This window comes from Phasianus colchicus, chromosome 1 (genome assembly GCF_987193195.1).
Source record: "Phasianus colchicus chromosome 1, bPhaCol1.hap1.1, whole genome shotgun sequence".
Lineage (NCBI taxonomy): Eukaryota > Metazoa > Chordata > Aves > Galliformes > Phasianidae > Phasianus > Phasianus colchicus.
This window is the reverse complement of record NC_143436.1, coordinates 4,372,556-4,516,734: the sequence shown is the minus strand read 5'-3', so window position 1 is coordinate 4,516,734 and position 144,179 is coordinate 4,372,556. Positions and strand designations below refer to the sequence as shown.

General features: G+C 42.4%; 3 protein-coding genes across 16 annotated transcripts in view; 1 reads left to right on the top strand and 2 right to left on the bottom strand.

The window, feature by feature from the left end:
• Window positions 1-13,003, top strand: part of LOC116239606 (interleukin-2 receptor subunit alpha-like) — a 19,772-nt gene extending 6,769 nt beyond the window's left edge. The window contains exons 2-5 of one of the 2 annotated variants that reach the window (XM_090134193.1): window positions 4,814-4,999; window positions 5,217-5,324; window positions 5,903-6,135; window positions 8,923-13,003. In XM_090134193.1, the coding sequence (XP_089990319.1) occupies window positions 4,814-4,999; window positions 5,217-5,324; window positions 5,903-6,135; window positions 8,923-9,012 (617 nt within the window). In that variant the 3' untranslated portion in view covers window positions 9,013-13,003. Of the gene's footprint in view, window positions 1-4,813; window positions 5,000-5,216; window positions 5,325-5,902; window positions 6,140-8,922 lie in introns of both variants that reach the window. The other variant, XM_031609731.2, reaches the window with a different exon arrangement.
• Window positions 13,004-16,630: 3,627 nt separating this feature from the next.
• Window positions 16,631-23,696, bottom strand: LOC116239611 (endonuclease domain-containing 1 protein-like). Of its 2 annotated transcripts, none has more exons than XM_031609742.2 (3): window positions 23,430-23,696; window positions 18,813-19,130; window positions 16,631-18,127 (listed from the first exon to the last, which is right to left on the bottom strand). In XM_031609742.2, the coding sequence occupies exons 2-3, from the start codon at window positions 19,092-19,094 to the stop codon at window positions 17,582-17,584; spliced, it is 828 nt and encodes a 275-aa protein (XP_031465602.2). In that variant the 5' UTR covers window positions 19,095-19,130; window positions 23,430-23,696; the 3' UTR covers window positions 16,631-17,581. The 2 variants fall into 2 exon arrangements, with proteins under 2 accessions (XP_031465602.2, XP_031465601.2); XM_031609741.2 differs by lacking the exon at window positions 23,430-23,696 and adding an exon at window positions 21,637-21,739.
• Window positions 23,697-50,012: 26,316 nt separating this feature from the next.
• Window positions 50,013-142,996, bottom strand: LOC116239616 (uncharacterized). 12 transcript variants are annotated; one of them, XM_090134266.1, is made up of 8 exons: window positions 142,839-142,996; window positions 117,884-117,936; window positions 86,100-87,007; window positions 85,650-85,814; window positions 78,737-80,190; window positions 68,520-76,327; window positions 61,189-63,498; window positions 50,013-60,259 (listed from the first exon to the last, which is right to left on the bottom strand). In XM_090134266.1, the coding sequence occupies exons 3-5, from the start codon at window positions 86,349-86,351 to the stop codon at window positions 80,170-80,172; spliced, it is 438 nt and encodes a 145-aa protein (XP_089990392.1). In that variant the 5' UTR covers window positions 86,352-87,007; window positions 117,884-117,936; window positions 142,839-142,996; the 3' UTR covers window positions 50,013-60,259; window positions 61,189-63,498; window positions 68,520-76,327; window positions 78,737-80,169. The 12 variants fall into 12 exon arrangements, with proteins under 12 accessions (XP_089990392.1, XP_089990352.1, XP_089990360.1 ...); XM_090134226.1 differs by having other exon boundaries at window positions 78,737-78,851; XM_090134234.1 differs by having other exon boundaries at window positions 68,520-76,227; window positions 78,737-78,851.
• Window positions 142,997-144,179: the final 1,183 nt, after the last annotated feature.

Sequence of the window (144,179 nt, the reverse complement as noted above, 5' to 3'; positions counted from 1 at the left end):
TAGAGTAAGGTTTATCTTGCCTAATTTCTGGTTAAGGACCCAGTCTCACCCTGATGCCTGTGTTCCTTGCTTAATTACTGAATTACAGTGATTTAATTGTTAGGTATGCATCAGTTACGGAAGACAGTTAAGCTTCATTTAGCATAGGACCATAAACTTACAAAAGATTTGGCATGGTTTGTAGGCCAAAACACAGGCACTTCAAGGAATTCTGCCTAGCACTGGCCTCTCATAGCACCTGGAACATATCTGAGAGCTTACATGGGTGTCTCAGATGCCTTAAGACATCTGAAATGGCACTGGGGAATCTTTCCTTAAGTTGGAATAGCAGGAACCCACCTATCTTATGGCAGAGATGACAAGCAGTGGCCTGGAAGGCTTAACCTTAATTTTGGGGAGCACACCAAAAGATACTCTGTTTTACATTTTACATTTTGCAGGTCTTGAACATCTGGATTATAAGTCTCCATACACTATATGATAATATTGAAAAACAGTTCCAAAATTTCCAGGAATGCTGTAGGCATTCCAAAAATCATAGAATCATAGAATCATTAATGTTGGTAGAGACCAGTACGATCATCTAGTCCAAACATCAACCCATCACCACCATGTCCACTAAACCATGTCTCCCAGTGGCATATCTACCCTTACTCTGTTGATATGGGGAGAAATGAGGAATAGAATAGTTAAATAGTTAGTACCTCAAAATGTTAACTTAAAATCTTATGGCAGTTTTGGTGGGGAGGAGATGAAAATGGTGAGGGGTGATAAAGCAAGGGAAAGAAAGAGAGGAAAGTGGTTATGAGATTTGAAGTAGAAGGCAATGAGGGTAAAAAGCAACTTTGAGGATGGAGATATGAAGGGTGTGCTGAAGGAAAGTCAGGAGGCAAAATCCTAAGAGGAGATTTGAAGGTGATGTGAGGACACTGAAAGACCACTGTTAGAAGTGTCATGGGATCTTAGTGGTTTTTAAACTAATTATTGGCACAAATCTAGCCCCAGAGCTGCTGTAGAATTATGCAGAAGTCAGAGGAAGAGAAGCTGGGCTGTGGAAAACTGGGCCACCAGAGGCTATGAGGTAGATGTCTCCTGAGTGTGCTGGTCTTTAATCAGATCTATATTTTCTTATCACAAGGACACAAACAAACTAACATTAATTGCCTCCTAGGTGAAAAACAGCAGAAAATTAAAATTAACCTTCCTTTTTAAAAACGTAGAAGTCAGAAATCTAGTCACAGAGTAGATCTGCACTGCTATTCCCTAGTTCCCTAGTTTTTTCCCATCTACTGACTCTTCTATCACCCACACTGCAGGGATTTTGAGTCTTTTAGGGTCAAACCATCCAGTTTCCTTGGGCACGAAGAGTGACTGAGGTTCTGGAGTGATGGTAGAGATGGTAGGCAATACAATCCAGATCTCTTCCTGACTCCTTCTTGGCACAGTTTTTCTACACTATCCCATGATGTCTAATGCCATGAAACATTCTTGCATGCCTATATGCAACCACATACAGCCCCTGCAGCTTTGGAGGATACTTACTGTACCTTGAAGGGAGTCTAAAGATGTAAATTAGTTTGAGCTTGTGAAGCTTCTAAATGTCAAAGCACTGGGAGTTCTTTTGGGTTTGGTGGCCAAATTATAGTTTCCAATCTTAGATGGACTTCATTGGGTGCATTGTCATGATCATGAATTACTATCACTATGTAATTTATATTCACATGAATTACTATCTACTGCCACAATTTCTGGAGTGTGGGATGATAGGTAGGGCTTGTTTGGGTTAGGCATGGTGCCACTAACTGTCAGACACAGAAAATTTAGCATCCAAATATAAGACATTAGAAGTACAGAAGTACTATAGATCAGCGTGTTGGGAATCTATTTATTCTTGAAAGGCAGGTAAAAGCCCACTTAAAGAAAAACACCCTTGAACACAGATAGGACACCTAGAGACAATGAAGAGGAATATTGGCAGTTGGTGTCTTGGCACATCCATATTCACAGAATACAGAATCACAAAAACACCAAGGTTGGAAAAGACCTATGAGATCATCCAGTCCAACCATCCACCTATCATCAATAGTTCTCACTAAACCACGTCCCTCAACACAGTGTCCAAAATTCATGCAAGGTTCCTCCCAGTGTGAGGACTGGTATAACAGTAAGCCCGAAAGCTAATCAATTCTGTATCAAACAGAGGGAGAGGAGGTCAAACATGACAAGACCAATGGTTTTGAAAGGATATGATTGTTGGTAAGGAGAAGGTTCTCAAAAATGAGAGCAGAAGAAATGTTTAGATGTGGTACAAAAGGACATGGTTTAGTGGGTTTATATTGGTAGTAAGTGAATGGTTGGACTGGATGATCTTGGAGGTCTTTTCCAACCTTGATGGTCCTAGGATTCCATGATTCAAAATATGCAATGTGACAGTAAAGAAGTGGAAGCCAACAGAGAGAAGCAAAGAGAAGCCCAGAATGGCCAAGGTAAGGCCTAGGAGAGTCATCTTTCTAAATTCTTTCTGGATTAGAAGCAGGAATGTGGTTGTAAAAGCCAAAGAAGATACGTCCGTGGTTTAGATGAGAAAAGGTGAGAATGTGAGTGATGTGGATGAAATGAAAAGTCTAGATAATAGGAGTGTTGCATGAGATCCAGATGAATCTTGTACCTTTTGATCCAAGAGCACAGCTCAACTGGAAATCAGGTATTGCTCGCTGCCACCCCTGTGCACATTTATATGCAACCCTCATCTGATGCCTGCAACTTCAGAAGAAGCCTAAATTCATTTGATCATTGACTGAAACAACAGTTGCCCTTCATGATGAATAGGCTAGATGCTGTGGCTTTTCTTATGAAGAGACTAAAGAGTTGTAGGTTTGGGTACCTTGTGCTGAGATTCAGATCTGCAGTCTGCTTCAAAGAGGTGTTTGAAGTCTTGAGGGAAACATGCTTTTAGCTTGTAGGGAAAGTGAGAGTACGTGCTCTCAACTTGCTGCTCATCTGATAACCCTTTAATTTTAATCACCCTGACAGTCTGTGGTAAACCATGTGGTTAACTATTTCGAGTGCTGTGTGCTTCACTTGAAGCCACAGTCTGATGTAGTTTGTGAGGTGAGTTCTTTGATAACACAAAGACACAGGGACATGAAAATAGTCCTTGTGTGGCTGTTAAGCCACTCACAATGCTCTTCATTGTGGCCTTCTTTGAACGTGGTGACTTTTACCAAGTGGCAGAATAACGAAAAGCAAAAAGGGCAGAAAGTATCAAAGTGAGAAAATGATGAGTGGCTCTAACAGAGCTTTACAGGACTGGGCTGGGGATTGCTGGCTGGTTTGCTGTAGGCATGGCTTTGTTTCAAGCAGAAGTCATTTTAGGGAGTCAAGGGCAGATGCCAAATGAACAGCTATCAGGAATTCAAGACCCTTTCACAGTCTTTCTTGCTAGTTCCAAGGCTGCATTAATTATGGCTGTAGAAAATGTGAAGACAGTGATTAAACATTTTATTCATAATAGCTGTTACTATTATGCATAAGCTTAAGGGGCCACAGATCATGAACCCAAATATACCGAGTGCTTGCCCCGATGCAGCCAGTATGTTTTATTTTCAGATTTCTCAGCCTTTAGACCTTAAAAAAATCATTAAGTAGTGCCTTTATTATATTCTGGGTCTGCAGCTCAACTTTCAAGTGCACTGAAAATGATCTCAATTCATTCCAACTGATTGAGAAGTATATTTAGTTGCAATTTGCTGATGACACAGCACTTAACATCCTTGTTTGGGGACAAGTTATATATAGGTTTGAAAACTAATTTCCCAGTAAGTTGCTTGTTGGTGTGCCCAGACAGAACTGAGTCTACTCCGCTTTTGCAGATGACTGAAACTTTTAATAATTTTTATTAAGTGTAGATAAATGCAAGTTTCATGTTACATAGCTGAGATTCCCAAAGTTGGATTTTTTCTGCACTTTGCACAAATCTGTTCTTGTAAAATCAATGGTAACAGCTAATTCCAATGTGAATAGTTAATAACAACAATAATTAAAAAACAATATAAATAATATTTTAAATCATGTAAAATAACTAATAATTTAATCAGAAAACCAGAGCCTCTTCTTGACCTGGAGACAATCAATCAAAAAGCAGAGCTTCTCCCATTCTTTTCACGCCATCCAGTTTCATCCCTTAGCCCTCCAACAGTGGACCAGTCCTCCAGTTAGGAGGAAGAGGAGGAGCAGGAACCTGGATTTGCACTCTGACTCAGCTGACTCTGGATTTACTTCCAGACCAACCAGCCAGAGCTGCAGACAGACCTGGATGTTCGCATCACATGGTGCCATCACCTCATGGTCATGCACTCAGGTTGCACCTGGGTGATTTTCAAACCTCCCATGATGTCTGTTTCTTCTACAGGAGTGCTGTCCTGTCACAAGAAGCAGCTCCAGGAGCTCTGTATGTGGAGAGCTCTTTCTAAGAAAATTGGTGCAGGGGAGCCTTTGCCCATCTAACTTCAATGCCACAGCCCCATAGGATCCCAGACATAAATGCAGTAATGCAGAGCTCACTCTGGCTGACAACCTGCATTGTGTTTCACCCAGATGATGTTCTTACCAAGCTGAATTTAATTTCCCTTAGCCAGCTTAGGTGAGTATCTCCAAAACCTTTTCTATCTATAACATCAAACCTCTTATAGGGAGCAGAATTAGGCCTTAACTGAGCACAGTCTGGCACTGATAATTCAGAAAGACACTGGAAGCCTTTGGTGAGTAAGGCAGGTGCACAGGCTGCTCTAAATCATAGACTTTCTGATTGCAGAAAAATGCCCACCTCTTTCAACTACTGAATTTGCTGACGTGGCTGCTGAAACGTATCCACTGAAGACCAAACTGCGTTATGAGTGTGACAATGGCTACAGGAGAAGAAGTGGGAACTCCTTGACAATTCGGTGCTTGAATGTATCAGGGACTGCTGCTTGGGTCCACGATGAACTTGTGTGTATTGGTAAGCGATTACCAACTTTTTGGGCACTTGTGGTGTTTTCCCAAAGAGTAAGTATGCAAGATGTAACAGGGCACTGATGTAACAAATAATCTTTTGTGCTTGTCTTTGCAAATCAAAACTCCTAGCAGGTCTGTTCTGTCTGTAAAAGCTTGATTGCTCAGGCTTAGCTCTGCTCTTTGTCCTGCTGTCATGCAGTAAATGTATCTTCTTCTCACAGATGAGAAATTTTTGTTCTCAAAGAATCACACAGCTAAGTTAAATTCTACACAAGAGCCAGCAAGAGAAACCCAGAGCCCAGCACCTCTGAAGAAAGTAAACAATTCAAGTAAGTTAGAGTCTAATCAGCACTGTAACACTTCTCCCATTCATTTCCATGGAAGCAACATAGGAGTGATAATGAGTAATTTTTAATTATTTTGGTAGTCAGGGAGAATAAATTTGCTATAATACCTGTCTGTCAGAGCAAGTGAAAATGTGCAAGTAAATGATTTCTTTAGATGTTCAAGAGGTAGGAAAGTCTGGTATATCTTACTTGCCTGCATTTTATATGAATACAAATCACGTTGTTTCTTCCCAGGTAACAGTGATAGGATGAGAGGTAATGGCCTTAAGTTGCACCAGGGGAGGTTCATTGGATGTTAGGAAAAATTTATCCTCAGAAAGAGTGGAGAGGCACTGGCACAGGCTGCCCAGGGAGGTGGTGTAGTCACCATCCCAGGAAGTGCTAAGAAAAGGGTAGATGTGGCACTGAGGGACATGGGTCAGTGGGCATGGTGGGCATGGGTTGATGGCTGGGCTGGATGAGAGCTTAGAGGTCTTTTCCAGCCTTAATGATTCTATGAAAAACAAAAGCAGTAAGTCAAGTCTACTTGCCTAACAATGTGCTGCTTTGTGAATTCCCAGGTTTTTGTGGTATGCCCAAAACTGTCCTACATGCCTCTCTAAGCGTAAAACAACAATATTCTGTGGGGCAAGTATTACACTTCACATGCCCAACTGAGTACAATGATCAGCTTCCTAACACTGGCACCATCACATGCATGAATGTGACTGGAAGAATCAAGTGGATGCCCCTTGATAAGCCCTGTACCAATGGCAGCAGCCCTATGAACAAGCAGCTGTCACATCTTATTGAGGCAGGTAAGATTTTTCTTTGGCATCAAAACAATGTCATGACGTGTTCACAGAGGGTCTGCACCCTGCCAACACAGGAACAACCTAAGAAAAAACCCTTGGGTTTTTTTTTTTTGCTTGGGGTTCAGGATGGAGAGATCAGTGACCACAGGACTCTGACAGTGGTGGCAGTGATGCTCATGGGAAGGGCATAGTTACATCCCACTTGGTCTTGGGAGATTTCATACTAAAAAGGAAGAAGAACTTGGGAGCAGATAGAGCTGCTCTGTCACAAATCAGGATGAAAATAGTAGAACAAGCTTTTCTCTTTTCTCCTTGCTACTGACAGATGAGGCCATTGTAGCCTCAATTCAAACTCCAAAATTGTATCAGCATTTCTCACAATGAATAGTTTTAGATGAATTGTACAACAGAAAGACTTACTTCTTCCCAGTGACTATAACAGAGCCCAGATGACTACCTCAAAAGCCACATCTACATAATGACAGGTGAGAGACATGGCCACGTAGTGGAGCAGGGACATTTGGGCAGGGTCCTTTGCCTGCAGAAAATGACCTCTGCCTCTGCTCTGACTGTAGGAACAAATCATCTTACTCACTGGGCACACTGGTTCAGCATTGTACAAAGAATGTCATCCCTTTTTTATAGATCTGGATGTTTCCCTGTGGTATGTAGTTAACAGTGTTTCAAATATGGCAGTCACAAACTGTTTTTCGGTCTTTACTCCTCTTTCAGGTCATTTTCTTCCATTCATAATTACCCTTAATGCTATCAGGATGAAGGAATTTCTTGCTACAGTGGAAATAATCCATCAACACGCCAGTCCTAGAACAGGATACAACCTCTTGAAAAGTCAGAGATTATAAATATTTGAAGCTTTAAAATTAGGATTACAAAAAACAAATGTCTGGATGATGACATGGGCCATCTGGGCCTTTAAATTCTTTAATTCAAGAGAACAGTAATTTCATTTTCCTGCAAAAGTGCACTGGAGCCTGAATAAGATCAGGTTTTTTTGTCAGTGCACTGAAAATGTATTCCCCCTAAGAAACAGGCTGCCCAAGGAGGTGGTGAAGTCACCACTGCTGGAGGTGTTCAACAAAAGGGTAGATATGGCATTGAGGGATATGGTTTAGTGGCATGGTGGGGATGGGTGGATGGCTGGACTTGATGACCTTAGTGGTCTTTTTCAAACTTAATGATTCTTTGGCTTTATTTTTTTTTTTTTCCTTTGTTTCTATGTAGTGGGCTTTAGTGGTGCTATATAGGGTGTAGTCTCTCCTTTCTGTTTTCTCCTTAGCAGAGAACACAAAAACATTTATCCACTCTTACAATACCTCCCTTATTAGAAGGTAAAAAGCCTTCTAATACCTCATACTGATGTATGAGAGTTCAGAGCTTCCTTTTTGCAGGATAAGGGAGAAATTCAGTGGGTTTCTATCACTGGGAAGGTTTTTGTTTCCATTTCTGGGGAAAAAGAGGACCCATCTGAAGCCACATTTCCAAATTCTTGTTTGGCACTTTGACAGTCATCCTTCCCAGTTTCGTGTGAAATAAAGATCTTAGCCGGATCCTATTCCCTGGAAGCCAGCTCATGCCCACCTTTGGCAGATACCAAATCAGCAGATATGTTGCTATCCAGGCTGGCAACATCTATCGATGGCCAGGAAACAAACATGGCAATAACTCGGAGTGCTGTGCAGTGGCAGACCTTCACACCTAACCCGACTTTGCCCTCATTACTACCGCGATGCTGGGATGAGCTCTCTCCTCACCAGAAGAGCAAATCAATACAAAATCAAGATTTTTCTCTCTCTTTGTATGTTCAGCTCATCCATCCTTTTCCTCATCACTGATATGGCCAGTGACAAGTATGTCATTTTGTTAACTGGGCTCAGACTTCACCTCATCCTGTAGAGAATTACTTTGCCTTTGAATTTGCTGTTTTATCGAAGAGATCCATCTCTGTTCTAAGAGCCAGTAAGTGTACTGCAAGACATATCTATGCCCACAGATCAGATGAAAAGTCAGTAAAGAAAGCGTACAGACTGTTTAAGCACTTCTGCTTTTTATGAAGTGGTTTCCAAAGGCATATAAGGGGTGTAAAGGAAAATAATCACCCAAAAATCTGTTTTTTAAATGAAGTAATTTTCAAATTCTTCCTCTGAAACTTTATGTGAATTCAGTGCATATCTTCCACTGAAGAAAGGGAGGAAAATGTAAATATTTAAATGATGTGTTTCTTACACATTTCCAAAGGGCTGAAAGAGGATGGGAAAATAAAATATTTGCTCACAGCTAAAACCGATGCATTTAGATCAGTCTGAAATGATTTTCTCCTCCCCCTTCCCCATCTCCCATTCAATCATTAGCTGCTAAAATAGAAATCAGCTCTTACTGTGCATATGCTCAAGACTTTGTACAAGGGCTCTTGATTCCAGCTGGAGTCTGCTGGCAGCCGTAGCGCACATAATAATGAAGGGGAATAATGTAGTGTGATAAAGGAAGGGAAGGAAGGATATTGCAAACTATGCCAGAGGATGCAGCACCAGGATCTCCTGGTTATTTGGCCATGGTTGCTCTCTTGTCTCCCAGGTCCCCTCTGGCTGGGCCTGTTTGTCCCCAGGAGCAAAGCAATGGGGCCATGTGGGGGAGTTATTGTCTCTGGGCATAGGGACAGGATAAGCTGCTCTTCTGTTTCTCCCGGTTGGGGTAACTGCAGTAATCCCTGTGGAGCATTGCAGATAACTCCAGGTGCTGATTTTGTGCTGATTTTGTATTTTTTACAGTCATTTTTTTCATTCTGCTTCTCCATTCTGCTGTCTTTTTGTGAGTCACCGAGCAGAGATGATAAACGGGAAGGAACCAGGAAAATGTGAAACCTAAAAAAATCCCTGGAAGAGCTCTCAGCCGGATCTACCACCTCATTATTGCACCTCCTGGATTTCTGAATACCTTCTCTGGTATTAAATAAATGACCCCGGATTTTGGGTTGTCTGGTTCAGCTGTTAAATACTGGCACAAGAAGAGGAGGAATCAGAGCTTCTGAAATCAAGACGTGTGCATAAAACCGCTTTGTCTCAGCCATTGTGGAACTGAGAGTGACAGTTCAAATAACGGGTGGAAAATGAATCCTGTGAGGAAATTAAGGTTAATTATGCAAATATGTCGGTTTCAGATAGATTGCGCAATCAGTCTTTTTCTGTCTGGCTGATCTGTGGGAAGTCTGATGGAGCATCTGCCATCACCACCAAGTAATTCTTTGTCCTTCGTCCCCCTGATTTCTCAGACGTGCCACGACAACTTTGTACTGCAGACTTATTTTAGTCTGGCCTCCTCACTGCTTCTCTTACTACACTGAGATGTAACTTGTTCCTGTTCAGAGGCTCATCTGCCTACGCAATCCAAAGTGTCCCTGTTTCACACTTGGAAGTTCTCCTTTTCTCCTCTTCCTCTGCAAATGCTCATTCCAGTTTCTCCTTATGTTCTTTACTAATTACCAGTGGGCTCTGCCTCTCTGCTGAATGGGAATTTTTCTCTACAGGGCGGGAGGAATTATAGAATAGAGTCATAGAATCATAGAATAGCTTGGGTTGGAAGGGACTTCAAAGATCATCTAGATCTCACTACCCCCCACCCACGACACAGAAAAGAACTTTGTGAAGCCATCAGCAGTGTGTTTAGCAGTGCTTTCAGCCAGTATGTGATGGGATAAAGCCATGGGAACTGTAGAAAATGCTCTGAAACTTGTTTTAGTGAAGATGGTCTACTGTGGTGCAGATTGCTTGGGCCGTTATGGGGTTTCTGAGATTATGATATGTGAAAAATTGTCAAGAATAATCTCCCTGACTCTGTAGTGGGACAAGGGCTGAAATAACCAATACAGATGAAGCAGTAACTGAGGTCCTAAGTAGCGTCTTTTGCAGAAATTACAGACTGATTGCTCAGGTTGCCCAGAGATCTCCCATCTCTAGAGACATTCAAGGTCAGTCTGGATGGGGATCTGAGTGACCCAATGTAGCTATAGGTGTCCCTGTTTGCTCCAGGGCTGTTGGACTAGATGACTTTTAAGAGTCCCTTCCAACCCAAATGATTCCATGATTCTATGACTCTAAGATTCTATAATTCTGTCACCTCTCCCAGTAAATACAGGAGAAACCATAGAAAACCTGACTCTTCCCTGTAGTAAAGTCTTTCCTACCCATGGTGATGACTTCCCAGGGAACTGTGGCATTGAGATTTAAGCTAGTGAAACCAACACCATGCTATGGAACAACCAGATTGCACCGGTGACTCCAAGACCGGCAGGACCAAATAAGCAGGAGGCCTGGAAACTCACATCCAATGTGAGAAGGTGGCACAAAATGTCACAGCCTAATTCTTAGGACAGCAGGGTGACTTTCCATCTGCAGAGGATAGATGGAGGGAATGCACTCCATCACTGAGATGAGGAAAGAGCCTGAAGCTGCCCCCCCAGAAACACTTCTACAGTATAGCAATTATAGTATTCTGACATTACAATCTCATGTAAGTGACCAGGTGGACAAATGGACTGATCACCCAAGCACATTAGATGCTAGTACTGTCCCTACAGATCACACACCACTTTTTCTACAAAGATGCTGGAAGCCTGATTTCACCCAGGCCATGCTGTGCTGTGCTATGCTATGTTATGCTATGCTATTCTATTCCACTCCTTTCCATTCCATTCCATTCCATTCCATTCCATTCCATTCCATTCCATTCCATTCCATTCCATTCCATTCCATCCCATCCCATTCCACTCCATTCCATTCCATCCCATTCCATCCCATTCCATTCCATCAGAGGAAGCACAAGATTAATTTGGCAGTTCCATTTATACTTGCAGAGCATCAAAAAGCCTAGTGCAAAGGCATCTGAGGACAGATTAAAGCATGACTTCAGCATGTGCAATATTTGATATATACTTACTTTATTGGGAATTTATGAGGTTTGAATACACCTCTGCCTCTTCTTCATTCTGCCTGGTATGATAGAGTTCAACTGAGAAAATACAAACAAATCTGAGACAAACAATGGGAAGAAACAAGTCCCTCAGAGGAACATGTTTATCTCACCCTATTACCTATATGTGTATGTATGCCTATAGTTACTTATTTATGTCATATATATCTACATATACATATACCACATATATACACATACGTATATGCAACTGTGCACCTATATGTACATAGCTGTACATATAGATATACACATATATGCCCATATGTAGACCAAATCCCTCAGTGTTTTAAGGCACTTGTTTCTCTTCACTGACTCTAAATGATGCCCAAATTGACCAGATTACCTGTAGATGCTTACATGTTATGTCAAGAACCAAACAGGATTAATCCCTTCTAATTCAGTGGGCATGACATGTTAGTTTAGTTTTCTATTTTGTAATAAAGTGCATGTCATTACTTTAAGGAATTGTATTCCTGTTGAGTTTTTCTCACTCCATAGCTTTGATATTTATACTTTTCATAGCTTTATTCCTGTTGGAACAGCACTGATTTGTAATATGTATCTTTATAAATACATGACGGTCTATTACACACTGGTATATTGTATGGGAGCAAACAGCAATCTGTATTTTTGCAACAGATGATATGTTTTCAAACCTGCCAGCTGCTCTGAAGTGTGCAAGCAGCGATACTGAGCTCTTCTGCTTCCTTTGTTTAATGCACATCAGTTACTGTTAACATAACCATATTAAGCACTGCAATTAGGTTGGCATGACTTGTCTCACTCATGGCAGTTTACTGCAGAAGCTAATATTTTACCTGCTTCTAGCACGTACATTTTTAGCCAGTTACGCAGATAATGAGTCATGTCTCTCATTGCTCTGATGACTTATTCTACTTTCTCTAGCCAGGTTGGTTCATGGGCTCTCTTTCCATATTTTGTCTTTGTTTCTTGGCAATCAGGGGAGACATACTGCTGGTATGGTACCTGTAAGAAATACATATCGGAGAAATATTATAGGATTCAATTTTCTTAGCTATTAATGTCTACATAGGGTCAGAACTCAGGTGATCTCCAGCATGCGAGCTGTATATGTACTTTATCAGAAAGCCATAAGTCTCAGACAAGCTGTACTTCACCTCCTGGTAGAGCTTGTTGGCCCTCTGGGGAAATGCTTGTATTGGAGGCTCGATCCTTCAATGCGACACACAGAGGGTGTGGAAATCAATAGGGTGCATCCACCACTGAAGGAGGCTGTGGCCAAACCATCACTGTCCTGCTTTCTCCGTAGCCACTCATTTATTTTACATGAGGTGTGATGTTTGATACTTTTATTTGATAAACTTGATTTTCTCGGCATGGAATGATCAATAAACTATAACAATACATTATTCTGGATGTTTGAACGCAGCTGGTCCTTCTTGATTTGTCTACCAACCACCATGATTCTCTGATTTTGCAATTCCGTGTGAGCTGAACTTTGAAAAATCCAAGATTTGTTTTCCATTACTCTGCTGGCAGCCGTAGCAGACATAATGAGGAGGAGGAATAATGCAGTGTGATAAAGGAAGGGAAGGAAGGATATTCCTAACTATGCCAGAGGCTGCAGCATCGAGATCTCCTGGTTATTTGGCCATGGTTGCTCTCTTGTTTTGTCTTGCCTCTCTGTATTACTTTGAATGAAAAGTATGAAGAAATCAGGAACATGATATAAACAAGGTTTATTCTAGAAGTCTGTCTAAAGCTCACATCATGGGTGCACTGCTACACCTAACCTTTAAAATGCAGCAGGAAACTAAAAACTTCTGCACAGGAGGATCTCTGACAACAGTAACTCCAAAACAGATAATGTGAACAATGAGTAGATTTGTACAGCCTAGAGGCAGTAAAGCTCCCCAACCCTCACACAGGAGTGAAAATACATATGCTCCTATTTCATATATATACTCAGGTGTCAGAAAACTTGGTTTTCCTGAAGTCTGTAGCAAAAAGTAATCTTGCACACTGCCATTGCATGTGCCTTCATGTAGATTCTGATTTTACTAGATGGTCTTTTCCAACCATAATGATTCCATGATTCTGTGTCTCAGTGTGAGTTTGTCCCATCGCAGTGGGAGTCCAGAGAGATTCAGCTATTAAATGCAGAAGTCCAACCAGTTTGAACGATTTTCCAGAACCCACGGATAGCATCAAAAAGATCTTCATCGACTCTATGGGGTGCTGAGACAGTAGCTCAATGGAAACACCTGCAGTTTGATCTGGTTGCCTAAACAGAAAAATATGCCAGGATCTGATACACTGTGTTGTCAGAGGCATCTACACAGGGATGGATGCCACAGCACAGGATCTATCAGAGGTTCAGCTGGAAGCCAAGCAGCACAACTCAGTTCATCCTGCAGAATTACTCCCACATGTGGATGCCTACTTAAAGATGCCCAAGCAGTGAGCTGAGACCCAGCCCCAGAAGTCACCAAGACTTTCAGAATATGTCATTCACCTCCCTGAAGGCATTGCTGAAAGCATCTGCTACCACCCAAAGACAAAATAATTTCTCAAGTTTAAATTTAAGCACGATTCTTTTGGTTGCAGTGACAAATGAAAAAACAAGAGGTGGGGACCTTATGCACAGGTACTGTTCAGCAGCCAAAAATGGTCCATATCTCAGACAATTTAAAAGATGTAATCTGAGTGCAGGAAGGCAGTGAATAGTACAGGTCCGCCTCTCAGTCACATTCTTAACATTTCAGTTACCCACTCTTTCTAGATTCATTTTTACTTCTTCTATAGGAATAAATGTTTGGCAGAGCCAATATATGCTTGTCTAGGGACTATGAAAGCATATGAGCAAAGAACTCAGGACTCCAGCAACACCAGCTCCATCAGTCATTTCCAGGTCGCTAATTCCCTATTTTCTCCTTTGGTTTTTATGTAGAAGAAATTCAGGGAAGATATTTGCCAGACAGATTTTATTTTTAAAGCTGCAACATTTATATGCGTGCTAAATATTATTCTGGAGAAGCTCCGACAATTTTGCCCCAACCATGGATATGTCCATATGGGACAAGGGTGAAGTCTGTGGCTGCAGGGCAGAGTAGTACCACTAAAGAGCTCTATGAACACTTCTGCATAAATGGTTTCACACATTTGCAAGACCTGAAATTGAGTCTTCTATCCTGCCAACAGCTTACATCTTCCCTCACCTTCCTGACACCAGTCCTTCAATCACTTGGCTGCATACTTGAGTTGCAAACCAGTTGTGCAGTGCCCAAAAAGTCCATCTGGGATGAGGGCTGCCAGAGTAATGCTCAGAGCTTGGTGACCCTTGGAGATGCTCCTGTCACTGTAGATGTCCTCAGAAAGCCTTCCGCATCCTCAGGGAAGCAGGTCGTGGTGCTGCCGCAAGCTGATGAGAAAGTCACTTTCTTTTAGCATGTCTAGGGCAGGAGGAGGTATCAGAAACACCCTGCTTCAGCATTTCCAGGCCCAAACTCTCAGAATTTCCATTTCAAGGGGAATTTGGAAACTTCTGGGGTTTTGTTGTGATTCAGATTGAAACCACATTTTGAAATGACAAAATTTCCTGTGCACGGGTAGTCCTGTTTTCCAGCCCTCTTTGCTCAAAACCAAAGGCTTCTCTCTCCTCTTTTTTTATTGTTTTCATACTGTTGAAACTCCCCCAGTCCTCAGAAAATATCTGTCTTAGTGCAGCAGATGAGGAAAATAGTAAAACTGAAAGTTGTTGTACTATCTGTTTCAGCTCTAGGACACAGTGCACAGTAAAATGAAAATAATTCTGTTTTCATTTTATGGATTGGAAACTTCATAAAGCAGTCTCAGTCCCCAGTGCTTCATATATTCAAGAGCCTGAAATAGCTCCTGACAGTTTGAAATGTCAGGGCAGGAGACCTGAGTCCACACGGGTCTATCAAAGAAAGGGGGATATGAGTAGTGCCCCTAATTTTGTCCTCTAGAAATATTCTCCTACCTCACTGAGCAAATGTTGGTGCTACTGTTGCTCCCAGAATGGCACTGGAGATGACAGGAGCAGATGTCCATGATGCCACTTGGGTGGAACCTGGCTGCCTGTGCTCAGGTGCCCAGGTGCCACTGGAGATGGCCTCAAGGTCCTGCCCCCATTGCTTATGTACAGCCTTCAAAGAAGTGTGTCCTGGGTGAGTGATGAGGTCTGGTAGGTTAATGAACCATGTGAAAGGGAAGGTGACACAGCTAATGGAACACTTCTGCAGTGAGCAATGGAGCATGTGGCAGAGATGCCAGAAGACTATGGACACAGGGAGGGACAGCTCTGAAGTCACAACAGTCCAATAGCACTGGAGCTGAGCTGCTCAGGAGCTGAGAAATTCAGGGTCAAGCTGCTATCTTAGTAGGTGAGACAGATTGTATGTGCAGTTTGCACCATGATCTTCTTAGTAAAGTTTATAGAAGTAACCAAGCTGAGTGGTGCAGTTGACACGGTGGAAGGAAGGGATGCCATTCAGAGGGACCTCAACAGGCTTGAAAGGTGGGCCTGGATGAACATAATGAGGTCCAACATAGCATTGCACTTGGGTCAGAGGAATCCCAGGCATCCATACAGACTGGAAGGAGCAGCCCTTGAGAGCAGCCCTGCAGAGAAGGACCTGGGGGTCTTGATGGAGGAAAAACTGAACATGAGCCAGCAATGTGCTCTTGCAGCTTGGAAAGCAAATGGTATCCTGGGCTCCATCAGAAGAGGGGTGGCCAGCAGGGACAGGGAGGTGATTGTCCCTCTGTACTCTGCTCTTGTGAGGCCCCATCTGGAGTACTGTGTTCAGGTCTGGAGTCCCCAGTACAAGAAGGACAGAGAGCTGCTGGAGGGGTCCAGAGGAGAGCCACGAAGATGATCAGGGGACTGGAGCATCTCCCTTACGAAGACAGGCTGAGGGAGCTGGGCTTGTTCAGCCTGGAGAAAAGAAGGCTGCAGGGTGACCTCATTGCAGCCTTTCAATACCTAAAGGGAGCCTACAAACAGGAGGGGAATCAACTCTTTGAAAGGGTGGATAACAGCAGGACAAGGGGAAATGGTTTTAAGTTGAGGGAGGGAAGATTTAGGTTGGATGTCAGGGGGAAATTCTTTACAGGGAGAGCAGTGAGGTGCTGGAACAGGCTGCCCAGAGAGGCTGTGGATGCCCCGTCCATCCCTGGAGGTGTTCAAGGCCAGGTTGGATGGGGCCCTGGGCAGCCTGGGCTGCTATGAAATGTGGAGGTTGATGGCCCTACCTGTGGTGGGGGGGGTTGGAGCTTCATGATCCCTGAGGTCCCTTCCAACCCTGGCCATTCTGTGATTCCGTGAAGTAGTGATAGTGTCATGATATGTGTCATGGTTTTTTCAGATTGGATTTGGACAGCCTACCTCTGGCAAAGAAGCCTTACAAACTAAGGCATTACTAGAAGTGGAAATTTCAATGGAAAGTGATTCTAGGATTTGACATTGGAGCAAATAATTTATATCATAAACGACTCAGGAACAAAATTATATAGCATATATTGAACTTTTATACCCACTGAATACATTTTACAATGGAAAAAAAAATCAATCATATATAAATCTGCAGAAAAGGTTCAGAAGTAGGGCAGAGAATGAAGTTATCCCACTAGTGCATCACAGAAATTTATCTTTGGCTGGTTGAAGTCTGCTGTATATCTGATCCCTGAGCCCAGCTGCCTGATACCTCAGCTCTTGCTCTCAAGGTACATGATCCAAAACCAAGCAAACAAAAATGTGCTAGTAAATTTACATAAGCATGGCCTTCATGTAAACTCAGGATTAGGGAGCTTAGAGATTAGATGCAGGTTATCTCCTTCCTTCTTATTTTATTTATTTACAGAGCTCAACAGAGCTGTGATGTTCCTTCCATGCTTACTAGCCTTCCTCCTTTCCACTTTCCTCTCTCTGTCTGCTCTTTGCTTTTGCCCTTGGCTGTGTCAGGCAGGTCAGCCAGAGCAGGTTATCCATTACAATGTCCAGATGGATTTTGAGTACCTCCAAGGAGGAATCTGGATAATCCATGGATTATCTGAGCCAACCTTGCCTGGGAACTTTCCTGAGGAGGCAATGGATAAATCAACAGCATGTTAACAGCGATGTTGAATGAAAGAGGGTAAGGAACCACAGTCTGTATGTGGGCATGGAGAAATAGGGAGGAACAAAAAGCAGTATGTCTCTAGTCTTAAGGACAAACTGATTCCTTACCCATGGGCTGGTATTGACTGTCCCTCCAGAGCTTTCAGGGACTCATCCCAGAACCATCATTGCAAGAGTGGGCAGCAGAGTAGGAAAGCAAACGAGCCAGAGGCCCAGCTGGCCTCTTCCTTTTATTTTCAAAGAAGAGGCTCTGACTGCAACTGGAAAACTCCTAGAGAAGGAAGTAGAACAAATGCTGGTGGGTATGATAGGATATCTAGAATGTAAAACAGGGCTTATTCCCTGGGACAGTCACTATCAAACAGATAAACCTCACCCCTCCCGTAAAGGTGTGTCAACACCTCCTCCAGCTCCCCCAGCTTGAGGAGCTGTACCTCATTCTTGTCGTTCTCAGCAATGACCCCCCAAGCCTCCCTGTGGTTTTTGTCCACCTCACAGCAAGCGCTCGACCAGATGTGGCTGGGCTTATTCACTCTGCCCTTGGCAATATAGTTGTTCCCAGGCACAGCACCCACCACAACGTAGGTTGTGTTACAGCCCACTGTCCTCCTCATCATGGTTTGCTGCTCGTAGTTGTTCCAGGCACCACCGTTGAGTTTCTCATCCTGGGGCACGATGTTGGTGAGGCTGAAGGTTGCCGTCCTGCTGCTGGAGTCAGAGTGGTGTCCGCTGGGGTTCAAATGGCCGCGGTTCAAACCCGTCAGGTTCTTGTAATCCTGGAGGACAGCCTGGCTCTTGCCAATCTGCTCTGAAGAGACGTTGTAATATTTTGAGAGTGTCCATTCTCTTTCCATAGTTTTGGGGTAACTCAGGCCCATCAGCTTGACAGGTAAAGAAGAAAAAGTGTTAGTACTGGGAATGGGAGTAGTGGAGCAGGTTTTCCTGGAGCAAAAGTCTTTGAGTGCCGAGCACTCTTCTTTTGCCATTTCAATGCAATGAAAACATACTTATCAGAGAGAAATCATAAAGCTGTCCCTCCTTGACAAGAGATTAAAATAAAACAAAGCTCAAAATATGACAGCCCTTCATTTGGCTTGTGACCTTTGAGACCCAGCCTGTAGCGGGAGTGTGGGTGGATACATGAGATGTATTTTCCATTCTCCCAGGTCTCAGAGGTGACTTTGGAGAGACATGAGTGTGACACATCTGATTCCCTTTCCTTTCATCTCCACATCCCACACCTGCCCAAGGCTCTCCTCAGTTCCTGCTGCTCCTATTAATCACATCCAACCTTCATCACCTACATCTCATCACACTGTCACCAGTCCTGCTCATTGCTCCATTCAGACCCACTTCCACAAACAGCTCTATGTTTTTCATGCCTCTTTTAGTTTAATCTGTCAACACTCCACTGTTTTACAGGCTTGGGGAAAACAAGAGCACAGGCATCCTCTTTCAAGCTTAGGTCACTTAGGGAGTCCTTACAGGTGGACAGAATGGGAAGACAATGAAGACAAGAGCCATGGAGCCCACAGTACTCCCAGAGGAGATGAGGAGAACACTCACCTGGGGCTCCACCAGCCAGGTTTTGGGTCTTGTGCCAGATCCAGGTTGGTACAGGTAAGCAGAGTACACGGGAATACGCCTGCTCCTGTCATACAGGGTGGCAAAAAAATACTGATTCTTGTAACGCTGGCAGATCCAGGCTGGGCTCTCTGGTTCCAGGGCTTCATTTGGGGGGGTTTCCCGGAAGAAAAACTGAGGGCATGAACTTTCAAAGGATGTCACCACCTCACCATGTCCCAGCCAGAGGCAGCTCAATGAAATTTGCAGCAGCAGCAGCAGCATCGCAGGGAGGACTTTGAGGGATGAACTCTTGCTCACCTGGAGATCAAATGCAGACAAACACCAAACTCAGAGAAAGCTCATCAAACCTACACTCATTTTTCTCCTTGTGAGGCACAGCTGGTAGAGAAGAAAACTTTGAAAGATCAAGGAAGGAACAATTAATCTCCTATTGGATACTGAAAAAAACAACAGCAGAATAAGGCTGAACTCTAAAATAGGTTTTGGAATCATAAAGTCACAGAATCATTAAGGTTGGAAATGACCACTGAGCTCATCCAGTCCAACCATCAACCCATTTCCACTATGCCCACTAACCATGATCCTCAGTGCCTCATCTGCCCTTTTCTTGAACACCGCCAGGGATGGTGACTCCAACAGCTCCCTGGGCAGCTGTGCCAATATCTCACTGCTCTTTCTGAGAAGTTCATCCTAATATTCAACCTGAACCTTACCTGGTGCAACTTCATGCCATTCCCACCCATCCTATCACTGTTACCTGGGAGAAGAGGCTGAACCCCACATCACTATAACCTCCTTTCGGTCAGCTGTAGAGAGTGATAAGGTCTCCCTTGAGCCTCCTCCACAATGAACAATCCCAGTTCCTTTATCCACTCCTCACAGGATGTGCCTAGAGGAGGCAGCAGTGGGAGTTTAGTCCCTCTGAAGCGTGATCCAAACCCATCCCAATTCTAATCAGCTCACACAGATAAGTTTTCTTAGCAAAACAAATACAACTGCCTGGAAAAACTTTTGGCCAAGCTGGTAACATAAACATTTGCTGCTGAGGATCCCAGCTGGATCACTGGGGCACCCATAGAGGTCCACTCTAAGCAGACACAAAAACCTGCATTGAGGAATATGGTTGGGTCACCCTTTCCAGCCTATTTATGTTGGTCAAGAGCTCACAGATAGGCAGAGTCCTGAATCTGAGCACTTCTGGTTTCTTGGGTTTTTTTTAGGGCTCTGGAAGACCTCATGTCACTATAGCAGCTTGCTCCCTTCTGCTCCAGGGATTTTTCCACGAGAGAGGAATCTTCAGCTGGATTCACATTCTGTCCCAACAGCTTGGATGCAGAGCTCAGCATTGGTCTTGTGAGGGATTCAGAGGGAAAATCGCAGTGGTGCTGAGCTCACCACATGTCTCTTGCCTCACTGAAGATCACACAGAAATGCACTTTTCTCTAACTTATTTGTGCTCACAGCAGAATTTAAATCAGACACATGATCCCAAATGGTCCATCTTGGAATTCTGGCACTCAGATGTCACTGGGCAACATGTGCTCTTCGTGCATTTTTAGGGTGTCCAACCCAAAATCACAAACTTACAGAGACACGTGGATGAAGAGAAGGGATTGAGCAGATGGAAGCAGCAAGCACGAGGGATGATTCCTCTATGTCACAGGCAGCTGCTATAGCCATACAGATAGTCGTGGAATCATACAATCATTAAGATTGGGAAAGACCTCTAAGATCATCTAGTCCTATCAATCACCTACCACCAATACTGCCCACTAAACCACATCCCTAAGTACCACTTCTCCACATTTCTTGAACACCTCCAGGCATGGTGACTCCATCACCTCCCTGGGCAGACTGTGCCAATGCCCAACCACTCTTCTGGAGAAAAAATATTGATGTGTTGATATATTCTGATATATAATGATATAGCTCTTCCCATGAATGTACAGAATTTCTACTGATCCATGTCTTCAGCTTTGCATGTTCTTTTTCCTGTACAGTGAAAGAAGCGGACACAAGATTTTCTATTTCTGGTCCAGAAATAGATTGTATTTCATCTTTCTCAGGTGTTGACATGATTATCAGCAGTCAGCAAGATCTCTCTGTTTGGAGAAAACTGTTCCTAATTTCATTGTGGTGCAGGATGCTTCATCTTCTTTCAGCTGCACTGCAGGCTTTGGGATAGCAGTGATATTTTCATTTTCATTGCTAGATGTTCAAATGAGTGATTTTCAAATAATTAGCATATGAAACCAGGCTGGTAGGAAAAGCAGCTGGAAGGATTCACAGGAGAGGAAGGCATTATGGCCTCTAAAACACAAACCCCACATTTGTCTGTCTGAGACAGACACCTGTCTGATCTGAGGACTGCTCTTGGCTTGGAAAATCTCCTTGCACATTGCCCTTTTGTATTCTTTTCCCTGACCCTCATGTATTAATTCCCATTGTATTTGGAAGACTGAGACAGAGATATCCTTTATATAACACAAGATATAAAACCATAGAATCAAAGAATCACAGAATAGCTTGGGTTGGAAGGGTCCTTAAAAATCACCCAGTTCCACTCCCTCTGCTGTGGGCAGTTACCAACCATCAGGCCCTTTATCTCTTTACTAGTGTTGGATCAGGAACATGATGAGAAGCAAGCTGAAAACTGAGAAGAAAAAAACCACAAGAGGTGGTTCTGTCATGCTCTGGAGAGCTGAACCACCTCAAGCAGAAAAGTTCCTTTTTTTGCACCACCCCCTCCACAAGTTTAGTACATACACATAATTTCATTTCAGATACACAAAAACCAACCTACCGTGTGAAAGAGAGGCACATAAATAAGTTTATTCACGTGATGCTGCTTGCAGCCTCAAAACTGTAGAGGATTTTCAAATGCCCCAGCTACAATCTGAAGTTGTGACTGTGGGTGATTTATATATGGTCTCCAGGCAGGGAAAGTTAGCCCTAATAGTATTTTATTGGATTTCTCAAGCAGGAGTTGGGTTGTGAAGGGGTGGAGCCAGGATCTGCGTTGAAAATGGGTTTTTCCAGAGGTACTTTGCAAGGTCATGGGTAGAGAAAGTTCCCTCCTTTATTCAAGAGTTTGGTGTGAATTTTCCAGGTGATTTGCCAGCTGAAACTCACAGGTTCATTATGCAAGGTGTTTTATGGCATTTCTGATTAACCTTGAACCAAGTCTCTGCTATGGCTGTAAGCCAAATTCTATTCGTGGGCCAAAATAATATCTTAGATATACCTTACCTGAAGTTGCATACGAAATAGGGTACAAACTCCAAGTCTACTCCCAGCTGCTTGGTACAGGCTGTGATTGGCTGGCAGTGATGCAAATATAAATGATGTTGCCAGATAAAGCATCAAGGAGTACCTGTCTGCTCCAGCCACCCAAAACCTTCAGTGCATCTCATACAACCTTGGTCTAGCATCACTGAGATAATGCTAATGTTATACTGCAGTCTCAATGGATATGAGTGGCTTAGCTGAAAGGATGCACCTTGTTCAACCTATTTTGAGCTGTTTTTATTCCAGTGCACAAAATCCCCTTGGAACTTGTGAAAATTCATAAGATGATAACCCCCTATTTGGGAACAAATTAACAACAGCAATAATAAATGATACAGTGATGATGATAATATGATGGTGGTCATCATCAAGTTGAATAATTAAAAAGACAAATTGAATATGTTTTCCTACAGTTCAACATCTCAGTTCACCATTAGTCCTTTTGTGCATCAGTGCCCAAAGCTTCTGGGAAGCAGTTTTCCTGAAGTATCCCAGATCAAGTCCAACATTTTTCCAGGTCAGCAAGTCAGCAGCAGAGGCAACATCACTTCAAAGTATCCCACCAGGCGTTGATGCCTTTTCTAGACAGGTGACACAGCACCAATGCAGCTGAGCACTGCATCTCTAATAGGATCCAGGGGATCGGAGTCTCTTTGGAGACACTCAAGGTCAGGATGGATGAGGCTCTGAGCAACCTGACGTAGCTGTATGTGTCCCTGTTCATTGCAGGGGAGTTCGACCAAATGACCTTTAGGGGTCCCTTCCAGCTCAAATGATTCTACAATTCTATTCTATGATTCTGTGAGTGTTGGTTCAGAGGGCTGGCTTATCTCCATTGGGAACAATGTTCCTTCTTTGGGGTTTTTGTCTAAACATCATCAAAAGTGATTTTGTTTCCTGGACTCCACCTGATTTTGTGATTTTCTCAAAGAATAGTTCATATGGTGACAAGTTCCCAGCTTCCTCCAGTCTCTGCTGCCTCTAAGTACCTCTCTCACGTTCTCCAGATCATTACTTCTATATGCTTACACTTCTTTTCCAAGTCATTCCTTCTCCCCTTGCCCTCTGTAATACAAAATGCTAAAGCTCTGAAAAGTATGTGCATACATAAAATCTAGTTTCCTCCTACGGGGATGGTTAGATCTCAGTAATTGCAGCACACCCTTTGCCTGCTGTATTTATTCCAAAGATTAAGGAAGTGACTTGAAATCATAGAATCATTAAAATTGGAAAGACCACTAAGATCATCTAGTCCAACCATTAACCCATCAAATATGGGAGTCAATGCAGAAAGGAGCAAGGACTTACCTTGAAGCAGTGTCTCAGAAGCAGCAGCTGAACTGTCAGTTCGTTTTTCCCCCTTGAGAAATGGACATATGTTCAAAGCCCTGCTGCAATACGCACCTGCACCAATATAAACCTGCACCTTTTAATAACAAACAAAAAAATACATAAAAAAGAGAGATTTCTGTTGTGGTTATTCTGGGGAGATTTGCTCACATCTTCCTAGAAGTGGGGGGCAACAATTGCTATTTGCTATTTGCTCAGAATTTCTCCCAGGTTTACTAGAGAGCACCACATGTCAGAAACAGATCGGAATTAGAGAGCTGAGCCTGCTGATTTCTCTTTCTACTTCCTCATTTCCCATGGGGTGCATGGAGTTTCTATTCCCGGCAGACAGCCTCGGTGGCATTAGGCAGTACATCCTGTCTCTGAGTACACACAGATGTTCATGGGCTGCTCTTCTACAGCATCTCAAAATACAGTTAATAGAGTCAGAGTACACATTTTCCTTCACCTAATTGTAATGGTTCTGTAATAGCACGTTAATGACATTCTATATTATTTTGTTTATTTCTATTTTCTAGATATAGGAGGACAATTTTCAAATTGTATCTCAGATCCTCTCCTATGTCTGCACCAATACATGGACTGTGGGCACACTCTTCTTCTATGTGGTGCTTATCAACTCCAAAGCCCATGCTCATGAAATAGCTGATATCCAGATTGCCCCTTCCAGGGAATGAGCACACAGAGGATTGCAAACCTCTCTGTCTGTTGCTTTACAATCACTGATGAGCCCATGTCCAAACAGCATCCCAGTGTACATACAGGAGGCTTGGTGGACACAGGGTTTCTTCCATTAGTAGTGGATAAAGGGTTTGGAGGGAATGCTCTCATCTGATTTCCAAGGGAATGAAAAGAGTTCACTCCTATGGTCTCTTGAAGGAAAGCTGTAGAAGAAATGCCGTTTTCCCACATCACAAGTGGGTTGGAAAAGGCATTAAAAATTGTTAATGATGATGATAACCAATAACCACCTGTTGTAACTATGATGTATTAGAGTTTGAGACCTGGACCAGAAACATACTACACAAAAGTCAGGGAGTCTAACGCTGTGTTATGGCCCCTGGAAGTGTATCTTTACAGAACCACAGAATGGTTGAGGTTGGAGAGAACCTCTGGGTCCACTTGGTCAGCCTCAGGAAGGGCATCCAGAGCAAGGTGCATCCTTGAGATATTGGAGCAAAGGGATGCTAGGACTCAAGTTGAGAACAGCATTTAATGGACATTTCTGAATAAGAATAGCAAAATGCTGAGCTTGGTGTCCCAGCAGTACTCAGATTGTACTTCTTGTCCCACCACTACCCAGATTGTGCTTCTACTTTTAACACGGTGAAATGGGAGGCTATTATTAGAGTTTTGCTGCTCACAAGAAGTCATTGCATACAGAGAAACAAAGAACCAAACTGTGTCGGTTCTTTTTTTTTTTTTTTTTCTGTTTGTTTGGTTTGGGTTTTCTTCAAAAAGGACTTATAATATCCACAGCTATACAGGAGGAAAGCAAAGCAGGTATCAGCTAAGATACTGAGTACTGCAACCAGGTGTGATATCAAAAACGCTGTGCAAACATAGCTGAAGTTTTCAAAAGGCCTGATGGTGAAATCCCACACAGAGTGATTAGCAGCAAGTCTTGGATGACAAAAAGTTTTCCCACGTAGTTGGCATCAACAACAGCTACTAAAGATCAGCTTTAGGGACAGACCAATGTAAAATTGTTATGTGGGCAGTCTACATTTGGCAGAGGAGCAAAGTGAGTCCAGCTTAGCTATGAATGAGTGACCTGTTGGAATGAAACTGGACCCTTCCATAGTATAGAAGTGTGGCCTTGCCCATAGTTTTAATTAATCTAAATTAAATTAATAGACAAGAGAGAGAGAGAAATGAAATTTGTGCCTAAAATATAGACAACAGTCAAGGCCTACTGTAAGAATGAGTTGGGAAAATAATGAGAAGAAGCCATGAACCCCATGCTCAACTCCCAAAGACTGTTAGGCGATGCTTTTTCATTTTATTGATTTTTATAAAAATTGTGCTCTCCTGCTTCATTGCTGGCACCATTCTGTTTTTCAAGTCAGTGTAAGCAAAGGCTGCACAGTGAAGGAGCTGTGCATTTTCTGGATGGAGAGGAGCTGTGAGTAATGCTGAACATCCCTCTAATGCAGACCTATGTGGTCTGCCCTGCAAGACAAACCTTCATTTCTTCAACTGCTAAAGTTCAGAGATGGAAGAATCCTGCTGAGTTCTCCAGTCTTCTCTGAGTCATGTGGGAGTTCAGATGTTTGTAGATGACATAACTCCAATAATATTCCTGTGTTGTAGTAGAAAAGAAACAGGAAGGTGTGTTCAAGTCCAACCCTGTTATCTCCATTAGAATTTTCTCCCGACATTTACTTCCTTTCCCTTTCTAACAGATGTTAGACTGCTGCTGTAGCAGCAGGAGAGATATGCCTCTTGTGGCTGCAGGGCAGGAAGGAGAGGATTTGGAATCAGCAGAGTCAGAGGAGGGTACTATTTCCACTGTGGAAGAAGAGATGCCATCAAAGTCTTTTTTCACTTTTCTATCTCCATGAAAGAAGCAAATGAAGAGCCACAGAGCTGCAGTGCAGATCTTAAGGAAGGAATAAATCACAGCAGCAGAAGCCAAATGGGCACAAGAAAACAAAATGCAAGGGAGATGGATTGATGGCTGGACTAGAGGATCTTAGTGGTCATTTCCAACTTTAATGATTCTATGATTCTATAAAACATGGTTCACATATATGATACATGCTGCTCTGGACTGTTCTCCTTAGAGAGCAGCAAAGAGGGGGGCCTCAGGTGAAGGTCCTCAAAGGTTTGAGGTGCCCAGAGGAGACAGTTGGGCTTCTCATCAACAGCGTCCCAAAAGTGTCTCAAAGCAGCTCTGTAGTGCAATCTCCATTAAGGAACATAGCTCATGCAAATAACACAACTCTTGTCCAGGGCCATGCAAGAAGTGTCACATTTATGGATAAAAGTGGGCAGAGAGATAAGGATGCAAGAGATATGAGGTTGCCTAATCCAGCACTAGAACGAGCGCCATATTTATAAACTATTGACTTTAAGCTATTTTCCCAGGGCTGTTCCTGCATTTTGGAGAGAAACATGTCCCTGTAAGGATCAAGCAGTATTTTTAAAGTATTACAGTTGAGCAGAAAAAGCTTGCACATTGGGCTACCCAGATTTGGATTACTTGAGGTTACTTTAGGTGTACGAACTCAACCAGACTGTGTGCCATGGTCTGTGTGCATGCACAGCAGGTACAGCTCAGTGGCAGTGGGGTCTCATCTCTGTCACTGATCACTTTGCTACAAATACTCATCAGCGGAGAGCTGGCAGATTTTCCTGTGGTTACTTTCACTCTTTCAGTTTTTTTCAGCTTTGGAGACCAAAAATTGATCAGTTGTTTTCATTTTCTGATTGCTGAGCAGCAGCACGGGTTCTGCAGGGGGCAGCTAAGCAGTCACCACACTCCCATGCTAAGATGCTCACCAGTTGGGCGTTGCTGGATAAAGAGATAGAAACAAGGAAGAAGCAGCTGTTTGCCTGGGAGCAGAGGTAAAACACAGACTGCAAAAGTGATGCTGCAATATTGATGTAGAAGAAAAACAAGAACGCTCCTACCTATTTAATGGCACGTGGAAATGTTAAAATAATCTTACACAAAACAGTAAGAGATATTCATCTTCAAAATAGCTCCATATGAGAGATTTATCCTAACATGAAAACTAGCAGAGAACAGCTATGTCTTAATACCTTCTGCAGATGAGAAGTGGCTGCTGAAGCAATCTCAACTACGTCAGACCTATGGGATTCCCCACGGAAAAAATTGGTTTGTTCGAAGTTCAAGAAACTCAGCTCTATGACTCAGGGTGAGGAAGGCTGTCCCCCTGCTGATATCATGGTTCTGCATTAAGAAAGGCAAACAATGAATGGATGGGGAAATCCTGCCAGTGACCACAACACGTTGGAGTCAGCAGGCTTGGGGCCCTGCTTCCTCCAGCTGTCTCCTCGCATGGCCCAGGTCATAAAAAATAGCACAAGAGGAGAAGAGTAGACAGATCTGGGATCTATCATCTTCTGGGCCTCAGGAAACTCCTTTCTTCCATCTCTCCATATTGTTTCTCCCTCAAAGGGCTTGCCTCATTCAGTCTCCCAGCACAGCGGCTTCACTCTGCCCAAAATAGTTAACCACAGCCTTCACTACAGCCTGTCAAGATGATTAAAATTCAACAGCTGTCAAGTTTATCAAGCTTCAGGGAGCAAATGCCCTCACTTCCCTTCCAGCTAGGAGGCTGTTCTGTTCCCCACTCCAGGCTTTGTTCACCTTTATGGGCAGCAGGTCACTCACCTGCAGCAAGGCATGAGTTTATCTAGGGAAAAGCTGTGCTCTGGTTTCATGAACAGGTTGGTCCTTATAGAAACTAAACCATGCTGTGGTTTCATACAGATGTGTTTTTAAGATGCCAAAATAATCTTTTACTTATTAGAGTCTAGAGTTTAATTAATACTTAATACAGTCTGTTTATTAAACCTTTGAGTTGTTCTTCTGGAAGACGTTATATTTTAGGGCCCAGATTTTAGCATGTGGGTGGACTCCCAAGTCCTGTTGCCATGCAGCTGGATTGAAGCTGCTCTGAGATATGCCACCAAGAGCCCTGGGGCACACCTCTTAGGAGAGGCCGAGGGATTCAGGCTTGAAGGTGAAAGGTGGAAGAGGGAGCAGGTGAAAAAGGGGAGGCTGACGGGCAGCACAACAGCTGCCCATAGCTACTTGAAAAGGCAGTTGCAAAGTTAATGATGTCAAACTCCTTGTGGTAGAGCCAGACACTGTAACAAGGGGCAGCTGCCACAGGCTGTGGCTTAGGAGGTGCAGGCTGAACAACAGCATAAAAAAAAATTGCCTCTAGGAAGGTACTACAGCACTGGAACAGGTTGTTGGGAAGTGATTAATGATGAAATGCAGAGGTGACTCAAGGCTCAGCTGGATGAAACCATGGCTAAGCCGGTCTAGAGCTGACAATATTCAAGCACAGGGCTGAATTAGAGACCTCCAGCTAATGCTTTCAACTACTACCTCCGTGATCCTGTGGTAGACACAGCTACCATTTGCTCCTACCCTTCCCCATCCTGATACACACATCTGGAAAATTATAGCAAGGCAGTAGATGGCCAAATTCCCTGATCTTGTATCTTCAGGTCTTTCTACAGCCCAAAGCCCATAAATACATAACTAAATAGACACCACGTACCTCAAAGAGCCAAAAGGAGGGCACATTTCCAGACACGGTGTTGAGAGTCCCCTGGGGGATATATGAGGTTCCATCAGCTCATTTCCTCCCATGAGAGAATGATGATATCCCACAATCACTGCAGCCACTCAGTTCCTCTGGTAATCCTGCAAAATCACCTCCCCATGAGAACTGTGCTTCCATCTCCCGGGAGCCCCAGGTTTGTCCTCTGTGCCATTCACAAACTGTGTTACTGCTCATTAATTATGCCGAGGATAATTAGCAGTTGCGTCAACAAGATTTCCAGTTTGGTGGCTGGCTCACTCCGTATGGAAATTAGGTTGTTGGTTGTGTGTGGAAATATGTCAGATCAAGCTCCAGAGGAAGAGGTTCGTTACTAATTAGAAAGAGCAGTCCCTTGCTCAGGGGTTGTGCCTTGGGTTGTTTCTGCTGGACTTGGGATACTCCGTGGATGTGGCACAGCAAGAAGAGCCATGGTGGGCAGTCCTGATCTTCACTTCACCTCTGAAGATGTCAGTTCTAGTTGCTCACTGCTCTCTGCCTCGAGGCACAAAGGATGTGATAATGCTGCATGGTATGAGGGTGGCAGATCCTGCCACAGCGCCAGCATCATCTTCTGTTAAGAGATGGGAGCAGTGATCTGAAAAAAAGCCCTTGGAGATGCTGAAGCTCCCAACTGAGATCTTGTTTCTGATCCTAATTATGTGTTCTGTCATTTTACATTTTTGTGACTTTCTTGCTATTACTCAAAATCCAGACTTTTAAATAAACAGATCATTCATACAACTTGCTCAATGCTCACATCCTTCGATTCCTATTTAACACTTAACTTATGGGAAGCTGATAAAACCAGTGGGCATTAAGTGCTAAAATGCAATTAGGAGTTTGGTTTTAGGACTTCATTCAATGCACTTATCAAGTTTAAGATTGGATCAAAGTTTAACAGAGAACGAGCAAACAGCCTGCTGTTCCCATCTGGGGCATGATGGTTTAGTTACAGTACACAGAGAGCATGAGCTCACTTAAGGTAGGTACCTGTGGTAGGAGGTCAGCATAAGACTCCTTCATTTTGACTGCCCGTGTCATAAACTGTTGATGTTTTCCAGCTGCAATTCCTGGTTTGTGACTACAACAAAGTTTGTGACTACATTTCATATCCACAAAATCTGGATTTGAATCACTATTGGCTGCTGCTTAAAATTTGAGCCCAGAATATAATCTGAGGACTAGTGGGAAGACAGAGTTCAAACAGAGTTCAGGGAGGCTCAGTGCTGCATCACAATGTGTGGATGAAGAAAGTAGACAGGGCTCAATCCTCACCAGGAACGTTCCTCAATCACACTTAATTCACAACAATGAATTCTCAATGCCAAGCTAAGAGAGGCAAACAATTGCAACAACCATCACAACAGCTCACCCTGACAAAATGGCAGACTCCCAGATTTGCTTCCAGACCTCTGCTGATTGCTGGACAGAATTTGTCTGGCTGTAGAGCTAGTCTTCATCATTGCCTGTAGAGTCAATACGAGATTAATGCATGTTTCCTGAGCAAAGCTCATAGAATCGTAGAATCATTTGAGTTGGAAGGGACCTTTAAAGGTCATCTAACCCAACTCCCCTACAATGGTCAATATGGATACCCACAGCTCAATCAGAGTGCTTAGAGCCCCATCCAGCCTGACCTTGGATATTTCCAGCTCATGCCAGGCAGGTGGAATTGTACTACGAAAATGCTTATTTCTCTCTGATGGCTACAAGGAAATAGCATGACAAGCTCTAATTTACACCTCTAAGGTTACATGAGATGAGCCTCATCTTTATATATGTGACATCTATTTTTTATTACTTACCTAGCCAAAGCAGAATAAAATATACAAAAGTTACCCTTTGCCAAAGTTGCTTCCTTATGGACAGGCCTCAATGCAAACAGCCCCTCCTCATTAATTCTTATGACATTGGCGTGTCAATACAACAGGAATTTCAGAGGAACCAGGAAACAGGAAAGTTTGCAACACTCTGGGAGAGCCTGCTGCACTCACAGCATCTTTCCTGTGTCATCAGTCACAAAGATGTGAGTTGAGAACAAAACAGGAAAATAATCTGTATAGCAAAGAGGGAAGGATGCATGTCGTGCAATTTCAGGTTGGATATTAAGAAAAATTTATTCTCAGAAAGAGTGGTAAGCACTGGAAACAGGTTGCCCAGGATGTGGAAGAGTTGCCATCCCTGGAAGAGTTCAAGAAATGTGGAGATGTGGCACTGAGGGATGTGTTTAGTGGGCATGGTGGGGTGGGTTGATGGTTGGACTAGATGAATTTAGTGGTCTTTCCAACCTTAATGATTCATGATTCTATGCTGTTCAGTCTTCATCTTCCTAGATCTAACTGTTTGATGTGATTTGAGAAGCCTGTAGAGATTTATTTTTCTTAGCTCTTGGCATGGTTGGCTGAGTTTAGAGTAGTGCTCTGCAGGTTACTCAAGTCCAAAATTGTTGTTAGCACTGGAAAATCACCCAGCATGCAGATGGCTTCATGACTGTCTTGCTATGGGCTGGATGCAAATTTGAGGAGCTTGGGAAGTGAAGTCAGGAGCTGTTTGTGCAAGTGACTCGTGCTGCTGCTCTGAGTTAGGCCTGCTGCTAGGTCACGAGCATAGTGAGTCAAGAGCCAGCTAATGCTTGTTCGTGGCTGACTTTGCCCTTGAGATGCAGCCTTGCCTTGTAACACTCCCCTTTCAAACCAAATAGATGGCCTCAGAGGGCTGAGCAGATCCCAAGACAACCAATAATGCTCCCTTTTTGTCCTGGATATCTGCTTGAGGTACCACCTCTCTGGGTGTGGTCTTTGCCAAATGGATGCATAAGAAAACCCTGTGTTTCGACTCCATGGATGTAGAATTCAATGTTTATTTTCATTTTATGCATGCACAGAACAAGTTTACTATAAATACAAACCTGTGTCCATAATAGGCAAGTGGGGAAATTTGAAATGGGTATTTCCAAGAGTATGTCAACAAGATATGGTGAGTCACAAACTGCGGTAAGACAAACTCAGCATTTCCTTTGTTTTGTGGGTTTCTGCACTGACAAAGCCTTGAAAGTGTTACACATGGGCAGCACCCGTCTTTGCAAGTAGGAGAGAGGAATGGGAACACCAAAGGCTGACAGGTCTAACTTGACCAGGGTGAGAAAATGAGTCGGAACAGCAAGCAAATTCCTCAGTGGTGAATGAAGATTTTCCCCAAACATGAGCCCAGCAGGAAAATACATAAATCTGCAGGCAGCCAGACCAGACTTTACCTCAGCTGGTTCTCTGATGCCTCTTCTGAGATGCAGCTGCTTCCCTAGAACGCAAAATCCACAGCAAGGACAGTGCCATAGCACTCATAGTCATTTCATTCAACTTCCAGCCCACCAGACGGGTCTAACAAGAGAATGTATGCTCTTGAAAAGCAAAGTGTTTGCTGACACCAGAAAGGAAACCAGCTCAGCAAGACTGTGCTATGGAAGTCGCATCTAAAATCCAGACTGGCTGCCAGGAGGCAGATCTAATCCATAATCACAGAATCATAGAATCATTAAGGTTAGAATGACCACTAAGATCAATCCAGTCGAACCCATCCCTACCATGCCCACTAACCATGTCCCTCAGTGCCACAGCTGCCCTCTTCTTGAACACCTCGAGGGATGGTGACTTTACCACTTCCCTGAGTAGCTTGTTCCAACACTTCATCTTGAGGGTAATAAACTTGTGGGTATTGTTTTAGGCATTTCTGCATCTTTAGCCTTTGGAGTTGAACCATGCCTTGTTGCCCTCTCTGGATCTCAGGGTCACCATAGTAGTAAAACATGGATTCACCAGCTTGAGTATACAGTATCGCATCCAGCAAAGGAAGAACAAATACCACCACCAGTGTCTGGGATTGATAAAACCTATATCAGAAGGTCCCCAGCCTCACAGAGGAGGTATTGGAAGCAAAATGGTGGGCTTGTTTGAACTGCGCAATGTCAGCACTTGTAGAAACTGTGACGTCTGTGATGCAAATGGCTTGGAGCAGCTTGATCTAACACTGATGTCAGATACTGTAAGCAGAATTTTGGACTGTCCAGATCTCCCTTCCAACCTCAGACTTACTATGATAATCGTTTTTCTTCTTGCCTTGGCTTTGCGAGACATGAAGTGTAGTTTCAGTGTATGGATGCTGACCCCACAGGAGCAACAAAAGAGGAGGCTGATGTTGAATTTACCAACTACATCTCCTTTTTCCCCTCCTCTTTATATTCACTCATTTATTCATCAATTCCGTATCTGTTTGCAAAGAAGTCTGTATTATAAAATTATTCATGGCCACAGAGTGTTATATAGCACCCAAATGAAGTAGGATGGAAGGAGTCAGCATGTCAAGTTCAATCTCGAATGGACTTGAATAAGGGCATTATGATAAAGCCTTACTGAGAACAAGAGCAAAATACAGGAAAACGCAGGTAAATCTGGAACAATCAGAAAATACGTGCTTCAGAGCTCAGCTCTGATGGCTTGGTTCTTGTTTTTAAGATAGCCGCAGGCCTAACTAACAGGAATCATCACAAAATGAACTGCCTGACATTGTTTGGTTTTCTTGGTGGTAAGGTGGATTTCTGATAAATGCAGAGCCGTTACCATCAGCCCCCAAAGTGCATCCTGGGAGGTTTGCCACAGGAAACACAATACTGAATGTGACTTGTTCTTTCTGTACCATTCTTATACTGACTCCTAAATCTTCCCCACGGACACTGATGGATGCATTACTGGGAAAACATGTTGGGGGTAGTAGCACAAACTTGTCATCGAAATCCACGCATTTGTTTAAGACAAACCTTTCAAAACATAATTCTACCAAGGATTAAAACAGGTAACACCCCTCTTTATGTAACCTAGGGCAACAGCTCAGCCCAATTTATTCCATTACAGAGTTGATTTCTCCTGAACATCACTGGTGCCCTACAGCTATTTGGATATTATTTGTCAGTGCTTACAACATGAAGTCTTATGTTCATACAAGATTCTTTATCCGTGTGTCATGCTCTATGTTGAACTTTCATTGTGCTCTTGGAAACCACTCTAACATTCAGAAGAGCTAATAGAGGAATGGACTTAATGATATTACTTACTCTCAATCTGCTCCTTCGTGCTCTGAATTACATTGTCATCCAGCATCCATTCAGGCAGCTCATCTAGGTAGCCTTTAAAAGGCTATATGTTGTTTATTCTCAGTCATCCAAACAAACTGGCCTGCAGGAACAATTTGTCCCCAGAGATAAGAAAAGAACATTTATGAATGGTGGGTAAAAACTGATAGCTTTCTGCTTTCTCCATCAATTACAAATTAACCTTCAGGTAGAAGATTATTTTCCATGCAAGTTACAAACATTGCAATCAGCATTTTAGGTTTCATTAAGGCAATAAGGCTGGATATCATTATTGATAAGATCAGGGGGAAAGGCAATATAGAGGTTACTACCTTATCTACCTTCTGCCCAGTGATGCTCAAGGAAATACACACAGAGACTCCAGCCTTCCTTGTTTACTGACGTTGTTGAACAGTCCAGGAGTTGGACTCGATGACCAGAAGTTGGGTTCAATGATCGTTATGGTTTCCTTCCAACTTGGGATATCCAATGATTATAATAAAAGTCATCTTGGAAGCCCAGCCATCCCACCATCCCAACTACAAAGCTGCCAGATCACCATCAACCATCTGTATCAGCAACCAAACAGGGGGCAATTGGAATTTACTTAAAAAAACAACAACAACAACAACAACAAAAACTATTTTTAACAGTGTATTTCACTCCATCCATCCAAGGCACTCCGAGGATGTCAGCATGGAGGACATCCTACCCTGTGCATGCTCTGCATGATGCTCAGACATCGCACCACAGAAGGGGCTTTCCCCAGGAAGTGTGGTTTCTCTACCCTGCATTATAAGAGGGAAAGCAAGACTGGGAGGTTTTTTGGTCATCCTTTTAGGAGAAGAAAAGCTGTCCTGCTCAGTGTCAGCAGCCCTGGTGCAGGAAGTGGGCTGTTTGCAGTGTGTGCTAGATCTGTGCTATCGCATGTAGGAAGTGGTATAGCACTTCCCTGTACACAGCAGTTACCAACACCGCAGCACCTCGGTTTCAAGTTGGGGACCAGCAAACTCGGCAGTTTGAAACCTCACCCCAGAGCTGAAAAGTTCTTTATCTTTGAACTGAGCTAGAGAAGTCGGTGAGAGATGAACTGTAACTGGGGTTTCGCTGGCAAAACACAATGGTGTTTGCTGAATTGCAAACGCAGGGGAAATGCTTTATGAGAAATATCAGACCTGGTTCTCCTTTGATTTGACTCCATTCTTCTGAAGAGCAGCCTCTTTATAGTTGCAGACTCCTAAATCCTCTGCCTTGGCCTCCCTACCTGGATATGACCAACACAAAGCATTGAGAGCTTCTGAGTGAACCAAAGACCATAGCAGTTGTACCTGGAAAGGACTCTTAGCCCATCACCAGCCTTCATAAATATTCAGCATAGAGTATGCCATTCCTTGCAGCTGCCTGGCCCATCTCCTTATAACAATTTACTTAGCGTATATTTTACTTTACTTTACCCACTGCATGTCTGGGCAATGCATGCCTACCTGCATGACCTAACTGCATTGGCTGCCCTTATTGCTGGGATTTTTTCCTATTGTAAATACTAAATATGCCTGCTGTGACAATTGCTGAAAAGTTGATTCAATGCTCAGTGCATCAACAGATTGGATAGCAGGAAAAACTTCTCTGAAAGGGTGGTTGAGTACTGGCATAGGCTGCCCAGGGAGTTGGAGGAGCTGCCATCCTTGGAGGTGTTGAAGAAATGTGGAGATGTGACACTGAGGGACGTGGTTAGTAGGCATGGTGGGGATGAGTTGACACTTGGATTGGATGATTTTAGAGATATTTCCAACATTAATGATTCCATGATTCTATGATTCTAACTCATAAAAGATGAGTTAGTCATCTTTCCTGTGCCACAAGCTGCAATTCCAGACAACTCCACAGTTATATAATAGAAAATATATCACAGAATCATAGAATGGCCTGGGTTGAAAAGGACCACAATGATCATCTAGTTTCAACCCCCTGCTATGTGCAGGGTCACCAACCACCAGACCAGGCTGCCCAGAGCCACATCCAGCCTGGCCTTGAATGCCTGCAGGGATGGGGCATCCACAGCCTCCTTGGGCAACCTGTTCCAGTGTGTCACCACTTGAAATATATTTCACCATTGAAAATATATTGTATATGAGACAGGAAACAGGGGAAATAATATACAAATGCCCTCTTTCTTTTAGGTCCCAGGCACTGTTCTTTCTCTTCATTAATAATTTGTAAATAATCATTATTATTTAAAAAGTGTATTCTTTGGAAGAGCTTTGCAACTCAGATTTGCAGTTGCTTGTAGCTGAACACAAGTTAGCCTTTGTGCTTAACTTCTTTCTCAATTTTAGGTAAATGATAATGAGATCACAAGAACAGAGTGCCCCAAAGTGAAGGAAAGAAGAATCATTACAGACAGAGCGAATCTCAAAATCTTCATTGACCTCAGCCTCAGGAGGTGGCATACAGAAAGTAGAAACTAGGTCGGCTTCAAGAATATGAGCCTCAGAGAATACATGGAGCATGCTGAGACTAAATCAGAATGCCCAAATAATAAAACTAAACAGATCTGGGGCAATGGCAAATCCCTTCTTACGTACACTGACCGTCATAACACGACCAGGAGGAACTTTAACCTGCTGCAAAGTGCAGAGGGGAGGTTATTGATGGGTGACACCACAAAGCTGAAAGAACCCAGAAGCAGCAGATGCCTTCAGATTGTCTGGGTCCCAGGGAATCTTCTAGGATGTCTAAAAATAACCCTAGAAGTTATGTTGAGGAGCTTAAGCAGTATGGGAAGATGCTCTCAGGTAAAGAAAAGGAAAAAGTCATTATCTTTTAAGAAAGCCATAGACAAGGCCTTCAAAAAGGAGCTTTTTGAGCAGAAAGGCGTAGATGGTATAAATGAAGATCGTGTGCCAAAGACCCAGACATTGGGAGAGAAAGCTTGCCTCCAGTGCACAGGGAGAGCTCAGGAGTTATGTTTAGACCCACGCAAATTTTCTCCCCCTTATGTGAACCTATTGAACAATGAGAATGATAAATGAGTGGATTAAATGAAGGTAAGCTCATAGCTTGGACGTCCAGGCAAGATAGCATGCAAAACCCTTACTGCCTGAATTATGCACGATTCAACTTGGATAATGGGCAACATAACACTGTAGGACACACTGGGCAGCACTTAAGTGTTACCAAACTCATGCATGTCTACTAATATTCAGCATTCAATTCTGGAGAAGTTGCAAGAGGTGGTGGTTCCTGGACAGCAGCACTTGCTGGACACCTCCTGGATCTGCAGTCCATGCACTCCATGGTGATTAAGGCTCCCTGGAACAGGGATCAGCTCATGTATGATGGAGGTGTAGTTGAGAAGATGCTGAGATTTGAAGTTCAAAACCCCACAAAAGAGCAGAAGGGAGGGAACCCACACGGCTCTGCAGGGGATGAAGTATGTGAAAAGGAAACTACCGCATCTGCGTTAAGTGGTTTCTCGCTCAGAGTTGGGGGAAATGCATGGTTGCAAGTTTCTTGCTGGGCAGAAGGTGTTAGTCATGTTCATGGAGGGGTGTCCCAGGGTTACTCTAGTGCCTGGGGCTAATCTGCTGCTGGTAGGATTTTCCCAGCTACCCCAGGACTTGGGCTGAGCCCCCACATCTGAAACAGGAATGGAAGAAGAAACCGATTTCTTTTCTGATTCCTGGAAAGCAAAAGGAAATTCCTCTTCTATCCTAGAAACAGACACTGCCCACGCACATCTTCTTGAGGGAAGGAAGCTCCTCTCCACATGACCCACAAACTGTCCAGAGACAAGGAGGATGAGGCTCAAAGCACCAAAAATAGTTTATAGTGGGAACCCACAGTCACACAAATGAAACCTATCCTGGCAGAAGGGGTTTATAACCAGGGATTTGCTGTGGATGCCCCATCCCTGGAGGTGCTCAAGGCCAAGTTGGATGGGGTGCTGGGCAGTCTGATCTGGTGGGGGGCAACCCTGCCCACAGCACTGGGGTTGGAACTAGATGATCTTTAAGGTCTTTTCCAACCCAAGCAGTTCTGTGATTCTGATTCTGTGATTCTGATTCTGTGATTCTATGGTTTTACAGTACTGTAACAGAGACATGGGTGAGTGACTGACTGACATCACACCTCACTGTAACTCAGCAACCAGGGGAATTTTCAATGTATTTTTTCCACCGTGAAATGGGGGATGCTTCTCTGAAAAAGAAGATTGACTAACATCCTATGCGTCCTTCTAGGTGGTGACAAAGGTCTGAGATACTTGAGCTTACTCAGCAGGCTCACTTGTGCATGTGGGAAGATGACATCAGGCAGAAAGTATTTTTCAAACCCTCTCAGCATTATCTCAGAAGGATTCAGACTCCGATTTCTTGACAGATTGTTGATGTCCAATGGCTAACACAACTCCCAAGACAAAATACTAGCCACGGCTGGGAAGAAGAGAGGGAATTTTCCCTCCAGTGTTCTAAGCTATGAAGAGCTTTAGTTATGCACAGGAAACTTGCTGACTGAGAGCATGTTGGGTTATCAGCATGGCTGCTTACAATGAGAAAGTGAAAAGCAGAAGCTGAGAAGGTCACACAAACCATTTCTCACCCTCAAGAGTGAAAGGACAGCACATTCTCCTATCTTACTGACATCCCTGTGCAGTTGGGGTAAGAGCAGTGCCTCAGCAAGCTGTTCAGTGCTGTAATCAAACAAACAGCCCCTGGGTATCGAGCCCAGCCATGTCCTGCCTGGTGTAGGATGGGTGCTGGAGGCTGCTTCGAATCCCTAATCCCTCTTAATGGAGAATTGCAAAGAAATTCAAGTGTGGGAGATGTGGGGGGAAGTATCTCCTGGAGGTGGAGGATCAATCAGAAGGCATGTACGAAGCCCACAGTTACCAGCACAAACGAGTACTGTTTGAAAAAGCGGCAACTGCAGCTCTTTATCTGAAAAAAAGAAAAAAAAAAAAAGGCCTGTTGGAATGACTTTCCTATCTTTTCCCCAGTGTAAAACTGATATCTGAGCAGACATGGTGTCAAAGTGGAGCTATCTAGCACTTCGCTAATCAGCACAGATCTTGCTAAGTGATGTATTTCCCCATCCCTTCACATCTTCTCAACTTTGTTCAGCCCTGGTCAGCAGGAGGTGAGGGCAGGAACAAGATACAGGCATCCTGACAAAGCAGAAAATATAAAAAGCCTTCATGTAGCTAGCTCTTGCAGCTGTCTGTAAAACAAACCTCATTTACATTTCATTGCTTGGATTAATGCACGCTCACATTTCAATTCAGAGCTGCTACAAGTCACAGTCCTAGCAGCGAAACAAAACAGCAGAGCTGAACACGTGAAGGCAGGCTGTGTAGTTCTGCTGCTAAAAGGAAGCCCAGAAACCTAATGTAAAAGGAAAAACAGAAAAAAAAAAAAAGAAAAAAATAAGAAAAACATAAAAGAGAGGAGAGGTGAGGTGAGGTGAGGTGAGGAGAGGAGAGGAGAGGAGAGGAGAGGAGAGGAGAGGAGAGGAGAGGAGAGGAGAGGAGAGGAGAGGAGAGGAGAGGAGAGGAGAGGAGAGGAGAGGAGAGGAGAGGAGAGGAGAGGAGAGGAGAGGAGAGGAGAGGAGAGGAGAGGAGAGGAGAGGAGAGGAAGGTGGAGGGGAGGGGAGGGGAGGGGAGGGGAGGGGAGGAAGGTGGAGGGAAGGGGAGTAGAGGGAGGGAGAGGAGGAGAGAGGGGGGGAGAGTGGAGGGGAGGGGAGATCACTGTCCAAGCACTCCTTGAACTCTGGTAGCTTGGGACTGTGCCCACTGCCCTGAGGAGCCTGTTCCATGCCTGCCACCCTCTGGTGCACAACCCTCCAGCCATGCAGCCTGGAGAAAGCTGCATGGGTGGAAATAAAGAAGGTGAGGATGAGGTGGTTTCAATTCATGATTCTTCTGGATAAAACTGCAGCCGTTGGGCAGCCCTTGTGATCTGCCCCTCAACATGGGAGTCTGCAGAACCAGTTATTGAAGCTGCTCATTCTCAAAGAGCAAAAGGATTCAGATAACTCTTTCTGAAAAAAGGAAAAAGAAAAACGAAAAAAGAGAAAAAAGAAACAAAAAAAAAAAAAGAGAGAAAAGAAAAAAAGGAAGAAGAGAAAAGAGAAAAAAGAAAAAAAAAGCAGTCGCACTTGTTTTTGCTGCAGGAAGTTCTCACTAAAGAAGACAAAACAAAGTTCCTCTAAAAACAAAGCCTTCATTAGCACTTCTTGTTCATTGCTTTAAATCACCATTGGAGCCATCTCACCATCTTATCCTTTTTTCTGTCTGTGAACTGGCCTGCTGCTGCTCCTGCATACAACAAAACTTTCCAGTTGCAGGGGCCTCAACTTCTCTGAAAATAGCAGTGATGCATTTTGCCTCTTCTTTGTCCTCCTGAGTTTTTTTCCTCAAACAGAATCTCCCTCCACACTCAAATTACTTCTGCTGGCAATAATTTTAAGCTGTTGAACTAACATTCTGACAACTAACATTTTATGTATTGATTCCAAAATACCATTGAGTGGCAGCCAAATAAATCTATTTCCTCACCATCTTCCTTGCCATGAACCTCTTTGCTGGTCATATTCCTTCCCCTCCCTGCTCATAGTTTTACTGCTCTCCCAACCACCTCTTTGTTGTACAGTGACAAGTACTACCAGAAAGAATCAATTTGAGTATAGTTGATGCAAACTCACCACCATGGGCTAAAGGTGCTTGGATCTCTCTAAGCTCTTCCCATGTGTCTTCAGCCCAACAAATAAGTGCCAAGCCCCAGCCACAGCACTGCATGGTTCTGCTTCATCCCAATGAGCTGAGCAAACACTGGTAGTGTGGCTCTTACACTACACAGCAAGAGAAAGACCAGGAAGTATAAAACTCCAAATCACTATTTATATAAGAGCATGACAGAATTAAGACATCTGTCAGTACAACACTTAATCCAGCAATATGGGCATAGTGCATGGGAATAATTTCATCTGTGGCTCCCCACAGAGTTGCCCTCAGATGCATCTTGCCCTGAGGCTTGCACAGCCCTGGGCAAACCTTCTGCCCCATCCCCTGGTGAGGAATCACTGCAATTTCTCATGAGTAAGATCCTCTGGAATCACCTTGCTAACAAAACTCCCTGAAATTGAGAAAAACAGCACATTCACCTCTATTCTGTCAGGTTGGCAGAGAGCTATAGTCTTGTGCTGGCCAAAGCAGCAAGCCCTGGCATTTCTGATCTGCACTACCTGCTAGGAAAGAATTGAAATGATTGAAGCTTGTACTGACATGGGCAGAGCTGTGGCAGCAAGATTTGTTATTGAACTAAACTCCTGGCAGCTGCTGGTGAGTAGGTTGACTCTGCATCAAAAACCTCCTGGGAGGAGGAAAAGCAACTGGAAAATATTACAGGATACACTTATTTTGAAATGACCAGGCTCTGAGCAACCTGACCTAGCTGTAGATGCCCCTCTTCACTGCAGGGATTGGGCTAAATGACTTTAAAGGTCCCTTTCAACTCAAAGGATTCTATGACTCCATGATTCTAGGAAATCATCCCAATCTGCAGCTGAATAACACTCAGCATTAGATTTCCCCAGAGTTGTGGATGGGCCACAAGGTGGGCTGCATCCAAGCCAGACCCAAGGAAGAACTCAGTATCTCAGCGGAGATGAAGAGAAGGAGAATCCTCCACATTTCCAGCATCACACAAATCCACACCAAGGGTTAATACTCTGGAAAACACACTGTCCCCAAAAGCAATGGGCATCTCCTCTGCAGAGCTAGTGGTGCCCAAAGACCCCATTCAACCCTAATGGCCAGGATCTCCCACCACAGGGTATCAAAGACTCATAGAATCCCACTGAAGGACACGGTCCAGCATCATTTCAGCTGCACCATTTCCCCATGGCTTTCATCCATCACCCTTCACTGGAGTTCTGCCCAGTTCACAGTGAGAAACGTGAGCCCTTTTCTCAACAAAAGGTGTCATAGCTGGGTGCTTCTGCTCACTGTCACCACCACTGCCTGCCCTGGAGCAGTCACATTGATGCCAGAGCAACTCTGTGCACACGGTTCTGCTTCCCTCTAGTGACAATGTGGCCTCACATCAGCACAGGATGATGGCAGAGCTTCATCTGGTGAAAGGACCACTTTCCCCTATGATCTGGGGAGATGTGGCCTCGGGGTTGGAGCCCTCTTCGCATGCACGAACGACGTGGGATGGAAGCATCTCCTTCCCCATTGAGATGTGCAGGGCTCCACGTGGGACATTTCGTGTTCCCACATGTAATCTTCATTTCTCTGTCCATGTCCTCTTCCCATGTCTGCTCATGCTTATTGTTGAGATGCTCATGTCCCTTGAGCAGGGTGATCCGGGAGGGAGGAGCTAAGCAGAGAACAGCTGGTGGAAGATGTAACCCCTCTCACATTAACATATGACACCTCCACACAAAAAGAGTTCTTTGACCATTTATGCTCATATTCCTCATCCGCTTTTCCTATAACTGCATCATGAAGTAGATGTAAGATGGGTTAAGATGAAGCAGAGAGTGAACTTGCCTCCAGCCTGGTGGTCTGAGCACTGCTGGGAGGAGGCACTCCCCAGTTCCTTCTTTTTTTGGTAAAACACCCAAAACTCACTGCCAAAGTGTAGTTCATTGCTTTTTAAGCACCTCTCCTAGGGTACCCCAGACCAGTAAGGTCCTATTAGCAAACAACTCCACACCATACTTTCAGCAAGATGGAATCCCTGCAATGTCTCTCCGTAAGATTTTTACCCTAAAGCTGCTATGCTCAACTCACTTTTCTAAAGAAACCTTTCTCTCCTCCGTTTTTCCAGGCTATCCTCCTCACTTCACATTATGCATTCACAGCTGTAGTATCAAGGCTCCTTCTGAAGGAGATCTGAATATAATTTCTATCAATTTTGGCCTTCCTTCAAGGCTCTTCAGGAAAGTGCCAACCATGATCCAAGCGTACACTGGCTTTGCTCCTGGTGCCTGCACTGTCAGGCCCCCACCATGGATTGCTCACCAGTGATTTATCTGCTTGCTTAGATCTGCTCCCTGCACATTTATCCAGCAGGAGTCAACTTCCCTTGGCCACATAACTGATTGTTTCTGTCTCCACTGAATTTTCTGCCTCATCACAGCTTTGTTTTGGGAAAAGGGGCTTTTCAGGGAAATGATTCACTGCTCTGTGGATTTTCCTGCATATTCAATCTCTTGGCTGCTCTGTCCTCTCCCTATGTTGCTGCTTCCCCGATTCACCCATCCCTCAGAGCAAATGGATTCACTGTTGAGGTTTATTTTTGGCTTCCAGCTGTCGCTCTCCTCACAGCTGTGCGTCCCTCCCCTTCCCCTGATGCCATCTCTCTCCTCCAGATTTTCCTCCTGACGCTTCTCCTGACCACAACCCTCCATCCTCCTTCCCTACCTTCTCTGTGCAATGCTGACTATTTTAAGGAGCCCACCTGCACATATTTACATGCTGGTTAGCTCTCAGTAGGCATTCCTTTTTTTATTTTCTCTCCTGAGTTTCTTGTTTGTTTTATGTTTGGAAGGGATAAAAAGCCAGTAGCCACGACTTAACAGATCTTTAAGTCGTTTAACCACTTTAGCACTGTATGCATAAGGTTTCCAGAATAGCTTTTGACCATCTCGCTCAGGAAACAACCCCAGCACACCTAAAGGAGCTGATGTCTGCAAGGGGGTGAAATCAGTGCAGCTGCAGGGTTTGGGGGGAGGGGGGAGAGGGAGGGAGAAGAGGATTTCAGCAGCCTGATGTCAACAGCAGCTCCTACAGCCAAAGTGTGGGTCTGAAAATCCCCAGTTCAGCTGTTATTTAATCCCAGAGGTATCTCAGTTTTGCAGATGCTGTTAATGTGATGGTGATGCTTACCATGCTGAGGGCCATGCTGTGGGCAATGCTGGGGAACTAGTGAAACCTTCAAATCCTGGCAAGTCAAGCCTTCCTGGATTCACAGATGCATGCAAAGTCTTCCCCCCCTTGTCTCAGCCAATGTGTTTAGGTCATGGGACGCCCACCACAAAGCACAGACTAAGAACCAAACCAGGAGCAAGGTCCCCAGAGGAACCTGGGCACAGGACTTTTGGCAATGGGCAGAGGTTGACTGCTCACCTGGCTAACACATAGAGCCTGGATTCCCACCTCTGAGGGATATTTTTCCAGTCTCTTCTTGTTCCTGAGGCTCTTCTTTGAAACTGTTCCAATTTTCTAGCCTCCTTTCTGCAGTGCAGACTCCAGACCTGGGCACAGCATCCCTGTGTCTCTCAGTACACATTTCACCCTTTCCAGCTGACTGTCACCTAAGGCACTTGTCCTTAGTTTGAGAGTTGCTGGGTCTCCTATGTAGATGATCACTGGCTCTAACTCCATGTGCTTTGGAGATTTTTCACTTCTCAGGTCTGGATGCTCTAGCATCCCAGTCTGTGGCACCATGGAACTGGATGATCTTTGAGGTCCCTTCCAATGAAACTCTTTCTATGACTCAAGATGTGGGCACTCTGATAGTTTTGGCAAATCTCTGATAGGCATAATTTCCAAATGCATTGTTCTATTCTAGATTTGTTCTACAGCCCTACAAAACACAGGTTTACCAATCTCCACATCACCCACCGCAATGAACTTTTTTCCCCATTTTACTCTGTAACAGGCTCTCTTGTGATTTCAGTTCCTTCTGAGGCTGCATCAGGAACACAGAGTTGACCCAGGGGAACATTACTAAACATTCAGCATTCTGCAGGTAGATTTGTGCTAGGTTTAATGTGGGCCATGGTGATGTTTGCAGCCTTTCCATGGGTATGTTATGCAGGGCTAAGCAGAATATCCTTTGTAAGCCTTATTATATAACAAAATATGCTCTCTCTCTCTCTCAGGACTTCATAAAAATAAACTCCACCACCTTAGTTCGACAGAAGCAGTTTGGCTTCTGTCAGACTTTGCCACAAGGCACGAATTACATCACTTTCCACTTTACTTGAATTAACTCTGCCAAAATTCTTGCATGGCTGCTTTTTCTCCACTAGGTTGCAGCATTAACTTTTTTTTTTCTGTTGTTAAGCCTAGGAAGCAGGCCCTTTTTCAATAAGCCACTCTGCCGTGACCCTCCTCCCCCTGTGCCCTGTTGGCCCACGATAGACATTGAAGCCCTGAAAAGGTAGATGAAGGACTACAACAACTTTCCCACCACACCCCTTCTTCCAGAAAAGCTCTTTCTCTCTGGTGCTGGTAGTGATGGCTGTTAAGTTGTTCCTGCTGATTTTCATATTTATACTCAATTTTTCATCGTGATGGTTCACAGATCTCATTATATTTAAGGTCATATCAGGTGAAAGTCCACAGCAACACTAAGGATTTTAAGATACATGTTATGTCACCACTGGGACACTAATGGGAAACTAACTGTGGTCTGTCATTGCTCAGCCACAAAGCCACTCTTAATTTGAAATAGGGCTCAAGGATCACTGGTACCCCTGCGAAAGTTTGTGTGGACAAACTGGGCTGTAGAATAGTTTCTACAAAGAACAACACGGTGATGTTTCCAACTCCTTCCCCTTAGAGCTCTGCCCTGCTCCCGTGTGTTTTCACTTGGCTGAAGCTGCCTGAAGCAGGAGTCACAGGGTGCTTTGAATGCATGGTGGCACTTACAGGCAGGGATGTGACATGGAAACCAGGCATCCAGGTACCAACACTCATGATGGGCACAAGGGGCAGGTAGGTGCTGAGGCACTGGCTCAGGCTGCCCAGAGAAGTTGTGGATGCCCCATCCTTGGAGATGTTCAAGGCCTGACTGGATGTGGCTCTGACCTAATCTCATCTGGTAGATGGCAACCCTGCTCACAGCAGGGCACTGGAACTGGATGACCTTTAAGATTCCTTCCTACCCAAGTCATTCTATGACTCAGGATGTGGGCACCCTGATAATTTTGGCAACTGATAGGCACCATTTCCAAACACGTCCCCCCAAGATGGACTTTTTGAGAAGAGGAATGCTTAGATTTGCACAGAGCCAGAAGGTGTTGATTGCAAATGATGGATGCTCCACCTGCTGCTCTGTTTGTGGTGGAGCTGAGCAAGGTTTGGAATGAAGGAGGAAGTTTTTACTATGACCAAGTGGTACACATAGTGGGGAGAATCCAGGGACAGCAGCGTGCAGATGGGATGGAGAGAATGGGGTGGAGGAGGGTAACTTCTTGAGATTAAAGCCAGGTAATTACAGGCTGCAATAGCTCTTCTGAAACCATAGTTTCAGATGTGAATATGGAAGGATGGAAAGTGCTAGAGGTTTCCCAAGGGCTTCTACATGTGTCTGCATGTTCTGGCTTTATCTGTTTGCGTCTGGATGCTGAAAACACATGTGGCTGGTGTGGAGCAGCCAAAGCTGCTTTGTGGGGTTCTGCCCGTGACAACCCCAATCCCACTGTAGGAAGCAGGGCTGTGCTGCACAGGGGAGGCGGTGGTGAGCTAATTCCTGGCTGTGAACATACCGAGGGTGGTCAGGGATCTGCAGCTAAACTCCATGCCTCAGTGCCAGAGCACAGCAAAAAGTAACAACTGCAAATTGGGGCACAGAATGCTCAGCTTGGACATAGGAAAGGACCTTGCTGCTAGATGGTGATGCTCTGGGACTGACCCCTAGAGTTGGTGACCCTCTGATCCTGAGGGCTTTAGGATCCAGCAGGTCTAAGTCGTGGCTGAAAGTGTGGCTGCAATCCTGCTCTGAGAGGGAGGTTGGATTTGAAAAGTCCCTTTCACCCAGCATTTCTATGAAGGTTTGATTAATTTGCTGTTTTTCCTGCTTCAGACCATCATCAAACTTCTTTCGTGTTGTCTCTGCAGATTAGGAGCTTTCCTGCTGCCTTAGTGCTTATGGAACAACAGTGTTTCCAACAGAATAACAGAATAAGGGCTCCAGGGTGAGGAGAAGCACAGGAATTCCCCACGACCATGAGGAAAACCCAAAGCCCAGACAGATATGTGCAAGGTCCCCCTCAAGCCATGCACTACTGCACAGTGACTCACCTTCCTTCCTACCCCAAGTCCCTCCCAGCTGCCTCCCACTCAACCCCACAGCTCAGAGCTCTTTTAAGGCCCCAGCTACATGGCCATCCATGGTGTTTCATTTGCTTCTGCCCTACGTGTGGGATATATCCTACACATGTTCACTAGCCCCCGACTAACACAGCCAAATAAACCCTCCTTGATACCAACCTGAAACATTATCTTCTCATTTGCAGAATCATAAAATGGTTTGGGTTGGAACAGACCTCAAAGATCATGAAGTTCTAATTCCCCTGCCCCATCCAATCTGACCATAAATGCCTCCATGGACGGGCATTCACAATCTCTCTGGGCAATTTGTTCCAGTACCTTACCACTTCTTCAGTAAAAAACTTTCCCCTGACTAATCTATACCCCCCTTCCTTTAGTTCAAAACCATTCCCCCTTATTTTATCACTACCTACCTGTGTAACAAGTTGATTTCCCTCACATTTATAAACTCCCTTTAAATACTGAATTGCCTTCTTCTGCCACCAGTTTTGGACATCAACCTTCAATATGTACCAAAGCCTGAGACCAGAAGGTATTTCCAGACATGGTACACAGAATGCAGTTATTAGAAGGCTGTCCAGACAGAGGATGCTGTGGGCAGAAGGGATGATGCTCCTGGAGAGTGCCCAGAACTTACCGTGTGGATGCATATGGCTATGTCTGAACACAGTTGTGCACTGCCTTTTCTCATCAAATGCTTCAAGGCTTAGAAGTGCCCCATGATGAGCTCTGGGCTCATCCCCAGGATCCTCCTGGCACCTAACAAAATCCCACAAGTACAAGCTGTCCCCAGCACAATAAATATATGATGGGTCTGGCTAGCAGCACTGCTCACCTCAACTTCCCTGACTCCCCATCCCACCTGTGGGCCTGGCATCTCCTCTTCCATATGCAATCCTCCCCAGCTGCCTGTACTGACAGAGTGAAACTTTGAGCACTGAGTCCACCATGGAGGTAAAAAAAAAAAAAAAAAGCAGCTTTTTCCTATTTTTCATTCTCCTTGTGCTGTCCTCATTCTGCAGTGGGGTCCTTGGAAGTTGCAGAGGGTGTGGAAGGTGAAGAGATCTCCTCATTGTCCCACAAGCTCATGTGTGCTTTGCTTTTAATGATGTCTTGCAGCTTTTTACCTGCAGTGACCTTTCCTGACTCTTTGTTTACACTGCAGAAGAAAGCAACACTGCACAGAGTTCAGCTGGAGCCTTTCAGCCAGTGATCAAAACACTCTAAGAGTAACATTTGAATTTTAAAATCATAATTAGAGTGCCCGACTGGCAAAAGTTGGAAGAGGGCAATAAACGAAGCAGGAGGTTGGAAGAAAACAAAGAACGGCATGAGAGGAATCCATGTTTTCAACAGAGTCCTAAATATTTTGCACCGCCTGCCTCACATTCAGCACCCAAAATTAATAGATTGTTTGACCTTAATTTCTATGCGCTCTGACTCCTTGTTTGTGAAGCAGAAATAGTAACAGAGCCTCCAGAAAGGGCTGTCATCACAACAACTGCTTTGGCCAAGGCACTTGGACGCTGGCTGCAGGGATGAGCAGGAAGAAGAAAAGAAGAACGTGGCCACTGATCACGTGGGCATCACCATCGTGTGGCCAGAACACCTCCTGGGTGTGCAATTATGGGCTGCACCACACACAGGAGACAAGAGGAACATTAAAAGTCACACGAGAGTGGGATGCCCTATTTCTGGAGCCTTGCTCCTTTAAACACATGTGGGAGGGAAGACTGGTAAATCCTTGGACAGTTTTTCATCTTGGCTCGACTGGGCTGGACTTTGGGCTTAATCTCAATCTGTTGTCTGGTCCCCTGTCATAGCTGCTGTTATAGTGATTCATCCATCTGGTTTTCTGGGAAGAGAAAATGAGCGAGGGAAATGCTTTTTTTTTTTTTTTTTGGCTGCATTTCTCCTGCAATGACTATGATTTTGCACCCACTGGAGTTGACAGGGGGGAAGTTTTGCACATCACTTTTTGCTTTCTGGAGCAGATGGAGCAGTGCTGAGAAGCCTGTTCTCTAAAGCCAGACCACAACAGTGATGTTCTCAGCTGTGCTTCAAGAAGAAAAAGACTCTAACAAAACCCTCAGCAGATCCCGGGACCACATTCACTCCCTGGAATTCACTCTCCAGAAATGATGCTGGCTGACCAGTGGGAAGGAGACTTGGACAGAAATCCAGGTAGAAAATATTGGTGTGGGAGGTCTTCACATTAGAACTGAATAGCTGCTCTCACAAAAGGTCTGATTAATTGTAGATTAGGCACAGAAAAAAAATCCTAAGATTTCACACTGGATGATATTTAATACTAGAACAGAAGAAGCCACGGTGCTTTTTTTTTGTTGGTGTGCATGGTAAGGACACTGCTCCTTTGGCAGAGACAGCAAATTCATCCAGCTGGTAACAGCAAGCATTCTGGATTGGCTAAGTGGAGACACGGTGCTTAATAACACTAGTTTAAACAAGCCAGCTTCAGGAGATCCCTTTTTCCTCCCCTTCTTCCCATCTTTGTCCCAGCTTGGCCATGGGTCAGACTGGGGAAGTAGCAGTTTGGGTGGGAGTAACCATTCCTTCATTTAGAGACATAATTAATTTCTGCCAATTGGGTCATGTATCAAAGTTCAGCTTTCCTACTGTATTAAAGTAAACCCTCCTGGGAGAAATTCCTCCCTTTACATCAGCTTCATATCCATTACCAGCCCTCCTATGAAAACCAGATCCTCCTTGAGCCCACCAGCACATAAACAACCCACCTTGCTGCCTAGCGTCTTTCCTCTCTCTTGCCCCTTATTTTAGCCTTGACACCTTTTTTCTCCTCAGCAGCCTTCCCTTGGGTTTGCCCATTACATGATTTCACCCCAAGTGGGTGGTGAGCTCGCTTTCCCTACATGCAGTCTCTTCCCAGCGGCTCCTGGGACAACTGCCAGCTCCTCTCCACCCACAGCCTCTCTCATAAGAGTGAACCATGCAGCTCCTGCAACCTCCCGGCCTGAAGGAGACATTTCACATCTGGCTTGCTTGGGGAAGAGAAAGGGAAGCCAGAGTGTCCTTCGATGTGACTATGGGACGCATCAGTATCCTTGGCTGGGTGGCCCTGATGTAGCAGTGGGACCAGATGGATCCACAGATCCCTTCCAAACTCAGCCGGGCTGTGATTTTATGAATCTAGCTTAGGAATTAGCTTTTCAGATTCAATACCAAATGGAACTTGGCCTTTTAAAACCACTTACTCTCCTTTGCTTGGATTTAAGCTTTCTCTAAACCATTTGAGATGTGGCTGTATCAGCCCTTGCTAAACAGAAAATGGTCCCAAGAGCTCAGAGCCTGTGGAACTCAACACCACTCCAAGAAGTGGATTTGATTCAGATTTTGAAACCTTTGTTAAACTGAATAGAGCGCAGGATGAGTGTTCAGTGTCCTCAGGTTCTTCCTCCACTCTTCACTGTGATGTTCTGGGGTTCGAGTAAGAATCTTCTGACTATTTCTTCTCCCCATGCCGTATCTGTGCTGCCAACCCAGTTCTGATTTCAATGATTTATTCACTTTGCCCAGAATGCAGCACATAAGCACTTCACTTTTTAACTTGCTTTACCCAAATGTTTTCAGAGAACTGCTTCCTCAGATGCGTTTACATTTGGGAAATTAAAATCTAAGCAACAGCTCCACTAGGAATAAAAACATAATAAAAATTCCATGGTTGCCAGAAAACATCCCAATACAGTGACAAACATGGCGATGCTGTGGTACTGCTGATCATTCGTGGGATGGTTCATGTATCAATTATTCATAACTGTCTTAAAATGTCCAGGCTAATCTCAAGTAGAAAGCATTAGTTTTCATATTTAAATCAGTATTTTGCTCAGAAGTTCTCCAACTGGAATTCTGATTCGCACAATGGAATCTGCAAATCTCCTTGCACTAAAACAAGGCATTTTCCTTTAGCTGTGACTTTAGTTCTCCTGCAGTGCCTGAAGAGTTGTTATACAACAGTATATTTGATAGCCTATCATTATTTGATACTCTACCATTATTTCTGTGAATTTTCAGGTAAATTTAAATCTTCCCAGATGTGATTTCAGGCAGGTCCTGATCTGCAAGGAGCCTGGCACCTTTTGGTACACAATTCTATTGGTGCAAGGAATTTCTGGTAATGGCAAATTATATTGGAGGCCACTCATTCTTCTCATTTGTTCCACAGTAAAGATGAGCAATATTAAATAATAGTAATACCTAGCCAAAAAAATTCTGTGGTCCTCCAAAGGTTATTAAGAGACCAGGTAACTTGGCTGTGCTAACGGCTTTTAGAACAGGTAACCTGCTTTAGATATCAGGCTGCATGGACTGGGACCCCAACTGTGAGACATACAGGACCTGAGCTTTAATTCCTTTGGAAAATAAGGCCTGAACACATCTGTCCTCTGCAGCAATCAGATGAACACTGCTACCACCAAATACTCAACTTCAACTCAAATTCTTTCAATTCCAAGGCTTACCTCTCCTTTTTATGATAGTGAATCATGAAATCCAAGGCTCATCTCAGCTTTTTATGCCAACATCATTACAAAACTCTCCTGACACATGAAGAGAAACTGGCTTTATATACCTGGGAGCACAAGTGAAAAACACCAGTGCCCAAGTTACCTTTCCCTCAATTTTGCCAGTTGGAGGAAAGAGTGCAGCCATAGATGTATAATGCATATCAACTCCTGGCTATGTGACTGGTGTCAGCGCAGGAGTTTTGGTTTTTATGACAATGAGACTTTCCGTGAGAATTATAATCTCTTATGGAGGAATGGAAGCCCTCTGCCTAGAAGATGCAAGTGAATCTCTGGCAACAGGCTGGTTAATATAGTCCTTAGCTGCCTTTCAGTCACCTCACAGATGTGTACAGCTACAGAGATTCTTCTTGCATTCTCCTGGGGAAACCTGTATCCTCTCTTCCCTTTTCTTCTCCAAAGTGTGCCTATATCAACACATGCAGCACAGGGAATAAAATGGAAGAACTAGAGATCAGTGCGTGTAATACAGGCCACCCGATGAGGAGGAGGAAGGTGACGGTCTGTGTGATTCTATGAGGCCTTCTACAAACAGCTGGAAGTAGCCTCATCAGAGGCATCAGCTTTCATGGAGGACTTCAATCACCAGTGTCTGCTGTAAAAGTAAAGCTGCCAGGCACACACAGTCCAGGAGGTAAGAAGTAGGACTGCAACACTGGACTTCAGGAGAGCCAACTCTGAAATCCTCTAGGATGTACTTGGAGATACCCTACAGATTAGAGCATTGGAAGGTAAAGGGGCCCAGGAGTCAATTAACATTCAAGCAGCACTTTCTCCAAGCTCAAGTGCATTCTTATGAGTAAGAAATCAGGTAAAAGTAGCAGGAGACCTGCATGGATGAACAGGTCAAAACTCAAATGGAAGAGATGATCCCATCAGAGATTCCCTAGGCAAACTCGACACACACAGATCTATGGGCATGTACCGATGAGCACAGAGGGGGCAGGCAGAAGTGACTGCTGGAACTATTATCTATGAAAAGATATGGAGAAGTGCATGAAGACTGGAGGACAACCAATGTCACACCAGTCTTCAGAAATGGCAGGAAGGATGAAGCTGGGAAACTCTGGGTCAGTCAACCTCACCTTGAGCCCTGAGAAAATGGTGGAATAACTTTACCTTGCAGATTATCTCCAAGCAAGTGAAAGAAATGAATGTGATAAAGAGCAGTCCTTATAAGTTCCCCATGGGGAAACTGTGCTTAACCAACCTGGTAGCCTTCATAAGTGTCACAACTGGCAGTGGATCTTGTCTACCTTGACTCCCGCAAGACTTCTGAATAACTGCCACAACATCCTCGGAGGTAAGCTTAGTAAGTGTGGCACAAACAAACTGACAGGAAGGTGGACTGAGAACTGACTGAAAAGCAGAGCTCAGAAGGTTCTGATAAGCAGCACAAAGTCTTGTTGGAGGCCTGCAGTTAACAGCATTTCCCGGGGACTGGAACTGGATCTGGTTTTGTTCAACATCTTCATCAATGAGCTAGATGAAAGGAAAGAGTGCACCCTCAGAAAATTTACTGATGATACAAAGCTGGGAGGAGCAGCTGACACACCAGAAGACTGTACAGGCTGAGAACCGGGCAAAGTGCAGAGTTTTGCACCTGGGGAGGAATAACTGCATGCATCAGTACAAGGTAGAGGCCGATCTGCTGGAAAGGAGCTCTGCAGAGAAGAACCTGAGTGTCCTGGTGTATAACAGGTTCCCCATGAGTCAACAGAGTGCCTCTATGGCCAAGAAAGCCAAAGGTATTATGGGTTGCATTCAAAAGAGCGTGGCCAGCAGAGCAAGGGATGTTCTCCTTCCCTTCTACTCTGTTTGAGGGAGGCCATCTCTAGAATACTTTATCCAGCTCTGGACTCCTCAGTTCAAGAAAGACAGAGAAGAGAGTCCAGCTGAGTGCTACAAAGATGGTAAGGGTCTGGAGGAGCATCTCTCTTATGAGGGAAGTCTGAGACCTGGCATTCTTCAGTCTAGAGAAGACTGAGAGGGAATCTAATCAGCATTTCTAAAGGGCAGATGTCAAAAGGATGTGGCCAGGCTCTTTCTGGTGGTGCCAAAAGACAGCATAAGGGGCAAAAGGCACAAACTGGAACACAAGAGTTCCATACAAACATGAGGAAATCTTTATTTTGAGGGTAACAGAGCACTGGAACAGGATGCCCAGAGAGGCTACGGAGTAACTTCTGAGCAATCCACTGTATTTACTGGTGATATCTAGTTACGTCCTCACGCCTGGTTAACAGCTGAGACAGAAGTGGATAACTAATCCAGGTGTTATGTCTGGAATCCCAAATCTCTGAACCTTCTCAGGGGAGAACATCTTTGTATCTGGTGGGTAGCACTGCAGAGCAGAAGCCATCTGTTAGATGAACTCCGATAATAGGACAGGTAGGCAAGCACACAAGCAACCAAAAATTGCTTCATTATCCTCTCTGGACATGATTTACCGGAAAAGATATCTAGAAATTGTAACTCCATTTTTGCTAGTGTTACCAAAATGAGAATTTGCTCTCCTGGCATATTCAATTTGCTAAGCTTTAATACTGCGTTTTACAGCACAAGAAACAATCTCTGCTGTTCCATACTTAGTGAACATCCCAGCTGGAATCACCCTGCAGCAAAACCCACGCTACCTGCATTTCTTCTGCTTGTATCCCTGAAGCCCATTACTACACTGGAAACATGCACTAAGGACATGACAGCTGCCTCAACACAGGTTATTTTAGCTATGAAGTCTCAAGCTGCTTTGAAAGACTTGGGAACAATCTATCAGAATATACAGTTTTGTCTTATTTTCTACTCTCCCCTCTGATAAGCATTTTATGCCTGCATGCTTCACCAAGCAAGTTTCCTTTAAGTGTAAAAACTTTGTCATTTTCAGACCTCACCTTGGCGAGCACATTACAAGCCACTAAACTCTGAACACCTTTAACTCCTTGTTGATGGACTCTGCACAAGAAATAATTTAAACAAAGGTCTGTATGGGAGCTACTTCTGCGCCAAACAGACTCAAAACATACTGATTCCTTGTAATCCACGCTTCAGGGCTGCAGTATTTTTTTTTTTTCCTGTATCATTTATAAGCTCTGTAAGAACATCTGCTGAACTCCCAAAACCATGTATGTAGGCACGTGTCAGCTCTTGGCATCACAGAGCAAAAGATATGCCACTAGCTGTTCGACACCCTCGGTATTTTAATTGTTTTTATGGTAACTTGAGGGCTAACTAAACACAGCACTACCCACTGCTGAGAGTTTAAACAAGACAAATCATGGGAGTGGATTTCACAAAAGGACTGAAGCAAGAGACCAGAAAGAGGCCGTGTACCTTCCACACTGAGCCTCTTTTAGGTTGTGATGACTTGATGCCTTCTTAGTTAAACAAACAAACACAAGGGAAGGCGAAGGGTGAATGTGCTGCTCCCAACAAGTTACCAGCTTACAAATGTTTCTGAATCCTCAACAGCTGCTCCACTTGTTTGCAGTCTACAGCTGCTACTTTGCAGTTTCCCCATAGAAAAGAACCAGGAAAGGCAAGGTACTCCTGCTTTAAGCAGTTAATCTAGGAAAACATCCCCTGCTAGAGGGATGTACTGCAGTCTGTGTTACTACCTCCCAGAGAGTATGATACTCTGGTTGAGGAATGCTTTTCAGAAATTATCTTCACGGCTAATGAGCTCCTTCTGCAACTGAAGATATGACCCACAGTCAGACTCTGCATCTCTGGCCAGTTCTGCTTCCCTGAAGAGCACAATTCTTGGAGAAAACTTCAGTAAGTAACATCCTTGGGAAGATGACTCAGTTTTGTGGCTTATGCTGTTAGCAGTGTAAGAGTGGAGAAGGCAAAAAGCTCTTAGGTTAGCAATGAAATCTTGCACAAGATCTGTCTTTCAGAATGTCCAGAGTGCACTAACTGAAGACTGGAAAGGTTCCTGCTGCTGACTTTTTATTTCCTTATACCCCCTGGCTAGATCATTAAACCAACAGTGTTTCTCAGCATGTATTTTCTTGATCTTGAGTCCATACTGATAATTCCCACTGGAAAAACAATCTCCCTTTATCTTCACATTGAGCACTGTTTGACTTTCCAGAGCATTCTGAATATAATTTTTACAGTCCTTTTTTTTCAGTCCTAGGTAACAGCATTAAAGATTCTCTTTGGAGTCTCTTGTATAAAATTCACAAGGAGCAATTCCCCAATCACTATAACCGATTTCAAATGGTGCTAGAAAATATTATTGACTCTGAACACCAAAAGAAATCAGTCATCCTCTAAAGGGGTTACTGAGATCTGCAAGGATGAAGAGTTAGGTACTAAACAGTGTTTTACATTGGAGGATCCCCACATACTTGAAAACATTCATTAGTTACCACTGTGGCATTATTCCCTAGAAGAACAGTTGAAACACTTCAGACAAAGATTTAGAAGATGAAAACTTTCAAAATCTTTAGTTACATACTCCTTTGGAATTGTACAGAGTAGCTTCAGACAATGTGACTACTATGTTTGGTTCAGTTTTCACAGATACTGATGCTGGTTATTTCCATTGACTACACCTAGCACGTTAAGCTACCAACTTGTAACCTGAACGCTGAAAGACCTAAAAAATAAACAAACACATTCAAATCTGTCAAGCATACCACATCAAAATGCAACCATGCAGCATCTGGATGTGGACAGCATCCAGAACTTTCAGTGTAATGTATGATACACACACTGTATGTATAGACACTTACAGAGGCAGTAAAGAACTAAAACCCAAAAAGGCATCCACAACGGGCTGAAAGCAGAGCAAATGAGGCTCCCTTCCTCATTTCTCGCCATACCGTAAGAATGTAATTCAACAGGGGCAGTTTTAACATCAGTGTCTTCAACGCTGTGTTACAATTCCATATTATGCTTTTCTGCAATGTTTATGTCTCGTAAGTCCTTCTCTGTTTCCAAGTTCTGGTTGACCACCTACAAATACTATAAACATGCTCGTGGCCAGCACCATTACAACAGAATTTCTGCCTTTGAAATCACATATTGCACTGCTCTCCCAAGGGCTGTCTGAGCCATGCACTCTGAGGTCACAGCCTACTTAAGGAGTCTGTCCAGTGGTGAAGCTAAGTCTAGCAACAGAAGCACACAAAGATCTTGACCTTCTTCTCCACCAGTGTTTCCGAGGATCCATTTCACTGACGAACACAGCAGGCATTCTTCCTCCAAGAACACTGATTTCAAATGGTGCTAGACAATAAATAGTTAAATCTAAACCACCATATGAAACCAGCTTCCTGAGGGAGCTTGTTTCTAGCCAAGATCTTATTCCTGTAACAATAAATCAGAAGAATATCTATCCATGGTGGTTTTTTCCATCTTTGTTTTTTCCTATTAAATAATCAATGCTTTTTTCTTACTTCCTGATTCTGCTTTGAGTCACTGAATGCTCATTTGTTTTCTATTACAGCGCTACCAACAGAAACAAAACTGCTTACAGCACTATTACCCTGAAGAATGTTGTTAATCCAGATTACAACACATACCAGGGTTTACCGAAGGAAGAAGGACCCTCATCCTACTTTCAGAACTGCCGTCGTCCTCGCACAGTGTCTGCCAAGGTCTCCCCACAGCACAGAGATCACCGAGGACGTCAGTAAGAGAAGCACTGCTGCAAACTCCCTCTAGTGACAGCAAAACACCATGCGAAATGCCTCCTGCTAAATGCTGAAACATATTATTTTTAGCAGCAGTAGCAGAAATAACAGCGTGTGAAACAGTCAGTGTATCAGTCCCTACATGCTGACTGGTCCCAAAGATGGACCAGTCCCACCGTTTGTGGGTATTTGTAACACTAGAGGTGTGTGCCCAAAGCTAAAGTAAGGGCTGCATTAATTAACTGCTCAGTGCTGGCACTTACCACCTGGTTCCACCACAATTTCTAGGAAGTCTGACACAAGGATTTTTCTTGGAACTCTATTACTCAAGTGTGTTTTAAACCATTTAATCTTTTCAAACAGATGTATTTTTTATAACCTGTCTTCAACGTCTCATCTCAGCTGGCAGAACAAACAAACCCAAGTCGCGTCTACGGAATCGAGTCAAACAACTCCCAGTGTTTGCACAGATGAGGCACAGCCACGCTCACAGTGACATTCTGCGAAGCACTCCATAGGCACATCACAGAGCTTCAGCGAGAACAAATTACCCGAAGCAACAGCAGCACAACAGCACAGCGTGTTCTGATGACAGAAGGCAACCGCTGTGCCCCGTGTGGCTGTAAAATAACACTGTTCTGGCGGGTGCAAGAAATGCTGATGCTTTAACGCTGTGGACAGGACTGAACAATTTCCTCAAGGCATGAAAAAGCCTCAAACTTTGCCCTGCTGCAGTATAATTCAAGAAGTTAAGGACTGTACTTGTTCCCTTCTGCAGTGTCATACCTGCACATTCTGTGCCTGCTGCTGGCAGCTCTGTGCAAGCTGACTTCAGCCGATTACAAACATCACCCGAGATGAACCCATCCGCGGTCTCTTGAGGACAGCCAAGTAGTGTTAAAATTGTTCTCTTCAGGCAGCAGGAAATCATGTCAGAAATGTAATTAATTACATCTATTTCCACGCGTTAATTACCTCCAGAGGTGTGTAACTCTTCATTTACCACAGTCACAAGCTAAACAACTAGCTGAGCCTAGAAACTGAGCTTCTATATGGCTGAAGATGGAAGAGAGGAATCTCAAATGAGCACAGACAGTTCCCAGGGAATATCTGTCAGCAGGACAGCTTAAGCACTCCCCTCCCAGAAAATCTTCAACAAATTTGGCATCAATCTGTGAGACAAGGAAGGCAATAAAGCTTCACAACTGTTATCTTCCCTGGTCAGAGGGAAGTTACATGTGCCATGTATAAGGGATTTGCAGTTGAGGTTCAGCATGTGTGTATCTGCATTTATTGCTACTCCTACAATGGGTGCAGACCATGTTGTCTCAGTAAGACCAACCAAAGGACTGACTCTTCCACTGAACACATCAGTACTTTTGAAGAAAGCATCTTTCAAAACATGTAAGAACTCTGTGCATTTCCAGAGTACAGACAGTGAGACACTCTTGCATTAGGGCTGTGAACTGTACTTCTAAACTAGAAAAACAAATTAACTACTGATAGAGAACTATGCTACTTCTCCAAGATGCCTCCTAATTAGATCCTTCAGCTATTAGACCCTTTACATTTTTAATGAATCTTTAGATCTTGGACTTCTGTCCCTTCCAGATTTGCCAGCAGTAATTTCTTTGTTTAACTGGAGAGGAAGAGGAGGAGCAGAGGAGACAGCACCTTCACGCTGATGATTCTACTTAGTAGAAAAGCAGGAACTTGGGAAATATAGAGAGCAAACTCAGAGTTAATAGACTTAAATAAGAACTAGAAATGGACAAGCTTCCTATTTCATTGTTTCTGTAGTTACAAATTAACACTATTCTGTATCCTTTCAGAGGAAATAAAGCATCACCAGTTGATCTTCAATATTACAGAATTCACAAGGTCTTATCCGACATCAGTGAGATTACTTACACAAGTGAAGCTACGCCAGAGATTAAACCACTGCAAGTTTGGAGTTTTCTCTGGTTTTGTTTTGCTGTTGAATAATTCTAGTGACTTATGAGTGATTTAGCTGCAGCCAAAGGCTTACCAGGTCTTTCAGTATATTGCTTCCTTTCCATGTTCTGCCATCACAGGAGCTGCCTAAGTGGACTTTGTTAAAGCTTTTACCTATGACAATTTTATGATCCATCCATGACAGGCTGCAAGACCGAGTCAGCCTACAATTCGGAGACAATAGCCTTCAAGTTACTTATGTCTGACAAATTGTTCAACTTACTGTAACTTTTCAAATTCCTTTTTTTAATAAAATGTGAAGCCAAGAGAAGATGACAGATTGATAACTTTGCAGAAAGCCTCTGTTAACAGAGTGGCTATTGCATGGGAAGCAACAGTGTGAACTTCCTACTCAACACTTGGCCACGTATCTCACTTACGAGCTGCTGCAGATATCCCACGGCAGTAAGACTGAGGAACTATAAAGGAATTCTTTGCCAGCTTAAAAAACAATTAACACTTACAGCAGTGAGGAAGAGAAGAACTGCCTACCAAGACAGTAATTGAGACTCTGAAGTCAGCTACAGATGTCTTTAAAGGGTTTTTCCCCAGTAATTTTCAATGAGAACTTAAACCACTGCTATTGGTGAAAAGCTGTTTCATCTTTTATTTTTCTGCACCATAAATCCCCCAGCGTTTTCACCACCAGACTAACGAATTCCAACTATCAAGAGAGCTCATCCGCTATGTAATTTGTCTTTTTTTGTTCCCTTCATAAAACAAGCAGGAGAAATGTTTCTAATTTGCAAGGCTGAATAAATACCTACTGTGTTTGCCAAGACTTTATTGACATCCACTGGCTGTCCACAAAGCTGACTTATTTCTCAGATAGATGTTTTATCACAAGCAAAAAAAAAATTCCAAACAACAAAAACCCCCAAGATATTAATCCTTAAAAACAAACAAACAAATGAACAGTTCAATAAATATTTCTATACCCAGTGAAACCCGTCCAACTGGGATACAGTACCAGAGCAGGTTTTTGCTGACAGCAAGATCACTTAACATTGGGACATCCTCCAGTGCTTGCTGTGTCTCTGATGCTGCAGTTCATGTCACCTCCAGTTGTACTGATGCAGCTGTCCTTGGGCCACGCTGTAAACAAAACCATTCACATGACTCTGATTCAAAGAGAAAAAAAAAAGCATTTATTTGCATTTCTTTTCCTTACTAAGGTATTTTCAGAGTCCTGGGTTTTCACATGGTGAGGAAAGAGATGGCACCGCATTGCTGCTGAGCTGGAAATGAGCGGATGGGAGTAGGCAGAAACTTATTAAGCTGGCGCTAGCTAGAGACATGAACTGTGGAATTACACCTTGGATAACATCAAATCCCATCTCCCTTGCTCAGCTGGTCACAAGAAACAGAGATGAGAGTTTCAGTCTGCAATGAAATACTTCTTGAACTTACAGACAAAAATCAATACATCAAACTTTGAGATTCTTACTAAAGTTTTACTAGGTCTTCATAAAATGCCCAGCTTTCACTGCTGGCCTGCTGCCTAAACTTTTCCCTAGTGTTTTTTTTTTTTTTTTTTTTGCTGAGTAATTTTGTTATCTTAGAACTGGCAATGTGAAAGAAACAACCTAAGCTTCTACAGCTGTGATTTAATGACTACAAGGTCTGTGCTAGCTTGACATAAACAGGTAACAAGAAAAATTGTTTAGTCACTTGGGGAAGGAAATTAATGACATGACAAATCATTACTGTTAAGATTTCCTACACTGATGACAATACTTTGCATACCTCACTTTCCTTCCTGTCCTTTGTTTAGCTCTAATGAAAAAATTCACCAAGCAAGCAATTGAGGGAATTTCCTTTGGAATGGGCGAACAGCCCTTGAATAAAGACCAGTATTACCCACTAAGCAAACATCCAATTCATTTGTTCTGAATGCATAATATGCTTATGTTTTTCATTTTCGAAGCTTCTCAAAGCTTCTAACAGGAAAGGTCTGATGGCTAATGCTGCAAAATATTTACAAGTACCACCTGATGCCAAGGAGGGACACAGATGTGCTATACCTTAGGAAAAAAACAGCTTCTACCATGTCCAATTGTCTTTTTTTCTGAGCAATCCATTATGAACAAGAAAGGGTTGTCCTCAATCTGGAAAAAAAAAATAAAATGTCAGAAGCTGTTTGTGTTGCTCTTGAAATAGACAATTGAAAATGTAACCTCATAATCATTCTTCTCTTCCTCCAGACTCCTCAACAGGCTTTGAGCCCATTTCTCAAGGTCTGAACTTCGAGTGCTTTTACAGTCAAATCAATAAAACAGGCAACCAAAGTTTACTACTAAACTTAGAAAACAGACACTGTGTTCCCTGTCAAATGAGTCACTTTGGACTAGAGATCCAAAAATTACTGAATGATAAAAGTAAGATTTAACTCATTTGTTTTACTTTGAGGCACTGAATCCCTGGCAGTGGCATAGCCCCATACTAGGGTAAATAATTCCTTGCAGAAGAAGGACCTGTAAATAGTAGGAGCAGGAGAATCACCTACTGAATGAAGCAATCTCCTTGCTATGCAAGTCTCTGAAACCTCTTCATATTTTTGGGATTATTAGGGAAAAAGAAATCCTAAAAATACAAAAGCAAGCTTATCAAGCTGGGAAAAATACAGTGAGATGCTCATGTGACAAAAACTATAGTATATGAATTATGCATTACTAAAAATTACTGTAAAAGAACTGACTTCAATTCTTACAGGGGGAGAGAGATTTCTGTGCACTCAAATTCAAGCACAACCAGTACTCACTGCTCTGCAAGGAATGATAAGCAGATCTATATGAATATTACCATCACGCTTCTTTTTTGCAGTACTTGTGAGAATGTGAGGCAGAGAACAGTGAAACAGTCTGTCTAACTCCTTGGAATCAGCCATCCCCCAACTCAGAAAGAGCTACTGAAACAGGAAGGGAACAGGAGTAGCCAGGCTTCTGTCTCTCACTCCACTATTTCTGCCCATGTTCCCATCCTGTGCCCATCAGCACAGCAGCTGACTGCTGCTCTGTTGAACAGCAATCTTTGGGGCAGCAGAGAGGTGTGCAATCTTTTTTTTTTTTGGAGGGCATCATAGCTTTCTGGACAGAAGTGTCACATGCTGCGCTTTAGAAATTGTACAGGAAGATCAATGACTAACTTAATTCCCTATTTTTTAAGGTGTGTTAGAAGTACATTACCATTCGCAGCAAAACCCACTGTTTCTTCCTGATGTCTTTTTACTCTAAAAACATCATTTTTTTCATTCCCACTGCTGTTTTACATACACTGTAGTTTCTTACTGGGAACAGGGAGGAAACCAATAATCACTACGAAAATAAAACAGTTCTTCAGTTTAAAATATTTCCTCTGACTTACATCTTTTGGAATCTGAAGAGCAATGATCTTATTTAGAAACCACCCCAGCAAAGTCTCCGTTACGTAAGATCCAAGGGAAGTGCTAATCCTAATGCTAAGCAGAAATGGTCCTGTCACGAAGCACTCAAAAACTACACCTACTGTCTACATTCTTGTGCTTTGCATTGTACCACATCCACTCATGCCTCTACAAAGGGAGCTCTCCAAATGAGGCGCTCGTAACTTTTTCTCCCCTCTGCATATCTTCAGTACTGGATTTACTTACACTGCTACATAAAAAAATCTTGCTAACTTGCCTGTCAGAGAAAGAAAGGTGATCTGGAAATAATTCCTCTTAGGTATGACTCAAAAGTAACAATGAACACACACAAAAGTGTTTATTTCTCTGTATTTTTTCTGGTATTACACAGCCTTCAATCATGACTATTTTGAAAGATTCTCTGATAACTGGAGAGCAAGTAAAATAAAACTAGCAGAAAGAAAGAAGATAGCAAATAACAGGGATAAGAAATCAAATCAGACCCAAACGTGATTATTTTTAATCCCAAATGCATCCCCATACCTGATAAACAGGCTGCAAAAGATCTTCTATCTGAAGATTCAAGTATTCCTGACTCCTCCTATGAGGAGTGACATTGCAAAAAACACAAAAGCCAAACCAGAAATATTTTCAGAACAAAACAAACCACCTTTGAATCTCTCTTCTGTCATGTTTAAGAAGAAAAAAATTCATTTTTTCAAGATGCCTACTTCCTACATACCAGGCTGCACAGTGAGAACCACAATACATGCCAGATATATTTGTCCACATATTTCTCAGCAGGAAACACATCCCGTGTAGAGAATGTATTCCATCAACTTACTGGAATGGGGATTATTTACCTTACCGTTTGTACTCATTTAAAAGTAGGTTTTCCATCAAAAACATGTTCTTTCTTTGGCATAGGGAAGGCACTTGCAGAGATCAGCACCTGGAATTCATAAAAGCATTTATTTAAGTGTATGTTTGCATTTTCATTACAAAAGTATCTCCTTACAAAAGCAGAGGAAAAGTCACATGGCTATCACACATTTTTACCAGTTCCCTTCCATCTCAGATTACCACATTCTATTGCAGATTAAGAAAGTGGTACACATAAATAGGAGCTGCTGTCACTTCCCATCACTCCAGGAACCGCCCCTCTCTTTGACCAACAGAATAAACAGAGCCACCCAGTGGTTTTATGTACATGTATTCATATATTCAAAAAAACTCATATGAGAAGTTATATCTATACATAACCTCTTCTTTTCTGCACCTGTTATTGTAGATCAAGGAACACGACCTTATCAAACAGTTTTTCTTCTGGCTCTGAAGTGAGAGGGTCGACAGGTGTACCTGAAGATTTTAGGGACAGATGACTGGCTCATATGTTATGTTAGAGACTGGAAAAGTCATAGAATCATAGAATGGCCTGGGTTGGAAAGGACCACAATGATCATCTAGTTTCAACCCCCCTGCTATGTGCAGGGTCACCAACCACCAGACCAGGCTGCCCAGAGCCACATCCAGCCTGAGCCAGGAGATGAGAGCCATCTTCAACACACATGCAGCAAAGATGAAGGATTCCCCATCACCTGGCACTAGCACTGGCAGCACTGAAATTATTACATCCCCTGGACCACGTGCAATTTTGAGCATTTACTGTTCCTCATTCCTGAACCTCTTCAAAATGCTCAGTTCACGCATTTGACTGCTGTTACAGGACAAAATACATCTCTAGGATAAAAACAGGCAATGTGCTTCAATAATGAACACTGATGCCGGTACACGCCACAGAAAATTACAGAACTAATTATAGAACCACAGCATAAAGCTCAACATATTAAATAGAGCCAAACAAGAGATGTGAAAAAGTGAAAAAGTGCTGGATTTTGAAACTAATTTTGTTTTGCAGAGTGTTCTTTGCTTTAACCGTACTAGGAAAATATGTTCCTATCTACCTGAAGAACAGAACATACATGTATCTATTTTGCTGCAACTTGCTTTTCATAGAATCATAGCATCATTAAGGTTGGAAATTATTTCTAAGCTCATCCAGTCCAACCGTCAACCCATCCCCATCATGCTCACTAAACCATGCAACTCAGTGCCATGTTTCCCCTTTTCTTCAACACTCCCAGGGAAAGTGACTCCACCACCTCTGTGGGCAGCCTGTGCCAATATCTCACCACTCTTTTTGAGTTTTTCCCTAACATCCAATCTTTTGATTGTATTAGTCTCTTCTTTGTATCCAGCTCCACATTTCCAAGCTACAAATAAGGTCAGCAAATTGTCTATTCAGCATCAAAACAAAGCAGGCTGATGTTTCTGGTCTTATTTTCTCTGGGACCTGAGAAACTCAGGTTGAGCACACGATAAAGCTATTTCATTACAGAGATGTTAAGGTTCCCTATGGTTTCCAGGGGAAGCACTGTAAAACTGCTGTAGCAGGGCAGAGTCCTGATGATGGACCAACATACATCAATCTGAGAGTTTCATAGAGATCAGAATCAAAGCAGTCTGTTTTCTGTTTTAGTGTCTGAGATAAGGAAGAGTAAAGAGATATCAAAAGAAAAGAAAGCATAAGGAATAATCAGACAATAAAATCTCCCACGTAGGCAGATTAGCAGCTTGATGGCCTATCGACTCCAGGCATCATAGGAAGGTACAAACTTAAAATTGAGGTACTTCTGTGGCATTTACAAGAAGGCCTGCACGGGAGAAAGCTCCTTTCTGTTGAAATGACACTGAGCTGCAGCTGACCACTATCAGTTCAGATGTGTGAAAGTCAGGGAAACATCTCAGGAGACAGATGAAATGATGCACACCCCTCTGCACCTGCAACCTCACTGCAGCAGTAGCCAAATACATGCTAAGGAAGAAAACTTCCAAGAGAGACACAGAATGTGTACAGAGAGGACATTGCTGAGTGGAAGACCTTCTGATGAATGCATTAAGAATATGATTAGCAGAGATCACAGAAATTAAGGACGCTGTGTCAAGATAAAAATTCAACCTGGACGATGTACTGAATGTTTCCCCAGGGAAAAGAAGATAAAGATGAAGAATTAGTGCTAAGAAAAAGTGACTACAGACTTTGAAGTTTCAAATGGATTCAGGATACAAAAGCTAGCCTAGAAGTGGTCTTTAACAAATGGTTCAACATAACGCTTGTAGAAATGTGGCTACTAAGGAACAATAAACAGTGACAAAACAATCAAAACAATCCTGCTGACTTACTGAAGAAGAGTTAGGTCTTCATTTGAACTCTCCTATCTACAATAGAGAGATAGTTAAATCAATTAATCAATGACTAAATGAGCTCACTTACTTCATGGTATGGCTTTCATTGAGTCTGATCTGTTAATAGGCATCCTAATATCAATTTGTAATAATTTGCAAATTCAATTTAATTTCTTAGACACGATGAGAAAAGGGGAATTGTCACAGAGAACGGAACTGCACTAAAGACACAGAACTCACTGAATTAATGCATAACATAAATAGCAGTAAGCATCTGTCAGCAAGGCCCACTCCCTGCTCAGCAATGCTGACCATTCTGCATTCACTGTGCAGTGGTTAGAACAGGTTTGACATGACATATGCAGCTGCCAGCCCACAATGGTGTCCCCAAGGCACTGCCTTGCAGCTGGACTGGGTTTTCACAATGTATTCCCCTTTCAGCCCCTTGCAAATAATTTCATCAAGAGATTCCTTTTGCACAGAATTACTTTGGATTTCTTTGTGGTTTTAATACTGGCCAAGTAAATTCATTCTAAATTATCCCCACAATTGTCTACTGTAACAACTGTGAAGGTTAAAAGGATGTAACAGTTGAAGTGATGACTGGGGTAAGTAAGTATGTGCTGTGTAACGTCAGCTGCAGAAAAGGACCTGGCAAAGTAAGATATAAGAAAAAAAGGGAAAAAAAGAGAAGGCAGTCTTCAGAAGGAAAATCTGATAGGGATAAGAACGTGGTACGCACATAGATATGCATACAAACTCCAAGTGTAGAGCAGGTGACAGGAGGACAACTTGGCATGGTGCAGGGCTGTGCTACCAGACTGTGCAAAGTGCCCACATTCCGGAGCAAACACAGAACAGCATCCTCCAGAGGCATGGTCTGCCTCTCAGCAATGCTGACTGTTCTAGCAGCTTCCTTTCAGCATGGAGAGAAAACAGGGAAGGAGACACAATCAGCAGAGAAGGGAAATCAGGCGAACAATGATAACATTAGTAGACTATATTAAGCCCTCTTTAATGGTAAAATTAAGTTAGGTTTCTATCAGCAGCAAGCCAAATTTTTTTTTTTTTTTTTTTTAACTGGTGCACAATACATGTGACTTGAGCTTCAGGAAGCCTACTGTCTTTCTGCTTAACGAGTGACAGCACAGAGCAGCATGACATGACTGTCTGCGCAGACGGCTGCGTGGCGAGCACCCCTCTCCACCAGGCAGGGTGCCAGACATGCGGCCTGTCACCATGCCACCAGCCAGTCCTCTCCCCCCCCTGCTCCCACTGCAGGCTAAGGGATGTAAAGGGAGAAACAATGAGTTAAGTGTCAGGTTTTTTTTTTCATTCTGCCTAAATTTTGGCATGATGGAGAAGCATGGAGTGATCAAACTCAAGTAGTTGCTTTGGTGTCAATGTACGACCTTAGAGCCTAGAGTGACTTGCTGCTTACAATTAAAGGTGTCCCATTTGGAGTGATTCTCATCTAGACTCACCTGCAACCCACATTTAGGTAAAAAAAAAAAAAACAACACAAAACAAACCATCAGCATGAACATCAGGCAAGTCCCCTGAAAGAGCCTGGAACCCATCACTCAGGTTGGATATCAGGAAAAATTTATTATCAGAGAGTGGTGAGGCACTGGCACAGGCTGCCCAGGGAGGTGGTGGAGTCACTGTCCCTGGGGGCGTTCAAGAGAAGGGGAAATAGGGCACTGAGGGACATGGTTAGTGGGCATGGTGGGGATGGCCTTACTGTTAGTCTAGATGATCTTAGAAGTCTTTTCCAACTTTGATGACTGTATGATACAAGAAAAGCAATGCTGTCATACAGCTCCTTCCCTAACAAGGCAGTAAGGAGGCAGCAGTCTTGCTACAAGAGCTCCTACCCTAAAAGCAGGAGAGCTGTGTTTTGTACTGTCATAGCCATCTGCTGCGCCTTCTGACCAGCCCAAAATATGGAAGCAGTGGACATTCAGCACAATACGACGACTCCTGAACTGGCCACACTACTCCTGGCACCCTGATAAGTCCTTTAAGAGCTCACCTGAGCATCCCTGTGCTTGCTGCCCACGTACACATGTGACTGCATTTACTGGTGCCCCAACGCTTGCTTAACACATCACAAACAAGGTTTCTTGGAAGTGCCTCCCTCTATCCTAACTGCTTTGTGTCCAAAATAATGAGAATTACATCACACCCCTGCTATCCTCGTAAGTCCTGAAGTGTTCCCCCAACAGCTGCAGTCATGGTTCAAAGTTCCCTTTCTGCCGTGGTGAAAACTGAGCTATTCTGTGATCCAGCACTTCTTCACAGCAGATGCAGGAAGTATTTCCTCATTCTGGCCCAGACAGTGAGTTCCATAACCAAGAGCAAAAATCCAAGGACATAAAGCTCAGCATCTACGTGCTTTTCAGAAAATTCAGAACCTTCTCAGTACTGCCTGTTTCAAAAGTGTGCATGCTGCATGTACGCAGCTAATGATGTGAAGCTAAAAATGTACCACTTCTGCTGTTACCTCTGTGTGAAACTGGTAATATTCTGGATGAAAGTTTGTGTATAGGAAAAAGAGTAAGCAGAAGAATCTTGGATGTAACTGCAAGGACAGTAACAAACAAAAGCACTGAAATAAATGGAGGAATGAACATGATTACGTTTGAGGTACTGTAATACATGACAAACTTGCAGCAGAATTGTTACAGTGTCTTGCTGACTCTATTATTAATCACTGAATCGTACCTCTGACATTCTATAGATTTCCCTTATAGCCAATGAACTATCAGCACTTTCTCCAAGAGAGAAGGCACGTCCGGAGTTTGCTGGAGAACATATCCAGTTGCATTTCCAGACTGAAGCAGTCTTCTATTTACACTGAGCTGTGAAACATCCAACTGAAACAGCACTCATCCTGCTTTCAGGGACCATAAAATCGGTATTTGGTTTCCAGTTAAGATAAGGATAAAGCGTACCCTGTATGGATGGGACAGGATAGGTTGAAATAACTAAAATAACTAAATTAAAATATGCAAACTGCACTGTTTAAACCTATGGAATAACCCTCGCATACGAAGTCAGAAAAATGACAGACATGAACTATAAAACTGTGAAAACACAGAGTTGTATAATGAAGATATAAAAACAAATGCTTTTTTCTTTTCCGTCAGTACACGTCCATAAGTTTGAGTTTCAGTATTCCTGACACACTGCCTTGTGCTATTGCCCATGAGTAAGACAAGCTTTCCTCAAATCCCATCTCTTTAGCAGTTCTGCACCATAGTACCAGATATTTATGGAGGTAAGGGAATGAAAAATAAAGGATTTGTTACAATCCAATCAAGCTCTTTTCTTCCCAGACTGACAGTAGTACATTATGAAAGTGAGATGCTAAGCCTGCTTTCTGCACTACTAATTCCCCCCAGCACTTTCTGCTCTTTCAAACATCTTGCAGGGAAGATTTCCAACAATGAGTTGTGCATAACTCCGCCTCTGACCCTTCCTGTCCAGGACTGAGCAATAGGCTTTGTCTCATTAATTCAATGGTTTTTAGGAAACTACTTTTTCCTGCCAGTTTTGAAACCCAGAGGAATTTTCTAGATGTGCAGTGACAACTCATGAGTAATAGCTGTCCCATTAACTACCACGGAGTCATAAAACATAACAAATTATTCAGCTTCCCAGTGTTTTTCCGATCAGCTTTCCCTTTCCAAGCCCTGTAGTGCTCACAAACATCCCAACTATCTAAGTGACGTCATTTATAGTCAGAATCCTTAAAAGAAACAACATCCCCAGGTTGCTCAATCCTTTGGTATTCTCGCCGCCATTTCTTTTTGCCTAGGGCAGTTTTAAGTTGTTTTCCCTTTTTATTTTAGTTTTGCCTACATGAAGCTTGTGTGTCCCGTGCCCACGGTCAAAAAGGAACGTGGGGAGCTGTCAAGATGTGAAAGACGAGAATAAACCTGCTCTCCCACACAGCTCTGCATCTGCCACCACAACATCCAAGCTTGCTTTTCCTCCAGCACTTGAAAATATTCCTTGGTAGGGAAAAAAGAGACTCTGTCTGAACTCAGGATACAGCTTTGCTCCTCATACACCGCTGGGCAGTTCAGTGTTAAGAAATCTCTCTGCATCTCTTCTAGACAGGGTAACTGTGTTTCTGAATTGTCTTTAGTCAGCAGGTAGAAGCAGATCATCCATTCCCTTTCAGAATCTGGGAGTCAAACTGTACAAAAGATAGTCCAACAATTCAATACCCTGTAAGCTACAATCTCTGCAACAGTTTGTGAGAACAAGGGACAAGACTCAACATCCTGCTTTTCTGTTCACTATGATGATCACCTTGTGCTGATACACACAGGTCCCCAACATGGTACCACCATTTCAGAAATGACATCCTACCAGGTTCTGTCTGAATGCACCTTCAGCAGGCAGAGTACCTCACATGATAACTCAGATTTGGAGAAAGTAGATAAAGCTGTAGATGTCCCTGTTCACTGCAGGGGAGTTGGAATAGAGGGCCTTTAAAGTTCCCTTCCAACTCAAATGATTCTACCATTTTATGAAAGTGAAGATTAGAACAGTTCCACACCTTTTACAAATAGGAAATAAAGCAATGTAAGAATACCAAACGCGATTCTGTTTGGGAGATGAAAAAAATTAACATTATTTCTATTTTGCATCTACTTTGACAAAACTGCAGAAGTCTTATCAAAATGTCACAATTCTGTGATTTCAGCATAAACCTTTAAGGTGCAGTTGTTAACCCCGTGCTACAGACAACAAAAAGGAGGACAGAATCAAGTCGGTGTAAGGTGATCAGAGTTCAGTGCTCTAATTGAAACATGTGTCCTCCTTCCTTTGGAAAAACTTCTGCTCTTGGTGCCCAAATGAAATCTTGGATGTCACAGAATATAAACCTTTTTAGATAGCCCCAACATCTCACATTGCTGAGACCTGGAACCTGTTTATAATGAGTGGCAGAAAGTAAAGGAATGAGATGAACTGGGTGCTCCAGGCTGTGGTTCACAATGCTAAATTTAGGTAAGTAGTGATGATATCCAATGAATGTAACTCACTGAACTTACAGATCTCTCCAGGCCATTGTTAGAAAACTAAACAGTGGAACACTTATTTCCTTGCAGAGAGACCCGTTGGCACCTTGCTCTGTGTCTCCAAGTCAGTAGTTTTGGTACCGAGAAGGAATCAGCAGCTTTAAATAAACGTCTGTGACAGAAAAGAAGCAGAGTGATCAAAGTCAGCAAGAGTTTGCTTGAGCAATAACTGAGCAAAGATTCCAGCCCCAGGAGTTCAGGAGACTCACTGATAATGATCTCACTTGGAGTTTGGTGTTAAAAGACAACGGTTGTGAAAATCTGTCTTTATGCATTGCTGTACAACAGGCAACAAAGATGGGATCAACTTGCCAGATGAGCTTGTCATAGCATCTTTATGAAAGAGTATGGAGGTACTGATGAGAAATGGGGATTTTCAGCTAGGCTGAGATATACAGCAGACAAAGAGGCAGACTGCATTGGATAAACTGAAATGGAATTGTAAAGTTTCAGGTATTTAGAGACTGTTCATGTAAGATGTAACAAAAAAGTGGTGTATGAAATGAAGAACTATGAAGAGACAAAAGAAGCACTCCTGCTCATCCTTCTAATGCAAGGTAATGTACAATGAACTAAAATGATGTATATATTTTAGCTACTTATAATACAATCCCAACTGGATACTGGTCTTAAAATGCACTGAGAGCAGCAATGTGCACAGACACAGAACTCCCACTGCCTTGCATGGCTTACAGCCTGGAGAGTGGGAGAATACTCAGTGCATCTGTAAGCACAGCTCAATGCCACAAGAATACCAGAGGTAAGATCTTTTAAGGCTTCACAAATCAGGCCTCTGGGTAAATAATGGAAAACATTCAAGAGCATTAATTTGAGTGAAAAAACAAGGCACACGATTCCTCAAACCTTTGCAACTATCCTTTTACAAGAACTCCATAACCTCTCCCCAGATCTTTCATACTTGTTGCTGTTAGAGATGTTATCAAGCAGACAGGCCAACCGCACATCTAAAATCCTCTACTGTTCCTGTGCTCCTCTGACATAATTCAGCTCTGTCGTTTAAGCCGAACATTTCAGAAACAAGAAAGCCACTGAAACTGAGTTTGGAAAGTGTTTCCAAAGCTGCAGGGACCATCAGGCCAGCTGACAGCTCCTCATTAAGAAAAGCAAAAAGAAACAAAGAGCAACATCTTTTCCAGGCGGTGAATGACACTAGCATGAGACTGACAACTTTTGGAATGAGGTCACCTCCGTTTCCCTTCAGAAATGAAGCTAGCAAGTACAATTAACAATAATTAAAAACTCCTTTCACAAAAGGACACTATACTTTTATTATCTCTGTTGAAACCTAATCAAAAACATCACAATGGGCTTGTTGATTTTTTTTCCCTTTAAATCAAGGCTGACAGGAAAGAGAAAGAAATTGGCAATTAAAAACAGAAGCCCAATTTTCTTAGGTGCTGCAGTGTTTTGGCTCAAAATTTATGTTCTCCTCTACTCCCACAGAAGAACAATTCACTATTTACTACCACGATATGATAAAACACAACCAAAAATTCTAATTAAAAATAATTTAAAAAACTTAATGGGGAAATGTGATGCTGATACTCAAATTTGGAGGCTGGAATGTGATTGCTATTAACATCCCTTCTGACTCATGCCGTTCTATGATGATTTGATGAATTAATATGGAAAATGTAAGCACTAAGTGTTATCACACTCATAAGAATTTACTGGTCCCAGGCCTAATGATGTTCTTCTGCATCAGATTCCAGATGCAGTAAAAAATGCTGGTTTCTTTGCATCCCAATTCACTATCACAAGTTCTGAGATGTTCAGTGCAAAGATGTGAAAGTGTTTTTCACTTTTACACTATTCCTTATTTATATTTGTTTCCTCTTATGTATGGATGAAATGTAACACTGGAAACTCTCAGTACAGACCCAGCACCACAGCAACACCTGTACAGCAGTATTGCTCCCCTCAGGATACTCAGAACTAAAATTATTTGCCTAAAAATAGCACCTATGCCTCCTGTCACGTCAGGTGCTGTACTTGGCCTGCAGCTAACATTCCACAACACTGGGATACTCCCAGAAAACTCCTGATGTACCTGCCAGCCCCATAGGAACGTCCCATGAGGTGTCTCAGAAGCATCACTCATGTGCCAGCAACTGAACCCTGTACACTCGTAAACAGGTACGGGCACATGTACGAAGTTATTCTGCCTTTGTACCAGTGCCAAATGCCACCCATGTAGTCCACTGCACATCCATAGTGTAACGAGAATTAGAAAAAGGAATAAAGCCTTTAGAAGGCTTTTTATTGTGACTGTGGACACAAGAGGTTCCACTGTTCTTTATCAAGAAACATATTTTGATGTTAAGGTCTCCACATGCGGGCAGGCAGAACTGCAAGCTTGGGGATTTACCAAGCAGAGCTTTAAGGTGCAGATTAGACACTGGCAAGTGGGTTTGCCCAGAAAGGAGCCCTTACACTTCCAGAACACGATTCATTCTGAAAGATTTACTGCTGTAACCCCAAGGCGACCCTGTGCCATGCAGTACAATGCTACGCACCTGAGCGCTGCCGTGGCAGTGGCTCTCAGGGCCGTCCATCCTCCTCGCTGGAACGCTGCTGACTCATCTGCTTCCACCAAGCCCACTGCAGAGATGGTGGCTAACGCTGGGAAAAGGGAAATGACAGGGTTAAGCAGAAAGCATGCAGGACATGGGTGAGGAGAAGACCACCTGCCCACACGCCACGTGCCTGTGGACAGGAGAGGTGCCGGCCAGCAGCCAAGAATAGCAGCAAGCAGGCAGACGGGAAGGAAACACATGCTCTTAAGCAAGAGGTCAAGGCAGTCTGAACTCATCAGCTCTTAAATACAGTCTTCCAGGGACTGAATGCTGCAAATCCCCACTGGTATCGAGGAGGAGGTGGAAGGCTGACGACCACACAGACCGAGGATGTTACGACAGGAGCAGATAATTCTGCTGCTGCTGTTTCACATACATGTATTTACAGCTGAGCTGACTGTAAACAGGGAAGTCACGTGGCATCCGGATTGTCACACAGTGACTTCCTTAGTGTCACGCAGGCTTAGAACACTGCCTTCAGCGTCTGTCAGACCAGAAGGCTTCTGCAAAAATGGGAGCCTTTAAGCAACTCCTATCAACAACGCCCATCTCAGCCATCTTCCATGACTCAGGAATCTGTTTCTGGATGGCAGCGTGTATTTTCCGCTTTAGTTCCCAGCAGTGTATGTAACAGAAATGAATCTGAATGCTGACACAGGGAGTAGATTGATTGCAGTATTTTATTTTTTTGGACCCAGTCCCAATTTTAAGTCTGATCTGGTTCTCAGATAGGAGGTTGTACATTGTCACGTACTTTGTAAAAGCAGTTGCTACACTGATCTGACAAGATATGCAAGGCTGTGCATCTGCGGCTCAGAAAGGCAGATCATTGCGCACAGCAGATGCATCAAATTTTCTCAGAATAATAAACTAGAGATTTACTGAAAGGAATATGGAAATAATTTTATGGGTTTCTTCCAAACACAGAAATATACAAATCTGCAGAGCATATTCAAATACGCGCATTTGTGTTTTAAAAGCAATTTGTAAAGAAAATACTTTACAACGTTACAGGCCTGGGAGACAGCAGATCCAGACAATTTTCTTGTACTACTATGCACACTATGTTATAGAAAAAAAAAAAATTCAACTTGCAATGAATTATCCACATGGCAGGTGAAATTTTCCAATTTCCCAGTATCCAGAAGGTGTCACCACGAGCTGGAATGAAGCACATAGGTGCTGTCTGCTGCTGAGCGCTTTGAAAACCTCATCTTTGAGAGCTGCATGCTCAAAATGGCAATTCATTACGCAGTACATGTGAGCAACAGAAGCAAATGCATCTGAGAAATTCAAGCAGCTCAGAAGCCCACTTCCTTACCTATGGCAAAATCAATTCTTCAGAGTCCCTTATCCAATCTGTGCTTGTAGCATGTACAGCTGTTTTATTTTAGCTTTTTGCCACAATACTTCAGTTACAGATTCTGAGACTGGAAAGGTTAATCTCCTCTTATTCCATATTATAGTTATCCCACTCCTTGACACAATTTTATTAACTTTAGTCAAGTAAGAAGGTTGCCTTCCTATTATAAAGGGCTGTGTGACAGTTACTGTATGCACATTTTAATGGGTGTACCACTTAAGATACCATTTTACAGAATCTCAAACCTTGGGATGTAGCCATGATTTGGTCCGTTTGTGTGCCTTCACATTAGATCCCTTAAGCTTGCAGCATCTCCTGAGCCACCAGAGAACTGCCATCTCTTACTCCGTGTTAGCTGCTAAGCATTTCTTCTAGTCAAGGAACTGTATGGTTTTTTTTAAGCAGACAAATCCTTCTCTGACAAATGGACTGGTTCTACTGGACCAAACAAGACAAAGGAACGGCGAAATCCTGTCTGGCAATAAAAAAATAAGCTGCTCTGAACAATCTTTCAGACCATAGCTGTAACTTAATAAGCCCACATTGCTGGAGTGTCCATCCACAAAACACAGCAACACGTAACAGGGAGCCCTGAACTCTAATGCAGAGTGTGACAGGTCTTCCAGGGAGGAATCACTACAAAGACATTATTATTATTACACACCCCTATTTTTAATATTAGGAAAATAAGATACCCCTTGCAAGTAGTTACAGTCTTAAGGCAGCAAACACAACTGGAACACATGACTGACCATAGGGAGAAAAAAAGAAGAAATTCAGAGCATCACAAGGGATGGGATGAGTGACTTTGTCAATTTTTTTTTATTTTTTTTTCCCCAAAACCACCCTCCCTGCCCTACTCCCATTTCAGCATTTTAAGCAGCTTCAGCCTGCTAAAAATATTCTTACTTCTTGTTTAAGCCGTCTGGCCATTTTCCTACAGACGCTATCTCAGCATTACAGTCAGTACAACTAACAGCATTAATTACTTTCTTCTTTCTGAGATCGAGTGTTTTCCTTCACTTTCTCCTTAGCACGTCCCTTGAACAAACAGAAAAAGCCCAGTAATGAAAGTATTGAGATATTATCTTCTGAAATAAAATCTGTTTTACAACAGCAGGAAACAATTAAGATAATGCACAGACTTTAGGTAACCTGTTCCAGTTTTGTGCTTAAGATGACAGCTTCACAGGCTCAGAACTCTATGGGGCAGAATTAAAGTCAAGTAAGCCAAGCCAAAGGGATGTAACAACGCACCTTTTGACCATGTTGCTCTGAACATTCTCCGTAGCATCTAAAATACGCTGCTTCATCGTACAATCCCAAACCTTTAGGAAACTGTAAACCTCCTTCCCTGTAGCAGCTTCCTGCAACCGCCCCTTCAGGTAATAAAGGATTAGAATGATCAGAACCGCAGTGTTTACGAAAGCTTTTTTCTGCAGCTCTTTCCTCAGTCTAAAAATGAAAGGAGCGGCTATGCTAAAAGAAAAAAAAAAAAGAAAGAAAAACAACATAATGAAAAGGAAGCACACACCCATATGGAAAAAAAATGGCAACAGACGAAGCATGCTTATTACAAATCCTTTGTAACCTTGCCACCGCCAAAAAAACAAACAATTAATTAAACAGAAAAGAAACTTTAATGTTTTCTTTCCTATGTACTCTCAGAATCTTATGACAACGCGTGTTTCCAAAGAGGACGCTTGCTGCTCTTACGGTTGTTGTGATTAGTTATAATATCAAACGTAACAGCAAACAAGCTTCTAGTTAGGGCTGCAACTGTCAATATTTTACCAGCTTCTAAGCAATCCCGCTGATGGCAGTAAGAAGGGGATTTTCACCCTAGCAATTCAATTCCTGCAGTTCCTAAAACACAAAGCACGAGTAAACACTACTGGGATTTGTGCTTATGTAAGTAATGCAAATGTGGGACTTTGACAGATCTACAACCCAGCAGGCTTGCATTAAACATACCCACACATTCCTCTGCATCTTACTTTGCACAGTCACTACGGCATTTGAACATTAGCAAGAGATTTGAGTCCTTGTACCAGCACAGCATCTGCCTTAGTACAGCAAAATATTTCTGGATTTGTCTCAGATAAAAAAGATTAAACAGACTACTGTAGGAGCTTGCGTGACTATACTTACAGCTTTGGAGGAGATTTAGATCGCAACAGGTGACGCTTAAGATGAAAAAAAGACTATGGTAGAGCGACCTTGTTTGGTACAGCAGGCTGGGTGGTGTGCTAGGCCCTCATCCTGCTGTTAGAGCACGTATAAAGCACAGCAGTCTTCCTCAAGAAGTAGGTTCAAGCAAGGCAAAACTCTCACCGTGCCTGGTTACTCGATGTAAAGACCTGCAGGGCCTGGTCTCCAGTAGGGTATTTCAATCCCACAGTGTTTTAGTTATTCCTTAGCAAACACACACCTTTCTGGCAGCTAAGATAAAGCCTGTAACTTTCTGCAAGAGTCATTCAACCCTATTTGGGCTTGAAAAGGACTTGCTTTATTAAAACAAATATTGAAAACATACCATACACAACCCAGTGTACCTTAACAGGATAGTACAGTAATTACCTTCAACAATAGCTTGACTGTATCTGACTAGAAAAGGTCATAGATAGGGTTTAAACTCTGCTATGGTAAACTAAAACCAATTACTGATTAGACATAGTGAACTAATATACCAGATACAGGAAAAAAAAATCTAATTAAAGTTGTCAGTCATGGTTTGCTGATTATTTAAGAATACTTAAACTTTGTGTTATGTTCATTCAAATGAAATGTTTTCTTAGTGTGGGAAATGCTGCTAGGCTGACATGTTAAACATCTGTAACTTGAGCACGTCCATCTTTGTACCTCCAATCTCGGCCTCTACTTACAGTGAGGCTGAGAACTAGGACTGCTCCCCTGAAGGAGAAGCAGCTCTGGGAATCCCAGCACACCCCTGAATACCTGAAGGGAGGTCACAGAGAGGATGGAGACAGGCTCTGCTCAGTGGTGGCCGACACAGGCCCAGAAGAACAGGCACTGGGCATCATTTGGAGCCTAAGAGGCTCCTTCTGGTCACCAGGCAACACTGCTGTGCTGTGTGGGTGACAAATCTCTAGCAGACAGATCCTGAGGCTGTGGGGTCTCTTCCTCAGGGACCTCTGAACCCAGCCAGATGTGGGGCTGAGCACAGCTCTGGGTTTTTTCCCCTTGAGCAGGCTATGGACCAATGGACACAGAGGTCCCTTTCCACCTCCACCATTCTGTGATTCTGTAATATTTGCCAGGTAGCTCCTTCCATCTACAGCTCTAAATCACTGCAACTACTGGAGATACCACCACAAAACGGCAATGCCCCAGACAGGCTAAAGCATATGCTGAGTTCACATAGCTTCTCTTTCATGTAAGAGTCAAAACCACCATCAACTGGTGATCATCTCATGTATTCTTGCATGAACATCAACAACTGACTAAGGTACGAACAATGGTTCACCAGGTGCACAGGCACACTAAGATTGAAGCAGTGGAGCTGGATACAGACTGCTGGAAAGCAAGAGAGGTCTTGGAGCTCTCCTTTCTACCCAAGCACACCATGATGCCTGCAAGCCTTGGGATGTTGGTTTTGCCATTCCTTCAGGTATCGTTAGTTGGCCCATAAAATGGCTTCAACTTTTTTGCTACATACCTACCCATCAACTCACCCACTCGTACCTCCTCTCTCACTTGCCAGTCTAATTACCCGCCCACTCGCATTTTCTCTTACTCAATCACACTAAGCCACCCATTCACATGTCTCTCATTCATTTCCCCATTTGGTTACACAATCCAATTCCCAAATACCTTCAATCCACTCTCTAATAGTAATTTAACCTCTTATAATATTCTTGTCCTCACCTCTCGCTTCAACATCCCTAGCCTGTATGGAGCTTCTTAGGTGGTTTTAAGGAAAGCAAACAAAAAACTCCTCTCTGAAGTCTTGCAGTGCAATCCTCTCATCATTTGGGACACTCTGAAATGAAAAAAACAGTTGCAGTGCTTTAGAAAATGGAGGTTTAAGCTAAGGCACTGGAGTATGACCAGAGGAACTCTGGCCTGAGTCAGGACAGCATGGCCAGCTCACACCAACTGGCCTCTCTCCCACAGAATGACAGCAAGAACAATGCCCAACTGTCCTCCTCATGGTCAGGGAATGTTTGTTTTGGGGGGTGCTGATCAAGCTCTTTGTGGTTAAGACATTGGAAACGTTCAAGCCAACCCCGCTTGGGCACCCAAGGCTTCTCATAGAAAAGACCAAGCACTGGGAAACAAACAACAAACAAGCAACCTCCAGATCCCACCAAAGCAAATGGAAATATACAAGGAAACAACAGTTAGAAAGTGGCTTTGAGAAGAATAGAGGACAATGAAAAGTGTGCGTGTGGGGGGGAAATAAACACGCAGGCAACTGCGATACAACTTCCAGCATTTCTGTCACTAACAGGAAAGTGTCATTTTATTCTTTCTCCCTGTGATGCATTACATGCATAAGCTCACTTCCTCAATGCCACAACAGAACCACTTTATTTACACTGCCTTACCACCCCTACACAAATCCATTTTCATTCCAGAGTGAAAGTGGCCTTTTCAGATAACTTTAACAAATTCTCAGGTAACACCAGAGCAGACCACCCTTATACTATAATAAAATAAGCTTCTGAGAAATTATACTGTTAGCAGCTTGATTTAAAAAAACAAACAAACAAAACCTAACTTTAATCATTTTTTTTTTCCCAAATCCTAAAGAAGTGAAGGTGCAGCACTTGAGTAAGCGATGCTTTAATATTCAAGATCACATCATTCTGTTCTGCTCATAGTTACAGGCTGTTAGCATCACAGAGCAAAGAATTACTAAAAGATGAGACCACAGACTTGAAATAATGCGATAAAACAAAGAAACGGAAAAATTTAGGCCAAATATCAGGCAAAGAAAAAATGTGCCATCAAGTTTTGTGGAAAAGAGTTCTAGAGGGCCAAGTTCTTGGAGTTTCTCTAGCCATAAACCATAGAAGAAAAAATGCAGCAGAAAACATGTCCTGGCAAGACGACGGTCTGGATGATCTAATGCACTTTCCATCTCTTAACATCTATGACTCTGTGGTTCCGCAGGAGTGCTTAACAGATGGCTGGCCAACTTCAATACCAGCTCAATTGTCTGATAATAATCTGATAATCAAAGTCTTCAGTCGAAAGGATGCCCTCGCATCTGCATACTGCTGTTATATCACACCACGTTCATTCAGCGTTGAGAGTTACATTGCCATCAGAAAGCCTGATGCGAATGGCAGTAATTAGAGTTGTGTATAGCTCTCCTAAATAGGCAAAACAGAATTTAGTAATTAAAGAGACAATCATCATCTTTCTTGCAAAATGTTCAGGGTCAACTTTTGACAGCAGATTTGATGATAACGAGTTCAACTTTGTCAACATTTACGCATGCAAATAATTTTACTCGTACATGCAACGAAGCATTAGCATGACTTGATCTATTCTGAAGGGCATTTTCAATTATATACTTTTGTGCTCAAAACACCAGATTGCTCCTCAAATCACGTGCATTGCTGCTTTCAAGTTATAAGGTGAACATACACACAGAAAGCTCAGAAACCTATACAGCATTAGCACATCTTTCATGCTTAATGCATAAGAAAATTGGATTGTACCAAAAAAAAAAGAATAAAGATTATTAGAAAAATACAGAAGAAACAAAGAAACTCCAAAGCAGAAGAGATAAGGCACATGAAGAGATAATTCTTTACAGCATAAATAACTGACTGCGTGTCTGCTAGAATCATCGAATCCTTCGCATTGGAAGGGACTTTAGAGGTCATCTAGTCCACCTCCCCTGCAATGAACAGAGACATGCCCAGTTAAATCTGGTTGCCCAGGGCCTGATCCAGCTTCGCCTTGAAAGTGTCCAGGGATGGGGTAACAACCACATAACTGGGCAACCTGCTCCTGTGCCTCACCACCCTCAACGTAAAAGATCTTCTCTTATATCCAACCTGAATCTACTCTCTTTGACCTTGAAGCCATTTCCCCTTGTTCTACCACCCCAATCCCTGTTGAAGAGTCTGCCCCCTTCTTTCCTGCAGCTCTCCTTTAGATACTGACAGGCCACTATCAGGTCACCTCGCAGCCTTCTTTTCTCCATGCTGCACAGCCCCAGCTCCCTCAGCCTGAACTCATGGAAGAGGAGTTCCATCCCTTGGATCATTCTGGTGTCCCTTCTCTGAATGCACTCCAACAGGTCCATGTCTCTCCTGTGCTGAGGACTCCGCATCTGGACACAGTACTGCAGGTGAGGGCACATCAGTGTAGAGCAGAGGAGCAGGACCACCTCCCTCATCCCCACCGCCTGAAACCACCTCTGGCCTGAAAGCTTCTTAGCTTCTTTGGAGGAACAGGTTTGGTGGTTTTTTTTTGTTTGTTTTTTTTTTTTTTTTTTTTTTTTGCTAACCAAAATAAATTCTACCTTGACTCTAATTAGGATGTGGCATTATTTGTGAGATTATAGCCAAGGGCAAATTTTGTGAGGAACACGAGCTCCAAGAAGAACAATTTGTGACACTTTTGGAAAAAAACACTATGAGTCTGCAAATGCTATGAGTCACAGGATGCTTATAAATACTATTTCTATACAACTTACTTACACTAATGACTAAAAAACCATACAAAAGGTGCACCAACCCCCCTCTCAAGCACTTAAGACTCTGAAGAGAAAATGGAAAGGACTACGACTGTCACTGATGTGGAAAAAAAGTAAATTAAACACAGTGTGTGCAGTGATGCTCAAGTGAAATGCAGACATCTAAAATGCAGATGTCAACAGAAAACAAGGAATACCAAATATCAATACCTGCTTGATTTGGAGGTCAAGGCTCCCTAAGCACCGATAACTGACAAGGTCAGTGCTTAGCTCTTGCTTGAGGTCAACATGTGAAATAGGGTTTCCTGATCCTGGTTACCAAACTCCACTTAATGCAGGTGTCATGGAAGGGACAATCCCACCTTCTCCTGTGCTTCTGACCACGAGTTGCTGCTACATCCGCATGAGCAGCCATGCAGCTATGCACTGAATTATATCAGCTTGGACAGTCGAAACCTTATCTTCCCCCAAAAAGGAAAGAAAAATCTAATTTTCAGTGAGATAAGCAATTGATCCAGCTCAACTCAAAGCCACACGGTCATCAGCACTGACCACAGAAGAAGCTAGCCCTTAAATGTGACATGAGTCTGCACAGCAGTTCAATGTGTTCTGTACCCTCAGGTCACAAGGCAACGCTGACTGCAGGGCATGCAGCTGTCCTGGTCAAGGTCATCTAGAAACCTGTACATAAAAAGATAATATTGTTGCCTTGAAAGAGTAATCCAAAGGCGAGGCCTCACCTGGAAAGCTGGGCACTATTCCCCCTGCAGATCCCACTTCCTACAGAGCAGACTTCAGGCAGAGCTCGGGCTGAGGCCGCCCTCTGTCCTCTCGCTGGAGCTGTGCCAGCATAGGGAGGAATTCAGAATTCACAAAGCCATAAAGAGAAAGCACTGCAGGGCAAATATCACTCCACGAGACAGAGACTCCCAGGAGAAGGGGCAGAACTCTATGCTGTGATCCCTTCTCCAGGAACTGCTCATGCCTAATGCACTGAAGATTAGATAAAATGTACACACAGCTCCTTTTATATTAAAGCTTGGAAAGATATAACCTATGAGCTATGTAAATACGCTGAAGAGCCAAGTGAGAGCTCTGCCCTAACAGGAGAACAGCACATACCTACCTGTATTCTTGGAAATATTTTAATTTTTGGTGGATAAAACTAAATCAAAGAGCAAAGCTGAGATCTTCGCAGTTATGACTCACTTCTGCCAACCTCATATTTTGGCAATAGAACTGTATGTACAGGACGTGTTGTAACAGGTCATATGAGAAGCTACAATAGCCGCTTAGGTCCTTAAAGATACAACCATGGTGCCCAAATTTTGATCAGAAGGTCAAAAAGCCTACCTGCTGCAATTTGCCAACCTATGAATGGGCAACGCTGCCCATCAGCAGGCCAGGTTACCAGCAGATGTGTAAGAGAGGCCAAAAAGCAAGCAGAGCAGTGATTGCTGCACAGGTCTGTTCTGAAACTGCACGGATGCAAATGGCTTCCATTCATGTCTTTTGCTGCTGGTATGCATACATTTTTATTTGGCTTGATGGATTATTTTTGTTTAAATGTTGGATTGTGATTCCAGCAGAACAATACAAGAGGAAGTGCTCTCCTCTGCCAGGCCCAATTTTGAGCTCACCATCCTGGAGGCAAACTTCAGCCACAAACTCTGCATCTGGATCGCTGCAGGCCATGAAAACTTAGGAAATCACAGTATGGTTGAAAAAGCGAAGTCAACCATGCCTCCATACCTTGCCTGTAAACTTTCAGGTGGGAATTCCTCAGAAGTCAGCAGAAATGAATGCTATCAAGAGACTGCATGCACCTAAAATGTCAAACACTAGGGTGCTTTAGTGAAAGAAATCATACTACAGCAAAAGACCACATACTACGTGTATCCAATTTCAGCTTGTTTCAGAGTTTCCTTATATGCAATTTATGGCTTGAAAGATATGGCTTATGATAAAGGGTTTCTTGTAGCATCAGGTCTTCTTCCACTTACTAACGTAATAAGCAGTTTTCTGCTTCAGAATAAGCACTGTTAAACCAACCTCTGTGTGCTGCATTTTTTCAGTCAATTTAATCACAGAAAGCGTGGGGGAAAAAAAAAAAGCAATTTCTGCACCACATATTTTAAATTCTCTCTCTTCTCTTTAGTGACATTTTAACAAGGAAACAGAGATCCTGCAAACACACGTGCAAAAACAAACAAAACCAGCAGCATTCAGAATACAAGATCACATTTTCCATTATTTTTGGGTGTGCACCATCTGCAGCAGTGAGCAGACAGTAAGGGCCTGCTCCCCAAAAGCAGAGGGTTTCAGAGAGCAGCAGTCCTCCTGTCATACAGGTGGGCACACAGCAACCACCTGAGAATCTAAAATTGCTTCTCCTTAAAAGGGTCCTGCCTGCAATTTCTTAGTAAATGAAACCGCTCCAACGTGAACCTGAAGAAATTTGATCTGCTGCTTCAATTTACGTTTAACAATTAACAGTTCAAGGGCTATAAAGATCCACAACTTCCTTTCTCTCTATCTGAAGTGATAAGAAAACAGGGATTTCTTTTTTTTTTAACATACAGTCCCTCCTGAGAGCACTTTGATAAGCTTATTGCTAAACAAATGCTTTCCAGAAGATACGCATTAATTCACAAAAATACTTGGCAGAAACCTACCTTCAAATATTTAATTCACGTAACGTTCCCTTTTATTTGTTTTAATTCAAGTAAAATATTTTCCCCCGCCTTTCCCTTTCATGGGCTTTTCACACCCACATAACAACCAAGTGACTCTTCCCTGACCCTGCCTCCCACTCCGTTCAGTACAACTGCTCACTAGAAACTCGCCACGCACGTAAGCTCCTCTCCCGCGGTCCAAAGGAAGCACTTAAGGAAAGGAAATCCAGCACAATGCTAAACCTTCCCTTCTGTTGGTATTTTTTTTTTTTTTTCCCTTTTTATTTAACTGCTGGGTTTATTCCCAGCTCTGCAGGGAGATGCTGTGCAAGTTGCCACTGCAGAAAAGGGGGGAGGAATATTTCCTGAGCGCCGTCCTACAACTCACGCCTCGATGGCTTGGGAATGGCAAGACGTCCTTATGTCACCCACCCAGGACAGGAAAGCCACCACTCTGCATTCCTGGCATTGGACTGTGAGCACACAGCATCGACACTTACTGCAACTGCTGTCTGGAGGAGACGCGGCATCCAGCGAGATTAATTAAATAAGCACTCTTCTGCTTTCCCTATCTTCTTATCATCTATGCATGCAGAACAATTTTCTGGAAAGCAAAGAGCTACGGTATCACATACCAGAAAAACAGCTTCCTCTTTTGAAGGAAAGCACAGTGATAAATGCTGATGAAGCACCGAAGGTAAGTTAAACATCTCTATCCTCATTTTACTGACTGGGTAACTGAGGAATAAATAATGACTTGCTCCAAAAGACCCTCCTCCAACAAAACACCCCCAAAACAGTGGTAGAGTCACGAGCAGATCCAGGGAGCACAACTTCCAGCCACAGCTCCAGCAGCCAACATGATTCCCTCTAGCCAACAACACATTAATCTTGTTTTTTGTTTTTTTTTTTTTTTTTAAGAAACCACTAATTGATAGCCTTTTTGCAGAAGATTTACAAAGCCACTTAAAATATCATTATTTCTATTCTAGGAATATTTCAGGAAAAGTACCATTGGATTTACTGCATGGTAACGCACATCTGATTTTCATATGAAACTCAAAATAAACCAAAGCTTTGTTTGTTCAGCAAAGACAACAGGAAAGCAGCGGAGCAGCAGGGGCTTGGGGATGCTACGATCCCAAAGCTAGGGCATGGAGGGCTGGCCCATCTCTCTGCTTAGCACCAACACAGCACGGCTTTGTAGGTGAAGCTGGGAGGGAAAAGCAATTTCAGATTGTATTTTGTCAACCCAATGGCCTAAGCTTGCCCCCTTATTTACAGATCCCTGCACTCCAGCAGATCAGCTAGCATTTTCTGTGAAAGCTGCTCCCATGAAAAAAATCAACACACCTTGCCATACTCGCAGAGCTGGGAAGAGATTTCTTTCCATTACATTTAGTAAGATACCATCTGAGCACTAAAAATGAGAAGTATATAAACTTACCACTGCATTATCAGGAAAAGGATCAGAAATCAAGCTTAGGTGTTGCTGAGCAGTCAGCACCTCAGCTCCTTCCTGGCACAAAATCCATGCAGCATGCAGCAGGTACCAGAAGCACCTCTCCTGTGCTAGTCCTACCCGTACGCTCACAGATGTCTTCTGAATCTGCTACCAACAAAAGAAACCACAATAAGACCGTTTCCCTGATTCTTCATAACTGAGTCAGTAGGTCAACAATTCCTTCGGTTTAGGAGCCAAACCAATTCCCTTAAACACCCCCTGTTTTTTTTTCCCTGATGGAGAAGCCAACTGTCTGCTGCCAGTGGCAGCTCAGCTGCTCACAGAACAGAACCAAACTGCTCCAACAAACCAGCTTGCCCTGGCGCAGACGTTCATCCTGACACAGCTCCATTTTGTCTCTCACGTCTGGAGAAGCCACGAGCAGTTACTTACATTTTCAAATCGAGCCACAGGCAGGGAAGTGCTCCGCATGCACCTTACGTGCTGCTGCCAGCTCCTGCAGCCCACATCCTCACTGCCCACTGCAGCACACGGTGGCACGAGGAAGAGAGCATCATCGAATGCCAGACCAGCTCCTGCTCCATCCTTCTCCACACCAACACAGAATATCCTGCCCGTGCCTCTCATGCGCTCAGCTCGAACAAAGAGAAAGCTTGGAAGCTGCTCTCCTTCTTCCCAATCCATGACTCAAATGTCTGGTTGAAATTGGTTTCGTAATAACCCTTTAGTACCACCTACTCACATCACCAAGTGCTTCTTTCAGCAAACGCGCAGGAAATCACCAACGAGTGCCAATGGAGCTACTATTCCAAGAACTCGCTCTTTCGGTTATTCCTCCATCATTTGGAAACCAAGACACTTTTACTTTCCCTATCACACCGGGTATTTTTTTTTTTTTATAGAAGAGCCTTTAACTGCGATCCCGTAAAATACTTGGTTGATAAATCACCAGCTGAAAACTCGCCCACTGTAAAGAAAAGAATTTCACAACACTCATTCCAGAAAACACAGTAATTCCTTTCTGGAAATAATTCACCGGACAAAAATCAAAAGGGCAGAATTAATGTTCGGAGACCGTTTGCATCCTGCACAGCAGACAAAGACGGTGCAGCGAGCCACGTGCCTCTGTGACCGTCACCAGCAGACCCCTGAATCACCCAACCACACGATGAGTCGCTGTGAATGGTTTCCTCTTCCTCTGCACTCCCCCGGCGGGCTCGGCGCTGCTGGAGGATCCTGAGCCTAATCCTGACTTTGATGGGGATTCCAAAACTCATCTCCTAAGGCTGCAGTCACACCAGCGGACGCCGCAGACATCTGCTCCTCCTGCTTTGAGTCACCTGTCAGCAGTACAAAAGGAAATTGCTCAGCAGTGAGCACGTGGAAGCCCAGTGCTAAAGTGCAGAAATACAAAATACCGGAGTGCTCACATCACCCTCAGGGAAAAGTACTCAGTTCTGTAGCACCGATATTCAAAGAGGTGAAACTTGGTAATAATGAGTAGATGCCAGCAAGCCTTACAGCTCAGCCTGCAGTGCCAGCGTCGTTGAGGCAGCAATGGAAGGGGGGACAAAATAAAAGAAGACATTTCACAAACACTGGACCTGCACTGTGCGTGACAAGAAAAATAATTAAAACAACTGAGAGAACTAATCTGTGGCTGCTTAGGAAGTTAACTCTTCGAAGGAAATGATTAAGTAAGAGAACAAAAGCCAAGTGTTATGTTTATCAAACAAGGAAACCTCACAAATGAGCATGCCTGCTCGTGGCAGCGGGGCCAGAGCAGTGACAGACCGCACAGGAGCAGCTCCCACCACGCTGCCATCCCTGAGGTTATTAAGCAGCTCCTGTTTCAAGGAAATACACTTTTTAAGAAATGCAAAGCATTCTTACTTTACCAGAATGAAATGCTACAGGAAGGCATCCGCAATGTCCTGTGCCTTTACAAAACTCTCTTTATCCAATTCCTGCTCAGGATGAAATTCACTACGATTTCAGCAAGGAACCCTGGTTAACCAGGACAGTGTTTACAAATTCAGGCCAGAAACGCTCACTTTTGTGTTGTTCCATCACAAATGCACTGCTCACAAATTCAGCCATGCAAAACAAGACTCCAACTTTGCAAAAACAAAACCAAACAAACAGCTGAGCAAAAAAGCAATTAGAACGCATCTTGCTTCGAATCTTCAGGAATCTGATAAAAAGAAATTCATACTAAAGATTTAATTGTCTAACCTGCTTCTGCATGCTGAAGGAGCCAGACCTGGTGCCTCTAGAGGGAGGGCGAGAGGCACTTCTTGTTCCTGTTTTGTATTTGAGTTCTTCCCTGCGCGGGAGATGATCTAATTATTCAACACGTCAGTATATCGCTTCACCCTTTCTTGCATGTCTACTGACATTAACATATTTTAACAATTCAGCTCATTAGGAAGGAGGGGAGGCACTGAATGACAAATCATCCTTACAAATCCACCACAAAGGCACGAGCCTTCCCGTGTTTTGTCCCGCACCTAGCCCAAACTCTTATGGGAGCACACGACAAAGGATGCGAGCTGGCAACAAAGATCAGGAAACACAGCCCCTGTGCTGCTGGTCAGATATATACATACTTGTTCAAAACACGAGCCCCAGCCATGAGCTCTGGCCAGAATAAGGAGGGTCCTGCCCACTTAAGAAGCACAGAACTCCCATGGCCCATCTTACCATTGTATTCCTATTGTTCCCAAGCTTGGTGCCCAGCAGGGACTACCAGGGATGGGGGCTGTCACACCTCACCTAAAATTGGGCACAGGTGATGAAAGCAAGGGATCAAACCACACAAGGCTGCTGCTGACAGACTTGAAACAGATCCAAAACAACGCTGAAAACCAAATATAACATGCGTGGCACCTATATTTGCACGTGTGGGATGCTGAAGGATTCCAAGGCTTTTTATCAAATGTCCTTGTTACAGCACAAGCAGAGAGCCATTGGATTCCCAGCTCCTTCTCCATGCAATGATTTCAGAGATGATGTTCTTCTCTTTCAGACCTTGCCTCGACCACAACACACCCACTCACGACTGGCTGCAGCAGACTTCATGGCATATAATAAACCTACTAGTTCATAGGAAAGGTTTCTTCAGCAAGTTTCTATATATAAACCTGTTTACAACTATTTCTGTGAGCCCATTCACAGTCGGCTCCTTCACTGCAATCGAACACGATGGATTGGTAGCCAGCTAACACTTATGTAAGGCCTTCAAGGAAGCAGAAACTTATTTCATATGAAATCAAGCCAGTATAGCAGTAGGTGCAATGGAATTATACTACTACATATTAAATATTATTAATAAACACCTGCATTGCAGTCAAATGCTACATCCCATTCGTACAGTCAAATAATTCCTGCCATAAAATCTAACAGTTCTCAGCCAAAAGAATGGTGACATATAAGAAGCATCTGCTTTTTTGATTTAAAAACACCACACTTCTTAATAAAAACAAACATGGAGAGGCAGGAAGCGTGTATCTTTATGATTTGCATAAGTCTGATTTAAATTTTGGTCAAAAATAAAAATAAAGACAATTTTCAAGTGCATGATGTAAACTTTCCCAACTGTGGTGGGTTTTTTTTTCTGTTGTTTTGTATTTTTGCTTTTTGAGGTTGTTCTTTTATTTTATTGTTGGGCGTTTTCTTTTTGTTGACAAGGTCATGTTTTTCTCCCAGACATTGTTTCCTTAACCTCCTAACTCACCCCTCTAACAGCAGACATGACTTGCTCAGCCCAACAAAACACTTGTCCCAGTCACAGCCCCAGCTACCCCTGTCATACTCCGGAGCTCACTGCCTTCTTCCTTCAGGAAGGAGCAGCAAGACTGCATGCCTGGAGGGTCACTTAGCCTGCAAACAAAAATGGAAGCTTGCAAATGATGTTTTATAGTGGTCTTAGTGAGACACAGAGAACACGAAGGAATCAGGAAAACAGCTCTGCTACACGCGGGCTGGGGGAAAGCACTGCTCCCTGGAGCGGATGCAGTTGGTGTACACAGTGACACAGCTAACAAGGCCAAAGTACCCACTTCACTATCAATAAATCAGTCAGTCTCAAGTGATGAAAACAGGCACTTTCCACAGAACTTCCTGGGTAGCACCATGGTTTCTCTCCTTAGCTACATCCCATTTTGTACCACCACGCTGCAGCAGCGCAAGGACTAAACCAGATGCAAACTGAACTTCATCTCGTTTAAGGGCCTGTTCCCGTGGGTTCCTGAGGTGTGCAGGCTGTGAATTTAAGGCCAGAAACACTGCTGGCAGCATGCGTATACTGGGAACAGACTGGCCCAAGCACTCAGGTGATGAGATGACTAAGGAGCCCAGCCTCACCTTTCTGAATGGCGCTCACCACAGCACAGCACTCCAATCTTCTCTGGAAGAGATTGCCAAAAAGATGCCTCTCAACTCCAGGTTTGGTTTCTTTTAATCCTCTTCCTGCATTTTATCCAAGCTATATAAGCAGACCTCAAGTTAGGACAGATGCACTTCCAGCACTTAACTTGGTTTTCTTCCCACTTGGCTCGCTTGGTATTTTTACACATTTAACTTCTCTAATTCTTTCTACAAGCATCTTTCAGATTATCTTCAGTTTGCAGTTCCAGTGCTGGAAATTTTTTCACATTTGGTCTCGCACGCTTTCATGCAAGCACTGTGCACAAAGGAGCTGCAGGAGCTGATAGGAGAGGCTCCATTCCAATACTGCAACTTCCAAAACGACAACTTGAGGGGTATGGAGAGAAGCAGAGAATTACTCTCCTGATTTACTCTGGTAGCTACAACAGATGGATCATATAATCCAGTGCAAACAGCAGGCAAGTTCCATGCTTGCCGTAATAAAGGACACAATGACCTCTAGGTAAAAATCCTAGGAACAGCAAGCACACAAATTTCAACCTGTACAACTTTAATTCTGTGCCAGGGCTCAAGTTGAAGATAACAGTAAAGACAAACACTCTGGACAGATTAATTCAGACCATAATTCACTGCACACATGCGCCAAATTGTGGTGTAAACCTACTGCCTTTTAACACTCCTCACTGTAAGGCCTATTTTTGCTGATGAAGTAGGTTTTCAGAGTGATCTCTGAGTCTTTTGCAATTTGGCGCAGCCTCCTTTAGCAGAGAGAAAGTAGTTCAGGTTCAAGCTGCAGTGCAGAATGTCCTAGCATTGATCTGCAAAGGCAAGGCTTCTCACAACAGAGCTCTGTTGGTGTTCTGAAATCATGCAATGATTCATCACATTATTGCTGCTATCTCCCTCTCCATCCTTGCTTCCCTCTCCCCCTACAATTTTAACCCTAAGATTTATTTCGTTTGCAAAGGCCGCTCAGTTCCCCCATGGAAAGGCAACACCAGCATAAAGTTTTCTTGGAAGGAAGGTACAGACTTCCTGAGCATGCATGTACTTTTTATACAGTAAGACCACAAAATTCCTTGCTCCTCCTGATTAAGAAGTCCTCAAAGAGCTCAGTTCCACACACTTCAAATACCGATGGGTTGCAAGGACTATTAAGTGTTCATCTCTGTTCAGAAGAAATGAATTTTTCAGAAGTAATGAGCACAAGAGGGGTGAATTTGTGGAGAGCCCTTTATTTGAAGTGCTGTGTTTATACCACTAGATGGCACGTTTGAGGCTCCTGGCATCTGTAAAATTACAGTAGACTTCACTCTGCATCACCATGCTTATCCTGCTATTTTTGCCCTGGATGGAAAAGTACAGGTAAAATGATACCACAGCAGTTGAAGCAGCAAGATACGTGGGCAACTACATGTAAAAAGGTGCACAAGGGGGCAATGCACACCAGTAAGCTGAGAGCAGGACTGCAGGAGCCCTGAGCTCCAACACCACGACTTCAGATCCCTGGTACAGTCTTAAGAAACCACTTCATGTCTTGGGAAAATGCACTTCTGGGTTTGGAGAGGGAAGATGGGGAAGGAGGAGCAGAGTTCAACCTTCTAAGGCACGATGCCTTGGTTCTCTGCTGTTCTCCTGCCCTGCAGGGCTCACACCGTGAGCTGAGACTCTGCAGAGCTGCAATTAGTGGGAATCAATATGTGACAATACGTGACATGCTGGTTATCACAAGAACGTATTTATTATGACACCTGCGTGCTTTAAGACTTTCAAAATAACAAGTAGTTTTCCTGCCTGAAAACCCAAATAGCTAATATTAATGAAATCCAAGCATTCCTACTATGCTCAGAAAGACAGAGCAGACTGAAAGATCCCCAAACACTCAAAAACAGGATACAAAAACAGTTCACAGCCTCTCCAACACATCAGCAAAAGCATAAACTGATGGGACAGAGCACTTACAGAGCACAGTCTAACAGGAGAAGATTTACCCATGCCACAGTGTTACACTTTTTCACTGCAAAACCCAGCTTCTCCAGAAAAGCAAGCACTCTGCATCCCACGGCGATGGACCTAAGCACTCCATATCAGATAAGCAAACACACAGCAGCCCACGACCCGCTGAGTCAGCTTCATGGGCAAGTCATCTCCTGTGCTGGATATGCTTCGGTGTGTGCCCAGCTGTGCCCTGGTACCAGCCTTGACATGGATGCCAGCATTTGGCAGCATCAGTTCCTTTAGGCTTCTTGCTTGTTCTTGCTGCCAGTTTCTTAATTTCACTCAGCCCACTTTAGAAGTGCATGAGCACAAGCATGTATCTGCCACAACCAACATTCCCTCAAAAAGAACAAGTTAGTTCAGCACCATTGTAACGACTGTGGGCACACAGAGACCGTACTTGTCATGGCATTGCACCCCACATGCCCCATGCAATTTCAATAAAAAGAGGATTAAAAATTCACTATTATCGCTTCAACACTTGACTCAGTCCTTGGAACTGGCAATAATGTCAAAGGGAAGAAAACAAGATTCAATTTAAATTTGAGCAGGAAAGAAAATTTGCTGATAAACCCCAAGGGCAACAGCAAAGAATACTTCTTGTCCAGACTGAGGAAGCAACATCGCCTCATCCCATCCAACAAATAACAGCTCACCGTTACTGCTGTGGCAAAACTAAAAATCCACTTTGTTCCCCCTCTCTATGTAGGACTTAGCTCTGGAAGGATGCCCCAGATGACATGGATGATGTGCACAGAACTGCCCTCACTACCATCAGTGTTAGATAAGAGCCACCACGTGCCCACAAGGCAGCACAGGACAGCTGATAGAGCCAGCCATCCCTTCCTTCCCTCTAGGAATTTTGCTCTTCCCTCATCCATCAGTTTGGTATTATTTGTGTATTTACATATTCACGCACCCTAGGCAAACTTTCCCCCAAAAGCACAAGCACTTCTGCTTTCATATTTGCAGACTCTGTCAACACAGCCACACGCACCAGTAATATCCTGCAGTAACAGCCCAGCGAGGCCTCTTTTAGACATACAAGCAACCCGAGAGAACTACATCAAACATCATGATGCAGTAGCTGCAGTTTGATCACACTATTCTCCCTGGGCCTGAATTATGGGTGCAGCTCCCATTCCTATGAGGACACATTAATGTTTGTAAGCCAACAGCTTTGGGAGACTACAGCAATTTGAGCTCCACCTTCAAAGCCACTGAAAGCAACGGCTGTCCCAAAATGCAGGTTTCCACTGAACAGCACCAAACTCCTTCCCAATATGCACCCACCATGTTTTGACGGCTTTTAAATGAGAACAGCAAGTGCTTTGATGGGTGGGCTCATTTCTCAGCATAATTACCAACCTCACCGCAAAACTTGGCAGTGGATAAAATGGCAGGTATTTATAAATTAAAATTGCAATCCTTGAAAATCTGTTTCATATCTTGTCTAAGCCAATGAGACAACCCAATACACTGTGTTCCAGGAGGAAGAGAAAAGCAAACTTGAAAACTGGGATTAATCTCACTTTGTGTCCAGGTTAGCCACAAGGACCTCCCTAATGGTCAGCGGAACAAAACACTTCCAGAACATGATTCATCTGCCCTACTCCACACAGCTACCTTAGGATGCTTTCCCTTATTAAAGGGAAGCAGGGAACTTCACAGCCCTGTCATATGAGTAACGAAGGAATCAATTTTCAAGTTCTGTTTTTAAGCTACTGTAAAAAGTACCTTGAAAAATGAGAGTTTTCTGATAATGACTTACTGTGCAGATTTTTCTCCATCTCCTCCTAAGTGGAAAAATACAAGTGTGGTCTCTTACAATTTTCATTTAATAACTATCCTGCTCAAATCTGCAAACGAAGCTCTGCAGCAGTTGCCTTGGGTATGAGAACTGATGAAGAATTCAGGCCAACACGCAAAGGAAGCGATTGATCTATTTTCACTCTTATTGGAATTAATTGGAAAGTAAACACAGCCAGATAAAGAGCAGAAAGTAGATTTCATCATGCAATATTCTTCTACTTTAATAAAAGGATGTTTGCTTATAAGGAAGGAAGAATAACCTCGTGGCTAAGGACATGATGTTCAAAGTGCGCTACCAGCTCTGGACAACATTTCCTGCTTACCTCAGTGTCACCCAGACCGTGTGTGCTACCACAGACTTTGATTTCTGGAGAGGAGATGGTCATGGAAGGAGGTCTTAGGAGCAAGATGACATGGGCACCGCTGAAAAGATTTCTCTACAGCACAGCATCAAAGGCTGAGTTCTTTCTGTACAGAAAAGCTGACTGCAGGGAGGAAGGACCCCAAGGACATTAAGGAGGATGTGACTATTACAGCACAGAGTTTAGGCTCATGACATTGCCCTTGTCCCTGCAGTGCTGCTTCACTTGAAATAACTTCCCTGGAAACTCCCCTGCCACGGAGCCTTGCTCTCAGCATTTGAAGCAACAAGAGCCTCCTTAACTTCACCATGAAGCCTACCTCCTTCCTCCCCAGCTGACAACCATGCGCACACACAAATAGCCTTCTGAAGAAACCAGGAGGGATCATTTCTGCAGAATTGATGTGAACACTTAACATGTGAGTGCCAGAAGTGCATCCTGAGGGCAGTGTTTGTGCACCGGTATGGGCTACGCCCAGCTGAAATCTGCCTGGACCTCTGCTGTGAGCACTTCACACCTGTTTATAATGCATCTGGATCCTCACCTTGCAGAGGCAATCCTGTGTAACAGCATTGTTCCCTGTGCTAATACTGACCTTAGAGGCATCACAAAGAACTTTCAACTAAGTAGAGGGTTTTTAATTTCAGAGCTGATTCCGCATCAGCAGAGACATTGAAAATGTGATTCACATCACTTCCAGTTCTCTTTAATTATTATCTCCCATCTACATAAACAGACTAACTCCATTCTCACCCATACTTGTAACCATATCACGGTACGTACAGTTTTTCTTCTCTTAAATTGGCTGCGCAGGATTGGCTGCTGGGAAAAGTCAACATCCTTGGTCAAAGAGCATCAAACAATTCATACATTTCATTTAGCTACCACCAGTGATGTCACCAAGAGCAAAGTACAACAACAGAAGTGACTGCCAGGCAGGACGGAACTTTTCTGAAGTATTGCTTGAGCAACAGCCACACAAACCCCTCATTGTTTATCTGCCCGGGGAAGCGCATGACACGCAAACAGCTACCTACGTGTTGCTCAACACATACTACAAGATGCTCAGGCAAATTCATCACTGAAAGAGAACATCTCCAACAGACTGCAAGCTCAATCATGTAAATTTGGGTAAAGAGAATCCCATTAAAAAAGCAAAATTAATTTTAAGTGTATCAGATGAAAGATTTTGTTTGTAAAGCCTGCGCCAGAACAAAAATTCAAGCTACTTCGAAGACATTCAGGTCATTCAGACAATAATTTTAAAATGGCAAGGAAAGACAGTCTGATGATCCATGTATGGAAAGAGGAGCCAGAAGTTCTGAATCATTAATAACAACACTTAGCAGTTAATCACCGTAGATCTCCACTACTCCACAAAATGGATATGAATCGCTGGCACCAGACCGTGGCTCCTCTGCAGTAGGTTGGCATCATGCAGCTTCACGAGGAGGCCTGCAGAGAACTCGGGTGCTTTCCAAACACCAGTCAGTAATTACAGTTCCTGTCCCTGTTTATCTACCTACCTGCAGTTCTCAACATATCCCACGCTGCAGTCCTACCTCCTTTCCTTCTGCACAAAAGCAGGATGAAATGAAGTTTTCACTTAGTTCGTCTGCAGAAATATCCTTTTCAGAGAGTCAGAGCTGCTCTGAGTAGCTGAACTTGACTTTCAGCATCCTCATGTACTTCGGTAGACTCGTCAGCACCCACTGTATCTGAAAGCACTTTCCTGCTTTTAAGAGCAACACAGTGTTCAGCTAAACCCATCTTTCCAGTCCCTATCTCTCTGTGCTTTGCTGTTTTTCTCAGTACCACTTAAAGCCTTGAGTCTCTGTATTTCCTTCGCAAAAAAAGAGACTAATGCTCCCAGAAAATAAGCAGTGTGCTGAAATAATAAAACAAATGTCAAAGGTAACATCAGGCTGCACATCTTTAAAGCACTGGCTTTCTATCTGGTTCCCTCAGCAATGCTAACCTGATTGACTGCTTCCTACAAGATCTGCCCTAGCTCCCCCCTGCACAGTGGCAACAGCCATTGGCACAGGGAAGAAGCAAAAACCTGCAAGGCTGTCCACCTTTTATCTGGAATGCCTTGCTAGTAACAATGTGATGCTATCACTCACTATTTCTGCAGTCACCCCATTATACAGCATGCTTAGAAACATGACCATCTCCAACCAAAGGTCAGGTACCCCTCAAGTTCATCCCTCAGACACTTTTGCTATCTACTAGAAGTCCATCAGAAACCAACAGAGTGGATTACAATGAAATCCATTTTTTTACCAGCTACCACTGCAGTCAGTGTGAGATTAAAACTTTACACTCTCTCAGCTACACCCTTCACTTCTATTTCACCCCATAGCTAAATCATAATAATCCAGTTTCAGACATCCTTTTTTTCCACTGCAACGATGGGTTGACATAAGGAGAAGAGAAATTACTTCACACACTGAGCCTGTACGGAAAGGAACAAGAATTCCATTAAAACTGAAAAGTGCACTATATTACAAAGGAAAACATGGGCTAAATGCAGGAAAAATATTTTATCTTGTGAATCTAGTCTACGGATTAGGGGTTCAGATTTTTATATAAAACTTTGTTTTCCTCTGCTCTGTGTTTTCTGTAACACAGAAGTTGCCTTGTAAGTCTTTGTGTTGGAGACACTTGTCCCAGCAACGTAAACATCATATAACAAAGCTGCAACAACTTCAAAGGAAGAGGCTGTTCATGGCAAAGCTGAAGAACATTTGCTGTCCCCCAGACAGATTTTTACAAACTTGCTCAAGCAAAATCTATTTTAAAACCATATTCTCCAGGTGTGCCTTCAAAGAGAAGCGAAGCTGCCTCTCCTTGACATTGAGCTGCAGAGAAAACCATTTCCTGGTCAAGGTCAGGTTTTGTGCCAAGATGCTGCTTGGCCAAGTGGCAGTGCCAAGCAGTGCTGAGAACCACAACTTGCAGCAAGCAAGGACTGATTTTAACAACCCAACTTCCCGCTTTTCAGAGGGATTATCTGCATTCTTCTTCATCCAAATCTGCTGGATACTTCTATAGTGTGTCACGGATTTATTTCCTTCAGTAAACTCGATCACGTTCCTCCAAAGGCCTCAGCTGATACCCAGGAACTCTTCTCTCCCATTCTTCTGAACTCCATTAGCTACATGAGAAACACACTCCCACTTCTCTCTCAAGTTCATAACTTGTGTTACCTTATTTCCCTTTCAAGTATGAAGTACACTGAGCAAACACATTACAAAACAAACCAAGATGGACGGGACCTTGCAAGACCACCTTCCATGGGATAAGGGAGCCCAAATGAGACTTGGTCATACCTGGGAGTATTCACACTTCTTGAAGTCAGTCCAACAGAGATTCAGGAAACCAGAACATAATTATCAATTTTTCATTTTATTGTTCTTCTTTCAGTTCTTAAAGGAATTTCAAAAATAAACGTTCCTGCAAACTAACATCCCAAAGGACCACATTTTGATATCACGTGAACTACTGACGTATATAAAACGCTTTATCTAGTGAAATTCTATCAGGAGATCTCTAGTGCTTCCAGCAAGATTAGTCCAGTACAGCAGAATCCAAAATAGAACATGTTTTTGTTAGAAGGACAACCTGGTGTGCTCTCCTGCTGCCTCACCCTTGGTTTCACGAATCCTGTCCTCAAGGTCCAAGATAGGACCATGCCTCTCTGTACTACTATGGACTGAAGCCTTGTTAAGGGGACTGCAAAGGAAGACATGGCCTAAGCAACTGGAGAAGAAGAGTTACGAAGAGAATGGTGTAACACAGATGTGAAAGATGAGCTGTGGTCTGTCCTGAAGAGGGCAGTGACAGAAAGCAAGCCTGTCCTACAACCACCAGCCACAGGAAAGCATACCGTCTTGCCTAGGTACTTTCCTTCATTTTTTCAAATGGAAAAAAATAGCAATTAAAAAATACGTGGAAGTATAAAACTTTCCAACCAGGTTCATTAATCATACCCACACATGTTGAAAGCAAACAGGCAGAACGCATGTCATGCTTCAAGTGGTCATTCAAACCACAGCAGTCTTACACGACCAGGCTCCTCAAGCTTCAGTGAGCTGACTCCTGAGCTGTGACACGTCTCAGAGATGCGACGTGGTAATGAAAGAACTTTAAATTTAGTCTAAGACACGTTTGGCAAGTAGTGAAAATCCATACAAGGATGATTGGTTGAAGTACAAGTTCACTGTTGGTGCCTGCTCTTCCCCTTTATCCTCTGCCACTATCACACTTGCTCCTGGAAAAGCAGTTATTACTTTTAACAACAAGCTTGACTGAAAACTTTTCATTGCATTAATAAAGTTAATTGGCCTTTCATCAGCCAGAGGCTTTTTCCACTAAATAATCATAACTACTTAAAAAAACCTGTTTACAGAAATGGACCAGTGACAGTCAGGTCTACCAGGCAAGAGGTTGAACTACAGACATCCTAAGGTCCCTTCCCACCCAAAATCCTATGATCCCAAAGCGAAAACAATCACATTTTATTAAATCCACACAGGTTTGTTCATGTTTTTGAGTGTCATGAAAAAAATAAAAAATAAACATCTCAGCTGCCAGAAAGTAAACTTTTGGGCAGCAGCAGAAAAGGACCTAACAACTTTTATTTACAGTGGTAATGCTTCAAACTTGTCTACACTTCTCTGAAGTTATTTTTCACCTTGGGATCTGGAAATTCCCTGTGCCCCACTCGTTCTACTTCACAATTCCATTTATGCTTGCTCGTAGATGCGTAAATTCACTCTGGCACAGTCAATGATATCTTCTATTTCCTCTTGACTTCCTCTTTGAAGAGGAGTAAGGATATGGAGCAAACACATGTCCAACCGAGGAAAGACAACCCAAAAAGGACAGTGTCTTATTTACTATCCACATTTGAGTGTTAAAGTACAAGGGAAAATTTGACTAGACTTCCTTGCAGCCACACCACTCTCATTACACTCCTCAGAGATACAGCACAGACTTCTGTTAACCCAAAAATCTGTTTTCACCCAACTTCAATTTAGACTCTTCAGCCCACACAGTTAAACATGCACTGCAGTCATTTTTAGCAAGTTAACTCAATGAATCTACTGTATGTCTTACAAAGCTGCCACTGCTTTGAAAACCAGACCTCTTTTACACTTAGCCCACATGAAAGGAGGAAGGTCTAAGCTCTCTGGTTATGTCTTTCCTCCTTAGCCCAGCCACTTGATTCCCAACAGGTTGGCCATCTCATTCAGGACTCTACCAATCCTCTGATTGGTGTCAAATGCTGTCCACAGCACGTAATGGTAACATGGTCTCAGCATGCAAGTATTCAAGAGGAAGATTCAGGACTCCGAAGTTGTGTGTAGGGAAGAAAAGATGATCAATTAGGATTGTGCTGTGATCACAGCAACAGAGGTAAAGCACACTGCAAGAAAGAGCAGAATTCCACTCTACAAGAAATGACAGCAAAATACATGTTGTGCAGTTTCCTTCCATTGCAAGTAGCGTATTTCAGACTATTCAGCAGCCATGAGAGAAGACTTGGGATGTATCCTGCAATAGGAACTTCCACCTGGCTTCAGGCAAGATCTTTAGATCAAACATTAGGCAGAACATTCATATACCCAATCACAGAAGGCAGGACAGCACACACAACTGAAAGGTTCTGCTTATTTCCTGCCCCAAAGACCCACTGAGTGCTCTTTTCATTGTAAGAGGATTAGCAGCACATAAACAATTTATGTAAGGAGGCTGACAATTTTATTGTGATGTGCCATTTAGCATTTCCAGAGGATCAGATTATAAAATTTTTTACTTAGTTTTCCATGAGTCACCACCCTCTGAATAACATGTTTTGATTTACCTAACAGCAAGAACTCTTGGTTGGAGGCAGTTTCACTAAACGCGGTCATCCCAGCCTATTGTCACTCTACTGCTGGATGCAAATTCTGTACAGAAAAATGAAATTTTCTGCAGTGAACAACTGATTTTTATTCTCACCTACCTCTGATGAAGGAACATGGTGATGGTTACAGTTATATTTAAAGCTTGTCTAATAAAGCAATCTGGCAATGTCTGGATCACAAGTGATACTGAAAACAGAGCTTTGAGCTATCTCAGAAGAAAAGCCAGCCAAACTTCTGGACCATGAAGCAGAAGGAAGGAACTCCAACATAATACAACACAGTCAACTCTCAAATATGCCAGATAACAGGAAGCTGGGGTAACCTAGTTAATGAAAAACTATCAATAACAATACTATTCTTCACAAAGCCAACTCCTGGCATCTCTAGGTGGTTTTATTAGCGTGGCCACAGCACCGCAGGAACGCACAGATCCAGCCTGGGTCCTGGAGCAACACGGTCATGTTCCTCTAACAACATGAGAGCCTTGAGAGTTTGTGTGGAGCAGCTGACGTGTCTTTGCTCTGGAATAAGCCCTGATGTTGGAAGCCTTGCAGAGCAATTATCAGTGCTCTGGTATTTGGCCCCAGCACAGTCACGACCCAAACGCTCTGCTCACAGACACTGCCAGTCCCCTTCAGCTCCAGCAGCACTGCTCCTGGTGCACCAGGACAAGAACATTCTTGCAGTACCAGCTTCAGATTGTGAAACAGTGACTGAAGCTAACAGAGGCTGAAACTAACTCAGAAAGAAATAATTCTTCCAGCAAGCTTGAGAAAGCATGAGGAAAGAAGTGGAGGGAAAATAAAAGCAGATGCTGAGCAGAGCTATAGCCAGCACAGAAGGAAGAAGCTGCTTTTTTCTCCTCACTCAACCAGCACGCCTCAAGGACCACAGGTCTCAGCAATCAGTATCTAACTGCACATAAGTCAAACAGTGGCAACCCTAAAGCAACCAGTGCCCATCCTCCTACAGGCACAACACAGGTAGGATTTCCACCCATTTCAAGTTTCTCCCATGAGAAGCCTTGTTCCAAACATCCAACAACCCGCACAGCATCAGGCTGCTCAGAGAGAACAAAGCAAGGCAAAACTAAGGCTGCTGACAAAAGTGGAATACACGAGCCATGTAGCCATGCTAAAAGATGACCGACATGGTTGGAAAGTTAGTAAACAAAACAAAAATAAAATGCAGATGGTATGCAGCTAAAGCAAACTGTATGGTTCAGTGCATACCTAGCAGGCCAAGAAGGAAGGGAAATTCCTTCCCAGGGTTTACGTGAACAATGAGTTTCCCTGAAAACTCCAGGAGGCCGTTCCCAGCTCCTCTGCTGGCACCGTCACTAGGAAAAGCAAATGCTGGAAAGGTTGTTTCAGTTCATTACTGACCTCAGTACAAATCGTAGTACCGGTGAACTCCAGCACAGATCAATGTGACCTCTTGCTTCAGTGGTATTGTTGTTACAACGCGTACAGCACGCAATGCTCCTTTTTACAAGAAAATACAGCCATCTGTGTGCCACTGTACGTTCCAGCGGTCACACAGCTCTGATCAAACCGAGCTCAGCGTGCTGCAGGCTCAACTCCACGCACAGGAGACCAGCCAAACCCTCCTCATTTTTAACATAAAGACAGGAGATGACACAGTGTGCAACTGGAGGTAGAGGGGGAACTCCTGAAAGCAACGGCCTATGTATTATAGATGAGAAGGAAAAAATAAATAGAAATCAGTGTATGCTTCAGCTAATGTTACAAATTAGATGTGAATGAAGATAGACAATTTGGGGTGTGTCTGTCACCCAATTTGCTGGAAGGCTTTTGGCAGCCGAGTGTGCAAATAAATCAAAGTGCCTCCGAAATATTCCTTTAAAAATATGCCTCAAAATCCACCATGAAACTCTAAAAACAATCTTCTGAAAGCGATGGCACAGAACACCAGTACATCTAATGGCTATTCGCAAAAAAACTGTGGCTCTTCTGCTCCATTGTTTCTGTTGCATTAAAATGTCAGTAATGGTTAAAATGTGAAAAATAGGAAAGTCTCACCAATTCAAACCAAACCACAAACCACTTTGTAAGATCATGGAATTCTACAAGTTAACAGACAAATGAACAAACATGCACACCAATAAAACTGCACATGAAGAAACATGCCAGCTTCTATTTATTCTCATTCACTGTGTTCTACAGTTTAGGAAAAAAGGCTGTAGCTGTTTTATTAAAGTTGGAGGAAAATTTTAGAAGTTTCATTAAAAGAATTCAAAATAGTTTTTCTTTTTCAAAATGACTTCGATTCAAATGGAATGGAGGAATTTATCAAAACATTTTAGAACCTGAAAATACAGAAGAATGTAACAAACATGAAGTCACATAATCAAAAATGCTCTCCAAACACAAATTCCTACATTTCGCCTTTTGGTTATACTTTGTGCTGTGGTTAGAGTTGAAAGAAAGGACAAAAAAAGAGGTAGATTCCTTATTTGCATGTACATGCAATTCCTTATTGCAAAGTTTTAGTTCAGATATAAAAGCTGGTATAAAGCACTGGCACACGTTTCCACAGAAGTTTCCATCTCATGTTTTCATATGAGTTTGGAATTGCTGAAGACTTTTGGATCCTGTAAATAATTCCAAACACTAACCTACTTTTACTGACAGCAGAACTGATGCACACAGATATGCACCAGAAGTGACTTAGCAAGCCACAGAGGAAGACAAGAGCAGGAATCTCCTTCTCCTCTACTCACATCCACTTTTCTGCCATGCAGGAAGGTCAAGCTCACCTCTCCTCACATGGAAATCGATGGTGAATATGCATTTCAAAAATAATTCACCAACTTATCACCTATTAAACAACTGAAGTAAAAGAGAAACAATGTGACCATACAAACCCATAGTACAATGAATCACTCCTTAGCTTAGTCTCATGCAGAAAGTACACGTTAATGCATTTACAACTTTTGACCAAAGAAGCTGAAACTTAAAAAGTTATTTTGTTAATTCCAGAGAAATACTCATTATAAGAGATCACATATACACACACACACACACATACACATATACACACACACACACACAAGTTCATTACTGAGCAGTTCAATGATGGCAAATTCATCTTGGGTTACGCACTGAACATGTCAAAGTCCTACAGACACTGGACAGCTGGCTGCTCAGTTAGCTAATGTTGTCTATTAGTGTAACAGCAGGACTCAAGAAAACAAGGCAATGTATGACCGCACAGTTTTAATTAAATACAGATAATAACTATTTTACCCTAACTATCTTACCCTATCTTGCCTTCCTGCTCTTCAACCAGCATCATTTTAGGCTCTAACCTGTTTGCAACTCAATGGAAGCAACTGAGGCTACGGAAGACAGTTTGCCTTTAGTTCTAATTAGTCATGCATTGCTTACCAAACCTTTACCATCACTTGGAAAACTGCTAGCTGCAGCAATTCAATTCTCACAGACTGTTTTCATACAACACAGGTAATAAATGAATTAGGTTTCATTCACGGAGTGTGAATAAAGCAGAGAGGAGTAGGTATGACTAATCTTCATTTTCCAGATGGGAAACCACTGCGCAGAAGAATGCAGTGCTATGCTCAAGATTGCAAGCAGAGAACTGCAATTTCACCTTACAGGTTTTGATATAAATTCCCCTCTTCAACGCAGTTAACTGCTGTTTTTGAAAGTACTGACGAGCGAACACCACAGCTCTCACTCAGCACTCGAGAAAAATCTGCATTTTCAGAAGCAAGCTTATATTTTCGCCATAAAAACTAAAAGAAATATTAGAAACCGTGCTTACAAACATTAATAAACTTCTAACAGTACTTTTTAAGCCAGGACATACAACCAGAGCGTGTTTCCCCTTGTCCCTTGGAAGCTGTCCTCCCATAAGGTCCATGGCTTCCCCCTGCAGACACACGGTACACTCGCACACACTGCACCAACACCCACCCAGCAGCACCCAGGACGGCTGCAGGGCTGGCAGTCTGATGCTGGGATAAACACCTTGCATGAAATGACTGAAAAACAGAGAAATACACCAAACAGAGGCTTTCTGGAGCGGTTCCAGAAATGACTATCTGAAGTAACCTTAGCAAAATCTAAAGGATTTCCGTTTGTCCTTCCTTCCTCCCCTCATGCAAAAACCTTGCAAAGGCGTTAAGAAGCATCAAGTTACCCTGCAGTGTTTAGGAGACATTCTTCATGCTCCCACTTCAGATGCCAGCCAAGGAAAATGATCTGTTGGCACTCACACGCCACACGGCTCAAAGCCCCAACAACCTGCACTCACAGAGAGGGACCAGGAGCACACTCTTGTGTGTCACGAGACAGATCCTCTCTGCATTAAATGCTGCCAATCCTGCATTTTGCAGTGGATTAACAATAAAAGTATCGGGAAGTCCTACACTTCCGAAATAGCTTACTAAAAATACCACGTTACTTCAGAGAAAACAGCAACAAGAACTTGCTCATCAGTTTACAGGAACGTACATTCCCAGCACAAAAAGTGCTGGCAATACCAACAGCACAGAGAGATGTTCATTTAGGTACACGTCGATGATTAAAACAAAAACTTGCTATACTGAATTCTGGCTGCAGATTTGCTGATGCCTGCTGGAACAGCTCTGCAACCCTCCGCAGAGAAAGCTGTGATTTTCACTTGCATAGCCTGCATCTGAAACTAAAGCCCCATTTTTCTACGCACTAAAAAGTTACTGGAACTTACTGGGATTGACAGAAATACGCCTATCAGTTGGCTCTACAGCTGCGTGAACACACTTAAAGTAGTTGAAACAACAGACAATGATAAAAATATGAAAAGCTTGTCCGATAAAACTGAAGCACTACGAAAAGGAAAGAGACTCAAAGAATTACCTCTGTTCTTGCTGAGGGATACGTAGTCAGAACAAGACAAACTGCACGCTTCGAGCCGTTAATAAAAAGAAGAACAAGCAAATGAATAGCTTTCAGAAGAATCCAAATAGTTTTTGTTTCTCTGCTGCAGTTTCACCACTCCCACTGGGTAATTTCTACGTTCACTTTATAACGAAAGCAAAGTACAGGTCAAATTAAGAAAGGGAGGAGACCAAAAAACTCCACTGTATTAGCTTAAGTTAGTCACTCTTGCTATCTCCTTTTCAAATGGGGGAAGCAGGGCTGCTAAGACAGAAGGGGATTTGGAGGGGGTGTTCTGCTGAGGCTTATAAACCAGAAGCTCGGTTCATCTGCATTTTATATGATCTGACTGGTAAAAGCAGGAAGCAAGAAAACCTTTCAAGCGCATGATTAATGGAAACGTATCACATGGCTAAGAAGCACAAGAACATAAAGGGCCGAACTCAGCTTTCATTTACACCAACATAACTTTCATGAAGGCCCACTACTTCCAATTCAAAACAAAATAAATTTTAAAATCAGAATTAGTTCACACATTTCAAATGCAGCAACTGCTCCAACAAAGATCTCCTCAACCAAGAATTTCTCTACTGGCCGAGCACCACAAGATCAAGGCAGAATAGCTTCAAACACAGTTCTGCCACCCCATCTCCGATCGCTTGGCCCCGAGACAAGCCAGCTACCTGCAGCTCCTGTGTGCTTTCATACTTCTAACAGTGCTTTAAAATCTACTTAGGTACTTGAAAGGCAGGACGATCCAGAAGTGCACTGGGAACGCTCTCCTATTTCACAGAATGTGGTTATGAACGTGTACACTCTACTATTTCAGGAACAAAATACAACCAGGTAACATCCAGCAAGCTAGGGAATTTTTTGTTCAAGTGAGAATAAGAAGCATTAAAATATTGTGGTTTGTGTTCTATCACACCTACATTTCCATAAACAGCTGATGGATGGAATGAGCCACAGGCCTGTGCTGGTTTGTTTTTCTTCCCTACCTCGAGTATGGAATTCTATGCTGAGAGGAGTGAGAGGTGAAAGAAAACTGAAGAGAAGCACTCATTAGAAAAAACATATAGGAACAAAGGGGTAAGAAATTAAGAGTAAAAATTACAGAAGAAAACAAGACAGTGAAACAGAACCACCTTACTGAAGGTGGGGTTTTTGTCAGAAGCATTGCTGCCCCTCAAGCAAGCTGCTGAGACGGCACAAGGTTAAAAGCACTGAGGAAAACCTGAATCATCTGACCTAGAAATGGAAAAAAGGAGTAAAAAGGCCTTGTGGTACAGGCTTGCATTTAATAAGATGACCTCTTAAGCACTGAAGGACTCAATAGCCTTTTGACAAACACTTGCTAAAACACATACATTACACGCACAGATGGGGAAACCATAATGAAAATTCACTTTACCAGGCTGGGGTCAGAAAGATCATCTCTATTTTATACTAGGTAGTAACAAACCATGAATCAACAGGGTGAATTTCATACATAAATCTGGGTGATATTATCAAGTATTTCAGTAGACTGTTACTCTGCAAGTTATAAGTGACAGATCCAACTATTAGCTGGCATTTAATAAGCAATAAAATGTTAAAACAAAGCAATTATTGCAGAATTTTGTCAAACTCAGCAGTCTAACAAGAACTTCCTGTAAATAGCTGAGAGATAATGCATGTAGCTGATAATACAGCTGATGGCTTTATTGTGCTGTCCTGTAAGTGTCTCTGTTTAAGAAATCCTGAGCAAAACCTAGTGCTCATTTATAAGCTTGTCTTCTCTGGAGTACTCTGGCATCCCAACCACGGGCTGTGAATAGCATTCCTATGTACTTTATAGAATTTCTATAGCATCCCTGTACAAGATGCCTCCAGGGTGACAGCATGATAGTAATGCAGTCATATACTAATACAGATGGCATTCAAGTGAGGAATTCGAAAAGGAGTAAAAAGAGCACAGAGTAAAACCTCAAGGACTTCACTCAGAGCAGCAGCTGTGAAGAGATATCGGCTGGATACGGAGATGCTGTGCTGCTGAACACCAGGGCTGCAGACGCAACTGATGTCTGTTCAATGCTGTGTGCTCCCACTTGCAGCCAGCAGCACTTTGCTGAAGACACACTGAGCTGGGGACATTTCCCAAGATCCTGGTGGGACATGTGACAAACAAGCAGAGTAACCTACCACCTGATTCTGCACAAATAAGTTAGTACTCATAGCATATTCTAAATGTCTGTATCATAAAACGCTTTAGCAGAAGTTAAAGTAGGAAAAAAAAAAGTACTGAATCCTAGTCTTCCTAAACTTTCTTATAAAACATTAACCTCTGCAAAAGGTAATGGAGAGCTGAACAACTTAGAAACTGTATAATGCTAACAACACAGCATTCTGAGATTTCACTTTGAAGAGCTGTTTGAGTTACAGGCAGAATTAAAAGCAGCCAGAGCCCTACAAGGGGTTGTGGGCATCAGAGAACCATGTATCTGGTGCCGCCAGCTCATCTGTGAACCACAAATAAGGAACAGCAATGATGTTCTTTGAACTGCTATATTTGAATCCCATCATTTATTTGTTGAGGGTCCTTCCAAAAAAAATGCGGAAGCAAAGCAAATCTAAAGCATTCTTTCTAGATTGATTACACACAAGAATAGGAAAACTAAACTCATGCCTGTCTTCCATTTCATTCAAGATGTAAGCCAGACAGGAGGTATTACTCAGGATTCAAAGCACAATATTAGGATGTTGACCGTGGCCAGTCAAAGTCTGACGTGTAAGAATGGAGCCAAATTCATTTCCTGGTCAAGATTCACAATCAAAATGAGAGATTTCTCAAAGGGAGGGTGAAACATGGGAACAGAGAAGAAACAGAGCCTTGGAAGTTGACTGCGCCTCTAAGTTCAATTGTCATGTAATTCCTCCAGAGGAAAGGGAGTGTTTGTGCATGACACAGCCAGCCAAACATGCAGGAGTCACATCCTGCCAAAGGGCTGCAGCTCCAGCACATTTGACCTAAGTGGACAGCTTTATTGGATTGCCAGGAACACTACCCACCCTGCTGAAGATAGAGAGAATAAACACAAAATAAAAATAAACTGATTTATTTAAAAGAAGGCATTAGTAGAATACTGCATTCTTGGGAGCATGTTTAGATCCCCAGCAAGCATCTCCAAGGATGTGCTCAATAGTTTTTTCCTCACAGTCACTTCAAAACCCAGGTAGCATCCTCACATGCTGCTGTCATGCTGAAGATCAACCACAGCTCATCAGTATCATTAAGAATGAGCAAACTCCAGCAAGGGCACAAAAGGAAAAATCAAAAGGAAAAATCTTTCCACACCTTCCATGCTGCAGAGGGACTACTCACCATTTCCAGGGATTGAACTGCTGATCCTTCCATGCTCCCAACCACGGATGTCCACCCAAATCCCCTTGCCACACCAAGAGAACACTACAAGCTCCATCAGTGCAATAAGCCATTTCTACGTAAAATACTGTTTCAAACCCTACATCCATTACCACGTCTTCAAATGAACCTAAGGATAGGTTTGACTCACTTTGCAAAATCTGACTCATGCCTCTTGAGTATGGAAAAAAACAGTTTGCAGTTAACTCCTGTAGGCTGCAACCTCTTGAATCTCAACGCACGTTTATTTAATTAACAGCCACATTATCAGTCCTCCAGTTCTCTATGCATCTTGAGTACTGGAAGAGAAGCTGGGAGAAAACAGTAAGCACAGAGGGAGTTGAAATAGTTACCTTTTGCTGGGAGAGGAGTACCAGCTGTACATGCTTTTTTTTTGATAGATAGTGTTTTAAAAAATAATTAAAATGTATATTTCATTTTGCTAGACATGTTCTACTCTCCAAATCTAAAGGCAGGCAATCAGACTAAGGAATCAAGTCAATATTAGATGTTTGCTTAGCCAGTTCAGCTCCTGGATTCAAAGGCTAGGCTTTCCCTATTAAGCAAGTTTCACAAGATTATACCTCCTTTGATTTCTATGGAATGACTTAACTATTGTGACTCTGGATGGGCTCCAGTGAAGTTACTCTATATGTACAAAAGAAGGCCTAAATCTGTACAAACTGATTACACGATGGCAAAGTTCCCTTCTTTGTTCTTTTTACTGGTGTTCTTGGCTGTTTGTGTTTCCCCCTGATGGGATTCACACATACAGCTTTCACAGTGACTGTGCAAATACCGAAGCTCCAACAGCCAACAATAATAAAACACAAAGTTGTCTGCATTTTCAGATGTGTTTCCTTAGTGGCAAGATACATTTAAGACCAGTTCATTTGAAATTATACAATTTGTAATGCCTGCATAAACAACAAATCCATCCTCAGGACATACTCAAAAGCCACTACATTAGTTTCTCCCAAGAATCAAAGCTGCACTCATGTTTTCTCTGAAAGCAGCAACTACTTAAGCAACTGAGTTATGACACTACTTGAAATTATTTACATTGAACTGCTGAACTGGTGATTCAATATAAGCTCACAACTTCAAAATGCAAAGAATCTCCTAAGGAGGGGAATTCATTTATTTAAAAAAAACTAAAAATACATTCAAGATCTGTCACAACTGACACCCGGCTCAGTCATGTCAGTAGATTTCTGGATGTTACAGGAGTCCAATAAATGCCAACATCATTTAGTAACATAGCAGTATCTTGAGAATCTGATTCTGATGCTTCTTACCACTTCAATGCCCAAAGAGAGGAAGAGTCCTCAAAAGACATCTCTTGGATACTGCTTGCAAACACACAGAACACTTGTTATCAGCCAAAACCCTTTATTAGCATCCTTGCTTACCTAGAGGGTATAGTGAGGACAGACAACTTTTCAGAAGCACACAGCCAAATGGCAAGCAGCCACAGTCACACGCTGCAGTGAGGTGAATTTTGACTAGATGTAAGGAAAAAATTGTTCAGTGTGAAAATGAGCAAACTCTGGAGGAAGAGGCCAGAAAGGCTCTCAACTCTCAGCTCTTGGGGATTTTCAATTAGTAGTAACATTGAGCAGCTTCATCTAGCTTCATGCACAACCTTGCTTTGAGCAGGAGGTTGATGACCTGAGAAGTCAAATGGAATTTATTTATATGGTTTCAAGAGACAACACAAACTGCTTCAAATATGTGCACCATGATGCCAAGCTCTATTTGCAGGAATTCTGTGAAATAAGAGCACAGTCATGTCATGACAGAGCACGAGCTGTACAGACAAAGTGTACTTCCACACTGCTCTAGGCTCCCGCTGACCACTCCTAACTCAGCACCTGGCCCCACCAAAACATACAAGTCCTGCAGTGCCTGGATTTCACCAGCATAAACCACTGTAAGAAAATAAGAAACATTTACCAGCAATTCTGTCAGTTACTGTCATGAGACATACATAGGGGGCATAAGGTCTCCTAGCTCATCTATCTGAATACTGATATGCCTTGAGAGATCTTTCACACCAGTTGAAGGAAAACATCCTTCCACCTGGATTTTCTTGTGAGAAGGGAGCTTGTGTTTCTGTGGAAGTCTGTCTCTGACAGCAACAAAAAACAGCCAACGATTTCCCAGGAATCACTAGTTAAAACTACAGAACTGCGCAACATAACATCCCAACACAACAACCTTTACACTGCAAAATGTGGATCGTATGGAAATGTGCTGATTCCATCAAAATGCTCTTTGAAAGGCACCAAGTCTGTCTAACTTCCTGCCCGGCTGCCTGCCAGTCCTAGGGTGGATAGTCCAAGCTCTCCAATTCAAAATACAAAGATTGAATACAAGAAGACTCCCACAGGATGGAAATTCTGCTTCCTGTAGCTCTCTAATTAAAATAAACTCCTTATAGGTGTGTATTTCAGGAAGGACAAGGATGGCTCTGAATTCAAACAGCAGGAATGGCTTCTCAGAAGCAGAAAGTGGCCAAGAAAATTTGTTGCATTTCTACAGACAGATGCATTTCTAACATCATAAAAAGAAGAAAAATGTCTCTGTTCAAATATGGGTGAGGGAAGACAACAGCAAGGAAATCCAGACAGCAATAGGACTAATCAGATAGAGGGAATCCTTGTCTCACCTCTTCTGCAGCATGTATACACTTTCTCTATCTAACTTAAAAAAGGGTAATTTCTATTCATACTGCATGGTTTTTAGTATTACTGAACCAAAGCACAGCAATGCTCTGTATCCATCTTTCAGGATTGTGCTCACTCTGTTTCTAGTGACAGAATGTAGATGCCTGCCATGGTATGGCTGCAGCAAGGCCAGTGCAGTAGCACTGAACAAAAATTCCAAAGAGTTTTGATTTTTATGAGCTACTTCCTCAGCCCCACATCAGGGATTAATGCATTACTGATAAACGACAGCCTAATGCCTGCTCAAATTCACTTGTATTTTCAGCAGCAGCAGAACATTAGCCAAAATGCTTCTGGCCGCACCAAAGTCAATACTTGCTGTGCCTCTTGACTGCCCACTGTGCAGCAGATCCTCTGGTCTGACGATGTGATGAGGAGTTCAGAAACACTGATGTACCTGGCATCATCTGTTTGCATGGCAGAACACAACACTGAGCCTGACAGAGTGCTGTCTGGTGATATAAACTGTATTTCCCTCCTCAGTAGCTTGCAGGTAAGGCATCTGTCCATGATGCATCAAGCTCCAGTTGGCTGAGGATAAGATTAGACAATAGTAACATAAAGCAGCCTGCACAGGACTTTCAGGAACTCTTGCTTGCTACATAAAATAAGGAAATGCCTTGTGCCAAACCACATCCCTAGCAAAATTGGAGATGCTACATATCCTATCATTTTCTTAATCCAAAGCTGCTCACTAGATACTTGGACTAGGTAAATCTTACCTTCAGCAGTTGCAACACATCAGTCAATCATACAATTTGAGGAAAAAAATAGTCCAGTTCTTCCTGTTTTGGGAAGGCATGAGTGAGGAGGAAAAGGGATTGTGATTAAGCTTAAAGTCTGCAATGATATCAATTCAAGATTTTCATTGAAGTTCTTTAACAAGAGCAAAACAAAAACACTCACTAGTGACAGAAAAACTGAAGGAAACTACAAGGCAAGATCTCCAAGCTTATACAATGGATGAGGAACAGAACCAGGTTCCATGGCTTTCCCTATTGGCTTTTGCAAACACGGTGTTTCTAAAAAGTCCTACTTTGCACTGCAGCCACATGGTCTTCCACACAGTTTAAAGCATTATTTCTGAGCTTCATCTCTGCAGATTTTTCCCTGATGTGTTATCATCTATCCAGTTATTTCACCCTCTATACAAACAATAAAAGATTTAACAGTTTCAAACAAAGAAAAGGGGAAAAAATCCTGAATTTGAATCTAATGGCAAATTACTGCTCATATGGACATGAGCAACATTAAGACATGTATTTTAAAAGCTATGTTTGGTATTTCAACTCTGATGTTACACTGATGGTTACAATAAACATCTAAACCTGTAAGAGTGATGGAAAATCTGTGATTCATTTGCCACAGAAGTCCAGCAAGACATACCATCTCCTCACTGCATCCTCTGTGCCATATCCTGTCATAGGAAGGCTGGTTCCATACCAAGATGACAGTCTGCCTCTGATGACCTCATCTCTTCAAGAGCTTGCTGCCTCCAAAAGGGTCCTAAAGTAATTTTCCAGCCTGAACTGTTAGCCACCTGCTCTGGAGGACTGAACTAAGGACAGTGATACCCTGTGAAAGGGCAGGAGCTTCAACACCACAGCAGCCTAGGTAAGGGGAAACATTTCTTCCACAGAAGATGAGACTGACCTCAGTCCCACAGGAGAGATGGTGAAACAAATGGAAAGGAATGCATGTTCACCACTTCCTGTATCTGTAACAATCTGGTGTTTTTACAAGACCCTTGTTTTTTCTTTTCCTGCAATGTTATATTTCCCCCCCATTACCTCCACGCAAGACTCAAAGCCCAAAGCAAACAGAACTGTGTGATATAAATACGATCTATAAAACCGCAAGCTCAAGAATGCCAAACCAGTGATTTCAGAGCTCAAACCTAACAGGCTGCATCCCTTAAGTCTAAATTCTGGAGCAGTGATTCCTCTCCTTCCATCCCATGACAGTGAAGAAGCACAGCACACACAGGGCTTACCAACTCTTAGTGGTTTTTCAAGTGAAAACAGGTTGTGACAACAATCTGTAGCAACTTCAGGGAAATCTTTTTCTAGTTAAGGGTCAAGGTTCTTAAACATACTTGGCAGGCTGTGGCCATATGTTAACAACTGTGTCAGTACTGTTCTTAATGTGAAGAAATAATATGATGGGCTGTATGAAACAGCTGTGAGTCATATATAGCCTTTTAGGATATATAGGTTCCCAACCCTGAGCTATAGAAACCAACCTCAGTTAGGGGAAAATAAAACCCAAATTAAGTCAGATAATGATTTGTTAATCTGAGTTTCATGTTAAGAAAAAGTATTATCAATGCAAAAACAGTCAAATAAGACTTTTTTCTTTTCAACCAGCATCTCCACAGAAAGAAGTTTAAAATGATCATCCTCTGTCCACTGCTCACTCTTACCAATATCAAGAGATCAACATGGTCGCAGCCTGCAAAACCAGAAGTAACAGTGTATTTAAGATGCTACATTCCTCCATTCCTCCCTGGGTGTTTGTCTGTGCATGTGTTTGCAGGAGAGTTGAGAGAAGCATCAGTGAGCAACACTGCAAGTCAGATACCAAACAGCTCTATGAAAGTACATTTTATTAGCTTGCAAAAGCACAGAAAATAAACTTCTGTCTTATCTCCAGTTTTCCAATAAAAGTCCAAAACCAAGTGTTTTTATCTTGTTTTATCTTAGTATGTTATCTTGTTTATAAGGGAAGTCATTAGAACAACAGAAAAAGAAAACTGTGAAAAGGTTTTGCTACCAGGTGTCTTCCCATTTCAAACATCAGAAGTCTTCAGAAACCTCCAGGTTTTGAAGTATTAAGCAGACTGATTTAACAGACAGAGGTGAGGAAAGCAGGAACACGTGCCATTTATCACTTAGTTTGATATATCTGCCAGGTCTTCTTAATACAGCTGCATAACATTCCAAGATGGTACTTTTTTCTTTTTGTGTTTTGTATGCAGGGCAGGGAAGTGGGATTACAGAAAGCTCTGCTCAGTGTAGCAGATGACTTACTATGGAAAGGAAGGAGAGAAGCTAAGAGAACCCTGCTATCTGCAGGCAGGGAATCCAAAACTGCTTAAGTGCCCATCGTTTACACCAATGAAGTGCACTCAGCACTACATAGCTCTTATTCATGTGATATTGGAGCATAAAAATTTCCCAATGTTAATGGTGGTGCCTGAATTTTGCGTTTGAAGCCATTATACCACAGCCAACTCATAAAATGCAAATCTAGTAACTGGTCCTAATTTGCTGCTCTATTTGTAAAGCACACATTAAACTTACAGGTACTTTCACATCTGACAAAAATTAAAAGTGCTCTTTTAAAAATACGGAGTGTTTTTATCTTTACAAGTCATCTAGAAGACTGCGCTGTCAAATGAAGAGTTTCTTTTTGAATATTTACTGCCTGTGTTAATGGCTACTTCACACAGGTCCAACAGCACTGACCTCTCAGGGGTTTGTCTCCCCCTGTGCTGCATGCTAGTCAATCTCCTGAGAAGATGACAAATGTCTGATGAGGAAAATGGCTTTCTAGACCATTACTGGCAATACTCTTGTCTGCAAGCCATCCTTGTCGTTTGCTGTCCTCAGCTGCCAGAGGGGATGGCACAACATTCCATGAAAACTGTTTGCCTGCACACGTGCAAGGAGTGGGCTTTCTCCTGATGCCTGCTGTCAGACTTCTGAAAAGCCAAGATACTGATGTGTGTTAAGTCTAAAGTAGGCACGGTCTCCTCAATTCACAACTGAAGATCACAACTAAGAATTTTCCTCAAAGGTACACAAGTTAGCTGAACTTGAGCTGCCAAGAAAGGGCTTCCCCATCACCCTGTCAATTTATTAGATGTCTCCAGGTCTTGACACAACTGATCAACAGTTCAAAAGAGAACCATGACAGCTAAGACTCCTGCCAACTCTAAAAGTGTGCATACACATACACTCAGAAAAAAATGGTCCCCCGTACTGCCTTTTCTTCTGGAAGTCAACACAAAACATGGTGCTGTTGTTGAAATCCTACAGTTTAAGTAATTTTTAAGCCCACCTTCAAGTGAAGAATTCGTTCCCTACTCTGACTAATGGTAGCTACAAATACAACAAAGGCTATTTCACATTATTACAAAGAACGAGCTTGAAATCCATAAGGTTTACACTTTGCTATAAAAGCACCTGATTAAAATGCTCTGATTATATGAAATCACAAATGCAAGGATCTTTTTTTTCAAAACAAAGGTAAGAAGAGATTTAATACATCTAAAAACCTTCAGGGAAGAGCAAAGTCTTATTTCCTATCCTAAAGTACTTATGATCAAGTACCCTAGATCCCAATTCTCAAGTACTTCTAAAGGAAACACTCACAGAAGAACTAGCCCCAGAACTTAACTGTTCTCCTCAGTGCTGAGCTACTTCAAGGACAATTCCAGTATCTGATGTCCACTAAGTTATCAGAGAAACAACAGTATTTTGGAAAGCTACAGATTTTAAGACCAAGGGATTCTGTATTTCACAGTATAACCTGGTGTTTTCATCCAAAAAAGATCCTCCAGTTGTGCAGAATTTGGACAAACACACCTCTCCCTTGCCTTTGCACACATGATGCTCCCAGTGAGCTACTTAATGACCTGCCTTGGCAAACCCAATAGACAGAACTTATTATGGGCCTCCTATCTGCTCCCAGTAACTAAGTGCTGATTTTAACAGTCTTCTCCAGCTGTCAGAAAGCCACAGAGATTATATAATGTTTGGCCACCCTCTGGAGACAAACAGAGCAGGCATAACAAAATTTATCACCCGTGCATGTCTGATGATTTATTAAATTACAATCAACATCAATGACTTCAGCATTCATTTTGGATTTTTCCAACATATGAGCTTGCAGTTTCCAAACGATACTCTGATGGCAAACCCAAATAAATTCAAGCTGACAGCACAACAGACCACAAACTGAAGCAGCTCACTATTGATGGACTTTCCATATATCTTCAGAACCTAAAAACTACAGATGACACTGACTGTGTAGATGTTAAAAACTATCCTGAATGAATCTTGTCTTACGATGCTATCCTCTGTCAAAAAACCTGCTGTGCCCACCACACCATCCACCAGCCCTGTGTGCAAATGCTTAGGGAAACGAAGGAAGCCCTTAGCAACTTCATTACTAAACTAAGTATAAATTCCAGTAAGTTTTTTTCTACTTTTTAAAATGAAGACCCATTTCAAATCACACCACAACTTTGTCCACCTTTATCCAGCTAGGCATTTCTTAACATAGTTTAATATGGCACTCCAACAGAAAACTTACCATAAGTTACTAAGAGAAATCAGGATAGTAAGGAGCCAAACAGTGGTTCACCAGGGCCAACACAGATGATTGTATTGACTGTAGTTTTCAGAATCCACAACACATATTGCAGGGAAAAAAAAAAGTGACCCGCTTAAGAACTTTTCCATTTTTAACTCTGAGCACTCAGGGAATGCGCTAAGGAAACAATCATCCCACTGAATCATTTCAAGAATTTTACAGCCAAGAAGATTTATTACTGTAAAACAGGTCTTGGAAACAAGAATATTTGAAGAGACTCAATAACTATTAAATCAGTGTGGAAAACATGACGCTGGAGGAATTGCATATGCTTGACACATGTTCTACCACTTTTTCTTTTAATCTTGCTTTTTCTTTTAAATAGAAAGTGCCTTGAAAAAAAGAGTCTGCAAAACTGCCTACACTTTTAGACAAAACAGATAATAAAATTACATTCACATGACTAATAGAAAAATAATGAAGAACCACACGTCTGTTTGACAAATAGAAGGCATCAACAGTATCAAAATCTACACCTTACAAACATGCTCATCCCTTACTGAAAAAAATAAAGATGCGTTTTGCAGACACAGATCATTTGACTCAACGATACACAGAAAACTTCATGCAACCTTTTAATGAATTCACTTGTTAAGCCACCATGAAACCAAATTCAGAATACTAGGGTTTTTTTTTTTTATTACAACTGCTGTGTAGATGTTTTTATCACATAATACATGGTCTGTTCAAGACAGTTAAAAGCACACATCCCCAGCGTCTACTACAAGCGTGTCAGAAAGATGAGTTGCAAGGCTTGCTATCTGAAACACCACCAAAAAATGTCTTCCTTCATTGACCAATATGGAAGAAACTCTGTGCTAAATTGCAAACAGGTACAGTACTCTAAATAAATCTTATCAATATAATCAAAAATATTAATCAGTCTTAAAGGAAGTTTAAAATTTTCCTTACACCAGCTGGTACCATGGAGAACTTCACCACATTTTTGCGACCTCCAAACCCTTTCTCACCTTTCTTGCATATCCGTAGGTTCCTCTGAATCTCTGAATTTTATCAGAAATGACTTAAGATAGTGTTTCCCCACAAACCTCTTCCCTCCACATTTTTGGGCCATCAGGGCTCTAAGAAAAGCAACAGTGAAATTACAGGACACAATCCTGAGCAGTATCTTGACAAAGAAATGAGAAACTATCTACTAAATGCATCTCACCCTTAGCCACAAGACTTGAAACCAGCTAACTCAAAACAGCTCTACAAAACGCATGTATCTCACTGACACAGTCAAAGAAAGAAGGAAAACTAATAGTCTTCTCAATTAAATACGTTTTATGTATATGATCACACTAAGTAGTCTTTGACTGACTTACTTTTTGAACTGTCCCTGGATGCTTGTACAACAACTCAGCCATCATTTCTTCGTCTGAAATACAAGAAAAAAAAAGAAACACCGCTTAGAAAAAAGTATTTGCTTGAACTGAAGTTTCTCATTATATTGTTAATTAATTCTAGAAGCTTACTGTTTGCTTTTACTTAGTAATGGAAAAGAGTTCTGATGTACATCTGAATTTCTCCTGTTTGATCGCCAAATATTTCTGCTACATGACACTGCTCTACCAAGATGAACAGCAGAGTCTGCCTTGTGATGTGTGTAATGCCAAAGAACGTGGAGAATTCTCAACTCTATTTCAGAGTTCGCAAAAAAAATTCCTCCTAGCCACACATAAACTGACAGAAAAATGCAAAGCAGTATTTATTTGCTCAAAGACAGCAATGCAGCATCACTACACACCCTATGGCTGTCCCTAGTCTTGCTTCCAACATTTGCTCCATTAAGATGGGGATTTTTCTTCAGTTTTGGTCATACTTCCTAAACTCAAGTTTTAGGTACTCTAAAACACATCAATGGCCATTGAATATAAACAGGTTGGCCACTCTGTTCTCCTCTGTGCTTCAGATTCACACCTGTAAAAATGAAAACTATGTTCATACCTTACTGGGAATTCACTGGTGTTTGTAAAGCATTTTGAACCAACCAATCAAGAAAAACCTCAAACACATAAAAAGAAATCTAAGTACAGTTACAAAAGTATTGTCCTTAAACAGAATGCTCTAATGATATATTCTGTTTAACCACGTAATTAGTAAATCTTTAGCAAAACAAGCAGAAGAATTCCTCATTTCCTTTCCATACCAAGTAGTGACCTGGAAGAACTACTCAAAACCACCATGAGGAACTGGTATGTTCAAGACAATGGAATAACTAGCAACAGGGGTTCTTCACCTCGGTCTTCACTGGTGGCCAGGATTCTAGTCTTTTTCACGTCCCTAAGTCTTGCACCCCCATACCTCTATGTGGGGACCAAGGAGGTAAATCCCTCCCCACTGTAAGGGTTGAGCAAGTCCGAGAGTGCCTCCTTAGACTGAATGAGTATAAGTCTATGGGGCCAGATGGCGTGCATCCCAGGGTCCTGAAGGAGCTGGCTGAGGTGGTTGCTGAGCCGCTCTCCATCATATTTGAGAAGTCGTGGCTGTCAGGTGAGGTCCCGGACGATTGGAGGAAGGGTCACGTCACTCCCATTTACAAGAAGGGGAGCAGGGAGGACCCAGGTAACTACAGGCCGGTGAGTCTCACCTCCGTGCCTGGGAAGATTATGGAACAGATCCTCCTGGACAATATGCTTGATCACATAAAGAACGAGCACGTGATCCTAGATAGCCAGCATGGCTTCACCAGGGGAAGGTCATGCTTAACTAATCTTGTGGCCTTCTATGATGGAGTGACGGCATTGGTGGACGAAGGGAAGGCAACTGATGTCATTTACCTGGACCTGAGCAAGGCCTTTGACATGGTCCCCCATCACATCCTCATCTCCAAACTGGAGGGAGGTGGATTTGACGGGTGGACAACTAGATGGATAAGCAATTGGTTGAAAGGCCGCAGACAGAGGGTGGTGGTCAATGGCTCTATGTCCAGGTGGAGGCCGGTAACGAGCGGTGTCCCTCAAGGGTCTGTCTTGGGACCGGTGCTCTTTAACATCTTTATTAATGACATCGATGAGGGAATGGAGTGCACCCTCAGCAAGTTTGCTGATGACACCAAGCTGAGTGGTGCAGTCGATACGGTGGAGGGAATGGAGGCCATTCAGAGGGACCTTGACAGGCTGGAAAGCTGGGCTCGGGTGAACCTAATGAGGTTCAATAAGGCAAAGTGCAAGGTTTTGCACTTGGGCCGGAAGAACCCCAGGCACCTGTACAGGCTGGGGGGAGTTGTCCTTGAGAGCAGCTCGGCAGAGAAAGACCTAGGGGTCCTGATAGATGAGAAACTTAACATGAGCCAGCAGTGCGCTCTGGCAGCCCGGAAAGCAAATGGGATCCTGGGCTCCATCAGGAGAGGGGTGGTCAGCAGGGATAGGGAGGTGATTGTCCCTCTCTACTCTGCTCTTGTGAGGCCCCATCTGGAGTACTGTGTTCAGGTGTGGAGCCCTCAGTACAAAAAAGACATGGAGATTTTGGAAAGGGTCCAGAGGAGGGCCACGAAGATGATCAGGGGGCTGGAGCACCTCCCCTATGAGGACAGGCTGAGGGAGTTGGGTTTGTTCAGCCTGGAGAAGAGAAGGTTGCGGGGCGACCTCATTGCAGCCTTTCAATATCTGAAGGGAACTTACTCCCAGGAGGGGAGTAAACTCTTCATAAGGGCTGATAATAGCAGGACACGGGGAAATGGTTTTAAGTTAAAAGAGGGAAGATTTAGGTTGGATGTTAGGGGGAAGTTTTTTACTAGGAGGGTGGTTAGGTCCTGGAACAGGCTGCCCAGGGATGTTGTGGATGCCCCGTCCTTGGAGGTGTTCAAGACCAGGTTGGACGAGGCTCTGGGCAACCTGATCTAGTAAAGGTGTATGTTCGGTGGCCCTGCTAGGCAGGGGGGTTGGAACTACATGATCCTTGAGGTCCCCTCCAACCCAGGTCATTCTGTGATTCTGTGATTCTGTGACTGGAAAATGAAATAAATGACATTATGTCATTCAAGGTTAGCACTGTTAGCTTGCAAAGAGCAGTAACACGTAAGCATCAATAAAGAGATGGAAAGAGAAGGACAACAGATGAACAGCAACTCTGTTAAGAGCCTGCAATCAGCAGGGGATGACAGAGGGACAAGTAAATGCCAAAGACCTATCAAACTGCTTAATTTCCCTTTTCAGAAAGTTAAAAAACCACTGGATGTGGAGAAGGTGCAGCAATCACCACAGTCATCTGAGTCTGTTAGTTCTAATTCTGTCATGCTGCTTTTCCCCAAGCCAATAAACAAAGTACAATCTCAAAAAATTACAGTAAAATCAAATGGAAAAACAAACTAAAAATAAAACTATCAATGGTTCACAACAGAGACCACACGCTGATCTTAGCAGGTGGAATTCAGCTTTCAGCATCAGCAATCAATAAATGAATAGATCAGTGCATTTAGAAGACTGTCTCTCATAAGTTTATCAAGCAAAAATGTGTGAGAAATGTTTTCTGAATCCTGCCTTAATCAACCTAAGTTCTAAAATCTCACTGTAAATACATGCCTCACTAGGAGGTATGAAATTCTCTGAGCCCTTTAAAAGGGACATCATGAAATATTAAGCTATTAAATTTAATGAAGCAACAATAGAGCTTTATGAAGAATGTTTTTCACTAATGACCTGGCCACCAGTTTTGTTATGCCTGTCTGTAAAACACACAGCCAATATTTGTGGTTAATAAAAAAAACAACAAAAACAACATTTCTGGCCTTAAAATGTTGATGTGACGAGAAAAAAAAAACAAAAAAAACACACACCAAGTACAATGAAATATACAAAGTAAAACCCCACAAGTACAGACTTCATCCTACTCCTCCAGATTTTAAATAGATGAATGTATTTTGGAGATGGGTGTGATTTTATCCAGCTATGCCTCTTCACAATTGGCAACTGCATTTCGTTCAGTGGCTTCTTATTCCAAATTCCACACTCTAGTTGAAAATAGATCTCACAATAGAGTCCTACAGCTGAATATACTCTAGGGGAAAACTATTTCCTTTAATTTATTTCAAACTCATTTGCATGACAGTATATCATCAGTATGTACCAAAAAAAAGTATCATATGAACAGAGGAAGAACTCCATGCCCACAATTTAAGTTCACATCTCACAGTGGGAATGAGCTTGTAATTTAAGCACAAACCTGCTGTGTTTGGATTTTGTTGTTGTTTTCCTGTTGTGATTAGTATTATTATCTAAGAAGAACTGTTAGCTGTCCACAGACTGTAACTGTTCAGATACTACATCCTATCAACAGAAAACACCACAAACACGATTTCTTAGATACCCCAAATCTTCTAAATAGCTAAGAAGAAACATATGGACAAGGACAACCTGGCTAAAAATAACTGGGTGTGCTACAACACCATCAAAATGGCTCAAGTACAAAGGGAGGTCACCCCCCCCCCCCTTACCGATTAACAAGAAATAAAGGAGAAGAAAAGGAAACACATATTCAATTTGTTACTCCATCATCAACCTCGTTGTCCTGGAAACACTTTCTGCAAGAGAAGTGGTACCTAACTACTAAAAACATCTTCTACCACTACTTTTTTCCTCCTCTCTGCAGTGCTGTTTCATAAGTAGCCAGCAACAAATATTTCTCATAAAACAGCATATAAAAATGCATCTCTTACTCCTTGAAGAAAATATATCGTTCCACTTGAGTATGTGGTACTTACAGGAATACCAGGTCTGCATGAAGCCTTTGGAAAGAATTCTAATTTTGCTGTTGTTAGAATGACCTACTAACTGAACCTTTCACTTCGGGAACATGCAGTACTGGTAAAAGGTAATTGCTGATTTTACAGCACCACATTTTTTCATGAGAGCAGAGTGAGAAACCTGAAAGCATGCTCCATTTTCACAGAAAAAAAACAAACAATGCTGCATACTCTGCCAGAAGGGTCCAAACCCTGCTTCTAGGTGGGAAAAACCCCAAACATACAGCCAAGTGGAATCCTGGAGAAGAAAAATATTTGCTGCATGGTCTCCCTTTCCCTTGACACAAACTGCCCCCTGACTTACAATCAGCTTTTTCCTTTCATGCAACTTAGCAAAAACACAGCACCAAGAACCCAGCTCTAACATCAGTATAATCCATGCTCCCAAATACTCTGTGAGCAGTGTTAAATCACAGAGTCAGAGTACACTTGAAAGGGACCCATGTGGATCATCAAGTGGCATCCAAAATCCAAATCCTATGCCTGAGTGACATCTAAATGCTCCCTCAGCTCCAGGCTGTGCCCAACACTCTCTGGTGCAGAACCTTTTCCTAACACCCCCTGATCCCAGCTGGTACAGTTGCCTGGTTTTATTTTACAAGAACACAGAAAACTAATAGAAAAGCTCTTGGGAGTCAGGCTCTCCACAACAGTAAAATATACTCCCTAACATGCAACAGCCCAGAAGTTACATCAGAAGAAAGAAACCTACATTTAGGCTTCAGCCAGACAGGTGAGTCTGAATTCATGTATTGTGACAGCACCTCAGCACCAGCTCTCAGAATATTTGGGCTGAGAATCTTCTTCCCGCCTCCAGATGACCAGCACTGCAGCAACACAACAAGTCAAACCATCAAAAAATCTGTACATATCCTGATTGCACACATTAGGTTGTAAGGTCAGTGTATGCATTTGAAAGCGAACGGGATAACTTTTGAACTTCAGTTTTGGCAATGTGTTACAGCATTACTGTCCACAAACGGAAAAAAAAAAGATGTTAAAAGCAGAGTTTTGATGGCCACCCATTCCCTACGCAGAGCAACCTAATGGACAAAGTGGGTGTGAGGTTGTAGTTGTGGTAGGCAAGCTTTCTTACCATAGAACGGTTTGAGTTGGAAGGGATCTTTAAAACAGAGTTCCAACCCCTTGCTACAGCAGGGACACCTCTCAATAGACCAGGCTGCTCAAAGCCACCATCCAGCCTGGCCTTGAATGCTTCCTGCAAAGAAGCATTCTTAACCATACGCCGCCTACTGTCCCTCCCTCAGAAGTGGCCTCTGCATCACACTGACCTCTAGAAGATGCCCAAGTTCTGTGCAGCAGAGTACTACCTGGTCCAGGATAAAATTGTGGCAAGGGTGTGTGCTGTCTGTTTTAAGTGATGAATTACCATGTCCTGGTACCCAGAGCTGCCTGCGCCCTTGCTTTCTCTGTTTACAATGGTTCTTCTTTGGTACAGTTCTTTATGTTCTGCTTCTAGAGAAGAAAACACACTTTCAATTTTCATATTAAATAAAAGCTGGTTTTAGAAATAAGACACATCTGAGAAATGTCACTTGTTCCAGATGTACAGAAGAATTTGGAATTAAAAGTTTACATTTGTCTTGCTATGCAGCCCAGCTGATACAACAGTTACATCACACTCAAGCTGTAATATGCTGGATCTGGCCTAACAGAACACAGAATCATTAAGGTTGGAAAAGACCACTAAGATCAACATCTAGTCCAACTCATTCTCACCATCCCCATTAACCATGTCCCTCAGTGCCACATCCACCCTTTCCGTGAACATCTCCAGGGATGGTGACTCCACCACCTCCCTGGGCAGCCTGTGCCAATACCTCGTCATTCTTCCTGAGAAGAAATGTTTCCTAACATCCAACCCAAACCTCCCCTGGCACGATTCAAAGCTGTTACCTCTCGTCCTATCAAACTACTGTATTACATGTAATTATTTAAACAACTTCAAATTCTTACGTACAGAACTGTCTGTGTACTGAGTAAATTTCGCCTTTGATACTCTCAGTCACCCCACCCATGCATATTGTTTTCAAGTCAAATTCCAGAGTTTGTATTGCTCTCAAAGAGAAACACCATAATTCACTCCATTTTCAAACGAGATCTGTTAATTACCAAAGTTATTTGGCAAGTCCAAAGGTGTTTAAGATCCTTCAAAAGACCTATGAATAAATACAGTTAGGTTCACCAGTTAATTCAGTGCGATATCTACTGTTTAGTATCAATCTTTGGCAAGAAGGCAGCCTGCATTAATGCCACATATCACTCTTTTTGTACTCCAGATTTTATATTAAACCTACCTGACGTGCTTTTATATAATTATTCTATTGTGTGTTCTTGTTTTAACTTCCAAATGACTTATTCAACACATTAAGGCAGATCTCTGTGCTTCACTTCCCTTTTTATCTTGCATTTTTATTTCAGATGCTTTGTTGACTCTCAGGTGCCTCTATGTATTCTCTTATTGTTTTGATTACCTGTATGCTTCGTTGTAAAGTTATCTGAAATCTTAAGTAAGGATCTGATTTACAAACTGGAGCAGCTACTAATAAGCTACCATCACTAACAGACCCCAAAGCCTTCAGCCCTCCATCTCTCACAACCTTGAGCTAAATGCTACATAATGTTCACCACCAGCATCTATCATACAAAAATAAGGATTCTTATCTACTCAACTAAGGATCCAACTCTCCAGGCAGCATTTATTTACAGTCTCAATACTCATCACAAATGTGTGATCAAGTAGGCAGTCAACATCTACAAATTCTGCCTTAACACGTCAAACATCCAAGGGAGTTGAGCATCTTATCCTTCACACCACACACAATAAACGCAACAGCAGAGACAGAGAGGAGGATGGTATTTCAGAACTCTGTACGAGCATGTAAATTTAACATTATGAAAACTGAGATGCCTTAAGGTTATCAGCAGCGTTTGCATATGGCACAAATGCTGAATTTTGTCAAACTATTTCCAGTAAATCCATTTTTTCCCCTCTCAGCAATGAAGATGCATTTTGTGAATACAGATCTTGGTGTTCTGCACTCTCATTTGAAACAGAACGTGCTCACCAGCCATCTTTTAAGAGTGTTTAGACGACTCCTGCTATGGAACAAAAGCACGTCATATCTCAGAATGGAAAAACATTTCTCCTTCCCCCCCTTTAGACAAAAATTCTGTGAAACAGCAAAGTAACCCTAACTCTTCTTAACAACCACTGTGTTGCAGCACAGTGACAGAGAAAGGCTGGTTGTGATCTGAGAAGAGTTACTTGTTAAAATCTAGCATCTGTAGGCAGCTTTCAGTAGAGCTGAGTATGTTCTGGATAGGACATGCACAGAACAATGCAAGGGCATTTCACCACTGCAGTGAAGAACAGAGACAGGAAAAAAGGAAAAAGCATATGAACAGGAGAGGGTATGACTGTTTCTGAGGGTGCATAGTGATAGGACAAAGGGGAATGGTTTTAAACTAAGACAGGGGAGGTTTAGGTTAGATATTAGGAGGAAGTTTTTCCACACAGAGGGTGGTGACACACTGGAACAGGCTGCCCAAGGAGGTTGTGGATGCCCCATCCCTGGAGGCATTCCAGGCCAGGCTGGATGTGGCTCTGGGCAGCCTGGTCTGCTGGTTGGTGACCCCACACATAGCAGGGGTTGAAACTAGAGGATCATTGTGGTCATTTTCAACCCAGGCCATTCTGTGATTCTATGATGATATGAACGTGTAGGACAGAGTGACAGCCTGGCAAAGTTGTTCCACCTCCAATTTAATACAAAGCAGAACAAAAAACAAACCCTCACCCTCTGTAGATTACTTTTACTCTCAGTCTAAAATCCTATAAAATACATAATAAAACTGACACGATTTAAGACACAAACTAATCACTTGAAGTTATTTTTCATTTTACTCATTGTGATGTCCATTACCGTACGGATTTACACCAGTTTTTTCCACACAAATATTTCCAGTGAAGTCAGTGGGGATTCAACAAGGCCATGACCACAATATAAATAGAAATCAGAGAATAGTATTTCCATAAGAAACTGCTCAGGGTTATTGGATTAACAGGCACTTACAAGTGACTCACGCTGACACAGCCTATAGTAATCCAATCTATTTGTAATAAAAAATTTCAAGAGAAACCTTAAATTTAGAAAATCACCCCTCTGGATTCTCACATGTCTGGTTTTATTACATGAAATCACATTAGCTACTCCCTCCAAATGAGAAGACAAATAAATTAAGAGACGGATTTTAGTCATTCTTTTTATACCATCAGTGCAGTATGTTCTTACAGTATAGCTGCCATGCAGAGAAGGAAAAAGGATCCCTGAGTGGAAATGCACGCAATTTCTGTGTTCCCCAGTCCTAACATACACACACACTGCATCTAAAAGGACGAAGAATAAAGTCACTATAGTCTTTCTCACTACATCCTCCTTGATAAAATTAAAGCAGAATGCTGGATGCATTATGGCAATCGTCATTGATTCCTTCAGTCTGCATATTGGTTTTGACTTCTAAATTTGCATTTCTTGAGGAGGGATGAACTACGACTTAATACTGAGGTGTTCTGGCACAGATAAGTGAAGTATCAGTGCTTTACTGAAGTCCTGAAGGATGCATTCACAGCTATCACACCTCCCTGAAGAACAAGGTGGCAAGCAGGGGGGCTGCTGCTGTTATGTACCACATTGCCATAAATATTCCTTCGCAGCAAGTATTCAGCATTTGATATATTACCTCTTACCAGTACTGTAAAGAAAAACAGTCTAAATCATTACTCATTAGAAAGTTACAGATATAAGTAAAGGCAATAATGGCCAAAGCCATTCTGACTTATCTTTTATCATCAATTACTGCACATACTGTAACCATTACCTGTAAGATAAGACACTTGGAAGTCATATCTCGTCATCCTCAAAGCATAGATACTGATCCATAGAGTTCTACATCACCAAGCATACGGATGGAAAAAAAACTCACATCTGTAAGGATCAGCTGCACATTAGTGAGGACAGCAAAAGCTTTCCCCATACCAACTTCAAGGCTGCTGTGACAGCTGCTATTTAGAGAACAGGAGCTCTTTCCCATGCCATCTAGCTCAGTCAGATCAAAGACAACAGCATATACCTAAATGCATCATAAGCAAGAGGCTCATCTTCATCTTTTTATACACACTTCCTTGATGCATACACTCCCACTCAAACAATTTCCATTAATGGCTCCTCTAAAATCCTAAAAAGCAGTATGTTTTAGCCTTGGGCTAATTAGATTAGGGTGATTTATGTTTCAATTAAAAATCAGAGGGAAGCCCATGAACTCTACTTGCACCACAACTCAAAATATGCCCTTATGGAGCCTCAACACAATATAAGGGCTAAAAAAAACCAAACAGAGTATGTCGTGACCAGCTGAGGGCTTGTCTGAGGACACCCAGGATAAAGATCACAAATAATCCAGCAGCCAAGATTTTCTGATCTTTGCGCTATGTACAGAACAACTTGAATGTACAGCTACATTCTCCTAGCTGGAAAGGTAACAGGGATGATCTTAGCATGCAGAAGGACATAACAGTCAGCAAGTAAAATGGCAGGGCACAAAGGGACAATTCTGAATGACAAACTTAAAATGCAATACAAAATGGGATTTCTTATGAGGTTTTTCTTTGTGGCTTATTTTTTTTCTTTTTACATGTAACTTCTCTACCCTTGTGCATTTTTCATATTTGTTCAAGAAATTTTGGTCTCCACCTTACAGTAAAATACTTGGAAAATTTTCAAATTCTTAGATTTTGTGCTAGCCCTAACTCATAATCATTCTGGCCTTGCAACCATGGTGTGAAATGTACTGAGCTAGACAGCTGGCAAGGGGTGGGTGTGAAGAGTGGGGGTGGTATTGGTTTTTTTTTTTATTATTATCATCTCACTTCTGGTGCTCAACCCTCCTGCCCTACAAAATCCATACTTGCAAATAGGAATGAAGATGATTCTTCCACTTACAGCTATCTGGTTTGATTCTAAAAGCATCTGCACTTTTAACTGCGATGAATGAATCCACTTCTCTTCAAATTTACTTTGGCGACTTAAAATAGAAGTATTTCCAGACTGTAGCCCTGACCAAGATATAAAGTTACAATGCTCAAAAAATTGCTTTGCCCATGTAAGGCTCTGCCTCTGTAATAATTTATACCTCCTAAAAATTCTTTAAAAAAAAAAAAAAGGCACACTGAGAAATACTTTACAAGGAAACCTATAAACAAAAAAATTTCCTGAGTGCTGTTACCAAACGAAGATTTTGCTGAAGTTTTTGCTGAAGTTCCATGAAATGATTGCTAATTTTTCAGGTGAATGTGTGGCAACTTTTGACTGAAGCCTTAAATCCTACTCCACCAGCATACTCATGCCTAAATTTAGTACTCCACCTCTTATCACCAGTCATAACAGCGAGCTGCATTGGCTCTGCAGGTTTCAGAACACAGTCAAACCCAAAACTGAGCATAATTGTGGCTGACAGAACTCAGCCCAGGACTGAGAAGAGGAAAAAAAAATTGAGACAATCCACAAGCTTACTTTGCTCTCAGTACACAAGTGGGCACAGGCCACAGCACCGTGCCAGGCCAAGACCTGTGCACACAGCCCCGATTTATCCACTCACGTCACACATTGAGTTGCCATCACGTGCTGAGCAAATTTACACAGCCTCCCTACAAAGTAATGGAAGGTCAGCACATGAGAAAGGCTAACTTGTGCTCCATTTCTTGTGCAACTACTGGTCAATTATTATGTTTTCGTAAACCTTTTACATAACAATGCTTTAAAGGTCACTATCCTCGCACACGTGACAAGAATTGTGCAAAGCAACACTGGGCTGATGTCTGGATTGTTTCCCAAAAGGTAACATGTTCAAAGCTACATGATAATCACTATTTCAGCCTCTGTAATATTTTCTTTAGACAGTTCCAAATAGTCTCCATGAGAAAACATTATCTTATGTACGTCCCATTGAAAAGATTAATCTGTTCAACACCTGATGATTCACTCACCCACATGTTAAAGTCCACATGAAGATGACTCATTCCGTCCATAAGAATAATCACCTGGGATACCAAAGTCCCCTCATCTTTTCCAGAGCTGATAAACTGCTTTCTTATGCAAAGTAAGTGGATGATAGGCTTTTACATTACTGCACGTGTGACATGAACAGCCAGCAGTATCAAACTGGGCCCTGGCAATTTTATAAACAGTCTTGAATTTGCAGATGACAAGTGTGGCAGAGAAAACAATAGTGCTCTGCAGTGACCTCATGGTAGATGAAGGCAAGTTATTCCAATCCTACCAAATCCAAGTTACCCATCATTTCAAAGTCAAGGAGACACAGCCAACTTCTTCTCAGTGGTCTGCGGGTCACGGCGAGGGAAAATGGCCACAAAGTGGAGCCATAGGAAGTTCCACACCAACATGAGAAGGGAATTCTTCACAGCAAGGGTGACAGAACACTGGAACAGGCTGCCCAGGGAGGTTGTGGATTCCCCTTCTCTGGAGATATTCAAGATCCACCAGGATTCCTACCTGTGCAGCCTGCTGTAGGGACCCTGCTTTGTAGGGAGGCTGAATGCGATGACCTCTGGAGGTCCCTTCCAACCCCTACGATTCTGTGATTAAAGAAGGAACACAGGCTGCTCCTCTGGAACGTGTACATTTTCTGCCTAAGAATAGCTCTGAAGTGACTCAAGTGAATCATTTCCACGTGAACTGCCACTGAAGGGCAAAGGCGTACTGTTAACACCATCTTTTTTATCAGCTGATAAAACAAAACGAGCTCAATTCGAAGCTAGAACTTCACATCCAGTTCTGATAGCCACCCTGCAAAGATGCTGAAGTAGCAGCTACTGTTTGAAGAAAGATCCCAGGTAACAGGCTGCAATACAGACCTCATGATGCCAGATGAAAGAGCAAAGCCATTCTATTAATGAGAAGATGAGGATGCAACCTGGTTTTTAATAAATGCTTTGTGAATATTGCAACAAGCAAAGCCCTCAATCCTTGTAGAGAAAAAGTACAGCAAGATACTATGGTAGGAAGCTCAAAAAGGTCAGCTTTGAAGTAACTTTTTTTCCCCCAATACCATAGTTAAATATTTAGCATAGAAAAAACAGAAGATTTACCACTGTTTGATGCATTAGGATTAGACAGCTTTCTTAAAGACACTTCAAGCCTCACTCTTCAGGAAAAAATCTCATTATCACACATTTGAGATCAAATTACTCTACAGGACTGCTATAGAGACACGAATCTAAAACTTCGTTGCAAGCTTGATATGAAATTGTAAAATTACCTTTGAAATTGTTGCTATACAATGCTTACTGCTGTGTGCCACTGAAAAAAGAGGACATCTGCCACAAAACAATTAACAAATGAAAACATGGAAGTGTGCTCCCTCCTTTTATCCCTCCCATCATCTAAAGACATTTCATCACTATCCTTTCTGACTCTCCAAAACCTGAGTTTACTACTGAAGCTGAGATAACAGCAGGAGAACTTAAGTAAACACTACACAGTTCAATAATCACAGAATCTCCCAAGCTGGAAAAGACCTTCAACACCATTAAGTCCATCCATCAACCTGACCAACAGAAATCCATCACTAAACCACATCCCTTATTGCCATATCCATCTCTCTCCTGAATACCTCCAAAGATGGGGACTCCAATACATCCCTGGGCAGCCCATTCTAGTGTTGGGCCAACAAGCTCCATCAAGAAATTCTTCCCAATACTCAATCTAAATTTCCCCTAGTACTATATGAGATCATTCCCTCACACATTATTAATGCAGTAAATAAAGTATCACAGAAGATACATTTTTAAAAGCACATACTCTACCTACACAGCTGGCTGTGCCAGTGTGCAGAGAGCCTATCTGCATTACCTGATATGGAGTAAACTACAAGAGAGGCAAAAAAAAGAACTTGAATGTGGCAAACATCCTGATAAATGAGCAACAGAAGAAATACTGCAGGAAAGTTATTATTTGACACTAAGAAGAAAAATAATGGATGAAAACTCTGAAATTGAGAAACAAGAGAATCAGAATCTGTATCCTACCCTTGATGTATACTGAGATATTCTAGAAACTGTGCTGTGAGCAGGCTGTCTAGCAGCACTGACTGAAGATGGAGAAGTTGTTCTTCAGAACTGAAAGTCATGTCCTGCAGGTATTCAAGGTTAAGTATTTCTTACTATTTTCCATTTTATACCAGGCAGTACATTTTCAAACTCTGTTCTACAAAAACGTGCATGCAGTTCCATCTCCTCTGATGTTCAGACAGTTCGGGAGTGCAGATCATTCCTGTTTTATTTCCTGTAACTCCACTGCAATCACTACAGAGGCATCTGAACCTACCCACCCCTCTACCTCCTGTAGGAAGTGAATTTACACAGTGCTAGACAAGGCATCAATTTTATGTGCTTTCAATTCTGCAATTCAAATAAATTAGACTGCAAAAAGCACAACTCATTTTTACTCTTGAGTCATCCTGAATTTCTGGATTCAAGTGTCAGACTATTTGTATGCTCTGAAGAAAGCATCAGAATACAGCAATTTCTTACCATATCCAAAATTATGAAATGCATATTTTCATTTCTGGAAGTGAAACTTCCAGGCTGGCAGCAGTAATTTGTCATCATTTCCATTTTGTATTGAAAAAAATTAATAAAGCCTCCCTACAGAATATGGTAGTTTTGAATAGTTAGATGGGCCACATGAGATAAAAGCAGGCAGAAGCTCTTCCTGGCTCATCCAGTTCGTAACTACGAATCTTGAAGAGAACAAAAAGCAGCATTGAGAGATGAGAGCAAGTCCCTTCACACAGGCCTGTGCCATGGGCTACACATACAACACAAAAGCTACATCCTGCAGCATGTGCTGTACTTAACAGATGAAATACTTATTAGTTCTGCTCCCCATGCCAGGAGAATTCTTCACCTCCTTCTTATAATTCCATTTTATTCCACTTCAGTGCTCTGCAAAAACTCAAATGCATTGTTTTTATGTAATAACCATCAGTACCTCATTTAATCTATGAGGTTCGATTTTCACTCTTTTATGATACAATCCTAATTCCCAGAATACTACATCCCTTCCAGATGCCCAGAACACCAGTATTTCTGGTGAAATTATTTCAGGAGTATTCAGCATGTTACTCAGCCTTGTAATTTCATGACAAGGCACGAATTGCTCAGCGTTTTTCTTAAAATTCATGTTAACGGAATTAAGAATTATCAGGCTACATAAGAACCTCAGATTTTTTAGTCTCCAAGGAAGCACAGAGATTAGTGAAAATTACCTAACGTTCTCCCCTGTAACATGAAAAAAGGCACATAAAAAGAGCTCAAAATGTTCTTTTAAAAGTCTTACTAATTTAATCAATTATCAAAATACTAGCAGACTAATTGTGCTTGAATACTTTTAGAACATTGACTGTTTCCATACGTTCCTGTCAGGTCTTCTTTACTGAGGAAAAAGTGCTGTTTTGCATCAGTTTTCCAGCCTCTTCAAGATTACAAGCTTCTGATGTTATCATTAAAATAAATATCTTTGTTTTTAATACAGTGTATGAATTGAACTAAAACATTTCCATATGAGATCACTGCACCAGCCACTATCAGATCAGCACGCAGTAAAACCAGCAGGAATACTTTCCTACCCATGAGAACAACGCACAGCACTTTCCATTTACTGCTTCAAGCTCATCATGAACCCGTCCTAAAATGACCTCCTGGAAAGACGTAGCTGGGAGATGTAATGTTTCTCTTTATCAAATGCCTACAACAAACGAAAAGGAGGCGTCTTAAATACAAGTTCACAGCTAATAAACACAGGCACACGGTCCACCACTTTCGGACCACACATGTGGACTTTGAAAGATCAGCATATACATTAAAAAGTCCGAAGTTTACAGATCGATGTGAATGAACCGTTACATCTAAGAGTTGCCCAGACCAGCTGGATGTCCAATCCAGTATCCAAGCTTCCAGAGCTGCTTACCAAAGCTCACCTTCTACTCTCCTTGCTCACTGGATACCCAACTCTGCACCACGAACAAACTGCTTAGGAAAACAGCTGGACAAAGCAGTGTTAATACTGAAACACTGCTGGTCATTCACAATGACCACTCACCAAAATGCTTTCCCTGCCAACCATCTTGCACTGGCACGTGGTACAACTAACTTCGGGTCTTTTGTAGAATGAATAAGGGCTCCAAAATGGATCCTTCACTGAATTCAAATCTCTGCAGTTCTGTTAATGTACATTTTAACACAACCTGTGTGCTGGCATTACACCAGCATACGGTATACCAGTGTTACCACCAGTGTGTGTTTAATTTGGAAGAGCTTTACATGAGTGGAGCAGTACCACTAGAAAAAAAACACTTATACAGAAAAGGGATTTTTTTTTGGTTAAATGGAGCTAGGTCACTCCAGATCAAACACAAAGATTCCTCTGCACAATTATCTTTAGACTGCTTTTCCATGGCAGAACACCAAGGAATTAGAACTGTGAAGGAAGCCAAAATTCTCTGTTTAGAACAACAATCACAAAAAGAAGAGCAAGCTCTGCTACTTGCTGTTTGAAATTACTTTTGCAAGAAGTGACCCTGGATAAGTATTCCTTTAGCTCTACGAAAATCAGACATCAGATGAGGCCCATCATGGAAGCCTTTCCTCACAATCCTGGGGGATCAGATGGGTATCACCTTCACAATGCTGGTTAGCTGAAACAAAATCCTGGAGTCTAGAAGAACCAGACTTCTGCACAAATCATATCTGCATTACAAATCTGAAAAGAAGTTATTGTAAACAAGACATAGGACATACTGTATCACCTGCAACAATACCTCTGCAGAACCTGAAATCCTTCATCAAGTATCCGAAAAATACCAGAAATATCTTACTGAAATAACACTGGGATTCTGCTGAACATAAAATTGGACAGTCTGAAAGAAACAACAAACTCCAAATAAACAAAAACCCCATTATTTGCTGACAGCTGAGTGGTCCTGAAGAGCGTGCAGAGTTAACCTCCTTTCCATGCAGGCCTCAATTACAACAACAAATCCTTACCACTGATTTCTGTATAAGAAGGACTTTCTGTTCACTTCCTTTAGAACTGTAAGAAATACTCAGGATATGTTAGCTTCCAGCTCTGTTGCTAAAGAAATCGAAATATTACCCCACAAATTCCATGTGAATCTTCTTTTCAAAACAGCTAGTTCAATCCAAGAACTCTACAACCTCTCATATGTGGAGCAGACAACTCCTCATGTGAGTATTCTCTAAGACCACAAAAATTTCATGTTAATTTTTCTTAATTCCTGGCAGGCATTAACTGAAAACACCCAATCTTATAAGGCCTAACACTCTCTCTGAACACTTGTATCAAATCTACATTTATTTGATGGGAACAAAGTCACTGTGGTTGTGGGATCCTTCAGCTCTCCAGAAAGGACCATCTTCCCCTAAATTAAGTTAATGACATGGGATCAATGAATGCTACTGAAGTGAACAACTGCTTTCAACCCCATTCCAGACATATCTTGGTGGGCATGTTCAATCTACATACAAACCAAGACCTGCTTTCATGCAACTGAAATAAAACCCAGCAGCATGTTATGTAATCTACATAGCTTTTAGACCTGTCTGCATTCTCACAAAGCACAGACCTAAGGAAGCAGCAGACGGAACAAAAGGGAACAGAAAAAGTTCAAGAACCCCAGCCCAAAAGCTGCTAAGGAGTCTGCATTTGCACACTTACACAGTATTGTCCATTCACCCACACAAATCTGAGCTTCAGCATGTACTCTCGTACTGCTTCAAGTAAAACACCACGAAATTTCCAGCGACTCAGATCAGTCATTTGGATGAACGATCTCTAACTAATATGCTAAAACACTTTTTGGAAATAACTCAAAAGGTTTTTTTTGGGGGGTAGTGTATGAATAACTCCAGAATGACACAAACTCATCTTAGAAACCTCAAGAACAGCTTGACAGCTATATTGTTGCTGTCTATATAGAAAAACCAGAAAGTGATAATACAGAAATTAAATCTCACCTTAGAGGACTGATTCAACTCAATTTCATCAGTTGAAGACATACAGTTCTTTGTCATTTATTTATTCATTTTCTACCACTGCAGAACTGCATTGGTACTACTTTAGCCAGACCTCCCTGAGACCCTGCAGCATGAATACAAAAAAGGAATTACATAAAGTAGAAATACAAGCAGTATCTGACCACACCTCTAACATATATACATTTGTACTTGCTCTCTTTAAAGTGCAACACTGTGAACCATACATCTCATGCCAAGCTGTCCCTTTGTATTTACAACAGTATTGTAAATGCCATTACAGTGATTCATCAATTTACAGATCTCTACATTTAATCTTAAATTCTACTCTCCCTTTCTCTCTCAGATCAACCAGAGAGCCATACTGTCATTTCACTAAAAGACACCATGAGCCTTCTTTACCCTATGTCATGGGATGAAGTCAATTATCTTTTTAGAAGTCTGTAAGATGCTCTGTTTTGGATTTTTTATTAAAAAAATAGGGATAACATACCAATGCTAGGCAGTATTTATAGAGTCAAGAACTTCTCAGCTTCTCACACAGCCCCGCTAGTAAGCAGCTGGGGATGCACAAAGAGCTGAAGTTCATCACAACAGCTGACTCAAACTGGTTAAAAGATATTTCATACCATACAGTACCCTGCTTGGCATTAAAAGCTGGGATGAAGGAGGAGGAAGACAGATGTTTCAAGTGACAGCATTTGTCTTCCTAAGAAATGGTTATTTGTGATGAACCCTGTTTCTCCGCAAGTAGCTGAACAACTGCCTGCTGGCAGGAAGTAGAGAGTAAATTCCTTGTTTCCCATTGCTCACATTCAGAGTTTGTGCTTCACCCAGTAAACTCAAGCCAAGAGTTCTCACATTTCTACCTTTCTAATTCACTCCCCCATCCCACCTGAGGACAACAGCAAATGTCTGCATAGTGCTGAGTTGCATGTCCCAGCATTCAAGATAGCAAACTTCCTCAATCACCATGACGACTGTGACCACCCTCCAATTCAGAGGAGCAAAATGGGATCCAATACACCTGATTTCAGATGTATGCAATGGACCTGTAAGCATCCTGGGTATTCAGCTCCCTGGTATAACTGCTGTAGAGTGACTGACCCAGCAGACTCCAGATCACAACACATCTATCTGACCCCACTGAGAGGCTTATAACAGGATGAGCCAAACTGCTCTCTGAATTTATGACTGGAAGCAGGATCCACATAATCACAGGGGTTGGAATCATAGAATCACAGAATGGCCTGGGTTGAGAAGGACCACAGTGATCCTCTAGTTTCAACCCCCTGCTATGTGCAGGGTCACCAACCACCAGACCAGGCTGCCCAGAGCCACATCCAGCCTGGCCCGGGATGCCTCCAGGGATGGGGCATCCACAACCTCCTTGGGCAACCTGTTCCAGTGAACTTCCAGTTGGAAGGGACTTCTTGGGATCATTCCTTGTTTAAGTTCAGACTCCCGCTATGCTGGATGGTATAACATATGCTAAGAGGACTAAAGACAATCCCACATGGAAAATCTTTTCAAGAGGTACTGTGTCACACTGACTCACTTGACCATCCCAACACATGTGAAAGCTCACAAAACTCAAATACCCTTCTCCTTCCAACAAAAGCAAGCACAGTAAGAAAGGGGAGACACATGAGGGAGTCCAGCATGAGGGAGGAGCTACAATGAGTCCCAGCTCACCATTCTTGGCCCAAGACAGAAGACGAGCCAAGGTCCCATGAAGATAACTGACAGTTACCAGTGACTAACACTGCCTCTTGAGATTCACGTGGCTTAATTGGAGGATTTCGGGGACATAAATTCCCAGTATTATCAATGTGATGTAAACACTACATTAAGAGACTGTTAATTACCACTTCTTCAAATAGCTCTTAAAACCCACAACAAAGCAGGACTTGATGCAATCTGCAAGATGCATACAGGATCTTGCTCAAAACATTCTCTACTGAAGAGTGAGCCTACTAGTGATTACAACGTATTCAAGCTCTGTACTTGGAACACCAGCATTCTCCACTTCTAGTTATGTAACTGAAAAGGGGAAATTTCCAGCACTGTAGCCTGCCTTCATGCCACACAAAGAACCAGCATAATCTCAGGTCAGAAGACAACTTATGATAAAGTCTAGCAGTAGCAATTAGCCAGGAACACGTGCATTTAACTGAGATATGAGAACTGCCTACTGATGTGCTGTAACAGAGAGCACACCTTACACAAATGAAATCACTTAAAGAAGCTCTGATGAACTGTGTATTGAGACACCACAAAAATTACCCACTTTGCTTAAGTACTGATGAAAACACAGCCACCATACAATAAGGAGAAAGGTCTCACTAACAGTTAATTAACATGTAAGAACATTTCTTTCCACACAGAAGGGACTCTTGTACAGATCTCAGTACAGATCTTTGTCATTTAATATGCAACCATAAATTATGCTCAGAATTATTATATGTGAGAACACTAGTCTACTGAAAACACCAGGTAAGTCAAAGTGTTATTCTTAGTCCTTTTTTTTTCCAGGTCGTTATAGCATAACTAGGAAATAAAGCAGAACATGAAATTCAAGCAGATAAATGCAAGGCCCAGTATCTGGAAAAAAGAAGAAAACGAGTAACTACACAAAGAAAGTGATGAGTTCTAAATTAGTTTATTCTCATTAGGGAAGACCTTAAAGTCTTTATGAATATGATAGCTATATGAAAACATGGCTTTCACAAGGATTGATGGCAGAATGCAACAGGATTTCAGGAATAACTAGGCAGAGAACTGAGACAAAGTAAAGCAGCAGCAATTTGATGCTAACCCATCCGCTCCATGTTTGTACCCTGAGCTCTGCACACTGCTTTACCCCTCCCATCTTAGAAACAGGGTGACACCAGTATGCCAAGCAGCACTGATGACAATCAGGAAGAGCTTCCACAAGAGGAAAGGTGATACTAAGCAAGATTCTGCGGCCTGATAAAGAAATGGCTGAAGGCAAACCATATGGGTACACGGAGATAACCACTTGAGCATGAGGCAAGGGCACTGCACAAACTAACAGATAAGCTGTATGCAAAACCAATGGTCCTCACAACTCTAAGACCTGAAGAAAGACAAAGGGGTTCATATTAAAGAAATGCATGGAAGCTATGATGACGTTGTCACAGTTCAGGGCTCCAGCAGGCTGCTGGACTCTGCCATTGGAAGTAGAGCTTTCTGCACACTTCCTGAAGGTGCAGCTGCCCACTGATACTCAGAAAAGCGATTTTAGGCTGTGTCCTTTTAAACTGAGCCATTATGGGCACTCTTGTTTTCCTGTTACTGTATTAGGCAATTGTTCAATTAACATTAGAAAACAAGAACAACTAACAGTTCTGCTGCTAAGGTAACTTCCTACACTTAAATCACCTAAAACCACCGTACATTCAGTACTATGACTTCCCTTCTTCAGCACAATTCTGTATACACTGCTAACACAGACTGCTAATGATACTCAGTTATTGAGGGTAGCTGAAACAGTAAATGAGTAGGAAAAACTAAAAATGAACAAACAAACCAACTACTGTGAAGATGTACCTGACTGGACATTAAAATACATCAATGAAATTCAGTTGTGAAATTCAAAATATCTGTGAAAACAAGTTTGAAGTAGGCTACATGGATAAAAAAAATAAGTCAGACTTTGAACTGAGTCTTGGAGGTCTAGAAAATTATGATCATCATGGAGAGAGTAAATAGGGATCAGTCATTTACCACCATTTCAGTACAAGAAACAGACATCAAATGGAATTCAGGTTTGAACAGATACGACCCTTCGTTTACTGTGTTGTCATGCTCATTAATCTGTTGAACCACAAAGTATTACACATGCTAAAACTTCTTATGGCTTGAAGGAAAGATTAAACAAATTCAGTAGTCAAATCCTGTAAGCTAAGAAAGTTATCCAGCTCAGTAAATCCTTGCACTACAAATGTCTGAAGACCAAAAGCGTGCACAAGGCGAATCACATGGTTTTCTTCTGTCCAGCACTCCTTATTTACTCAGTTATTTATACTACTGCTGGAAAAAAATGGTGCTCTGGATGGGTGCATGAGAACAGCTGCTCTTTAGCCTCATACTTACTACCTCTCCAAAAACCATTTTACCATGCACAGGTATACTGTCAGTTATTCAGGACATGTTTTCATCTCTTCCTATCCCACTGCAAATACACAGATGTTCACAATTTACAGCTGTGTTCCATATCTCCACTAAATACATGATTCTGAAGTCTTATATTGCATCTGAAAAATTTCCCTCATCATTTTCTCCTCTCATCTTTGTGGAGCCAGAAGGAAAATACATGACCCTAAAAATCTTGAGATACAGGACTTTACACAGAATCCTGATGACCGGCGCTCCCAGAGATCACTGTTGAACATCATTTCTACAACATTTTAATGAAATGCTTGATGTACTTGACCAGCCTGACATATCTTAAAATATCCAGTAGAGATGTAGAGAATGGCTGCCCCAGATAAAGCCTAGGCAAAAAGGTCAATTCCTTACTGGAGTTTCCATCCCAAGAAATGGAAGGTGTTTGCTGCTTAACCCTCCTTTTTCCCTATGACCTCTACATTTTTACTGCTGACTCCTCTTGCCAGAAGGGAAAATTCCCTTTGAAAACCCCCAACCCAGAAAATTACCTTGAGTTTTTAAGCAACAAGAGGAAAACGTTATCTTTCTAGGAAGCAGTACTACTTACATGACAAAAAAAAAAAAAATCAACCTGTATTTTAGTCACTCTTCTAGAAAACCACATTCTAGCCAACTCCTTCAGTACAGTTGTACCAGCAGCACAGAAACTGAAGAGGGAGAGCTAGTAATAACCAGACAGATATTAGAGCATTACTCTATCACTAATTCCCATTTCTTCTTTCAAAAGGAGCTCAAATTACCCCCAACATGAAGACCAACATCTCTCTCATTACAGAAAGAAGAGTACAAATTTTTTACTTGTTCTAGCTGCAAACAGCACTAATTCTTAATAGCCCGGGTTGCAGAAATGAACTCTATGCTGCCATGTATAATTGCTTAAAGAAATCAGAATTAGTGAACAAATCAATGCTTCTAAAGTTTTTACTTGCCTTCTATCACATAGAATCTCAGTGATAACAATCAGTAAAACATAAACTATATTCACAGATAAGAATTCAGTTCTGCTCAGCCACTCCATTTTCTTTAATACAGTCTAGCTGCCTAAAATTTGTTTCTATTAAAATGAAAATATGCTACACCAACAAACTCTCAAGTACCCTTGATATTGAACCACAGTGCTCAAAGTCTGGAAAAACTGCCAAGTCAAGTTATCTGAGTTGTATCAGTAATCAAGTTCACATCCACTAAATATATTTCTGGATTAGGAATGAAATGTGGAGGAAGAAGCGTGCATACATGAAATTCACACAGAAGTATTAAACATCTAGGCTTAATTATTGGGTTAAATCATCAACAGTACGAGGTATGTGCCTCCAGAAGCTGTCATCCTTTTCAAAGCTGTAGGCTGAGCAGCTCCTTGAAGCTCCCTACCTGCTTTCCACCATCAGCTTCAACACTGCCTGGAAGTTTTACATTTTATGAGAATAATCTCACCCACAGTATTCGAGGGGAAAAAGCAAAACTGAGGTACTTGGATATGTCAGATACTTTCAAAATGTGCCCAGAATGAAGCTTTTCTCCTCTGGGATTGTTGACTTATTTCAACCAGTTGCTACATAACTGTCATGTTATAGTCTTATATACATACATACATCTGGGGAGTTTTCCACAAGTATACGCATTATCTTTCAGAGTTACTCATGTTTCTTGGAAAGCAAAGACTTGGATCCACGTGTACATACATACACACAAACAATACTTTCCTCTACCTGCACTGTGTGTCAGCTTTATATTATATTCTCCATGCTTGCTGCAGATACTTCACCAGCATATTTTTTATATGGAAAAAACAGTAGCTTTTCCTTAAAAAGGAAAGCTTCCCTCAGCTATATATACTGAGAAAACTGAACAGCCTGAAGCATTATCTCAAAATAAACAATCTAATAGTTAAGCTGTGACAGCAGTAAAACTAGAACTGCAAAATAAGTATTAGGGTTTTAAATGTTTCACTCAGACTGTACCTGCAAACATTAGCTTGTGAGATTCTGTAACAGCTCTAAAAGGTAACAATAATTATTAGATTAACTGGGCTTCTACATATATTCCACCAAATCAAAAAGCTGCCATCAAGCAACTTCTATTTCTTCTTGGACCCACCATATCTAAAAAACAATGATCCTCTTGTACTGTAAAAGGCATGGAATGTGAAATCCCATCCACATCCGAACAGAATCCCACAAACATTTTGGCAGTAAAAATTTATTATGTAAAGTCCAGATGGTATCCCAAATATTTCTACTTAAAAATTTAGATTTTTTTTTTTCTTAAAATAAATGACACAAAAGCATCACACCCAAAACTAACTATACAAAAGCATTACACTAGGTAACCAAACTTAACTGAGTAGTTATTTGGACTATGAGAAGAACGTGAATGTGGCTTTCTCCATTTAACTTCATTGTCAGAAATGAACAATATTTTTCTATTCAAGTGTGTCTGAATGACTGGCAGAGAAGGAAGATATAACAAGCAGATAGGTCCAGCAACACGCTGTACTTAAATAATAATGTTTCCAGTTCTATCTAGAGCCTAGGAGCTCTCCATAAACTTCTGTAATAATGTTTTAAACTTTCAGAGCTGAATTCAGCCTTTTTGGTTTTTGTTATTCTAATAGAGCTCTTTTCCTTACCTCCTGGTCCACTATGACATCTCCTGAATCTGTCTTAAAAACATTTTTAGCTATGGCTTCACCAGAGAGAGATCTGAACCTGATCATCAGTTAAATCAACTTAATCACTGCACACTCTTTAGTAAGTTATGGGATAAAGAAACAGCCTCGATTCTGTCATTTTGCTGTGAACCCACTCCTGTACTCCTTTTATATCCATCACTCTACTGAACGCCAAAGAAATCTCAGTGCACTTGGCATGAAGTCTCCACTTCCTATATTTATGCTTCCACTCATGTACGCTCCATTTCAGTCCTTACCAGATTAAAATCATCTGTGAGTAAAGACAGCAAAAACCATAAAAAGGTTCATGCAAGTGTTATACTTATGTGATACTCTGTTCACCCACATCGCTCTTCCATTATTGTTCTCCTAATTTTTAATATATTTGAACAGAAAATCCAACACTGAAGGATCTCTGACCATTTGGAGTGTGTACCGAATAGTCATAGAGGGACTGTTGCTCTTACACAAACTTTCAGTAACTCCAGATAATAAACCAGTATTCTTTAATTGTACTACCTGAACTGTGCTGGCAGAATCACATTTGATTCTTCAAAACAGCTGAAAACGAAGTGCTCTCTCCAGGCAAGAATTCCGTGCATCTGGCACACTAACACTTCATCCTTTTTAATTATTCCACAGGTGGTTGCCTTGGAAACTGCTGAGTAGCTCTTGGATTTGAGGAATCCAGTATGAGAAAATAGCAAGCCTTTATCACCACAGCATTCACATCCATAGTGGTTACAGCAACAGAACAGTCGTGAAAACCTGAAAGAGACGGATAAAATTAGTGGAATTGAGCTATATTGCTTTAAAAACACAATTCAGTGAAAACAAACAGTTAACAATGGATGTAAACAAGGCTTCAGAGAAATACTGCTTATATAGCTTCCCAGCACAGCGTTTCACATTTGGGAAGACAGCACGAAGGAAGGAGCTCATGAGGTCAGCTTTCAAGATCAAGCTACTTGAGATTTTCCTCTGCTTCAACAGAGGTTTCCTTTAGCATCTGCTCAAACTGCCTGAAACTCAGTGCTATTGTTTTTCTTCAAATAAAAATAGAGTTAACTATAATAGATCCCACCGTGGATGCTGAATCATCCTACTCTGTATCATACAGCTAATTGCTCCAAACTTCATTTAGGCTTTAAAACTGGAAGAGTTTCGTTTGCTTAAAACACAATTCAAACCCCAGCAAAGCATCAAATTCTGCATACATATACACATCCACACACCCACCCCGCAGAATCTAAAAGTTGTATTTTCTATCACTAGCCAAATTTTGAGTTTTCATTATTCAGAATGAATTTTCAATGTTTTTAGTTTTCTATTTGTTAACAACAAATAATTATCTAAAAATAGTTTCAGTAAAATTATCAATCATGCAAACAATCATCCCTGCACCCAGAGACTGTCTCTGGTCATAGATCCATAGCGACAGTGATTTCTCAAGGCCTCACTCGACTTGCAGTATTGCAAGTTGCCTGCCATGACTTCCAGTAACTGAGACATGGATGTGGATATGACTCCACCTTTCCCTGACAAGATACCTGAAAGTCCTAAGAGCATGTTTGTTAACTCTTGACTAGGCAGTTTATACTATGAATTGCCTTCACCTGTGCTCCCAGGGCTGACTGGGTCCCTTCCCCAGGTGCTCAACGAGTGGTTCAGGCCATGACTCAGTTCCCATACGAAGGCCAAGTGCAAGGTCCTACACATGGGTTGGGGCAATCCCAAGCACAGATACAGATTGGGTAGAGAATAGCCTGAGGGCAGTTCTGAGGAGAAGGCTTTGGGGTTGTTGGTTAACCAAAGACTAAACGTGTGTCAGCAATATGTGCTTCCAGCCCAGAAGGCCAA

Excerpts from the sequence above, each read along its gene's own strand:
- LOC116239616 (XM_090134210.1), bottom strand. The coding sequence starts at position 86,351 with ATGGATTGGGAAGAAGGAGAGCAGCTTCCAAGCTTTCTCTTTGTTCGA. Across the intron at positions 85,815-86,099 it reads CTGTGGCTCGATTTGAAAAT|CAGATTCAGAAGACATCTGT; the intron begins GTAAGTAACTGC and ends TTTTGTTGGTAG. Across the intron at positions 63,499-85,649 it reads CTTTTCCTGATAATGCAGTG|GTGCTGATCTCTGCAAGTGC; the intron begins GTAAGTTTATAT and ends TATGAATTCCAG.
- LOC116239611 (XM_031609742.2), bottom strand. The coding sequence starts at position 19,094 with ATGCTGCTGCTGCTGCTGCAAATTTCATTGAGCTGCCTCTGGCTGGGA. Across the intron at positions 18,128-18,812 it reads CCTGGCTGGTGGAGCCCCAG|CTGATGGGCCTGAGTTACCC; the intron begins GTGAGTGTTCTC and ends TTACCTGTCAAG.